Genomic DNA, 144,179 nt, shown 5'->3' with positions numbered 1-144,179 from the left:
AGCAAATACTGCATAAGGGGAACAAATCCCGTATAATAGTTCTTGTTTTGGTACATTCACTTAGTGGTGATTTATTAAGGGCTGCTGAATAAGCCTGATTAAAATGCGTAAACAGTTCTGAACAGTAAACAACCATGTCTAAGGATGAAAAAATGGGACCCACATGCTGTGCATGGAAATTGCCCTTAACAACATGGCCTATTGTTGAACAGATAGGAAGCCAAAGGTTGCTTGTAATCAAATTTGAAGTTTCCCATCACTTATAAAAGCAACACTTCCTTGTGCAAACGTTTCAATTTGTTGCTGTTAAAAACTGCTTCCTGACTTAATCCCTACAGGAACCCATGATTTCTTTGATTGTCAGGTAGAAAGACAATTTCAGATAAAGTAACTTTTAGATTTAGACAAAGTAAAATAAATAAGCTTAGCCCAAGCGTTCCCACAGCAATAAAATCTGCATAGTTTCCTAAGATTAATTAGAAAAAATGACGCATTGCATCAATTTAATCTCTTCGGAAAATTTCCTCTGTTCTTGCAATTAAAATAATGCAAAATAGCAGAGATATATAGAGCACAGTACAGCAGTACTAACCCTCCTAACTTTGTATGGCAGCTAGAAGCTCCCTGCAGGTTTTTATTTTTCCCTTGATGAAGAAGGTTAATTAATAACAGAAATTTTCATATTAAATATCTGATCTAATGTACACTAAAAAATTATAGTCTTTCCATTGTCGGGGGGCTTTGAGTCATGCTTAGAGCAAACACAGGTACATTTAAAAAAATGTAAGTTGCTTTTGATTACTTTGACAAATACAGCTTCAGAGCAAGGAAACCCAAGTCCTAACTGAACTATAAATGCCATTACATTTCCCTCTGGACGCAATGGGAGCTTTGCCAGAGGCTTACAGGGAGCCAAGATTTCACCCACTGCATTTGAGGTCTCTGAACAAAACGATGTCTCCCTAACATTGTTAAAATAATTTTTTCCTGTAACGAACAGGAGCAAATTGTATTTAACTATGTCCTCATGTATAAAACATGATTCTCTATTATCTGTCATCTTTGAAAGGTCCTAGAGACTTAGAGGTCCCTAACAACTGGAGAAAGGCAAATGTTGCACCCTTCCCCATGAAGGACAAGCTGGGGAACGGCAAGAACTAAGGCGACCTTGTGAGATTCAGCAAGGACAAATGCCAAGTGCTGTCCCCAGGAGGGAAGCACCCCTGCAGCAGCCCAGGCTGGGGAGCAGCTCTGTGGGAATGGCCCACCCTGGGGCCCCAGTAAGCAGCTGTGTGCCCTGGCAGCAAGGACAGCCAGCTGCCTCAGGTATGAACAGGGATGCAGCCTTCGGACTGGGGGAAGGGATCGTTCCCCATTTCTTAGCACTTGTTAGACCACATCTAGATACTGCGTCCAATTTTGAGCCCACCAATGCAAGAAAGAGGTTGACAAACTGGAGTGAGTTCAGCAGAGGGCCCCAAGCTGGCTGGAGACTACCCAGTGAGGAGAAACTGAAGGAACTGGGCTTGTTCAGCCTGAAACAGACACAGCTTCAGGGGGTGACCAACAGCCCCCGAGTACCTATGGGGAGGTTAGCAAGAAGATAGGCTCTTCACAGCAGAGCACGGAGAGAGAAAAAGAGGCAGTGGGCATAAATTGAAACAAGAAGGATTCAGACTGGATAGAAGGAAATTTTTTTTTCCCATGAGGAAAGTCGAGCAGTGGAAGAGGCTGCCCAGACAGGCTGTGCAGTCTCCATCCCTGGAGGTTTTCAAGACCCAACTGGATAAAACCCTGAGCAACCTGGTCTGAGCTTAGAAGTGACCCTACTTTGAGCAGGAGGTTGGACTAGGGACCTCCTGAGGTCTTTCCAGCCTGAATTATCCTATGAGCATTCTAGCATTCAGGAACAAAGTTCCTGATGACGGGTCCATGTAAACTACGCTGTGACATCAAACCAACTTTTAATAATATATTGGGGAATTTTCCATGTAATAGGCTTTACAATGTATGTTGGACCTTGAGAGAGAGCTGCCTGAGCTGAGAGAAGGTGGTGAAGAAAGAATATTCCTAGATCTTTCTGGAGAACCTCTATGGCCCTTACTTATGGGTCCTTATACTGGGATAAGACTAGGATTCACAAAACCTCAAGTCCTTCTGTATTTAGGCATTTTCTGTGTAAAGAATATAAGCTCCTATTATTGCAGATACCCTTTTTTAGACCAAAATACTATTTTTTTTATTTTGTATATCACAGGCCATGGCACTGAAGCTGAGCACAGTGAGGACTAGGAGGTCTGTGGGGCAAGAGAGAAGGCGTTAAGAAAAGCCCAACTCTGCGACCTCGGGATGAGTCCTCACGTTCTGCTGTGGGATTGCTCCTAGGTTTTGCATCAGCTGGCCCGAGGCTGCCTAGCTGTACACCTGGCTAAAGCATAAAAAATGGGTATTGTCTTTGTCACTGAATGTATTTTGGCTGAAAGAGGCCCAAACTACTGTATTTAATCTTAAGGTTTTCCGTCCATTATACACACCTGGATTCTGGTGAACAAAATGGGCCCTTCCAGAGATGTTGGCAAAACCAAACCTATGTGTGGGCTCCAGTGACGGCTTAGGCATGGGACGGACACTGGGGTGCCGACCTCTGCCTTGGGCGGTGACTGACTTCCATGGGCCATGGGCGAACTTGGAGCCCGTGGGGCATTTAGCTGTTGAAAATACATGTTTTGTAGTTGCCCAAAAGCTAGCGAGAAGTCTGATTGAGCCAATGCCATAGACACAGGGGCCTGTAATCATACTTCAAAGGTTATGTCCGATAAGGATCTTGTTGAAGGCATGTGATTAGAATTTCCGAGGGTTGCTGTTGGAGCTAATCGTAGCTAGAATGACTATAGTCAGTAGGAGGGTACTTACATCTTTGGAAATTAACTATTTTATAAGCAGTATGATGAACCTGCAATAGTATTTTTCATCCTAACCACAGAGTTACTCAATGTTTATGAAATCAAATATAAAAATGAAAGTTCTGTCTCACCTTTGTTTTGGTCTTACCCAATTTGGGCACTTGACTTAGAAAATTCCCAAGTCAAAATTAGTGAAAAGATCATAATCTATTTTAGGAATACTTTTTTTCTAATTAGAATAATGTTCATTGTCTTGGTGTACTGATGGCTTTTTCCTGACGTGGAACACTATTTCAAGCATGTGTTAATACAGTTAAGCTTTCACTTACGATTACGGTTATACCTTAAATATTTTAACAGTGAGGGGATTTGGAGTATCATGGGGTGCAAGGCTATATGCATAAAACTGTGCTGTGTTGAAAATACAGGATTGCATATAAGAAATCCTCTTTTTCTTGTTTTTATACCTTACAGGTTGGCATGAAAAGAATTGTTGTTTCTGTAGATTAGAAGCTCCTCAGATGTGAGATACGCTCTGTTATTACCTGCACTCAGTGTCTTTTGCATTCTTCACTTGTCTGCTTTTAATGTGCTGCCAAATTAGCATACCAAGCTGTAGATGTTCATTTACATTTTGCTCTCCAAACAAACAAATAGCAAAGGAGCTATTTCATTTCCCAGATTTTTACAAGTACCAAGCGATGTATTTGAATTTCTGTTATTACTGTAAAAACTTTTTTCTGATTATTTTCACAGAAATGTGAGAATAAATTTTGACAATAAATGTGATCTAAGATTCATTACTTTAAAATATCTATCTTTTCCAATACTTTCAACCATTCATTTTCTTTCTCTTTACAAAAATTCAGCCTTATAATTTTTTTCTGCTTTGCACAAATGTGCATCTGTTACGGAGTGTTTATATATTACTGGAAAAAATGCTATACCTAATTACAATTCTTATGACATCCCTCAATTTATATCCATTTAATACAGCTCTCTTATTTCATTTAAGGAACCGTTTTTCCCCAGTGTAAAATGTCACCATCAATACCACATTTGATGATGTTACATATCAATCTTTTATGTGATGCTAAATCAAAAAGCCTCTTTGTAGTCAACTTCGGATGTCTCCTACTTCACACCTGTCAGTTTTTATTGTCTTTCCCATGAAGAAGTTAATCACGTTAGTTAAACACAATTTTCCCTTTATATATCCATGCTGACTAGTGCGTATCTGTTCATATGTTTCCCAGTTATCTTTCCAAATAATTACTGAAACAATTTATGTGTTGTTTTTTTTTTTTTAATATAACAAATCATACCTAGGCAGCACGTATTTGGCAGGAGATCAGTTGGCTGAGACACTGGGCCAACAGGGAGAAATTATTTAGGACATATCCTAATGTTACAAAAAGAGATGTAATTGCCAGGGAATGGCCCTTTGACATGTTTACCATGTGTTATTTAACCTATCACTGTTTGTCAGTCTGTCTGTCCTATGTACATAAATTTTGATTCTGCATTAGCCATCTATAAGCACATTACTGCACCCAGTAACCCCTATTTAACCCCTGTTCTCAGGTCATTGAAATAGAAGTCAAAAGGATGTGATGAATTACTCAATTAAGGTAGATTGTAATCTAGCCAGGTATTTGCATAGCACCTACTCCCTTGTATACAATTACTTCTTCTCTTCTCTCTTCCCCATGCACTCACATAATTTAAATGTCTCATTTTTTTACTCTGCAGAACAATGAAAAACATCTCAATGGTATCATGTAAGAACCATTCGCTTTTCATTGTTAAAGTCATTACAGCTAGTCAAACACTTGCTGACAAAATGTTTTTGGTTGGAAAGCACTCATTTGAAAATACCACAATCATTTTTGTCTAGAAGGTCATTAACAAAACTGAATACTTATATCTTACTATCGGCACTTGGTTTTGATGCTAAAATACCAAGTAATCACTCTCATCAAAATGAAACAGTAAAATCACCTACATGTTTCAGGGGCAACACTTACCGGAAATATCCCTTTGTAGGGAATTATAATGTCCCAAGTTATTATTCCAGTTGGGAATACAATTTCAAAAGGTCAGAAGTGATCATGAAATAGATTACTTGCAGGGTTTATGGCTATGTGGTTTTCTGACTGTCCTCATGCCAGCCTCAACGGGAGGGCCGTTTTTTATTCTCAGGCTGCTTGAAATATAGTATTGCCAGACACCACTACAGGATCTTCTCTTTGACACTTACAGGCAATACCTCATCAGCTGCTGACAATGTGGGTTTTTTCTTACTGTTGTGTCTAACTTACAAAAATGTTACTCTGCTTTGATTCGAAGTCCAGCTCCCCCTTTATTTTTTTCCTAGATACCAAACCCGTAGCTGTACCTTAGTATGCTTTCATAGCATCACTTGAAGACGCATTTGTAATATCCTAGCATCATCTGCCCTTATTAGACCCCTGCCCAACCTTTGCACCTCATACAATAAATCTCTCCTCCTTTTCAGATCTCATGCAATCACTCTTTTCTTTGGTCTTGGTTAAACCCGCCTTTACGATTTTTTTGCCGTTTGATACCACTTTAGAAGGCCTACTACTCTTATACCACACATTGTATGGAGTTCTGTTGAATTTCATGTATGATCCTTTATAGGTGCTGCACATCTGGTTTATTTTTTATAAAGGTAACACTGGAAAGCGTAAATTTATTTTACACCTATTCTAGTTGTCCTATTAGTTATCCTAATTACTGTTATGTTATTATATTATACTTACTATATTATATTATTTTTACATTATTAGTGGTAATATAACTGGAAAGTCTAGAGATCAGCTATTCATGGTCCATTGTGCAAAGAGCTGTATATGCAGATATAAACATCGGTATGAGTTTTATTTAGCCATAGGTACATTATGACTATTCACTGATACTACTTAGAAACCTCGATTTCTATTTCAAGTAAGTCTGAAGAAAACTTCGAAGTTGAGCAATACTATCAGATAGAGCACAGACCCTTGAAACACAGCAGTGAGGATCCCATGCTATTTGCAAGATTTTAATACATTATTACTTTATTTCATGCACCTGTGGTGTGCAGCAGACACTCATTTTTAGCCTCTCCCATCTCACCAAGGACTAGTCCCTAGGCACCTGGGAGCGAAATTCTGGTGAACACAACAGAACCCAGAGTAAAGATGCAGCTTATTCCAAGTAACGATTTCATCTAATATAAAAATATTATCCTGAAAAATGTTGAAAGAATAATGTTACACACAGCCTCTGCCTGTTTAAGAATACCAATAAATCCATACAGGAAACATTAAACTCGTCAATGACCTACTGGTGATTTTTATGCTACAATTTATCTAACAAGCCTTCAAGCCATATAATTTTGCTGTTGAAGAGCAATGACTTCTAGTGGACTCAGTTCAATTACCTGCTGACTTAACTTTTCCTCTGCATTGTAATTAAAAACAACGGCAGCTGGAAGAGCAGTTTCTGCAGTTGTTTGTTTGCACTGCTTCTGAGAGAACAAAGTGAAAATCCCCGATTATTGATGTGATAGCTTCAGGAGCCTTCCTGTTTACAGTGTCTTGACCATGTCTCAGGTTAAATATATTTGGAGGCCAAAGGCCAAAATCCTAGGCCACAATCAGACATTTGCTGCAGAAATGACAGTGCTTGTTTAAATGCCGCTGTGCCCCCATGCCCCCTTTCTCTGCATCCCCGAAGCAGAGATGCCAAAATAGATTGTGGAAGTGGCTCTGTATCTTCCTGAATCCAAACATCAGCAATACCAGATAAATTTAATCAGCTGTGAAAAGTTGTTTAGGATAAACTCAGTGACTTTGCAATGAAGACAGTATGAGTCCTCACACGAGCACTTTGACATGCTGCTGTGTGAGGCTATGTTGAAACTGCTGTTAACTGGTTTCATGTTTTGTCCTTTGGCCCTCCCACTTGTCGAAGGTACTGTGAAGTTGTAGGTGGCTGCTGTCTTCAAAAATTCCCCATTCATACTGCGTGTCACCCAGATGACCAAGGGTTCCTTCCCTTTTCTACCACCTCACCTAATTGCACCCTTCTCAGCATCTCCCTTCACTCTTTTAATTGCCTTTGAATGAGGCACAGAATTTTCCACTGGCCTCTTCCTCCCCACTGTAATTCCTTTCAAAATTATTTTAACTATTTTGGCTTAGTTAAAGGTAAGCTGAGATGAAACAGTTGGGGGCTGGAACTAAGGAACTCTGAGAGTTGTAATCTTACTAGTTGAGGCAATTATACGGAGATGGCATAGTAACTAAAAAATAACCAAACTGTGGCTGTGGAGATCCCAGGATTTTGCTTTGGAATGGCCCTCAAACAAGCAGGGCACAGGCTTTTCTATGTTGGGCAGTGAGCATGAATAAATCACACCTGATTTGCCAGGCAGGGTTCATTGACCAAGAATTGACTATGAACTTATTTGTCAGCAAATGTACAGCATTCCTGCACTTGTGCCAGTGACCCAGATCCATTGTGGTGAGTCTGAAGGGATATGACTGTTTTGTTTGTATTTATTTTACATTGTATCCACTGATGGCACCAAATTGACTTACACGGTAGCTCTTTTTAAAGTAGAAAAATTCCACGTTGGCTAACAAAACTAGTTTTGCTCACAGTGAAGATACACAGGTGTCATGCAATTCTACTTTTGTGTTGCTGTTATATTAAAACAGAATAACAAATACTTGCCATGTGTTCCTCCACTGATTTCCTAGTGTAATGTATATCAACATAAGGGAATAAGAGGAATACCCCACCATACCATTTATGTGCAAACAACAATTTTCTTACTTCAGCTTCCCACACCTGGCCAAAGCCAAAGCTGTAGTTATTTCAATGTCAGCTGCCCAAAGCCTCACACAGTGAATGTGGGAAATGGCCAGGAATCCCCATAGGTTCTCCTGATGGAAAGATACCTTATTGCGAAATATTAAAAGGAATCTTTGCCAGACAAAATTATCTACACAATTTTCCTGTTTCCCTGAAAAATAAAAAGCCTTTAAGGTTTGATGTAAAGTGGGTCCCTTTGGTTTGCAAATCTGTTGTTACTGTATGGAAAGTGTGGAAGTTCTGAAAATGAGACTGAAGGCTGCTGACCGGCAAGCTGCTGCTGCTGCCCAAGGCAATGAGCACCAGCTTTCAAAGAAAGCAAAATGGTTTAAAAATCAGTACTTCGGGTTTTCATGTCAGGGTCTTAAATACAAAACCCCCCCAGTTTGAAATATCGTCAAGACGCTACCTACATCATTGTGCTCAGAGGCTGAATGCTGCAAAAGCCGTAACGATCCAGTGTCTTATACAGGGAGATGTTGTATACTGAACCCAAAGCCATAGTGAACTGTGTTATCATCCACTAATGGCACACAGGATATTTGCCAAAGATGCTGACACTTTGTAGAGACAGGGAGACAGATGGACTATGGCCCAAGAAGAGCAAACTTGTTTTGTTAATGGCAGAAGAGCAGTTCTTTATTCTTATCTTGGTTAGGGTCAGATTCTGACAGCCTTCTGCAGCTTTTGTAGTGCCTTACTCCTTCAGTAACTCAGCTGCAATCCAGGAGAAAAGGAGCATTATTCAAGGCAGGTAAACAGAGCAGAACCTGGCCCTCAGTCAATAAGTGATTTGCAGAAAGGTCTTTTAAAAACGTACTGTGAATGACTGTTTACTTGCCTTGAGGCAGCAAACAAAGGCAACCTCCAGATCCCACTATAGCAATTGGCAAGTGTAATCCTACCCAGCCTATTTCAGTTCATTTCAAATACACTGGCCTAAGTGAAACGGGAATTTCAAGGAAGCAAAGTTAAAAGATGCTGGCAAATGAATCTCTGCTACAAAGGCTGAAATGGGGGATTACAAATGAGCGATCCCTTTAGTTAGCCTGCTAAATTGGTGTGCAGGCCTGGAAAAAGAGAACAATGAACACCTCCTGACACCAGGCTGTTTGTCTGGTGAGTATCCCTCAGTGCAAATGTTGGTACTGTGTGAGTATTTTTTGTGTTTCTATAAAGTCCTAATGAGCTCCTTGGGTGAGAGTGAAACCCTTTGCTTTTTCACACTGTGCTCAAGACCCTTAAACTTCATGGGGTCAGGCCTAAAGAAAGGGTAATGGACCATGAGGTCCAGCTTAATAGACCTGATATTAACACAGCAGCAAGAATGTCACCAAATGCAAAGTTTAGGGCAGGCAATGAATGAAGTATTTGTTACACTTAAATAATATACAAAGATTATAACAGAGTAGTAGCACTATATCAATGTCATCATGCGGGACTTTGAAAGTCCCCCATGTATGAAATAACTTTGCAATGCATCCTTGTATTATAAACACCACAATTTACCTACATGCCCTAAATGATTAATTATATTAATGTGTGTTAAATGTCATACCTAGCCGATAATATTCATCAGAACTTCTCATCAATCTTGGACCTTGAAAAACCTACATGTAAGAAAACGTCTCTAATCTATCAGATCGCAGTAAGAGAATATTTGCATATGAGAAGCAAAGAGTTTATTCATTCAGTGGCTGAGATTCCAGTACTGGCAGATCAACAATTTTATTGGAAAGTGAATGAGATTTGTCACTTCTAGTTTAGCCCTGAAATGCTTATTTGTGCAAATAATGTTTCATCTGACTAATGAAGTTAATCGATAACTCATGCTAAATTATGGACCAATGTGGGGCCTGAGCCTTCTTGACTCTAACATACATTTTAATATGAAACAATAAAGTAGCATGTGCTGATGAAAGCCCTAATTAAAGCAAAGGAATAAATACAGTTATTTAGGAACACCAGGGATCAGCAGTTCAACAGCTTCTTTAATAATTATGTAACTTCTTTTCATAGGCATATGTTTGTAAGCCCAGAACTGCTTAACACTATATTTGAAATAGCCCTATATTAAACTTTATTTGTAGATAAGGAGCTTTTATTATTGTTTCCACTTTGTATTGTTAAAAGAATTAAAATGTAGATCTAAATAGTGATTTGGTGAGCTTTCTGAAAGTGGCAAAAAGGCATTTCTAAAAAAAAAATTTTTCATGCGGCAGAGTTTACTTTCTCTTTTAATGACTAACTGAGATCAAAATACTTTCTAATAATATACTTCAAAGAGCAGCTACTCTATGAGGAGTGTGTATTGTCCCTTTGAAATAAGGCCCCGCACAGACGTATGGTGCTTGAAATGGGAAACAGAAAAATTAAGCAAAACAAATATTGGTAAAGTTAGTAATTATGTTTAAGTTGAAAGAAATAAAAAATTCTTTTTACTTTGAAAAAAAAGAAAATTTCCCATGTGTAGATGCCTGACATCATTCTGACCTGGCATTCACCAGTATGTGCCTGCAGATGATGGAACGAAGAATGGCCCCAACTTTCCTGGGGACTCCAGAGGGACAGGAGGACTGGTCTCTTCTCTTGGTGAGCAAATGAAAGTAATGGAGCACCATTGCCTGCTTTTCTGCCATAGGACAGTTGCAAACAGCTTAATCTAAAATACAGATTTTTTTCCTTCCTTCTGAGGTTAAAGGTTGATGGAGAACAGGTACTCTTCCAGGGGTGCCTTTCTGCCCACAAGGACTTTGTGTAGAAACGCGCATGCTGCTGAGCTTTCCCTGAGCTGGCCAGGGAGATGGCCAGAGATGCTGAGCTAGGCTGGCCCAGCGTCCAGATGCGGCAGAAGAAACTGCACGAAAAAACTGAGCCCACAGCAGTTGTGTTTCAAAAGCCAACTGGTAAGCCTGTCCGCATTTCCAGACCTCTCAGGCCTGGACAGCAAGCCAGACTGTACAATGGAGGAGGAGACCATGAAAAGCAAAGAGACAAATTGCTTCACTGACCTCTCTCTCGTGACTGCTTGTCCTGGTTTCGGCTGGTTAAACCATGACACTGCTAGAGAAAGATGGGGAACCAAGGTAATTGCCAAGGCACCCAAAGAGGGTTAATATTACTGACTTTACTATTTGTTGCCTCTCACAGAAGTATTCGGTGCTCATCCTCCGTTTTTGAAACTTAGTGGTTTAACATTTCATTTAATCATTAAAACTTCATAACACTTTAATACTTCTAATCATTAAAGCATCATAATACTAAAAACTTAATAATCCTTTAAATAGTAATCATTATTCTTAAAATATTTTGAAAAAAATGGTTCCCTGAGTTTTAAAACTTTGAACTCAGTGTTCTTGAGTAGGGAAGGAAAGCTTGTTGAACTCATGTATTCTAATACAATGTCCCAGACTTTGGTATAGCTCAAAGCTTTGCATGGAGAAGACCTACCTGGCTGAACCTGGTACTTTCCAGTAGCAGCACTGCTGGCAAGTTACCTCAAGAACAAGGCCACCAAAATGATAGTCAAGAAGGTGAGGCTCCGCTAGACCACCATGCTGGATGGAAATGCAGCTCTACTGCAGGAGTATGCATGTCTGCATGAGTTATGAGCTTGAATTTTATCAGTACTGAGTGAAATGAAAATAACATCTTCAAAACATCTTCCCTGACTTAGGACACTGTTCCATTCTGAATTTGACTTGGGCACTTAAAAAAACAACTTTCTCCATTTGTCGATGAAGACATACTCAGAGATCCAGGACAGTAGATGCCTTTTTCCCCACTGCAACGTGAGAAAAGTGACCAGAGACTATCAGATCAGAAGGAGAACAAAGCGACTTTCAAGTTTATCATCTGACATTACTTCATACCATCCACGGTTGGTGAACATATGCTGCAGCCTTGAAAGAAAACAACTCTGCAGGATTTTAAGCTTTTTGTTGAAAAATTATGAAGCCAGTAATTCAAAGTTAATTAAAATCTGAACCAAACTACTCTAACTTCAGGAAAAATAACTACAATGAAACAATCCAGTTATGAATCAAGCCTAATGAGAATCACAGTAATTATTGTATAAATAAAATGTTATGCAGTCACAAATTATTTTGAGCAGTGGGTGAAATCATCAAGGAAACAGTGTGCATTAAATCATGAATTTATGTAACACAGACTCAGAGGAGGACTTGAAATCTGCTCCCTCAGTTCTTGAACAAGTGGTATGCGAAGTGTTGAAATGTGAGTATGTACGAATACATGAAATATGCCTTAGCTAAAGAGACAAGCAGGGGGGTTAGGCTTTTCTGCCTTGTTTTTCCACTGGTTAAGCTTAGACAGCTTCCTGCTCGTCATTTAGGTCTTCTAGATCACACTTCAGGTGTGATTTCAGGTAGCGGGTTTGAGATGCACTGGTTGAATGGGGACCTATGCTCTTAGTTTTGATGATCTGGCTCAGACCGCATGTCTCATGAAGTCTGGTGTAGATGATGCAGTAGTTAAGGAAAAAGATAACCTCTTCAGATTGCATGGTCTTTGGAGCATGAGGGTTCGAGCTGTAGTCAGCCAATTTAATTTCTGTTTGATATTTCATACCGTGCAGTTTACTTTAATCACGAGGCTCCTCAGGCTAGCATGGTATGTGGCTTCTTGCTGTTCTCATTTGGCCTGAAGACATTGGTGTTTTCCAGAGAAAACCATGTGTGTCAGGTTTTCTAACTCTATAAGAAAGTGCAGTCCATACTTAGAGGCACATACTCAACTGGACATCAGCCTAGCATGCAGCAGACTTGCACTCAAAAGATAAAAATCATGAATTCCAGAAGAGGTGACTCCAGATACTGTTTTGTTCGTCTCCCAGCTTCTCTGTGAGGAACAAAAATCCCTCCTAAGGAATAAGAACAATCTGCACGTATGTGTGTGTGTGTGTGTGTGTGTATAAAAAAATACCACATACTTAGAAAAAATAATAAACCTTGCAAAATACAGGAATCTCAAGTTTATACGTGGTAAATTTTATTCCAGTCTACATCTCTCCACCTAGATATGAGAGCTTGACCTATGTGTGTATGCAAGTTTTGAAAAGGAACTAGTTATTTTGAAAATCTACTGTATTATGCAGGGCTCTGAAGAGCAGCAGTATAAACACACCCAGAGTCTCTTACAGAATGGAAGCAGAATGTCGCATTTGTAGGCAAGGAATGTGCTTTTAATAATGCTTTTTCTCTCTCTGGAGCTGTGTAACTTCTGAATTATATTCTAACATATATGCTACTACTACTATTAATAAAATAGTTACTTAGCCAGATGCTGCTCTGTCTTGCTTTACTGTAAATCAAAAAACCCTACTGTTTACCTGGGTTTACACTGTGACAAATAAATGAGAGAGATCTAGCAAACTCTGAGCAACTGAAGCAAACTCTCCAGAACAGGCATTGCTGCATATCTGGGATCTTGAAATCTCAATCTTATTTACCTTTTAAGTATTAATTCCAATAATGTATTCAGCTTTTTAGCTGAACTATTTCTCACTCAGCAGTCAAAGAAGCACTATAACTGCTCACAGAGTCCAGAATAGATCTTATCAGAGGTGGTATATCTTGCTTCTGGTGATGGAGAGAACAGAAATGGGATGCAAAAGCCAGAAGCACACAAAATTCTAGCTTTGTAGGAAGCCTTCCTTTGGAATGATGTAGTGTCTAATACATGTTCTCATATTAATATACTTAGATTAATAACATATGCCATTTTGCAATAGTCTGACAGCGAACATAGTACAATCCCTGACAAAGATGACTGAAGAAAAATATAGCTATAACCTGTTATCCTGTTACATTCCTTTGCAACGACGTAAATGCATTTCCAGTCACAGCCTTCACACAAGGCTGCACACTAACGCCAACAGACGAGTCAGCTGGCAACCAACTACTCAAGGTTGTCGCCAGGTTTCTCACCCAAATGCCACCAAAATCCTGGACTGCGTCTGCCAGGTGGGGAAGAATCGGTATGGTAAGGCTAACTCGACTTACTTCAAACTCAACTCATAGCAGTCAAAAGTACAAGTAGGTGTGACTCCAAACCAAAAGGCTTGCATCTGCTGAAGGTTATAGCGTAAACAATGAAATTAGCGATACCATTCCTTTTCTGGAAATCTGGAATCTGTATTTTTCATCATGAAAAAGCACCATTTTTCAGTATAGGAATGGTAGCAAGAGCTCTGCCCACAAAATGTTTCCAAGAGTGTAGGTAACCTGGGCAGGGGGAAGCCTGCCTGTTCAACAGTCAGTGTCCTGGGCTTAGATTGTCTCCCCAGTACTTGTAGACAGTTATTTGCTTAGACAGAATTAAAGCAAAACCAATGACAAAGTGAAGAATAAATACTCCAGTCTCAAACCTAGGCAAATCTTCAAAACTTTACACTCGAATGATCAGAATAATGGATCTTCTCTTCCTAGTGTGAAGGTGCAAAATGTGTAACAACAAATATTTTCCCATCCAGTTAAATACAGAAGGGCCTCTTATTTCTACACTCAAAGTAGAATCACGTTCAATCTATCATCTCTGGTTTGTATTGTGCTAGAGGGAAGCCTTGCGAGGACTCTGAGAGAGAGCATAGGACATGTGAGCACCACTAACTTTCCTCTTTTTTTTTATAGCCCATGAGACATCATTTCCCTTAGAGGCAAAATCAAACATCTGAATCACTCCTGCGTAATGGTTGCATCCTGTCTGAATTCCTTTTATTTACAAATGGCTTTGCAGTCCAGTGAGTCAGATTAAGTACCAGTCTGTCCCAATGAAAACAGAGATAATGCACTTCGTGTGGCTGAGTAGAGGAAGAAGACTCTAAAATACAAACACTTTGAATCCAGTGACTTTACTTCAGCACACAGAACTTGCGGAGATTGCTTTCACAGTGAAATGTGGTCCCATATGGGTCCCCCATAGGGACCCCGTTTCTTCTCTTAATTAAGGCCACTGCTTCTACTTAAGTGTTTGGCAAAGATGGGAATGCTGGATAAGGATAACCTCCATTTTGGATTATTATCTTCTGTGGAAATAATAGTGCCCCTTGCAGACAGAGACAGGGGAAAATACATTAAACTGAAAGCACAGTGAACACACAGCCTCTAAGCGCCACTCTCAGCACAAAAGCACGTTATCCACACACGGGACTCATAGTCAGGACCCAGTTTTTGCATTTGAAAGCAAAAAAATGAGCAAAAGCCCCAAATGTTGTTGCACAGTTCTGCTTCCTTATCTGTTGCTACAGGAAAGTTGCTGGAGGAGTTCATCTGCCATTACTTTAACTCAGTGCTTCTCCATAGTGGAGGTCCCCTCCCTCTCTGTAAAATCAGCCTACACCGAGATCCAGCTGGTGGAAGCAGCTGCTTTTCTGTCTGCCCCTGGGGTGTCCATGCTGAAGAGGGGGGAATGGGCACGTCAGGGTCGAGGAAGGGGCTTGCCAGGGACTGAGAGGAGCTGGCCACGGCAAACTGGAACTTCAGCACTTCTGGTTTTCCACTGGGAGATCCAGACAGACCTTGCTTCAGCAGGACAAGGGAGGACACGCGTCTCTGAATGGGAGTTTCTAACAGCATTAAGGGAATGAAACTCAAGGAATGACTATAGGCTCCCTGGCAGCTTCGCCTGTACCCTCCTCCTCCCACTCAGCTGTACTGAATGAAACTTAGAGTGGCCCAGCTGAAAAAAACACAATGTATTTTTAAAAAAAACATCAGGTAATGCCTTTTTCTCCTTGGTGGGGTGGATTTGGTGGGCTAAGGTCGGAAAGGGAAGAAGGTAAATCTAAGAAAAAAGTTTGAAGTTGACAGAAATGTTCAGGATTTCAGTCTTTATTTTCTCTTTGTTAAATTGTGCTTGTTTTTTAATTCTCAGTATGAGGATCAGCACAAGGAATGGATGGAAACTCCCTGAGTACACTGCACCAGGGCAGCTTCTCCTCATTGCAAATTTGTTTCCAGTACACAGATGTCAAGAAAGGACTCCCTGGGACCAACACCGCCTATTTTGGGGAACAATTTTCCAGAAATCAGTTTCTCAGATTCTCGTGCAGCGAACAGCACCCCTGTTCCATGTCGCACCCCACAGGCTGGGTTCACAAACCCAGTATTTCAGTACTACACGTTCATTTGTGCAAGTGAAGGCTTTTCTTCTCTTTGAAATATCATATACTAGGCACTGAAATAAATAACTGGGAGCCAAAATGTGACCAGCACTTGTGTATTTTCTTGCGTATTAATCCTTTGCAGGAGAAAAAATACCAAAGCAGTCTTATTCAGTGTAAGTTCTGAGCTAAATCCTGTTTACTAAAGGAAATTACACACAGGGAAAATAAATCAGTATATTCAAATACAGAGTGCATACATAAGGATATAAACCATACAAAACGTTTTCCTCCTTACATTGTGTGTGGTCAAATTTACATTAAAATGCCAACAAATGTCTAATATTTTTTAATTGTTTAAAGGCCTCCAGAGCTTTAAAACAAAAATTAAATACATATTTTTATTTTCCTAGAGAAACATCACCTAACCTGCTCTGTTGAATAACATTTAAGAACTCCAACCTGTTAGTATAACAAGCCTCTTATTTTTCTTCTTTTCTTCTCTTTTTTCCCCTCTTTTTTATTTTTCTCTCTTCTTTTTCTTTCTTTTTTCTTTTCCTTTTTTCTTTTCCTTCTTTCTTTTCCTTGTTTCCTTCTTTCTTGTCTTTCTTTCTTTTCCTTTTTCCTTTTCCTTTTTTTCTTTTTTCCTTTTCTTCTTTTTCTTTTTCTTCATTTCCATTTTTCTTTTCCTTTTTTCTTTTCCTTTTTTCTTTTTCTTCTTTTCCTTTTTTCTTTTCCTATTTTCTTTTTCTTCTTTTCCTTTTTGTCTTTTTCTTTTATTTTCTTTTCCTTTCTTTCTTTTCCCTTTTCTTCTTTTTTCTTTTTTTCTTTTTCTTCTTTTCCCTTTATTTTCTTTTCCTTTTTTCCTTTTTTCCTCTTCTTCTTTTTTCCTTTTTTCTTCTTTTCCTTTTTTCTTTTTATTTTCTTTTCCTTTTTTCTTTTCCTTTTTTCCTTTTCTTCTTTTTTCTTTTTTCTTTTTCTTCTTTTCCTTTTTTCTTTTTCTTTTATTTTCTTTTCCTTTTTTCTTTTCCTTTTTTCCTTTTCTTCTTTTTTCTTTTTTCTTTTTCTTCTTTTCCTTTTTTCTTTTTCTTTTTTTCTTTTCCTTTTTTCTTTTCCTTTTCTCTTTTCCTTTTCTCTTTTCCTTTTTTCCTTTTCTTCTTCTTTTTTTCCTTTTTTCTTTTTCTTCTTTTCCTTTTTTCTTTTTCTTTTTTCTCTTTTCCTTTTTTCCTTTTCTTCTTCTTTTTTTCCTTTTTTCTTTTTCTTCTTTTCCTTTTTTCTTTTCCTTTTATTTTCTTTTCCTTTTTTTCTTTTCTCCCCCCCCCCCCGTTAACTGCCGCCACTTGTGTGCTGGTTGCGGCGGGCGGCGGCGGTACGTGAGAGGATGCTGCCCCCCGGAGGCTGCCCGCCTTGCTCTGGGTCTCGCTCCCGCGGCTTGCCGTCTGCTTCAAAGGTAGCTCTAAACAATCCCCAGCTCTTTGACAAAGCTCGTGGGTATATAAATAGCAATGAGAGAGAACTAATGAGCTACCCTAGGGCTGCATATAAATTATGGCTAAAAGTTACTTCAGTTAAAGTGGCTATTAGTGCCTACACCGGGCATGCATGAGTGAATGTGTGTTTAATTGCACTAACATGACTGCCGTATATCGCTAAATACAGCAGTGGAAATTGCTCCACACTAGCAGTGACTCTTTCAAACAAGGATCAGGAGACTAAGTAGTGCCCGATGAAATAACTATGTGCTCTTTCTTATAAAATCATGACAATTTTATATTATTAATCTTATTAGTAAAACATTATATTTGTATTAGGATTTTTTTCAGTTCCTTTCAGTAGCAATTTAAGTATATTTCTTGATCACAGACATATACTTACATACTGGACAGGTGTAAGTCTCCTAATGCAATTGGAGCCACTGGAGCTACTTCAATGTATACTGGTTGAAGAGCTTTCCCTAAGAATTTCTCTGTAAACACATGCTGGTACTACAGACACACGCTGCCCCCGCAGTCGCTGATAATGTATTTAATGTTATTTGTGGAAAAATTTATACACCAAAAAAAGATTTTATCCAAAGCTAATGAGGAGTTTTCTTTTTTCTAGAGAATCTAATTATCTAATCCTGGACTATTCAGCTAACCTTTTCCATAAAGATCCATTTTTATAGACAGGCACAAGTAGTCTGTGATTAAAACATACTCGTCTTTACCAGCCTGTGAGTCTGGATTCTTTCCTTTGCAGTTCTTTGGTCTATCAATGATTTCTCCTGTGATCTTGAGAGAGTTTCTTAGCCTAGCGGTGTCTTGTAATCCTTAGATCAAGATCAACCAAATTATCGTTGGGAATTATTAACCTCTGTGGGACTGGAAAAGCATAAGTTCTGAAGCATAATGGCCTTTTCCTCCAGCCGAAATGCCTAATGGCATCGCTTCCCCCGGAGAGTGCAATAACATCTGCTGAGGCTTTCTAGTAACAGCTTGCTTCCCACAGCGGTGAGTGACATATTATAGGCGTGAAGCAGCTTACGAATGCCATTTTCACACACGCCATCGCAGTACCACTGTTACATGCACCATTTTATAGACCCTAAGGAACACTAGTTAATAAATTACCTATGTCTCCATGAAAAGTCATCCCAGGTACGACTGGGGAAAGGGCTCGGTTATAGTTCTGATTAGCAATATGATTCATCTAGACCCCTTAAAGACCCCAAATATCCATAATACCAGGTAGACAGTTGGCTCCTTTACTGACCGTCTGAAGGTGGCCGATGTGGCAGTGGGAAACGAGGACAGCTGCATAATGTTCCTAAGTGCTGGCAGGCAGGGCTGAAGGGTCCCAAGCTCCTGAAAGCAGCCAGAAGACATGGTTTGCCTGCGCCCATCGCTCTGCCTTCCCGCGCCCTTCCCAAAAGCCACACAGATCCCAGCAGTTTGGCTTACTTGATGGGAACCTCTCCTGAAGAGGCAACTTCTCAATGTCCAGATATGCAAAGCCTGTAACATTTTTATGGCCATACCCGTTTCAAAATGTGAATAGGAACAGCCAAATTTCAAGGGCTACTCTATTTTCTCTAAAACAATCATCTGTTTTCTACTGTTATTAGGAGCTAATGAGCAGCCCTTTTTTTTTCTTTTGTACTGGTGGAATTTATTCTGAGAATATTTCCTCTACTAAGCTGTTTTCCTGCTCACAAGAGATAGCGGCTCTCCTTTGAGTTTATGAGTGCATTGCACCACTGGCCATAACTAAAGCTGCCAGAACCATCTGGTAATTCATTCTTAATGAAACCATATGTTTAGAAAATTATCAGTTTGCTTTGTTTTCTGTCTGTACCCTGTTGGTGTCAGCACCCTCTTCCCATATTCGGCACTTCAAAAATGATAAAACGCATTTTAAATATTAAGCCTAGCCTGAGTTTTCAGGGATGAACGCAACTACAGAAAGTTTCAAAGAGCTCTAGGAAATGGAAATTCACTAAAGAACTAACTAGTCCCACAAGGCTCAGGCTAACGAATGCACAAACAAACTTCACAGGAGCTGCTGCTAGTCTGCGCTTCCAGGCTCGAGCTTCCTACCTACTTTCACTTTAATACACAGTTTCCCTTGGTGACTCATTTTGTCTGCACAGTCCCCTGAAAGGCGCCTGCTACAACCACCCGTTCCTTTTTTATACATCGTGGTGTATGGAGTCTCTTTAAACTTTGACCAGTTGAGTCAAAAGGATGCTCCACGGGTGCTGGCCCTTTGACCTCACAGGAAAGGAAGATTTTTCTCATCTGAGGAAGCTATGAGGAAGCTTTGCAGATTATGTAGGAAGAGACTTTCCTCAAGGAAGCCCAAGCTACTGTACAGGCGAGAAACCCACCAAAGAAGGTGAATCTAAATGCTCAAACTCAGTTAGACCTAGTGGCTGGCCTTCCATGGTGCTTCCATGACCCACTATAGCTCCTTGTGGGACCAGAAAAAAAATCTGTTCCTGGCGTTCAAGGCTCCAACTGCTACTCGAAGCAAGTTAGTCTGGAAACAGCGTTACAATGAGGGGCAGAAGGAGGTTCCTCCAGGCTTACCGAGGTAGGAGCTCCTGGGCGAGACACCCTGCTCCTGCTGGCTGGGCACAGCAGGTCTCCATGGAGAGGTGCTACCACTGCCCGCTTGATCTCTCCTAGCTCGGTGTGAAAGTAGGGAAGGAGAGGTGGAGTTGTTCTAGCTGAGGTACGAAACTAGCAGGGGCTATAATTATATTTATCTGTTGCTCTTGTTACTGTCCTATTAGTTATTCATGGCATGGTACATTGAAGGAGTTTCACATTTTGTTTAAATAGTTACAATTTAATTTTTTTACTTCTTTTTTTTCCTGCAATTTTTACATTTTTTTAAATGGTTGCAATATTTTTAAATGGTTACAATTGAATTCCGCTCTGCCTGGCAGGACTGTGGCTGCCCCAGCCTGCTGGAACAACAGCAAGATTCTGGGGAGAGATGCTTTTCCTTTTTGGATACAAACTGCTATTCAGTGTTTGGAGTCTTACTGGAAGTTTCCTTCAGGAAGAAAAACTGATGTTGAAGTCAGATCTTTTTCTGACTTTTTTCCTCTTTACGTACAAAGACTAAAAACAAAATTATCAAAAAAGGGCAAGCACTTTCTTCTCAATTTCAAAATTCTTTCAGCAGAGCTCTCACAGAAAGACATCTCTGGCTACAGACTTTTTATGAAGCCACATGCCTAATACTTGCTCTGGTGATCTCCTTGCTTTTCTGATGTTTCCGTGTCAGCCTGTGATAGTTTTGCTGCTTCTCTTCACACCTAGCTCCATCAAACAGTGCCCACACCCCTGCGTTTGTATTCAGCCCAAAGAAAACCTTCTCTTTTATCTGGGATCCTTACAATGGTGTATATTGCTATGTTCTTGGCAATAGCTCTTTTTGTTTCAGCTACCTAATTCCATGAAGGAGCTTTACTGTTTCCTACATTTTATTCTGAATGAAAAACAGCTGTTATGACCAACAGCCACAAGGAGATTTTGTCCAAGCCCTAACCTAATGCACCCTAAACCTCACTGAAACCATCTTTCAGAGTGAAATACTGACTTTGAGATCTGACCTTTACAAAAGGCTGAGGTTCCTAGAGAAAACTTCTTGCACTAATTGGATATATCAAAGTTGAAAGTTCAGACTGTAGAGTCAGAAATGTTCTTCAACAAAAAGAAATATAAAACCAGGCCAAAATACTGTATTATGTTACTGCAAGGCAGACATTACAGCCGGTCTGGCAGTTCCAGGCGTATAGCTGGGGGCAGCTCAGCACCTCAGTTTCTTCCCCTCATGACCACAGAAGACTCTTACACTGGGATCCTTCCACCATCAGCCTACCCAGCAGTCTCAGCTCACAACCATGTATGTCTGGCTGTAGTTTTAAAGAGCAGTGCTGTCTGATGTCCCTTAGTGTGGCAGCACACTCTGATGTCTCTTGCATGTCACAGAGCATCACTGTTCCTTATCCCTGGAAGGCCTCACATAGAAACATCTGGGAAAAAGCACGTTTAGGGCCCTTTGTGGGCCTGGCAGAGGTGTACCTCCAAGGCCAGAAGCACTACAAACATGTGAAGGATCTCCGGGGCCCTAAGCAGAGAGACACGCATGGAAGGGATGAAAAGGGACCTGATTTCCCTCATACCAGCATAGAGGTGAGCCCCACCAAGGGCTGCCCCCTCCTCTACCCCTCTTAACGGAGAGATGGATGGATTCCCACATTCCCCAGGAATGGGGTGGGAAGGTTTAAAATCCTCATCTCCTCCCTGAAATATTGGAGTGCAGTTCACAGCCCTCCAGACTAGAGCAATGGGGAGTTTTCTTTCTGGCTTGTACAACCTCCTGTGTCTTAAATCAAGCCCAGAAAATGAATCAAAACCCATTTTATCTGTGGTGAGATGGACTGGAGACTGTGGGAGGGCTCAGCAGGAGCTTCTTCCTGCAAACGCAAAGGGTAGGTCACTGTCAAGGCAGCCCACTGCTGGTCTGCATGCCTAGCTAAAATGCCACGACTTCCTTCTCTAACGTGCGACCTTGTGTTAAACAGGTCTTACCAACCATCAAAACATAAACATGCATTGGCAAATGTGAGGAAACTTAGCAGTGCTGCATCCGCAGATAGCTGCAGTATGCGTACATTGTTGATGAGACTTTTCAAGAGCTGCTGGTCACATTTGGAAGCAGAAAAATCACCATGCAGACGCAAGCGAGTGCAGCATGGAGCAAGATATTTATATTCATTGACTGAGAATAAAGCTGGATACAATATATTCTGTGGCATTTCAGTGGCAGAGATCCATCACTTACTTACAGAAAAAAGCAGGGAAATTATTTTATAGAAGTTTCTTTCTCTGTTGTAAATTATGTAAATCTGTATGGACAATTTAAACCGGTTTGTATTACACACAGACTGCTGTTGAAAAGACTGAGAAGTTTAAGGTCAGGGATCTCCAAGTTAGAAAAGGCTTTTGCAACTTACATCTTGACACTAACTGCAGTTACATTATAAAATACTATTTTCACCACAGGACCCTTGCTTCACCCATCGAGCAGAACGTGGGACCCACGCGGAGAAGAAACTGCTTGGTGTTTTCCTTTAACCACGTTATCCTGCATCTACCATGGTCCGTGTGCAGGGCTGTGTTCAACTAATTTTCCTATGGGCTCTGCTCTGACACTCCTTCTCTGAAGTGACTGTCACAAGCACTTATTCATAAGGCTTCCCATGGCAGGCCTCTAATATTATCTTATTTTAGCTAGCTAAGGCTCCATTCCTGAGCACTAGTTATTATGTGGACCTTTTTGTCCACATAATAATTATGTGTAATTATATTGTTGTTATTGTTATTATTATTGTTGTTGTGGTGGTGGTTGGGGTTTTTTTCCCATAAGACTTACGGGAAAAAAGTAACATGATGCTGTTTTATGGAGTGTAAACTAAAGTACATACACTGGGGAAACCCACCAAGGATGTGCAGACAGCCAGCATTTTGGCATTTCCTGAATTCTCCGCAATTAATATCACAGCCCTTTCATGTTGTTTAATTATTTTTAATGTCATTTTAGAAAGAGTGACAAATAGTTTGACATGCCACATTCCTACAGCCAAGCCAAGTCGGTCCTGCTTAAATAACTGCACCAGAAAATAATGAATTATTGAAAACAATTTTAGCAGAAATTAACAGAATTAATATTAGTCTTGTCCAGTTAAGGGAGGGAGGTTAAGAGAAACTGATGTTTGCAGTTTAGGCATGGATAACTAGAAAGAAGGTAATCTCCTAACAAAGAAGTAAATAAAGGTTAGTGAACCAGGCCTAATATTATACTTTGCTGGAACAGTTCACGTACAGGGCAATTGGCATGTATGGCCAACAAAAAAAATCACTAAAAGTGAACACAACCTCTTGGGGGGTCTTGAGGTGTAGGGAAGTGTCCAATTCTCATTGCACCCTGCCCATGGTAAGATGAAGGCTGTGCTGCAGCGTTTCCACAGAATTTACGGTATCTGTTTAGAAACTCAACTTCCTAATTGATGCGATACAAAAATATGGTGGTGAAATTGCAAATAAGCAGGCAGTGAAGGTGCGGATAGATGTTTCTGAAGTGAACTTGCAAGTTAATATAAGCAGAGTTGATTTTCTTCTCGCTTGTTAGCAGCAAAAGGCTGTAACTCTATCCATGACTCTGCAGGGTACGCACAAAATTGATCAATGCAGAGGTGAACTCTTCACTTGAGCTGTGGTTACTGAAAACCATCAGCTGCTTTCAGGGGAATCAAAGCTGCTGATGGCAATACAAATACAGCGGAAGCATCCCGGGTGTTCTGAGGGGATATCACTTAACGGGGAACCGACCGATCGTTCAACAGTAGCTTCCCCGAATGTGCTGCTGTGAGAGTTAGCGTGATTTAATGGGCTATCCAGCGTGGACGAAGTGTGCCCCAAACAACCTGAATTTACTGAACTGATTCTCTTTAAACTGGTTTTGAAAGGGCCACAGAAATCGTATAATTTCATTTCTGCATACTTCAGTAATGTGGGAAATAAGGTGGGAAATAATATGCAGGGCTATTTTAGGTTGCAAGGGCATATTGGCTTAGAGAGAGATAGAAACACATCAGGCATGCTACCATGTTTATGTAGCTTCTGGACTGGCTGGCTGGCATCTAGTCAGCTCATAGCTTAGGCAAAATAAGCTCAAATCTGTTCACACCCTTCTGTGCATTGGCAGTGATGTGTCTCCACTCACATCCCCATTCTGAAACATCGAATTTAACAGAAAATATTCTTGTGATATTTGACTTTGGATTTACTGTTTCCCTAATAATTCTCCTTCAGAATGGAAGGTTAGGAAAAGTAACAATGAAGAAGCAGGAGCTGTAGTAATTTGGCGTCTCAGACCCACGTTTGAGACTGGTCACATCTGTAAACGGGGAGGAAGATTTCTTGCTCTCAAACATTAATTTCCAATTGCAACAAGCAGAGTTACCGTTCACAAAGCAATCACCATGGCTTCAAATTGCAGATCTGGAAAACTGCTGCAAAGTGTTAAATAGATCTTCTGGTACTCCACAGGATCACAGTATGGCCTTGATCACTTTGTGATCTACCAGTTCATCAGCATCCTGGACCCTGTGGTTAGGCACCTTGTTTCTGCAAGGAACTAGATGGGTGTAGCACCTTTCAGAAGGAAACTAGCTTTGAAATGGAAGGGGAATGGTGACAACCTTTACCTGGAAAAGTTCAAGCCATAGAAGAGCATTATGTATTTGCTGTATTTCCCCCGGCCTGAATACAATACCTGATTGTGCGGACGTTTCTGCTGCAGCCTGTGTGGTCACAGCGGAGAGGAGATTCAGGTCTTCACACACCAGCCTGGGGAACATTTCTGTTTTTCCTTAAAGGAAGTCAACAAGTTCCTCATCTGCATGGTTAGCCTTTGATCCTACAGTGCTTGAACCCAGCTAGCTGATTTCAGGAACCTAGGAGTCAGGAAAAACACTTGAATTATTTCTTGCACTTTTTTTCCACAACCAGCCCCAGGCCATTTCTGAGTACAGGATACTGGCACAGTCATACCTTTAGTCTGACCAGCTACTGCTGGTTTTCACCTCAACCATCAGGTGAGTGCTTTCAAAGATTTTTATTTCTTGTTCAAGGAATTTTATGTGCCTGCATTTGGGGGAGAACAAGCTTCCATTTTATTCCTGTTTATCTCACTCTTCAGTTTCTCTGGGTTGGTAATAAGTCAGAGGCAAGTTGTTTGTAAGACGTCATTTCACAGCTCAGTTGTGAGCACGTTCACGTAAAGCCACATTCTGCCCTTGTTTACACTCTGCAGCTCTGCTGGTTCCGCTGGGGATTTGATGGAGGAAATAAGGTCGGGATGCAGCTCTTTGAGTCCAATCCCACCGAACTTACTCTGGAAAAAAAGCTTGTGGGTTTCCTCCTCCTAATACCCAACACAATGGAAGGAAACATATGCTCCTCCAAGTGACCATGGAAACTGGTGTCTGGGTTTCCAAGGTGATTTTCTGGCAAGTGGCTGAAGGAGGAAGCGGTAACAAAACAGGATCCCGGGCAGCAGAAAGCATCCACATTCCTGGCGATGCAGCAACCTGCGCTGAGGAGGCCGAAGCCACAGAGACAAACAGAGCAAACTCCTCACTTTAAAATCACCGTAGGTGTCAAACACACGGCAAAGGATGGGTAACTCAGTCTGTGGTCCCAGCACATCTATCTGTTTCCTTTCCTACTTCTATCTGGTGACTGATATCGGTCTTATCCAACTGACATCTTAAGGCTCATATAAGCTCGCTTTCGATAGAAAATAAAAGAGCAAAATGACACAGGGAGGGAAAAAAGAAGCTGCTTAAAACCAACTCATACCTTGAGGTTAGGAAATTCTCACAATCTGTAGATATATATATATTTAATGCTTCATAGTAGTAAATAAGAATGGTTTTCTATCTTGCATTTTGCAAGGCATGGGAGATATGTGAAAAAGGATCAATTTCTCTTTCAAGTGCAATAAAGAGACTTTGCAGAGCACATCGGTATTCCTCCTGGGGCTCCAAACCAGCATACAGCAGAACCCCTCCTTCCACATCTTACAGGAGGACCAGGACTCTCCTTATCTGTCTGTCAGCATAATTCCTTCTTGGAGTAAAGCTGAAATACAGTGAGGTGCAACACGGCACAACGGAGTGGAGGAGGAGGAAGGACTGGTGACAAGACCGTTTCCTTTTGCAGCAGAGAGGAACAGGAGTTGATACACACAGACACATGTGCTCCTCCAACTCTGAGCAAGCGTTAAAGCCTGTCACGGAGCGCTCTCACATCATGAATTGTGGAGTCTACTGATGTACACCAGTTACATGACCACAAGCAAGTACAGACATAGCGTCTAACAGCGGAACAACCCAGCAACAGGGATGTTACTGAAGATTAGATGAGGGACTGTTGCAAATTAAGACCAGCCCCAGCAGGAGAGCTACCCATCCTGATATAATAAGTCTAATCCAGAAACAGCAGCAAACGGTTTCCTTTTTGCTGGAAGAGAAGGAGCCAAAGGAATTTGCAGCTTCCCTCTAGCTGTCGGGAGGAACTGCTGAGTATCAAAATCGCAAACATGAATGAAACTGTTGCTAAGTGTTTTCTTGTGCGTTTATATTCACACTTTCAGCTATTAGTAAAGCCTTATGAAGCTTGATGGCCAGGTTTTTCATTAAAGCCAGAAAGTCCTATTCCATCCCTGCAGGATACAGTTATTGACAAGTTATTTTAAGATTGTTTCACAGCCACAGGATAGAACCAAATTATCCTTAAAAGTGCTGTGAAGTATTTTGACATTAAGCCTTCACTTACCTAATTGTGGGATTGATTTCAGAATTCCTCTTTCTTCCCCTCTCTTCAACTTTTAATGGACAATCTATGCTTGCAAGTGGTGGGGGAGATGTACAACAGCAGTCACTGAAAGCACTTTGCTTACCACAAACACAGTAAGGGGAGATGGTGACAATTAGGGGAGGAGATGTAACCCGCATGAGTTAGTCTGACTGTGCCAAGACAACCCTTTCCGACTTTATCATCGATAAACTCCCATATGCATATTTGTCACAAGGTAAGTTCAGGTTTTTACTCTGAGAATATATATCCCACTGATAGCACTGCCCAGTGTAGTCTGAACACTCAGTTACACGATGGGGTTGTGTGTACTCCTCTCCTTTACTTTCCCATCCAGGCTGCGGTTGGACACGCTAATGCTGCACTACACTACTCAAATTAGTTTAACAGTTTCCATGGGGTTCAGGTCAGTACTAAATGTAGCTTTTGCATCTTCTCAGAGCACTAAGACAAAATCTGTTTGCGGTCTCACAAGTGTGGGACATACCTTCTCCATCAGTTGAACGTGATGCCCAGATACTGCGGCCAATTCTGAGCAGCTTGGTATATCCCCATGCAAAGGGCAGCAACGCACAGAGGTACTGGCACTGGCTTTGGAAGGACTAGTCATGTTAGTAAGGTACCATACCTGAACTAACTAAGCCATGCGGGTGACTCTGCCTTCCATACCACCTACCTATAGTCATGTTTGTAGTTTACTGTTCCCTTGCAGGGTAAGGCAGGATAACTGGGAACATGCTCTTTCTTGAAGAATGAGTAAGATTTGCTACAGTCATTTCCTGTGACTTAGGCATATCCAGACAGATATGGGACTAAATTGCTTTTTTGTAAGTACAATTAAAGTATCGTAAAACTAGTATAGCACATTGCAAATGAAACGATTGTATGTGATTGTTCGTAATTCACCTGGTGAAATAACCCCATTAACTCCCCGAAATTTAAATATTCTGAACTATTTGAGTTCAAACATTTGTGTTAGAAAAAGAAAACTATTTGAACTCTGAGTCTATTATTCTTAGATATACATTGGCGATGTATAGACCTTTCCTAAGAATTAAAAGCTTTGTATTAAACACATTAAAAATATTAGACAAAAAGTTTTCCATATAATTACCATGTCTACATCCCATACTAAGGACAGCTAGTGCAAGAAGGTAAAATGAACACATAGGTAGGAGCCAGCAGAAGACTTGGCAGCACTTATGAGGCTTCTACATAAAGTAATTACACACGCCACTGGTCTGAGATCAATTATTTATATCCTTTTTTATATATTGTAGCTCACATTTTATTGGCAATTGTTATTACCAATTCACTTCAATAGAGGGCAAAAGAGACTGAAGTTGTCATCTCAGACTGGAGGCTGCATGCAAGAGTGAGAATTAAGAAATCTGGGAAGATTACATACAATTGGAAACATGACCAAAGTAAAAGAAAAATACTAGAGCTGTACAGGTTTGGGGTAATTTTAATTTACCTTAATGCTTCACTGCTCTCCGTATCTGTGAGTCATACTGAAATAAACACAAGAGCTTGGTGAAACAAAATGAACTCCAAACTCCTCACAGTCATTTTTCTCTAGTCTTGAAGAGATTGTAAGCACCAGTTTAACAGTACCATGAAAAATATATGGTTTGGTGAACGGGAAGTACATTCTCCTACATTTTCTTTTACTGACTTTTAATGCAGCAAATTTCTGAATAATTTGGTGCACTTAAGGGATTTCTTGTGGTGAGTGACCATTTTATTTGCTTTTATTTTCTCTCTGATTTTGTTTCTCCATTAGAACAGGGGCTTTGCAGGCTATCTGATAGAGCATTTCAAACAGTCTCTTTTCTGTTACTGAGTTTCAAACTCTTTCAGTAATGCTTTAAAATTCACCTGCTTTCAGACACAAAAGCACAATATCCCAGCAGTTATTAAAAAGTCTAATGTTTTATGAAATGTGAAATAATAGACTTTGTTTGGTCACTGGGATAATTACTTCTTTCATTCCACCTAAGAATGCAGAAGAGAAAGACAGCTATGTTCTCCATTCTGCAATGAATCGCACAGCGATGGACCACTCCAGCCTTCATATCCTTAAAGAATTCCTCACACAGTGATACTTGTCTCCTGCTATTCTTCCCAAATTTTGTCTGCACTGATACAATTTGCTGTAGTGGCCTTAATACAGTATCTTTCAATAATTGATAGCTTTCCCACAAAACTCTTTCCCTCTAAGTGGTTTTTTTTTTTTTTTTTTTTAACTACATTTGACCTACCAGTCCTCCACATTTACTGTCTGCTTTCTTGATGCTCATGGTCTTTATTCTACCAGGACTATGGTTGAAGCATTATGGATTTTGTTCCCCAGCAGTTTGCAAGCACTGTGAAACACAACATTTGAATTCAAAATTATCTTGACAAATGAGAAAGAGTTGATCAAACGAGGAAATGTAATAGAAACAAGGACAAATATGTCCACTTCGGAGCAGAAAATCAACTACAGAAATACAAAATGGGAAATAGCCTGACAAAGAACTCAACTGCAGAAATTAATCTAAGACTTATTGCAGAGTGCAAGAGAAATATGAGTTGACAACTGGTGCAAAAAAAAAGTAATTGTCGTTCTGGGAGATGTTAGAAGGAGCATCACATTCAAAATGGTACAGCAATCATATTCACTGTGGGTGAGCTCTTACCTGGAATACAGTATTTATTGTGGGGTGCTGTACCTTAAAATAAAGGGCTAGGCAATGAAAGAAGGTGTACAGAGGTACTGACTTATAATGGAAATATTAAGACAGCAGAAAGGAAGTATGAGTGGATATAGTTGCATAAGTACGAGAACAATGTAAAAAATGGACTACATTCGTAAACAAGGACATGGTCCACAACAGTAAGGTTGAGGACTGTTGCCTGTGTTAAGCCCAGGAGGCCTGCACTGCTGTAAAACCAGACCACAGGTTGCTTGTCAGCAGAAGACCCTACCCTCTAACAAGAGGAAGATGGGAAGAAGGTAACAACACATCACATATGCCATTCCTTTTCCTTTCAGCCCAGCTAGAATACAGACTATGGCCTTAAGGAACTTGGAGCAGACTTGCCTAAAATTTATGGAGGTGGAAGTAAGCAAAATTCTGATACAAAAGAATCATGCCGTAGTGATTTTTTGCTCTTGAGTATAAAAGACCTGTCAAAAAATTAGTTTGTCATTGCTTAACAGACGTGATGAGGACCTGATACCTGATGTCCCTTCACAGAATCACAGAATGGTTGAGGTTGGAAGACACCTCTGGAGGTCATCTGGTCCAACTCCCCTGCTCAAGCAGGACCACCTAGAGCTGGTTGCCCAGGACTGTGTCCAGGTGGCTTTTGAATATCTCCAAGGATGGAGACTCCATGGCACCCTTGTGTAGGCTGGGTGAGAAAAGCTTCAGAGCAATTAAGGTGATAGTTTTCCATATGTAATACGTTATTATTAAGAGGACAACAACCAGCTGTTCCCATGGATGCTAGGAGAAGGACAAGAAAACAGTTTCAATTGCTGCAAAATTATTTTGGCTGAGTATTGACAAGAGTGAAATCCTGGCAAGAGCTTACCTGGACACCTCACGGACTCCTCACCGGAGACTGTGATGCACATGACCGGCAAATATTTGTTACCAATGTCTGGATACTGTCTTACGGCTGGGGGCTGGACCAGATCAGTGATCGACAGCGCATTTCTGATGCTCAGCGCCAGATTTATTGCCAAAGGCTCTCTGACTCAGAGACCCTGGTGCCAGCCCAGATCCGTGTCAGTTAGAGACTTGGTGCCTGTGCCAAAGTTTTGTCACCACTGGACTAAACAATCTCTTTTAGTCTCTTCCTGACCTATGTTGTTATTGTTGCTATGAAACCCTTATTCATGGAAGCAATTTTTCCACTGGCTGCGTGGACTTCTGCTCTTGTTTCTCGCTACAGGAATGTTAAAATATTTTTACTTCTTCTTCAATAAAACTGAAAACAGACATGCTTGAACTTGGGGGGGGGGGGCGGGGGGGGAAGAATCTGTTTTAGCCTAACTTTTTCATTTCAGATGACTTTTGAAAAACTCTATTTGTTGGCTAGAGGTTACACAACTGCAATTCTTTAAGCAGATCTTTTGTTATTATCCGTCTGACAAAGAGATGGCAGCAGGGTGGTGCTGTTGCATTTTCCTCTTCTTTGCTATTTTTTTTTAATCTCTGTTTTTTCAGGAGTAACAAAACCGAGCTTCTGAAGCTTTGGTGCTTTACCAAAAGTACACATGGAAATATTTGCATCAGGTATAAAGTTAAAAAACAAATAGCTATGCATTTTCAAAAAGTTTTATGGGAATTTTAGACACAGTACTCACATTGCCTTTTCCGGTAACTGCAAAACTCAGCTCTGAAGTAATCTATGAAATTGAACATTCAGGTATTAAAGGCTGAATGAAGCCTACAAAATCTTCATGTTCTGTAATTGTGGGAGAAATCTTACAGTGAGAGCAGGACTGAAGAGATCCTCTACCTGTATTTTTAGTAGGATCAAGTTAAAAAAAACACATTTTGTGTATAACCTGGTTTTGAAATACTCCTCTTTTGTACACATCTTTTTTTTGCACTTTGCAGCTTTCTGATTACATTTTCATTCATGAAATGTGAAAATGGGAAGTAGGTAACAAAAGGTAACAATGGTGCCGCTGGTGTGTACCCAAGGGTGCACAAATCTCAGGTCACAGTCCTAAGCCAAGCTGTACCTTGTCTGTAACAATCCCTGCTCTCCTCCCATCATTTACAAAATAAGATCTCACCAGCGGGACCACATTTTGGGGAGCACCCACAAGGAAGGAAGACAGCTGACTATTACACAGTACAGGTATATAAAGGTATTGCTGCAACTGTTTGCCAGACGCATCAAAACTATGCGGTGTTTGCGGCTGATTCAGCATGGAGTAAACGCTCCTGGCACGGAGCGCATGGAGTAAACGCTCCTGGCACGGAGCGGCATAATTCACTCTCTCCTTGTAACCTTCACTAAGTGCAAAACCTGACAAGTGGTCGTGACAGCGAGGAAGGTACATGCTGAGATGGTCAGCGGCAGACTGGCTGTGTCACAGGGCAGCACACCAGATTTCTGACTTGGGACACAAGAAAACACATGCCTTAGTGTGCATCAGTACCCCCTACTGGGTGTCCCCCCATCGCATTGCCCTCCTGCTCCAGTTCAGCTCTGTGTGACTTTCCTTATCTAACAGAGTGAGAAAAATGCTCAGTGTCAGATGGTGCAGATAACGCTCATTTGCCAATGCCGGTGCTGCATCAATAAGGTTGAGAGAAGTGGTTTCTGTTCTGATGATTTCACTTATGCCCTTGCAGACCACTTCTCTCTTCAAGTGATCAGTGTGAGGGGGTCTTTGCTAAGCATAGTTGCTCCGAAACATCCCAATTAAATTCCTCAACTCATTTTTATCTGAAAGTGCTTGCACATAGACTCGCTGTAACGCCAGGCCCTGCTGTGACTCTAACCCACAGCTGCTTGACAACAGATAACCACGTTAGCAAGTGACAAGCTTATCTGACAAATGGCTTTTCGGCCAGATTTTTGGCTGTACGCTTTAGACATCCGGGGTCTTGTGGGCCATTTCGGTATCAGCAATAAACTAGAGACTGTAAGGTATTTATTTCTTTATGCAGGAAAAAAAAAAAGTTTATCTTGCTCTTTTCTCCTTTCCCCAAACAGGACTCCCCTATTTCTTCAATTAATTTTTCCACTTCTTCCCACTATTCAAGCTCAGTCCCATTCCTCTCTGGGCATCCCACCAGATGTCTTTCCCTTTCAGGAACCTCTACTTTCCCCCTGGAACCAATACGTGTAAGTAGATTGGTATATTGCTGAGCGCTCAAATCCCTTTTTATGAGTACTTCTGCCCCCTCGGCATTTCTGCATAGTGACAATTCTGCATTCCCTGTGTTGCAAAATTCTCCTGGTTTGTATCTGCAGGCCTTCGGCTGGGGCTGCACGGCTAGAAGGCGCGTCCCCTGGGTGGTGGATAGGGGATCCCTCTGTGGAGGGTGCACCGGATAAAATTGAAGAAGGTGCCGCGAACCAACGCAGCCTAAGGGAAGGCCACCCTGACAGAAAAACCACTGGCCCTCCAAGTCATGGGGGTTGGGCAGGAGGCCAACTACCTCCTCCCGGAAAAAAAAAAAAAATAAAAAGTTGCAGAAACGACGAGCATCAACTCGGAGATGGAGAAAATCAGTAATGAAGTGAGGAGGAGGAGATGGAACTGGATCGGTCATGTCTTGAGGAAAAACCCAACAGAAGACTGCGCTGTGGCCCTTGGGACTCCAGAGCACGCAGCCGCAGACCGATCGAAGTGGAAGAACGATGTTCGCGCCTTGTGTGCCTCCTGGCACTGAGAGAATTCAGATTCAGATTCAGATTGTATCTGCAGGCTAAGATGGAGATGAGGACAACCTCTCACCTGTGAAACAGTCAACCGAGTTGAAGACATCAGTAGAGCTCCGAAGATGGGCTGTTTATTCAGTCCTTGAGCCTTCTCCCTCCAACTTCTGCTACCTTCTCCAAATAACTCCGCCAATACTTACTGGTTTGGGTTTTTTTACCTATGTGGCTTCACATTTTCAGAAGTATTTAGAAATGGTGAGTTCTTCAATGCTTGGGTGCATAATCTGATGTATTTTAAAAAGACCCAGGGGTTTCACTTCTGACCCAGTTTTCAAAAGGTAAACATATGGATGAAACCAGAGAAATCTTTGTAAAATCTTCACCCTGGATCCTGTTAAGAAAAACTGTTCCCTAATTAGTTTTACGATGGCGTTTGATGGCGTGATATGATCACGTATATGAATGGTATGACACGGCCAACTGCAAAAAAGGGAACAAAACGCACAATGATTAATATGACGTTATCTATAACGTATAATGATTAATATAACGTTTTTCCAGCTGCCCCCTTTTAATCATTCAGGATGCTATTAATGAAGTAGGTAAATGCGCCTGCTTACAGAGCACGCTGTTGGTCAGGGTCTCTGCCTCCCTCTGCCCAAAGAGGATTAAGCGCCTTCTCCCCGTTCCGACGGCTCCAGCAAAGGGCACGCTAGCAGGTGGCACCGAGGGGCTGCCTCGCCGCTGCCCCGCATCCCACCTAGCGCCCGCCTCTCCGGAGGCTCCTGAATCCGCCGATTCAGGCAGGAGCTGTGCGCGGCGGGCAGCCTGCCCGGGCCGGGGCGCACCCCCCTGCCGGGAAGGGGGCGGCGGCCGCCCCGCCCGCCCCCCGCCGCCGCCCCCGCCCCGCCGCCGCCGCCGCTCCGCCTCCGGGGCAGGGAGGGCTCGGGGCGGGCTCGCCTCCCCGGCGGCGGCGGCGGCGGCGGCGGGAGAGCGGGAGCGGGGGGCCGCAACTCGAGGAAGATGAATGTGGAGAACCAAGACGTGCTGCTGGATCTGGAGGGGGAGGAGGAGGAGGAGGGAGAGGAGGAGGAAGATGATGATGATGGGGAGACCGGTGAGTAGGGGGCTGGCGCGGGTGTGGGGCGGCGGGGGCTGCAGCCCGGGGAAGTTCCCCGCGGAGCCGGTGTCGCGGGTGGGGAGGGCACCTGCTGGCGGCGGGCCCGGGCAGTGACCGGGCCGGGGCCGGGGCCCGGGGGGCTGGCGGGCAGGGCGCTTGCACCGCAGCTCCCCTCCTCCTGCTACAACTTGTGATGATTTCCTCGTGGAAAATCCGTGGTCTCTCTGTCTGCGCTGGCGGTGTGTGCCCGGTGGGGCTTCCTCACGAAGCGGCGATGCTGCGCTCCCGCTGTCACGGCATCAGCACCGGCCAGTTTCCAGAGAAGCACCGAAAACTTCACCGCGTCCCTCTCCTGGGAGGGAAAGGCGTGAGGCGGCACTTCGCAGTCAGCGCGATGCTGGAGACCTCTGGTGTGGCAGTGAGCTCCCAGCGCAGGCCCAGCCTGTGCCAGGGTGCCGTGCTCCCCTGGAAAATGCGAGGAATGCCATCGCCTCCGCACCCCCCGAGCCCGCAGCGTCCCCCGGGCCTGATCCGTGGGGCTGGCATCAGCTTCAAGGGGCAAGCTAGCCCTCCCCATACTGCCTGACTTGCCTGCCTTAATTTGACAGCCAAGGAAAGGAGGGGGGAAATCACCCCCCCTCCAAAAAAAAAAAACCCGTAAGGGAGAAAATTGGCAAAGCATAGAAAGATAGTAATTTTGCTGGAACAAAATGCGTATTGTGTCTGCCAGAAATGCAGACAGGAAAATGACCAGCGAGTTTTAAATTCAAAGACAGTGGATGCTAGTCTTGTCCCAACAGCAGCAGCCCAGGACAATAACATTTGTATTTACCCTGGGAATGAATTCTATTGAAGTGTTTCCAGAAAACAGCCCAAAAGGGGTTGGTGCTCAGCTGGTTCAGACTGAAGGGGTCTATTCATTTCACTAAAGAGACACAGATTTACTTCAGTTCAAAATCTGTTTTCAGCTGCAGTACCCAGGACATTCTGAAGTCTTTTATTTCTACTTTTTAAAACAGATCTAACAAACAAGGAATGCAAGCAAATGTCAATTTGACAAGCATGTAAAAGATAGATTTGTATATATACATTTTATCAAATAAAAAGAGTTCCTGCTCATTATTGTTCCAGAGGTTGTGAATGTTTTTACTGAGAAATACAGAATTCTGATAATTTTTTAATATTGGGGCTGAATTTCTGCATTTGTAAAAAGTTCTAGCAAGATTAACTCACTCTGATACTCTTGTTGCCGCTAAATACTAAACCTTAATAATGGCCAATACAGTTTGCCTCGTTTATTCAGTTAGCTCACTCCAAAAGTGTATAAAAGTTTGAGCCTCACCCAATGTCTGTGGAAATCAGGGAATGTCTTTCCTCCAACATGACTAGCCTTTGTTTCAGATGCTGTGGGAGTATCCCTTGCTTTACAGTAATCGTCCAAAGACAAATTCAGATTTCCATGCGAAGAGAGGCAGAGGAATTGTTTGACTCCACTCCCCGAATTAAAGGGTGGATCAGCACTGCAATGCATTAATGAACACATGCCTTTTTCTTTCCATTCTTCACCCCAGAGAACAACTAAATTGTTCCTACTCATGACTCTCCATCAAATTTGGGGTTAGCTCAGCTCCCAGAGCCAGCAAATCATGAACTGCACGTTCTGCTTGCAGGATACAGCAGTTTGGGAAATCACATGCTATGTGGCAAAATTGACTAAAAATTGAGCAGTGATGATTTCATGAGTTGTTATGCAAAGCCTGTTACGCAGTGCCCAGCTCTGTCACGTTTGCTATTCTGCCTTGCAAAATGCATGCCTAACGGTCTTGAGGTTTTTACGTTAAGTATAATTACAGGAGAGCTATTTTATTAGTCTGAGAAACCTGTAAATCATCCATTTACCTCCAGTTTTATCACACCACTTGCATCTGCATTTTTCCCAAGAAAGCCATCCCTGCTTTAGCAAGTAAGCAAGACTTCTGAACTCTTTCCAGTTCTATTCAAGATAAATCCCAAGTGTTTATAGCTCATCAGGAAAGCATTATTATGGCATATCAAAGTTGTGGTCGTGGCACATAAAGGGAGTGCTCTGGCTCATATTGGCATGCAGTTGGTTTTGGTTATCCACGCTGATGATGAGCAAACCACTCACGTCAGAAGCAGACTTAGGCAGGAGTCCAGAGAAAGAGCTGGACTCACGAGTCCCAGTCCACAGGAAGGTACCACAACCACGCTGCCGGCCATACGTAGCTTTGAAATGGATTGTTTCGGTCAGTCTTGTGCTTAGGGAAGAAATTCTTGTTCTAAGGTTAGGCTTTTTTGACAAGTTGAAACCCTTTTTTTTCAATGCTTAAACAAGATGGGCAACTTTTTCTTTTGGAGTCAGACTGTTTTCAAGAGGATTGTTACATTAGTGGCATTAATTTGTTTCTGAGACATCTTGTTACCAGGCAGAAATGGTGGGAAGGACATTGACCTGCGGTTGCCACAGCATTTAAAATTCTCCAAACCCATTATTTTCTGCCTAGAAACTGTCAGACAGTTCCATAAACTGTAAAGTTTTTCTTTCCCTGGTGCCAAACCTCATACTATATCTAAATTAGTTTGCTTGTGTTTTGGGATTTACAGAATATCTGAGTGTGCTTTCCAGAAAAATTAACTTCTGCAGACAATATCCAGAGGCATCCATGCTGACTAACCGTTCCACATGAAATACTTTTCTCTTCATTGGGGTATGTTAGCATCTTGCTCACTCTTTGTTGTCTTGGTTTTGCTCAAATATATTTTCTAGTTGTTCCTTGAGCCTTGAGTGTACAACATCTTCCCATCTTTTGACACTGCTGCAGTGATCATCAAGCCATGCTTTACAGATGACCAAGAAATGGATGTTCATATGTTAACCTTTTTCTTGTCGCACAATGTAGATACTGTGCTGATGAGGATTCCAGTTCTTCTTCCTGCAAAGGATTTCATGCTGTCATTCAGCACACGTTTTTACCAACTACAATAAAAATGTACAGCAGTACTGGCTTATTCAAGCAACGTTATTTGTCGAGTTGCAGCCTATAATAAACAATTTTGTGCAGCCCACTGTACAACTGGAACCCTGTCCTAAGGGGTGATGTTGTAATCATAGCTATTCTTCACCTCATTAGTTTTTCTCACTGTTCTGTTCTCTGCTTGTTTCCTTATGGCATATACTGAATTTTGTCATATTGCCTGCCTGGAGCTTCTATTTTTTCCTATTCAATAGCTTCATTAACTTGGCCTGCTTCTCATCTGACCCTACAAATATTATTGATATCCTATACTGTACTCCAATATGAATGTACAGTATACCAACAGTGTTCTACAAATTACTCCAGTGTTTGCCTTCATGATGCTGTGAAATGGTCAATTCTCTATAGAAGTCTTCTAAAGGCAATGGAAAGTCTGAACAGTTAGATTCCTTGGTTGAAAAATGTGGCTTTGTCCTGCAATTTATTCACTGTAATCCCCACACTGTGGGAAATTTAAAAGTGGTCTACTCGGCAGGAGGTGCAGGGATCAGATCTGATAGTTTTATAACATGCAAGGCTTTATAAGCAGATTCTTTAAAGAAATGTAGTTCTGTTTCTGAAAGGACAATATCTTGCTTTTCAGTCTACCTACAGTAATGAGTAAGACTGCCCCAGTCCACTCCTATCCCACCTGGTTTTCTTCTCTTTTTCTTCTCTGTGTTGTTATCAACCTAAAAATTCTTGGAGCACATTTCAGTCACCCACTGTCCCGAAGAAGACTGTGGGATGAGTATGTCTGATGAGCTGAGAATCAAGAATTTTTGCTCCCCAATTCTGTGCTCTGTTTGCGACACCGTCCTTGTACGTGTGCATCTAGGAGATGGGGAACAGGAGCAAGCAGGAATATAGACATATGTCTCATTTATTCTGATTTGCTATTGAGGCAGTGAGAGACGCTTCATGGTGAACTGGGACTTTCACAGGTCCAGGAAACACCACCCTATAATACTGCTCAAAATTTAAACTACCTTTCATGCCCTCATGTCCTTCCTCTTATATCTGTTACCCTGATGGTTTACCTGCATTTCTTCCTCTCTTCATACTTCAGTAATTTCATTTTTTGACTTTCTGCCCACTTCACTTTCACCAAATCCAAGCCACACAGGAATCACAGCCTTGTCACCGAGTATGATTGCATTTGAACAGTACACTGCTGGTACCACTCACTTTTTAATTCTGATTTAATGATTTTTCTACAAAACGACTAAAAACACATAGTGAGAGTATAAATACTTAACTACAATATAATTACTGTTTTGCAGCTATTTATAATTCATAAACTCTGGAGGAGAGCAGAGTATTTCAAGAATCAGACAGGAATTTAGCAAACTGATAAGCTTCACTAATTTCGCAGATCTTTCTCTTTTTAAAGTTTTTCTACTATAACAGAATTCTCAGTTGTCCATTAGAAACTTCCTGTACTTTGAAAGTGTTCTTGGTCCTTGTGTTTTAGATTTAGCTGTATTGAACTGAGTGCTGTTTACAGATAAGTCTGCAATCTGTAGGACAGACGTGTTACCTGCCACTGTATCAACTTGTGCCATTTGCATAATTTTAACATTAATAGTTTTGTTTCTTTTCCTGGTTAAGTCATTAATTTTATGTCTGGTATTTATCACAGGTGATTCCTTAAAGTTTTTCCTCTATTTACAAAGCCCACAAGTTCTTTTAAAAGGAAAAATACCATATACACAATTATGCTCAACATCTTAGATTTTTTAAATGACTTTTCAAGCATTATCATTTGTAAAAAAGAAAACTTCTTAAACTTATTAAAATTGATATGTGGGAAACAACCAGGCTTGTGTTACACGGTACAGAACTCCAGCAATGCCGTAGTGTTACAGTTATAGAAAGTAATGCAATCAAAAATGCACAAAAAATGTCCTGGTATCAGCTGGTTTGCAACTTAGGCAGTATAGCAAATGGCAGGTAGAGAGCTTGATTTTCAGGAGACCGGAGACGTGGAAGGGGTGATGTATGCATGCCATAACAGACGTCATGTCAGTCTGTGTGTCACACAAACGGACCTTTCAAAAGTAATTAAAGATGGATTATGAATAAGATCTGTTACTGTATGCATGGTAAGTTCAACAAAGTTGTTATCATTTAAATCACCTCATCCTAGTATTTCTTGGTACCTGCCATTTCCTAGGAAGTGGTGGGTTGCATGCTGTGGAATTAAGGTCTAGTTTGCCACTAGACATGTGGCAAACCCCAAGGGGGAGCTGGTGCTAAAACTGATGTTTTCTGCTGTGGTAAAAAAAAACCCAAACAAAAAAAAACCCAAATACAAGCATGCTTTGGTATGAGAGCAATTACCTGTCATAAATTACTCTTTGTAATGCCTTCCAGCTTATCCCTTATGAAGAATGATGGATTTTTTTCTTTTATTGTTTATTTTTAGTTTGAGATACTACATTCTTGTATCCCCCTAAAAAAGTCAAATAGAAAAACATTAGCCTAAGCTTGGGTTTAACTGGGGTAGGTCAGGAAAAAGGGTTGCTCCTTTTTGTGCTTTATAAATAATGCACATATAATAAAACTAAAAATCCTGTGCTTGACACAAAAAGATCTTTGAAAAAGGCGCTGCAGGCCATAAGCATCTGGAGCCGTTGCAGGTGTATGTTTTACAAGATAATGCATTTAACAGGGTGTGAATGTCAAGGAAAGGCACTGAAGAATGGTGCCATGGGTTAGGATTGTTTATTGTTCCTATATTCAGAAAACAAAGGTGGGGACAGAAATATTATGCAAGTGCTGAGCTCTGTATCCTAATGCATAGAAAAATCAGCTTGCTTTTGCTGGACTGTCACTCTTGCTTCAGTGCGTGTCTCTGGCATGGTCCTTTCTAACAGCCTGAAGTATTGCTCTATAGAATAGATGTTATTAAACTGATATTTGATTGATGTTTTTAATATAAGATTAAAAATAATTTCACCAAGGCATGGGACTAATATCACTTGTGACTTTTTAAGGGTTTTTTATTCAAGCCAGGCTCACTGTCAGTGTAGGTAGAGCAGTTTTCCCACTGAAGAGTGTATGTGCTGCACTGGTCGCGATGAGAGCCCGCTAGGACATTGTTAGCGTTTTGTGTTAGGGTTCAGGTCTCATGAATCTTGAAGTTGAAATGAAAGCCGTAGGCCATAATGTCACAAAAATGTCAAGCCAGCATAAATTGACTTGGCTACCAAAAGTATTCCCCCCACAACCACCTTACAGTGGTAGCTTAAGTCTTCATGGCATTTTGGCCTTATTTTTCATTGGGGTGTATCAGTGGCAGCCTGGTAGGAATGCAAGGCTGTGAAGAAGGATACTGTACCCTTTATCTTATTACTGCCAGCGTCTTCTGTGGGAAATGGAAACTGGCAGTCATCCGAATTGTCATCATACAATAGATTTTGTTCAATAGTCAGTCTCAGAATGCAAACATCTGAGCACAGAATCCTTTGTCTTCTTCACCCCTCACGCTTTACTCAGGCATCCCACATCTCTCTGAAGGCTTCGTGACAAGAGGAGTGTCTTGATTGCTTCCTGAGGAATTATACAGGCATCTGAAATATATTTTTGCTTGCTTCAATGGAATTATCTCTAACTGTTGTTCTCACCAAACTCGAGCATTTGCTAACAATAGTAGACATGTAGGCATGATTCCCTGTATGGACTTCAGAAGTGAGACCCTGAAGCATCACTATAGCTAACTAAAAAAAAGTCCTCAACTTCAAGATGGCTTGATTTAATCTTTGAACAGTCCCTACTCCTCTGCAGGATTCAGAATCACTCCTCAACCTCCTTATGTACACATGGGGTACCTTCCCCAAGGAAGTCAAGAGGTGCGCTCAGGCCCCACGTTTGTATATACATGATTTAGTACTCTGCCTGTGCAAAGATAACTCACTTAAAGCAGTTGTTGGTTTATCAGGGATGGGCTGCTGAGTGACAAAGGGTAGGGAATGGTGAAGATTTACTCTTTCATTAGCATCAGGCAGCCCAGCACATATTCTTCCATTCCATGATACCATCGAAATGGACCGTAATCCCTTTTTCCCATTCCTATCCTGCATCCATGTCAGAGAAGCTTCCTCTTCACAAGCCTTCAGTTCCAAACCTTATCAATATAGATGGTCCAATGCAGCAATTGACCTGTTGAAGGGCATAATATTACTGAATGCAAAATAGGCAGAGCCTAGATAGTTTTGCTAATGGAAGTAGCCATATTAATAAAACATGTGTATTATGTTTGTGAAAGGGTAAGATTCAGACCAGCATAGACCCCGTTAGCAGGAAGAACCAGGAAGACCAAATGGTTTTGGAAAGAAACCACATTTACACATCTTTAATGAATACCAGATTCAGATTGGAAAATTAACAAAAATGTATTAAAACACAAAGTGACTGAACTTTAAGGAGTGTAGTTACAAGTCTGCTGGAGCATAAATATTCTTTAATTGATTTTATGCCTCATGTGGTAGAAATTGCAGCTTAGTTTCAAAATATTGTATAAAGGCTGAATAAGATTGAACCCTTCAATTTAGTGTTTACATTAAATAATTTCCAACTAAACCACTAATCATCAATATTCTTTAGACAACTGAAAATCAAAGGTTTTGATTTTCAAAAACTGCCGCAAATAGCAGATTTTGCTTTGCTTTTATAGTTTCCTTTCCTTTCCGTTTTGTGTTGATGGATTTCCCCTGACCCCATTAATCTGGTTAGGTAGGTTCTGCAGCATTTTTTAGGTGTGATTTATCATGGGACATTAAATATTTGCATAGGAGTCTGCTTACAGTACAGTCATCAGAATGAGCTGCTGCACCAGTGTTCTTCTGTAGGAAACAGCCACCACCTCTGTTCTGTTCAAGTCCTGTGTGAGAGCAGTTGCTGCAGCAGGCTAAACGTGATAACTCGAGCATCCATGGTGTATTTCTGTCCTGTGGGCTTCTAGCTCGGGTGCATCTTTTGCCAAGGCATCTGACTTTCAGAGTGACTACAGGAAGATCTTGGTTCTTGGTCCCCTGCTGCAGCAGAGACCTGTGACCTGTCCTTCAACCTTTACTACTTTGGGAAATTACAGTCAGATGAGGAATCTTCACTGGGTAGGGAAGAAAATTTGGAACAAAGAGTGGGAACAAGAAGCACTTGCGTTGAGATGCAGCGGGTCCCCTGTGCCGTGGTGGTGCCAGAGCTAATGCGTTTTGGTCAGGAGAAGGGAGATTAGTGACTTTTCAGAGGGTGAAAGATCGTGCGTTCTTTCCTTCCTTTGTGGGAGGAATATTTAACTGAGAAAATGTCATCTGGATTGCAGATCAGGGTGGAAAATATGAAAACTGATTATAAAATGTTGTCGGTGTAGCAACTCTGCTAAAGATGCTGGAAACTGATATTAGTAATCCAAGGACATCCCGCTGTGATCTGGCACAGTGGAGGAGTTGAAGAAGAGCCACGTCCTGCCTGTGGAGAAGCTGGGGTCTGTTGCTGTCAGTGGAGGGAGCCTGGGATCAGCACCAAAGGCTAGAATTTAAATCAGTGGAGAGACTCCTGTAGCACAGACTGGGGTCTTGACTGAAGGGTCTGGTAAAATAAGGAGTGTCAAAAAGAGATGGAAAGAGTAAGGAGATGGAAGAAAAGGCAAAACACTCATTGAGACCTAGGTGCAGACTAAGAAAGAAAGTAAAAGGGAAAGAGGAAGAACTCTGACAGTATTCATAAGGTAAAGCCGACCAGTGCAGCTATTCGCCTATTTATCTGGTCAGGATCTCATAAGCAGTGGCATAAAGATTCTTCCAAGTCAGTTCATCAGGAAAATAAGCTATAGCATGGGACTAAGGTAATATAACCATGGGTGCAGTGAATTGAAATAATTCACCTGTGGCATTTTCATGCATATTTTTAATCTACAGTAAAAGTCACAATGTGTTCATAGGTAATTTATCCAGCAGGAAAAAAAGGCTATATACCATTAATTATTTGCAAAAAATTTCCGCTGCTCGAGGTTTGTCACTGCAGTTAGAGATAATAGCATTTAACAAAACAAGACTGAGATGATGATCCAGAGGGCTCTAGCATTGCCAGCGAGTTTTTTTTTAGTTTGTGTGCAGTATTACAAAAATTATTAGTGTTCTCTTTCTATGTGTTTTTTCTTAAGTAGTCTAATGGAGTTTTTATAGGCATTAATGAGCAAGGATGAGGTCAAACAATGCACACTTTATAAACCCTTGTGAGCAGTCCTATTGACTAGAGTGGGAACAGCATTATTTTTGTAAATGCTATTCATAGTAGAGAATGCAGAACTAGTCCCTAATGGAGGAAATATCTTTATTAAATCTTTCATCATCTCCGTATATAGTGATTTATTCTAGGAAAAGTAATTAAATTCATTTAATTATTCTGCTGTCTATAAAAGATGAGAAGGAATTTGCACAAAAGGACAGTTTAATCTATAAAATGATGGCTGTGCTTAAGACAAACAGCCCAGCAAAAACTCCTATAATATTTGGTAAGACTTAAACATGTAACATATTATTTAAAAAAAAAAAGAAAAAAAAGAAATCAATATGACCTGAAGAATAAATGAGTCAATGCTGGATTTTTTTTTAACTTGTTCCTTGCTGATAATAAAGGGAGAAGAGAAAAAGATTCAGAGGCAATGCAGTCTGGCCAAATAGAGCTCCAGATGTTTTTGTGAGTTTATTGGTGTTTGCAAGAAGAGCAAAGCTCTCTTTTAGACCTGTTACGCACAGAAGAAGGTGGCTTTAGGTAGAAGTTAGTTATTAAGCTGCAGCTGTTAGAAGAAAAATCTGAAGAGTCCTTCAATTGCTAAAACTACAGAGTATTTGCTGATTAGGAAACAAAAGTATACAGTTTATTTCTAAACTCTGGGTCCAACACTGGGAACGCTCACAGACACGACCGTTTGCACCTACACACACAAAGTAGCTCAAAAAATGCCTGTAGGTTTTGACTTTAAACTTAATATTTTCATACTCAAAGTAATTAAAAGTACCTTTTTGGGACCCTCCTGTAAACACACTGTATAACAGCTGAGTGTAGGAAATACTTTAAAGCAAACATTCTGAGAAACTCATTACAGAAATTCAAATATATCTCCTTGGAGACATGTAAATTTAAGAGCAACGGGTATAATTTTATAAACATATTTCAAACTTAAGATTTCTAATTAGATAACTCATTGATCCATAGGCATTGAAATCTAACCAAATAGCAATTTGCAATTACAATTTTGGTTAATCATTTCAGTTCCCAGTGAAAAGGCTCCACAGCTGCCTGGGGGCTTGGCATTGGTGAGGAACACCATGGGATCAGGTTGGCTGCTAAAAAAAAGCTGTGTTTGTAGCTTGGGGCAACCACTGCACATGGGCTGCCCTCCTGTAAAACACACTGAAGGCAAGGTACACTTGTTCCCCGTGTAATTGGGCAGTAATTTTGCCAGTATGCTTGGGGTTGATCCTGGCAAGTCTGTCTCATGGCAAAAGCAGCTTGTCTTCTTTCTATTCCCTGCCTAAGGACAGCTGATTTGGGTTAGTTGCTCTGGGATAGGGAAAAAACCCAACCTCACATAATTTTAAACAATGAAGACAAACCCCTTCAGGTTCAAGAAGGCACTCAGGGACTGGCAGAAGTCCAGGTGCATTTCTGCAACGGTGTGCTTCAGCGCTGGAGCAGGTGAAAAAACAGCTTATCGTACTCTTGACCAGAGGGTTAATTCTACACCGAAGTGTTAGGTCACAGTCCTTCAGCCAATCAGCCTTCAGAGATATGCATGTTTATTAGGCCAGGTTCTGGGCACGCATGTGATCTAGGCAGGGAAGGTGGAGTGCTTACACAAAAATGATAAACAGCTTACACTGCTTCTTGGTTTTATCCTTTGTACCTCTCAAAATATCAGCAATGTCTGGGTTAACAGAGCTGATTTAAGTCAGATCTCAGTAACAACTCATCTGAAATTTCTCAGGGAAAGAAAACACATATCAACAATGACATTTTATGATGTTTGGATGCAAGTAGTGCAGTGCTTCTGATAGCTGTTACATTGCCAAAATTTCACGTACTCCTCTCAGCCGGTGTTAGGAATCCTGATTTTTACAGCATTACCTGCAGTTTGCTCCTGTAGTCCTCACACAACAGCATGAACTTCTAAGGTAGCAGGCTGCTGCTCATCTCTGTACACCGCTCTGTGTAGGGACGCGTTACCAGCCAAACGTGACACAAACATGAGAACAATCCTTTTGAGTTAAGTGGAACTGTCAGCATCCATAAAGTTATTTAAGTGTGTGAATGTTGAAGTCTCAGCCCCCAGAGACTGTGTATTGCTGTTCAGAGTGGGTTTTTTTCAGTGGTTTATCTTCCAAAGCTATTGATGGTGGAAGGATAAATATCTGTCTAAACAACGGTACTGCCTTTATCAATTGTGGCTGATATATCCTCGTCTTTCCTTTTTTGTTTGTTTCCTCTGAGTTTAATTCAATGTTTTGGGGATAGATGTTTATCCTGCATGCTGAGATAACACCAAATGTGTCTATCAGTCAGAGGAGTTTCTGCATCTCTCACTGAGTGCAGTTCCCTGAACAAACCCAGTGACCATTCTTCTCAACAGGATGTTCCTCAGGAACACCTTGCACACAAAAATAAGCTCCAGAGAAATCCTGTGTGGTTTCAGGAACAGTTTTTCCATTCTTTTTCATCCCTTTCACTATTTTCTTCACTGTGTTATTTTGTTACCTTTAGGGTCAGTGATTCTCTTGGCCTTTGGAGTGCAGAAGAGAACTGTCGCTCAGAAGTGACATAAGGCGCTCTCAGGGTCCAGACTGCACCAGACAGCCAAAGTGCCAACCTGTGGCAAACAGGGACAGAGGAGTCACGCGGTGATCTCATGTTTCAGGGATTGCTCCGCTTTGCAGACACTAAACTAAGCCAAAGTGTGTGGCTACAGGAAGGATGGCCATTGAAATCCTAGCTATGCGAGTTCAGCATGAACATACCCCATCAGTGCTGTGTGCAGGGGACTGATACAGCAAGTTCTTAACAACCTTTGGGGTTTTGCCTATGTAGAATGCAGGTCAAAAATATGACAATAAGTAAGATTACAAAGCTTTTCTTTTACATGGTCAGGCAGCTTTCTAACTGTGCTAATGTAGGGAACTGAAGTCTACAGAAGTGAGAAAATGTATATTTGATATTAAAAAAAATTCCTTGCAGTCTAGTGAGCAAGGTTTGCTTTCAGAGAGGTTGAAATGTTGAATTATACGTGTTTCTGGGGATCAGCAGTGCAGTTTTTGTCTCTGGAAGTGTATGAGCAGAATTTTCCACTTTCTTTTAACTGAACATGTTTGCTTCATTTCATAATACAAGGGAAATGAAAGTGCCAGTACTTTCCTAAATGTGGGGTTTTCCACATCTGTGGACCCTCATCTAATATGTCATCTTGACATGGGACAGTGAGAGGTCAGGTTTCAGTCTCAAATGTATATCCCTGCTTTTTAGAATGTACATTGCTATTAAAATCAGTGAAGATATTTTACATTGTTCATTCAAGGCACAAAAACATGGCTTGAAGTTTAGCTGTCCCACCTCAAATATTCCTCAAGTGTGTGATATTTTTGTTTATCATTAAAGGCTAGGTCGTGCCTCTTGCGCAGAGCTCAGAGGTGATGCCACCAGAGACGCTCTGCCTGAGACTGCCCCTCTCAGTCCCCTCAGTGCGCATTACAGAATGGGTGGCACAACTAACACTGTCACCTCCTTGCCGTCTCTTTTTGGTGTTTGCTACTCCTGAAGCCCTCTTCTCCTCCTCCTTCTCTGTCCCACCTCCACCATGTGAAGGGAGAGCAGCAGATTGACTCGTGTGCTGCAACACCTCCATCAACCTGTTACTCTAAGGACTTTCAAAAAAACTAATAACCAGTTAGAAGGACTGAGTGCTAAATCCCTCCAAAATGGAGTTTGCATTTAAACTTACAGCTCTAAATATAATGTCACTGTGAGTTTTGGTGTATAAATACAGTTAGACCTAAAAAAAACAGTATAGAGAAAGTGGATATTGGTTTGTCTTTGTATTCTGCTGTTTCTGTATGTTTGCTTGCAGCGTTTTTTTCACAGCTTGTGTAGTTTTTCAGTGAGTTATAAATGAGTATGTCCATGTGTCAAGTTATTGATATGTGAAGTCCATACTTAGGATAAGGTGTAAAGAGAAAATTTTCTTGATGGATTTACTGGATCCTCATTTGTTGACTGTTTTAAGACATCTCCTTGATATCATTCTATCAGTCTACAATTCAGTAAAATCTTTGGAACTGAGAAATTTATTCGCCTTCAGCCAGAAGTTGGAGGTGACACAAGAGATAGAATGTGAAACCCGCTGGCTTGTGTTACAGGGATCAGACTGGGTGACTTCATTGGTACCTTCTTGCCTTACAGTCTGTGAGCTGGATTCACACATTTCGAAAGGTCATTTTTCGTCCCCTCCACACAAAAAATAGAATCTGCAGTAAAGCCGCTGTGGTTTCCTCTTAAAAATACAACAAAACTCAGCATAGCCAATATCAAGGGTTTATGACTAGCCTCCTAACAGCCCATTACACTTGCTTTTTTCCTACTATTATAATGAGCAATCTTGCCTAAGCTTAACTGAAAAACAACTCTGTAGAGGCTGCTTTGTTTTTTTCATCTGAAACCCAATGTTTTACATCCTCTCACTTCCACAGTTTTGAAGAAATGGATTAGAATCTCAGTGGAAATGAGTTTGTGAAGAGGGGTATGGCTGGGTCTCTCTGCACTGGTTGTACTCTTGTAAAGATCTGTAATGTATGAAATGAGCAAGCCCTATGGTTGTTCCTGTGTAGCTGCCATCTGGTATGTTCATAACATCGTAAAACAGTTTAGCAGGACTCCTTATAGACACCAAAGTAAAATGTCTTTCCATGCTTTCCAGAGCAAAGCTTGCATCTTCCAGAGCAAAGCTTGCATGTCCTCTTTTGTGTTGTTTTTTTTTTTTTTTTTTTAAGATTTCATGGAATTACACTGTGGTTTAAGTGAGACAGGAGGAAAACAAGAGAATTTCTGTTTGGCTTTTTCCTCCTTATTATTCTTGCTGCTTGGTTTTGTTATAGCTGAATGGTATCTAAGATTCAAAGCCAGTAATTTTTCATCAGTGTCATTAGTGTATAGTCCTGACTTCTTTTTGTTTCCTCCTGAGAAAAGCTATCAAAATACCTATATTTTCCACATTTTTATGCTATGTGCCAATCAAAAGGAGACTTGTACTTTAAAATTCACCTGCATTCTTTCCTGACAAGTTCTTAGACTGAATTTACTCACTCTAGGATGGCTAATCTTCTAGGAAGGTGCAACAATTGTTAGAGAAATCTAGAAATGGCACTTTACACCAGACTATCATGTCCTTACTTCAGTTGGTCTAAAGCTGCCTTCACTGTTCCCACTCTGAAAGACCTATTCACAACGGTGGTGGGTGACCGTGCTGAAATCTGAAGTGTGACATTACCCAAGGAGTGATCCTTCTATATGTGTTGCCAATAAGCACAAACCTTAGGGTGACATAATATCTAGATACCCAATACATTATTAATATCGTTGCACATCAAGCATTCAAAAAGCTCTCGCTATCCCATGGGCAGCACTGTTGATACTTTTCCTCGGATATCTGCGGGGTCTGCCTCAGAGTGTGTAGTAATACGTAATACATCTGAGAAGATTTCTACTGTGCCACCTCATGGAGTGGAAGGGAATCAAAACTTACTGCTCCTCACTCTTCCCAGTGCCAAGAAGTGTAAGCAACAGTTGCAGGTTCAAAAGATGCAGAGCGAAATTAATGAATTAAAAATCCATGAGATGATCTAAAAGAAAAAGATACCGCTTCTGTCTGATCGTATACCTTGGGAGCCTCACTGCCTCTGTGCCCTCATCTTACACTTCAGAACGTTGAATGGCGGTTTTGACCCAGTGCACCATTGGCCACGCTTGGGTACAGAAGGCTGTGCTAGATGGACCACTGAGATGATCCATAAGTACATTCTTGTGTTCTTATGTGCCCTTGTTCTTCTTTGGCTGCAGACACACTCTTGTTTCTTAAAAATCACTGACCTTATGCAAAACCGGTGAACAGCCTTACAGTCAAAAGGCAAGGCAAGAACACGAACAGAAGGCAAGCTGTAGGCCAAAGACTCCATTATAAGATAAAGCTGAGGACTGGGAGCAGGCAGCCTGTCCAAGGACAAAAGCCAGGAGCTAGCTAGCACTTAGGCCTGCAGCCGGATGACCACAGCCAAGTTGTGGGTTTCCTTCTTACACCTGATAGATAGGACAAGCCACCAGTCAGGCTCACACGCCAGATCACAGATCACCCATCCCAACAAGAGGCTGATTGCAGCCAAAGGTGTGGTCTGATGGTGGCGTTACCTTGGAAAGCTTGTAGTGAACCCTGCCTAAGCTCAAGGCTTGGTCTGGTAAATGTGCAATGCCTGATCTGTGCATTCATGTCAACTAACCAGGATCTTCAGTGCCACATTCTCTCTCCAAAGGAATCCACTGCATTTTTCCTTCTTTGTCTTGTAAGAGGACTGTAATGACTGTTGAGATCTTACCTCCTTCTACTTCCAAGTTCTCAAAGTCCAGGGAAAAGTGTTTGTGATAACTCTGGAGTTTGGTTTTATTGCTTTCAAATTTTCCAGATGTGTCTGTGTGTAAGTTTCTTGAGTTGGTACTTTCACATGCATCTATTTATTTTTCTTTAGTTTTATAGTGGACTTTTCAATGCCAGGCAGAGAGAGCATGTTCTTATTTTCCATCAGTGTGCCCACATTACTGTTACTAGAAAGCTGTGTGCACACATGCATTCTTCTTGTTAATGCCTCTTTTCCCAGAAAGTAATTTAGAAACCTCTGTGTCTTCAAAGCCACAGCTGTTTGGCACGAAGCTGTCAGACCTTGCCCGGCTGTAGTTGCTGGGCATCATGAAGTGAATTGTCAGCAGAATCCAGAACTTTTTATTCATAGTGATTGCAATAAGCTAAAACACAGACTGTTTTTGTTTTTTTTTCCTATCATGGTACTGAATTTACACTAATTACATTATTCTAAACTGACTTTTAAAACTTAATAAATTTGATACACAAGTTGCTAAGGAAAAGTGTCCATAGTTATTATGATTACTTTTCTTACAGTGCATTTTGAAATTGCTCATCAGCAGCATAGAATGCTCCTAGACATGGACCACTAATCAAATTGTCTGATTAGGTGAAATTCTAGACTTTCAGCAAAGTTTCCTCATGACAAATTGCAGTAATAATTGTTCCATCACTTCTGCTCAAGGGAATCTCTCAAATGCTTCAGATATAATTTCATTTCTAAACTGACTGTATAATTAAATAATACAATGCAGCCAGCAGTAATCGTTCTCCATATTTAAATGTAAATATTACCAGTTACCAACAGGAGCCATAGCATCCCTAATTGGCTGCAGCTAATTATATATTATGTCTAAAAAATGTTAACATTAAGGTTGTGAAGTCAAGCACTTAGAAGTTGGGCAATGTCAGCATTAACTTCAATTTTCCTGCCATTTCTTTGCATGCATGTTACAGTTTTTAATTACACAATCATACCATTCTTTTTTTCCTCTTAAGTCCACTGCCTCATTCAGTAAACTGGTAGTAATTCCAGATTTCTTTTTATCTTCCTCATTAACAGCATGGCTCCAAGCCTTGTTTAACTCAAATTATCCAAGCCTTGCACAGCATACATTTTCATTCCTTTCCTCCTCTGTGTTTCTATCATGCTTTTACCACATCTGAGCACTGTATCCAACAGGGATGTGAGTGTCAGGTTGCCTAAGTCCCTTTTGAGGGAGAGCTGGAGTTTCAGGAATCCAGACCCCTGTGACAGGAATGCAGGCTGCTGAAGTGATAAGATGTGGGGAATGTAAAACACTCCTGAATGGGGTGTGCAAAGACAAGGCGCTGAACAGAGAAACCCACATCCCACCGGCAGGCCTCCCTGGAACACATCTACTGGAGGCCCGCAAGAAAATAATTCGTTTTCAAGCACTTTTGTGCAATCAGATATTAACAGCATTCTGGGATTATGGCTGATAAATTCTCTGTGTTTATACAAAGTTGTCCAAAAAATGCTCACCAATCACAAATGTTTTGGGACTGATTTTTTCAGAAATAAGAGCATTTCCCAATCTTGCTATTCCAAGTACTGCACTTCTCCAGCTAACTTAGTGACAAATGCCCAGCTCTGCTGTAAAAGTGCTGAGCTTCCCGGCTGTAACAGCCTGGGCAGTTAGCTTGAAAACTCTGCTGTGGAAAGCTGGGCAACACTTTGTTCAAGCAGCTTGCTCAACATCACGTGTATTAGATGCCAAAGCCGGGGCTTACTCTACTTCTCCAAGGCTGAAGGCAAATTCTTCGACAATCAGAAAATTTTTCTTCCTTTCAATCTTCCTGCAGTCTCTATATCCAATACATCTTTTGCAAAAACAAGTTAAAGGTCTAGATGGACAAGTCCTCCTCCTTAACCAAACCTGGACTCATCCTCATTGCAACCCTATCTTGTATACAAAAGGAGGTGGGGTCCTGAAGAAAAAAGAATAACAATTTGGGCTTTATAATGAAAAATTACTTCCTTTGCTTTAAAATCCACCAGCATCTCCTGCGCTAGATCAAGTGGTATCACTGTGTACCTTTTACCTTTTACGTAGTATAGAACCAATTCTGAAATGGGAAGACCAGAATCCAATCCCTTCCTTTGTTTTCTTTAAAATAAGCATTGGTGATGACAGGCAGTCTTGAACAGCACTATTTCAGTGTTTGTGAGTTTGAGTTTGAAGTCTTATTGATCTGCTCACTTGCCACATTTGACTATAAATCTCTATTTTTTTTAAGAGCCCTGAAAACCAGATTCTACCACATAGAGCAGTATCAACCAAAGTGGAATGATTGAAGTTAGTGATTTAGTTTACAGGTTGTAATAAGCAGTAACCTGTATACAGTTTTGAGTCATGTTTCGAATTTTTATTTCAAAGACTTTCTAAGAGAAAGAGGTTTTTCTTGTGGATTGATAGAGCAGCTAAGACAGTAACACCATTGTGTTCTGCTGAATAATGACATTGCTGAGGGCGCCACAGGGGCTACACCCAGCCTGGTCCCTGGTGATGCCCAGGGGAAATGCCCGTGGTGCCAGTGAGGCAGGGAGGCTCCTGTTAGCCGGCATCTGCACAGCCGCTGGTTTGGTTTGTACTTCTGGACCTGAATGTTTGGGTTACTCCCAAATCCTGCTTTAGGTGCCTGCATCCTTTCTTTAATTCCACTCATTTCAGCAGGTATATAGCTCAATGCACGCTTACTCTAATTTTTAATTTGTTGTTGAATGACTTCTTTCTTATCTACTAGATAATAACTATTTACTCTGAATTTGTATTTAAATGCCTTTTGTTGGTAAGTAGAATCAATTAACCGCAGAGAAAAACAACATACCAAAATGTTTATTAGTTATCTTAAATATGCTGTGTACATAAGAAGAAAGTACATTTCTAAAACATTTTGCATTTAAAATAATTTATTAAGCAAGGGAAACATTAACTTGTAGTTAATGAAATTGATGGACTGATTAATGAAATTGATGGATTGATTCTGGTCACTAATGGCCATACGCTGTGTTTGATATAATTTGGCATAAAAACTGTCAATCTGCTTGGACGCTTCTGAATACCTCAGCAGGAATTTATCTGTAACTTTATATGCCTAACACCTTCTGTCCTAATGCCCTTTGGGTTTTTAGAATTAGTGGATTTCATTCCCTGCCACCTGGATTATATTCACTGCAAGAGAAAAAACAGCAGCCTGTCCCTTTTTCAGACTTAAACAGATTGTTCCAAGTAAAGACAATTTTCTCTCAGAACCTACTGACAAAACTAAAAATCAGAGTTGTCTGTAAGCTGCTGCTGGACTCAGTGACCCAGCTGATCCCTTATGTTTTACGTTTTTAATGGGACTGAGGTAGTTATTTTTCTTAACCCGAGAAACTAAGAACTTGCATTTTTGACAGCAGGAATTACAATGTTTGCACTATTGTTAAAAGTGAAAGAAATAAAGTATGAATGTGTGTGTGCTTCAGTATGTAACAATGTGACATAGTTTGAATCAATAATGGAACAGGCTGATTTGACAGTCAACATTACAGCAGTTTTCTACCTGATTCCATATACAATCAAAACAAAGCAGCCCTTAATTGAAAAATTTAAGAAGGCTCATTTGTTGCATCATTTTAATATATTTAAATTGCTTAATAGATTATAAGAAGGTATATGTAGGGAAGAGAGAATGATTCAAGCCCATATTCCAACCTGAGATTAATGCCTGAAAAGATTACCAGTCTGAAGCCTTCCTGACTTAATCAGTTTATTCTATTATTTTATACTCTGACAAACTCGCTAGCTATTTGACATGTATGCATTCAGTGTATGAGAAAAAAGCATACCAAATATTGTTTAAAATTATAGCAGGTAGGCATGTTAATACATTGTAAAACCAAAAGTTGTTTCTGTATCTATATATTGCCTATTGACAGATGAGAGCCAAAATAATTCTTTCTGACAGCCATTGCAGATGAAGGTGGGTAAATTGTTTAGCTTCAGAGAAGGCATTTAGAGTAGTCTAATTAGCAACTGAATTTCGGCAGTGATTTACAGTCAACTGGTGTCTGCTGTGCAGACTGGATGCAGACAGGTTGGTTCTGGCGTGCATTGCAGCAGTGAAAACCAGGAGCCAGCATTTGCATTTCTGCGGATTACTCTGGATTCACAGAATTGTAACTAAAAAGTCATTAGCCCAGTGTTTGTTTTCGAAACTGAGGTTGGGTCTAGTCCAGGTCTCATTCATTGAAATGATTTAGGATTTTTGCCACAGGTTTTGGGCAAGTGTCCCACTTTGAGCTCTAAACACATAAGAACTGTTTGACAGTTTGGTTACTGAGCCCCTTAAACCTTCCAACTCAGTGCTTCTTAAATATTTAGGCACTGCTATCAGCAGAATCATTTCCACAAAGTCTAATTTTTTGTTCTATAACTGCCTGCTAATTACTTTATTATTTTTGGTAAGCTACCCCAACTCTGAGCTGGCTGTTTCACGACATGGAGTGTTAGACTAGCAATGCTCTGTATTATATTCCAAACTGAATGTTTTCCTGTTTAGGGTTAGTCATGAAAGAGTATTTATTTTTGAAAGTCATACCACATGTTCCCAATCCTTTGTTTGCACAGCTGTAAGAGAAGATAACTTAGTGGAAAGAATAGTCTTTCAAACAAGAAAGAATCATCTTCCAAGACAGCCATTTCACTTCCTTCATGATTCAACAGCATCTGTAGCTTCATATTGGGTATGCTTGGGCATCTGAAATGAAAATCAATGATTTTCTTATTATGTGGCATAGATTAGGTTTTGGGTTGACGATACCTGCAGATCTGCTCTGTGTGAGTGCACAAAGAACGTAATTTATTGACAGCTTGCAAAACCATTTTGGCATTAGTAATTGTCATCAGTTTTCTCACATGCTGTAAGACTGCAGGCGACCATAAGAAGAGAACAAGACTTTCACAAGGAAGGCAGCTGTATAGATCTCTTATTAACTATAAACAATAGGTTATAAATTATAGTTTGTTATAAAAATAATTAAATTTCACTTCAAGTACATAACTTTTTGAAAAGGGAAGAATATTGGATATAGTAGCATATATTCTTCAAATAAGGCCTACAGGTATAAAATAAAACTAATTTAAACACATTCCAATAAATAACTGAACTTAAAGAAATTAATGCTACTAAGTGCAAGCCAATAGTATTTTGGTGGAATGAGGTGAAACCGTTGATAATTTGTGATCAGAATGGCTGCCCACATAAGTGAGTGGAGGTGAGGCTGTATCCCAGAGAAGGGCTAGTCTGGAAAAGTCACTTCAACCCAGACAGACCTTTAACCATCAAAAAGATCCCAATAATAATGTCTCCACCTAGCAAGGAGCAATTTAAAATTGTTTAGGTGATTAAACAAAACTATTTTACATGTGGCTTGATATATAAGGCTCAAGACCATCAAGGATATTTCACATTTAAAACTGATTTTTTTAACAAAGGAAGTAGCTCAAGAAAGTTAACGGCCTTGATCAATTTTGTTTTAGAAGTGTGGATCTCACTGTCTCTTTCTTTCTTTGATTCATAGATATAAAAAGGACAATACATAGTCTTGCTTTTCCAACTCCTAAATAGTTTCTTAGCTCTGAGAGTACTCCTATGCAATGAACTGAACATATGAAATAAACTACAATAGAAAAATACTCTGCACCAGCAAAAGAGGTTGTGGCTGTAAAAAAGCAGTGTATCAGTCCAACAGTTTCTGTTTCCACAAAAATTTGACTTGTGTAATGGTCTTACTGCACTTCAGATTTCAGCAAGTATTACGTATGGCTTGAATAGTTTACATTGAACTGAAAAAAATATTTGTTGTATCATCAGCCCTTAAAACAGGTTGTGATCTATTCTGATAGGATATTTTTAGTAATAACTATTATATTAATTTATAACTTATATATATATGTACATATAAAAATATATCTTAATATAGTAATTTTCTATATATAATTAATATATATTTTTATATATATTTTTATATATAATCTGATATAAATTAACAGGAAGGGAAGAAGTTGTTTTGTCTAGTCTAAATAGCATGTATTCAAAGTTTTTTTTGTTCATAGCCCCAGAGCTTATAGTCATGTTTATAACAATATCTTCACTTTCTGGGTAAGTGTTAAGATTTGGAAAAAATCTTTGCTCAGTAGGGAAACTCCTTTGTATTATCAGTTCTCTGCCTTTTTGATCTTCTGGGGCATTTAAAACAACATGGCATAAATTTATCCCCATCTTCCCTCCCTTCTCTCCTCAAAAGCCAAGACAGAATCTTATACTTCAGTACTATAATTGTATTATTTTTGGACCAAGAGATGGAGGGCTAGACGTTCTTAAGGAAGCTGCCATCTACATAAAGTCCTTTTTAGGACAGTGGCTTTACTGCAGTCCCCAGCTGGTATTCAGGAATGACTCCAGATCTTCAGACTTATTCACCTGAAAATGATGGTCTCCCCTCATTATTATTTCCTCAATTTTGATACAGACAGTGATTGCCAGTTCCTCACGTGCTACCCTGTCTTGGATGTGTCAATACTCATCGTTTTTGAGAAGATGAATCTCTCCGAAACATTAGTTTTATTCCAGACAGCAGTAGTTTGTTCTTTTTTATGAAATAAGGTGAAAGTAATTTGACTTGATTAGATGATGGGCTTCAGAGTAGTTTTCATTTATTCCAGGCCTCAGTTCATATCGAATATTTTATCTCGTGCTTCCTCGTGGCTTCTGAGACAGTACCTGTGAGGTAGGGCTTTTTGCTTGGTCGCCTTTTGGGTGCCATGCATGATGGTATCACGAAACCGATCTGCTAGCACGACTGCAGCCTGCCAAGATGAGGAGACACTACCACAATGTTGGTCTGTTTTCTGAGGAGCTGCGTGATGCAGGATCAGCTCTACTTAGAAAGCAGTATCTGGGCAAAGCCCACCATCTTTGCATCTTCTGCTTTATCCCAGCAGATGGGAACAATCTGACTCAGTCCAGTACTCTGAACCTCACCGTGGCAAACCTGATATGATCTTTTCATTTGATTTTCCTTAGGACAAATAGACTTTACGAATGAGTATTTTTTCTCTTCTAATGAGGTGACAGGGCTGTCAAACAAACATTTTGGGGAATGTCGATTCAGATAAAAATTGCGTGTAAATATTTCCTGATGTTTTCCAGTCAGTGAAATATTTTGTTATTATATTAATTTTCTTCGTAATCTATTTGGGTCTAAAAGACATGAGTGTGTCTATGTTTTTACATTTTTATATGCAGTGAAGGTTGCTGTCTAAGGCACAGCTACACAAGGGCAGTGCTGTGAGCTACACTAGAGTGTGGGTTTGAAGCACACCATCTATTCAGTGGTCTGCTTCAGTAAATGCCTGCACCCTTTCCTCCCATGCTTTCCACCTGCATTTGCTGTGGGACAGCATTGTGCGTGCAGCCAGGTAATGCAGATGAGTTGACGTGCCCCAGCACTGCAGTCTGGCGTTGCATCGACTCGTTTTCTGTAACCGTACTGTAAACTTCCCTGCTTATGGAGGAGATACCCTATGCAGCAGGCAAATACCACTGAGGGGCTGAGCATATATTCTTGAGCGCATCAGTTTTGTACTTAGGAGAGCACAATATTCTATTAATTTATTTCCCCCCCTGTAAGAACAGGATTTGGGACTTAGACTTCTTAAAACTCCTGTGACAGACAATCAGTACATAATACTCTGGGGGAAGTGGGGGGTGATATGATATCTATAGCAAAGCAGCAATGCCTGGGGACCGTGGGGGATCCCAGACATCGCTTCCCACCTTTACGTTCATGATTGCTCATGAGGTACCGTGTTCAGTGCCAGGGCTGAGATCTTGTCCTTTGCAATGTCTCACGGGTCTGTTGAGGGGACTGAAGTACCAGATATTATGAGTTTGGTGTTGTAAAACCTTTTTTGGTTTCTCAGAATAATTAGTTTGGCTTAGGTAGGTGATTAACAAGCTTAAAGAGTGCTGCTGCCCTTTTTCACCTTTGATTATTTCCATTAGAGAGGAAATCAATGATAGCCAAGAATTTGTTTGGCACAAAGAGTTTGGCAACTTCAGGCATGTTTGGCAATGTCCTGCTTATAGAGCCAAGCCCAGTGGTCTTTTCAGACATCAGCTTATCCAGTATCTTTGTGGTTTTCTTGTCATTAATATTTTTTTGGACAGCATCTTTCTTTTCACTTCTGGATACCGCTTTTTTTCCATTCTCAGGCCTCTTAATTTACAGTCTAAAGAAGACTGTTTCATCCCTACTGCCTGTGCTTTGGGCAGCTTCTATTATTTCACTATTCAGACTCCCAAGGAAAGTTTTAATTCTTCTTTATATTTATTCCAAAGGGAGAGCAGCTTCCATGCCTATCAGTGTGTCATAGCCTCTCACCTCTGCCATAGCAACAGGTAGAAATTGCTGCTAGTAATGTTCATGAAAGCCTTTAAAAATTGAATTATTCAATGGGAAGATCATTGAACTTCCAAAACCATTCACTGTCAATATCAATTAACTAATGGAAAGACTGGACATTTTACATTGGTTCTCAAGGTATTTTAGGATCTTTATTCAATCCAGTCAGAAAAGCTGGCCAACTTGTGAGAAAGCAGAGCCATAGAGAAAACTTATAAAACAAACTACTGGTAGAATCAACAGCAGGATTCATCTCCCATGGCCTGGCCCAAAGTATGGGAGGTACACAGGTTGTAAAGGAGCAGCATGGGATTAACATAGACTTCATGATACTTCTGCATAAGTATATTTGAGGTAAGGTGTGAAATACTGACAGTGCAATTCAGTGTCCTGGATTGCAGAATGATCTCCAGGCAGCTGGAAATACCATGGATATATTGGCAGCTCAGATACCACTGAGATGTTCTTGTAAAGTAGCATGCATGGATTCAGTACTTAAAATTTTTACAGCATCTTTTGTAAGGACTAGATCAAAGACCAGCTGGTACCACTGAGCAGGAACTCAAAATCTGTGATTATCATTCAAAGAAATTTGATAACGTATTCTGACAAAAGAACATGTTGGCAGGATTGCTTGAAGGTAGAACTTGATGTATCAGTCAATTAAAATCAACATGCCAACACAAATCCAGTAGATTTCTTTGCTCCCTTCCACCTTCTTTGCTTTACTTGGCTAAGTGGTAGAACATAAGCATCTACACTTGATGTAAGCTCTGACCCAAACATTAACAGGAGTGATAATCCCTCTGAAGAAGAAAGAGGTAAGCAGGAATATTATTTTAGTGTGAAATGTCAGCACGGTGGTCTTTTTTGGCCATAACTATGAGAACGCTATGGCCAGACGTACACTCAGAGGAAACTGGGTCTGGAAAGCACCTCAAAAGCTCATCTAGGCCTAAAGTTCATGTCTGATTCAACTTGGCCTAGATTGTTCCAGCTTACTTAATTAATCTGCACTGAAGCATCTCTGATGTTGAAGACCTCACAAGACCTCATCTGCCTCCCCAGGCAGTTTCTTCTACTGTTCTCACTGTTAGAAAGTTTTTCCTGATGTCCAGCCCCAAATTTTTGTGCTGCAGTTTTCTTTCTTGTCCTCCCTACTTCAAACTGACTTTACTATAATGCTGGCGGGGAAGTGGAAGAAATACATGAAGTGATTTTGTGGGTAGGAAAAGCACTTTGTGTGGGTGCAGCTTTTTCTGGCAAAGCTGAGTTTTTGCACGTACCATTTCTGTCTCTCTGAGAGACTAGAAGGGTCTCTTCCAGCTAAAAACTGTACAAATTAGCACAGCTGTCCTTGCAAACCACTGCTACAACAAATCTGACCTAAGTACACATTCAGGTAGCATCAAGGCTCTGTATTTTTGGCTTCACAGAAACATTAATCTGTATTTAATTTGAGAGGAGTTCTGGGCTGATGTCCCAGAAGAAGTGAGAGTGGCAGGTCCCTTTTGCATGAGTCCTTTCATTGGATCAATGGTCCAGGGACTGTACTGAGTGGTATTTCAAGTTAAAATGTATTAAGATGATAAATATTGATTAAATGATAAAGTGTGCATGACACCATATCATGGGAAAGATATGCTGGCCAGAGACACTGAGGCAGAAGCAAATTGTAGTCATATACATTTTGTCGGAGGTTATTCCTGGCCAGCCCCAGATCCATCAGGATTTGGGAGAACTGAAGTTATCCTTCCTGCTGTGAAAGCCACGTGTCCCTCTTCTCTTCAGTTCTGGCTGAAGGGATTTCTAGACTTCACTAGTGAGAGGTATGTAGTTACACGTCATGAGGACTTAGCAAAAAGGCCATTTTAACTCATGATTCTCATTACTGCAGTTCAGTGGCTGGCAGAAGTCTTTGTGTCTGTGTCCACATCTGCTTGTTTCATGTCATGGCACACAGAGTTTCAGAGCAGATGTTTATATTTCAAAGCAAGATGGTTATATTTCTTCTTCACCCTGCCCATTATATGTGGGCAGAGACATTCCCTCTTCTGTGGGCTTTCAGAAGCACTTTGTATCTGGATATCTTTGTGTCCAGACAGAGAATAAAGAATGCCCTAAGGAATGTAGGCTGATGCCCATTACACTGACATCAAGGATATGTATTTGCCCTTCTCACACTAGTCTGAGCTGAACCCATTAAAATATAATGATGTGCATATACAGCAGTCGCAGTAGCTGCTGAGATGTGCTCATGTTTTTTGAGTCCTCATATTATGGTCTCAGCATGTGATGTTTGTGTGCTGCACTAGTCCACATTTTCCTGCTCTTTTTTTAAATGCTGGGAAACATTTCTAAAGATGTTAATGTTTTTGAGAGCTCACGGACTTTGATTATTCAACTGGGCCAACCTTTGGGTTATGACTCAAATATTTCTGAAGCGATGTTGATGGAAAAATTCATGGACTTGCTTTTGTCTCCTCCCTAGAGCACACACAATCACCACAGTAGAGATCTGGAAACTGACAGCTCAACATCTGGAATGAAGTCCCTACGAAAATCTATGAAAGAGTATTTAAACCAGAGGATTCAGCTGCTTGGAGGCCATGAGAGAATTCTGTTGATTTGTAAAGAGCGGTCTTGTTGTGCTCTGTTTCTAAGTGTTTTGACATATCTTCAGCTGGTATAAATGAGCATCATCAGTGAAAAAAAGCTTCTTTAAAATTCTTGAGAATTTGGCCACGTATCAATGAAGTTTTTAAGCCAAAAAAAAAACCAAAACCAGGCATGTCAGTTATGTTTGTCCTGGCATGGTATCTAATGGGTGTTTAGCTATCCTTCTAAGAGTACTATAGATTAGATTATTTTAGAGTTTGGAGATTTTCTTTTAGAATTGTGGTATTTTTTTACAAGTTGAGTCTAGCCTTTTCAGACAACACTGGCATTTAGGTACCATTAATATCCATGACCTCAGTGCAGGACCGACTTGGCTAAGACACCTCTCTATTTTAAGGATCTAAAAATAGCATATGGGGTCCATCTGCCTGCCATGCATAAGCAGAAAGCAGCCTTCTCTCTTCAGCCACTTGATGTTATCTTCAGCCTCAGGATGTTATCTGACTTCTTCTTAAGACCCAAAAATATTTGTTAAGAAACTAAAACCAATACCTTGCAGCAATTGTAGAGCTTCTGTAACTTATTTCCAGCAGCTTTATTAGGATGAATTTGTGTTACCCAGTGCTTGATCTGGTGGCCAGTTTTCCTAGTGTGCTTGATAATGGTATCATGGAGTAGCATACTTCACAAGATCATTTTTATTTTATGCTGTATTTTCAGGAAAGCAATTCAGTTTGCAGGTTGTTGGTTTTTAACAGGTATTGGGGAAATGGGTGAGGAGTCACAGGGGCATCAATACACATTGAACTTGTAGGTGTATTATTAGGTTATGTGAAAATCATTCCTGTTATAGAGTGAATGTTACTTGAATGTGGCTTCTCCACAAACCATTAATAAAATTAAAAGAAAAAAACCTCCTACCACACAAAATGCTAAAATGTTTTAATTTTTTATGTTTATTTTCAGTCTTGGAACTGAACCAGGTGATTATTCCCACTTATGGAACCGTGCTGGATCAGCAAAACCTTCATACTCCTGAATGGGTGGGTACTTCTTTACTTTAACTATGACTACCTGTAATTTTTTGTCGTACAGATATGCAACAGTCAGTAGCTGTTCCAGAAGACTAGCATTCCTTTGCATTTGCAGCACATGCAGTTCATCTGCATGACTGAATCTGAGTTGCTGTATCTCTGTTTCCCTAAAGGTACCTGAAATCGTTGACTCAGATGTGGAAGTGCAGGTTGGCACAGGCACTGGGCTGAATTAAAAGTGACCAATATATATTCACATGCACGCAGATACACCTCCTTTCTGTACATAATTTGTATGTGTGTGTATAGGATTTCTCTGTGTGTATACAAGGATAAATAGTTATGAACACACTCTACTTATAAACACACATACCCTATAGATTCACATACACCCAGGTATTAGTTGGCCGACATGTGAGTTCAGGGTTTGTTTTTACAAAAAGCTTGGAGACACCAAAAAATTCCTTACTCCAATCAGAGACTGAAGTGATGAGAAGAAAAAAGACCTGGAGGTGTCCATTCCCTTTATCCAGAGTTCAAGATCCCCAGCTCGCCTAATGTTTTCTGCAGCTAACAGGCTTCTGGCTCTAGCTCAAGATCCCCTGCCTCAGATCTCATTTATCTCTAAGGGCTGGCCAGTTGACCCCAGCAAGCCCTGCCGTGGCACATGCTTTGCCAACCTGATGCCCAGTTGGCGTGCTGATGAGTCCAATTTTATTTTTTCCCCTAGAATGGTACAAGTGTGGTCTGCAGTTGCACAATAAGATAGCAATAAGCCTGGATGAAAAAAGTTGTAAAATCATATACTTCTCCTGAAGCTAATAGAGCAACTCCATGTAAATCAAAAAAAGCCTGTTCTGTGTTTCATTACTCTAACGACAGAGGTTAGTGTTCCTGGCTTTGGGTGAGTATAGGTTGTCTTTTCTAGTCAAGCTGCCTCTACAACTGGATCAGCGTTAGAGGAGAACAAGACGTAAAGAAACAGGTTCAACAGTGTCAAGAATTGCTCGTTGGACCAATTAATTTTGAGCACCCAAGAGCTTCATGACGGTTTTCACACAGAGAAATCGTTCAAGAAAGTACTGTAATGGTGCCAGCAAGTAATGAGAGCTGGAGCTGGTTCCCAGTCAGCCCTGTCCAAGGCATTGACATTTAAACTATCAGCTATTTACAAATAACTGAACCTGTCTGTGAGTTTCTTTATCGCTGTCTGTTAGTTCCTACTCCAGGAATGATAGCCTGCTACCGCTGCTACCGGTTATCCCTTTAGCTTGCACAGAGGAGGTCTGTTATGACTGTGGAGGTCCAAATCCTGCTGACTTCTCTGCCTATAAGGAAATACGTTGTGTTCTTTACATGACTAGGAGAACATACAATACAATGAAAAATGAGCTAAAAGTTAAAAGATGCAAATCAGGCATTCAAATTCAGGGGGCTGAATTAAGCCTGCCCTGTCTTATATATAGCTATTATGATTGGAGCTGCTCAGATAATTTGTTTTTCGGCCTGGCCACCAAACTGAAAGCTCTTTTGATTCATATCGAACTGAAATGGGAAACAGAGTCATAAAAGAAAGAGAAAAAGGATTTCCATAGTGGTAGTGCATTTCAAAAGCAGTGTAAATGAAGGGATTGATTCAGTCTTCATTGAATCAAGGTGCACCAGAGCCTTGGGGAGCTGCTCTAGCAGCTTAGCTGGCAAAGTACTTGTCATAGTTATGGGTTGGGGGGGTTGTTCCTGCCTCTGCTATAGGAAACAAATACCCAAACTAGCAGGAAATGAGTTTCCTTCTGGGAGCTGGATACCTTCACCTCCCCTGCCCCTGTCCCAGCGTTTTGCGGCAGCGTTCTTCGTTTGAAGCTGCTTCAGTGTCTGGAAAACAAATTAAACATTTTTTGGAGCATGATGTGGAACCAAGAGCTTCCATTTCCCAACTGAGTGCCCTGACTAGGATGTTATAAAAATCCTTCTTGGACTCTCCTTGTGGTTCAATGAAATTTTTTTTTTTATGTATTTATGTGAAGCGAAATAGCATCAAACCAGCCAGAATGTCATATACCTTGTGGTTAGGACAGTCTCCTCCGAGGAGTCTTGGTAGAATTTATTTTTATTTCTACTGAAAATCAACTGTCAAAATCAATTTTTATTTTTGGTTACTCATGTTTACTGGCAGTTGTAATTTCTGCTCGGTTTTAGCAGCATCATTTCTGCACTGCTCCTCCATGTCAGGTCCTCCTTGTTGGCGACTGGGCAGTTTCAGTTGGTTGGAGAGGCCAGAAAGATAAAACTGAGATCTGCTGAGCCTGTCTGTGAAATGGATGAGTGCTGATTGTAGCTAGAAATCGAAACTGAATAGGAAACCTAACCTTAAATGATTGAATCGAAGGGAAGTACTGTGCCTGTTGTCTAAACTTAGATCATGCTTTGCAGCTGGAAGTATTCTGGAAATTTTATTTGATTTTGCAAGTCATCCTGGAGTAGCCAAAACTGAGTTAAGTTATTGGCTAATAGAAATGGTCCTGTTTTTCTTACGGTGCTATCTCTAATTATAGGATCGCATGCTAGGTTTGCCGCAAGATCTCTGCCTCATTCAGCACATGAGTAGGACATCAATCTCCAAAAAGCCCAAATTCTGTGAGGATGTTTTTTGTAGTACTTCAGCAAGGTGTAAATGTGGCAGGAAATAGCAGGGAAAAATGAAAGTTTCTTATGACTAGAGAAACTGAGTGCAGTCCTAGATAATTGGATTTTATCCTTGCTTCGGCTATAGGATTTCTGTGCAAAACTTGCAAAGTCACATCCAGCTTTTGTTTATTTCCTGAGTGTCAAAGGGGAACATCTGTGACCCTCTGCATTAGTTCAAAATAGTCACATAAGGACCTGAAAGTGCATGTATTGCTCTTTGAAGAGAGAGAATTGCTGAGCTCTCCAGAAAGATGTCACTGTCCTGGTGTCTCAAGATAGAACTCCAAATTTAGGAGACAGCCAACAGGTTTTGGCATTGATCTCATGATGCCTTAAGTGATCACTGTTAAAATGAGGGTTACACTGTTACTTTCTCTCCTGGGGGATCTTGTAAAATTAAATTTCTCAACATTTGTAGAACATCGAGATTCTATGAGGAGAGTACCACAGGCATAGTCAGAAGGAAATCCCTGTTTTTAAGCGTTTGGGCTATTTAGATAAGGTGTAACAAAAAAAGACATTGCATGAAGAAGATAATAAGGAGTATTCCATAACTACTACAAGAAGGGTAGAAGTATGGCATGTCGTTGTGCAATTAAGTCATGTATCATAAAGAGTATGTACAAGGAAGACAAAACTGCGTAGACAGCATTAATTCAAGCCTTTTCCAGCTCTCAGATGTTTCACTTTGCAGTCTTTCCGGCTTTGTAGGTAGATAGTTTGACTTTGGATGTAACAATAAGATTTTTTTTGAGAGTCAACATCTGCAGAGGGGAGGATAACGTCTTCAAATTGTCTATTACTGCTGCCCCTCAAATACAATTTCTGCAGTGAGAAGGCTTCAGGGAAGTCCGAAAGAGTGAATTTCCCAGCTCCTGCATCCCAAGAAAGGTGGGAGGTGCTGAAAAGCATGTTTTCAGCAGAGTACTGTCTTCACCTTTCTTTAAAAGTAAGGGCGTTTGGTCTCTCTCTAATCAGGAGTGACTGGAATTCCTTCTGCAGCCAGCAGCAACGTGACGCTCAGACAGGAAATCAAGTGGGTGTCTGGTCCAAACTTAGCTCAGGGGACAAGGCATCCCGATGCCTGGCCGGTTACCAACCACTTTTCTGCTGACAGAAATGTATGACTGTAATGATGCCCCGCATTTTTCTACTTTGTCTTTAGTCTCAGTTTATTTCAGTTTGTTGCATCTCAAAAATTTCTTCGCATGTTGAGGAAATGAAGAAAAAACACCTTCTTCTGATTAAGTGCTTGCTAATCATCTCATTGTTGCTAAAACCAGAACTCAAAAGAGCCCTCTGTTGTTATTAGCAAATATGAGTCACAAGGAAAAGTGTTAAAGGCACAACAGTTTCATGGCCCTGCAGAGACAGACCAACATTAGTATGTGGTATGCAAATAAACTTATATCTTCCTGAAGTCTCTTATATATTATATATATCTTATATCTTACAGAAGTAAATGCTTGTGTTGGTCTTAATGTCAGAAAGTTGTCTATATTGGTCACTTAGAACATAAAGTAATAAAAGATCTTGTTATATAGCTGTGATAGTAGGAAGAACTTTATATTTCTGTAACATTTTCTCCAGATGATCTCAAAACACTTTACAAATAATTATGTTTCATGATATCCTGGTAATATAATTTGTTTCCTTTTTATTTACTTGATTTGAAGTTTCCTGAGGCCTGTAGAGAGAAATAACTGTGCTCCTAAACAGGCACTCTGAAATTTTCACCTACGTAAAACCCACAACTGAAGTGTAACCCGCAGGTCCCCTGCAAGCCTGCCGCCGTGCTCCAGCCGGAGGATTTTTTTGCAGGTGGCTGTCAGCAGAGGCAATGTTACACAGGCTCTGCTCTGCTCTCTTGTTTCCCAGTACTGATTTATTCCCTGGCATGCTGCAGGAAGCTGTTTTGAAGCATATCTGAAAATTATGTGAGGTTGCAGACAAGTAGTTTATCCCTCCAGTAATGATTACATTTGGTGCTATTGACAGTCACACCAAAGGCTCATGCGGACAAAATAAAGCGCTTCTTTTATCCTTCCAGTTAGATAAGTTATTCCTGCAGAATCTCTTAAAAAAAATCAGCTTACAATACTGTGCTTGTTCAGGGTGTAGTAAACAATAAATAACTGCAATTCCTGTGCACATATTTTTCTTCATGCTTGTCTCCGTGCTGCCCTTCCCACCATTATTCCCACTGAATATTTAACAATACAATGCCCAGAGAAGCCCACCACTTTGTAACGCCACCATTTTTTCTCCCCCTGGCGTGAAGCATCACTGTTGCCGAAAGGAGCTTCCCGTTAGAGTGGTCTCCTTTCATCTTCTGCTGCAGGCACCACATGTAGCCATGACTACAGGACCAAGAGTGAGACATGGCAGCTCCCCTTAGCTGCTGGCAAGCCTGGTTATAAGTGAGGAGGAGCACACAGTAGTCTCCCTCCTGAGGAGCTCTGAGTCAAGGGGCTGAGGGTTGGTTCCATGATGTGGTCACTTGGAGCCAAACTGGTTACCTCAGTCTTTACAGCCCTGTGTGGAGAGCAAGCTTGTCTTCGTGTCCCACTTGTCCCTTCTCCAAGTGCCACTCTGTCCCGAGGACTGGGAGAGCAGATGCTGTTTACTGATGACTGCTTGTGCTGGATTAGCGAAGAGCGCAGGAAGCTCCTTAATCCCTTGCCAAGGTGGCTGTGGGGGGCCAGAGTCAGGGAAGATTAAGAGAAGGTGTGTAAGCAGGGGAGTGTGCATGGCAGAGGGCTGGCCAGGGATCTTCGGTGTGATTGCATCAGTGCAGCACTTCCCAGCTCCAGCAGGATCCCACCAGCTGTGCATGCATCACCTGGTAGTGAGGACCCAAGCAGTGGGTCTGTAGAACAAGGCATTTGGTGCTGAGGAGGTGCATTACACGCATTTCTGGGCTTTTTGTTACCGCCAGCTACTTCCAGTCTCATTCCTTGGAGTGAAGAGCCACTGATGCTCACCTGATGTGACCCTGCTCTGAACTGAAATGCAGAGGTACACCCATATGAACATGGCCATGCTGCCTCTAGGCTAGCCCACATAGGTGTACCCTGAGTGTTTCAAAAAACTTTATCCACGACCTGGCCCTCCTTTCCTTCAGCTTCCTTCTGTTAATAAAGCAGCTAATAGTTCCCCCTCTCTCAGTTCTCCGTCTCTCACTGGTAGGCAAGTGGTTGATTGTACAGCACTTGGAGAGTTCAGAAGCACTGTGGACTATGTGCTAAGTATAATTAGTATTTTACAGCTAAATGTATTACATTTTTTTATTTATTAATGATGTTAATCAATATTAACCTGCTGTCCACTAGGGTATTATTATAACATTAGAGTGCACAACCGATTGCCTCCGTCAGTATTTAAAATGTGATTATGCTGAGGCTAAGAAAATTAGAAAGTGCAGTAAATAGACCCCGCGTTTGTTTCTTCCGAAACAAAGAGGTATCAATGGGCCCGTTCATTATTTTGGGTTATAATTTGCTACTGATACTTAAGAAAAGTTATGTATTGAAATTTCAACCCCATTAACTTATGCGTCTGTGTACACAAGCTTGTATGTATTTGTATAATAATAACATTTGTAATACTGTCAAATAATATTACATATTTAAAAAAAAAACAAACGAACAAACATTGTCTCAAAGGAATTATTAACTTCAGAGTACAGCACATCTTTTTGGTTTCCAGTCTTGTTTTTCCCCTGGTAATTATGTTGAATAATATATGATTTTTCATTACAAACTATCCAGTAGGGATTACAAGATACACCACACATCTCAGTTAACGTGGCTGTCGGAACCTTAACTATTACATTCCCATTTGCATTTTACTTCTTACTTTTAATTGAGCAACATTTAATGTTACATTACAATTTATTTGTGTGGGTCTTAATCTTGATCTCTTAAGTATTTTGCTTAATGAGTCAATTCTTTATTATTTTATTGATATATAGAGTGTCTATGGATAGGTCCGTTGAACAATGCCCTCGTGACTAAAAGCAACAGAGATTACATTTAAGAAGTTAGCTTCATAGGTATGAACTTCCGTGCATCTGGATTCATGCAGTCCAGTATAGATTAATCTTTCAGCTATATTCCATTATATATGCATAGTTTGATTGAGAGAGAGATATATATAAAAAAGGTGTATGTATATGGTAACATGTATGTACTCATGTGAATGAAATCATTTATCTAAGTAAATTCAAGAGTCAGAATACTGATTAACAAGCAGTCTTTGCGTCTGGTTATTGATAATCCAGTTAAGCCAGTTATGGCTAAGTTGCATACTAGATTTATAGGCTTAAAGGAGACTACGTTTAAAGGAAAGTTATTTAAACAGTGAAGTTATGCAATCACAAATTACGATCAAAACTTGATCTGATGTTTGCTCTCTGCCATTTCTTTCTTTTCTACCCTGTGGATAGGTCATACAGGAAAAAAAGCTAAAAGCTGTACTGAAAAAAACCTCAAAGCTATTACTACTTTTATGCTTTCAAAAGTGCTTGAATTTCACAACTAAACTCTGTCTCTTTAAACAGAAGTTGTTATAATGCTGTTTCTAAGATTCAAAAGACAAAGAAGCCCAATTAAAAAACCTTCTGGTTTATGCAGTGGCAACCCTTTCCCTCCTTATTCATTTATCACAAGGTTTGGGCTCTGTGTCTCCAGCATTGCAACACGGAGCAATTTTAGCCCTGGCCGGAGCCTGCTAGGGTCCCGGGGGAGAGCAGAGGCTGCAGGGCTGGGCTCTGTGCCTGGCTGGGCTCAGCTCCCTGCGCCCTCTCTTCTGCCGCTGCCCCAGCACCTCCCAAGCTGTCTCCCAACAGGGGCTGTTGGCTGTTGTTGATGCTTTCCTCCCAATGGGAATCTAGTCAACATGAAAACATCATGATTATGTTTTAAATGAGACTGGAAATGGTCGCAGCGGGGCTGCATTTTACACCCATGGCTAGTCCTGAGTGGGAGGAAAACTTGTCAGCGTCAAGTCTGATTGCTTGATGGGGCTATGCCAACTCTAGCTCTCAAGAATTTAGAAATTCACATCCGTGACTTGCTTTTGGTGATAGAGATATTCAGTGTCAGTGTGGTCTGGTGATGCCGTCTGAAAGTTTAAAGCATTTTTTTTCCTAAAACTTTATTCACAGTGTGCAGTTGTATGTTGATTTGATGACTGCCTAGGTGGTTTCTGAATCCTAGGCCAGGTTATGAAACTAATGTAGAATACATGTGTATATTGGCCGTATGTCAGCATATATATATATACACGCACACATATATATATGCATGTATGTATGTCAGCAGCTGCTTGCTGTCAGGTTTGTCACAAATCTGTAGGCACAGGTGGGATTCAAAGAGAACTGCTCAGAGTGTTTGAAGCAACTAAGTTAACAAGACCTCTCTGCAACAGAGCCTAGCCTTTGCACATACACCATAAAAAATGGTGATTTTAAACTCCCCTGAGTTTTACTTAAAATATGGAAATTTTGTCGTAATTATGGGGAGACACATCTTGGTCGACTATTTTGACTCAGCCAATAAACAGTAACCAAATAGTCTACAGGGCGAGGTTTAGAATAAAACTCCTGGGAAATTTTGTTTTGGAAACACTGACACATGTGGTTCCTAAAACACTGTATGCTCCCTGGAACCGGGGTGCTCCTGACTGAAGACTGGCATTCTTCTCAGTTTTATCACAGTTGAAGAACAATCATTTCAGTCTGCACTTAAGGGCTCTCTGACACCATAACCACATTTCCATGTGCCTTTCAGACATCCCAGAGCTCCCAAACTGGACCTGGCATCTCTCATGAAGTTTCATCTGCACAGACAGAGAAATTTCAGGGACAGGACACCTGGGAATCTTTTCTGCGTCCCAAAAGGCACCGCATGTTCAAGAGATTATTCTAGGTCATTTTGCCTGGCCTGAGCCTGCCCTGGGCCACCCTGCATGCCCAGCCATCTGGAAGCCAAGGCTCGTCTGCGGTTCTGTATGGGAGTCTTGCTAGCTTTGGAGATCTTATCATCTCTAATGCAGTGCTGAGTCCCATTTCAGAGATCTGATATCTATCAACTTCAGTGGCACTGCCCTCACTAACACCATGGATGGATTTGGCCAAGTACCTGAGAGTTTGGTGCTCACTACACGACGATTTTTATAACATTACAGCTATATATTACCTGAAAGGAGGAGTTGTTACATATGATAGTGCCCTCAGAGTACTTTAAGAAACTACAAAATCATTACTCGAAGATTCAGGTTCCCCCGTCATCAATGTGTCTGTATTGTTTCACACATGAAATATAACACGTTAAGATGTTATTAGTGGATATGACAATCTATCCTGCTTTCCTCTGGGGACTAGATAATGGCTTATGGATATATTAATCCTTTTGATTTTGGCATATATTATAACATGATGGATGTGTGGCATACAGCAATGTTTTTTGCTTGCTGAGATGTTGCAAATAAGAAGATAAATAAATCCACGTAGGATGTGTCCATTTTGAGAGTTCATCTGCAGCCTGGTCATGTTCTTTGTTCTCTGGGCAATGGTGGGTTTGGGTATTAGGGTGCATGAAACTGCTGAGCTTTTTGGTTTGTTATATTTTTAATTGCAGAGATGCTTAAACTTTTGGTAGGTAAGGAGACAGACGGGAACACACTAATACTGATACTTCCATAAGGCAACAACATATCTTGTAGACAGACTATCTAACCTTGTATCCATGATGGCAATGCAAATTACTTGACAGATGCATTATTTGGGAATGGTGCTGGATCCCAGCGCTCCTCCCATTGCCAAAAGCTAATACACTATTTTTAAAGAACAAAATTAGGTCAAAGTTCTGCTGTTCCTATGTCATGCAGAGACCTCCCAAACTTTTTTTTCTCTGTTCTGCTCCATGCTACTTTTGATGTCACTTCGGTCTTTGTGTTATACACATCTGACATGTTGAATTTCTCTGTTCACTGAAATACTGTGTAACAGGAAGCAAGTAAGGAACCGACAAGTAAAGTTCTTCATATTAACCTATCCTACCTGCCTTCCAGGCTGATTTTGATGATAAGCCTGACTCCTTGTTCTTCAGCGATGGGAAGCGAAGAATTGACTTTGTTTTGGTGTATGAAGATGAAAGCAAAAAAATGACTCGTAAGAGAAGTGATCGTAAAAAGCAAAAGGTAAGTTATTTTCAGCATAAATCTGAATCATTTGCTGGGTGTTAGAACAGTGGGCAGAAAGGGCAGTGCCCTCACCCAGAATGGCAATTGCATTGCCCTGTCCTAGGAGTACTCTTGGGAGCTGGGAGACTGAAGCCCATCAGACTGAGTAGGGAACAGGGGTGAGCTCAAGCCAGTAGATTGCTGTGTAAATGGGCAGGGCACTGCACATCATGTCTGTCAGTGTGTGCTAGGTGACCTCAGAGCATCCTCCTGGGAGGGGACCCTTCAGGAGACGTGAGCAGAAAAATGCTGGTATCGTGTTCCCGGTTAGAATTAAACACCAAGATTTTCAGACTAGGGTAATTTTCTGTACCTACAGTGATTGAATTAGGCCCCTAGTGGAGTTTGGTATTAAAATCTGGGTATTCAGAGGAACCCATTGAAGGAGGCAGCTGACCAGGTCCTCCAGATTGCAGTTACGAACATAGCTGCAGACATTCTGCCCAATAAAGTACCTAAGTCGTTTATGGGAAATAATTGTACATCACTTTGCCACCAGAATTTCTCCCTGTACCGCTCCTTCCCTTGACATTTCAACAGCTTGGCTCTCCCTAGGGACCTTGCCAAAACTTTCTGACTCAAGCCAGTGACTGCTTGATGCTCCTTAGCAACTATGAATGACAATCATAGATTATTTTTAACTATTATTTTTTAATTATTTCAGTAGTTCTATCAGTGGACTACATTCATTATGGCACTCAGGGCCAGAAAAACAAGCTCAGCCATGCCACTGAGATACTTTAATTGTGAACTACCTGAGAACTATCCATCCATGGGATTGTAGTCCCCTTGGCACCTGTGCTCTCCCACCCACCCGCTTCCTTCTCTGGTTTAGCAACTCTCTGTTCCAGCAGCAGCCTCTGGCAGAGACAGGCAAGGACGAAGATATCACTGAAAGCAGCTCATATACAAATAATGATTTGCAGTTAGGAAAGAGAAGAGTAGGAGTAAAAAGGCCTGTAGCTAAGTTGGTTGATATTCATTACTCAGTGTTGTTGTTGGCATTAACAGGGCAGCCATAAGGAATGTCGTTAGTAGGGTTTGAGGGAGTCCTGCAGTGGGTGGATGTTGCATTACACATGATCACAGGATCAGCAATAAAAATTAATTGAAAGAGGTAATTAGAAACCAAAAGCTGCCCCTTTGGAAACAATTGTTTTTACCAATTAGCATTTTACATTTATGTTTGTAATATTTGGCCATTGCCCAAATGTACTTAAAAATATAATGAGTGTCTTTTCCAAACAGTGATGGAAATTAAATGTGAGCAATGGAGTAGTATTTTTAGTGCAGCATTAATGTTAGGACATTAGCCAGAATGAAACCATGAATAATTAGACCAGGAGATTGTGGGTAATGCACTAGGTGCTTGCAAAAAAAGTTTAGTTGCAAAGGTCTCAGTTCTACGAAGATTTGCAGCCACACTGAATCTGTGGTGTGCTGAGGAAGAGGAAGCAGTCTACCTACATGCAACAAATGTGAGAACGAGACTATATTAGACTAAAGATCAGATAAGGTGAAGACTGAGTGGCTGGGGAGCAGTTCTGTGGAAGAGGCCCTCATGGCTTTGGTGGACAGCAAGCTGAACAAGAGCCAGCAAAGTGGCCAACAAAGGCTGTATGGGCACAAGTACAGCGAGGAGACTGAGACATGATTGGGGTGACATAGATGTGTCAGAAGGAAGCTGAAAACAGTGGTGAGAGCAGTTTTGAGAGCCAGGATTTCCATGGACAGGGAGAATCTGAAGCCGTAGGGGTACTGTGGAAGGTGTAGGCAAGAATTTTGATACTGGGAATGCATATCGTGCTGAAAGGACTGTAGAAAGCATAGAAAGAGACAAGGATGAAGAAGTGACAGTTACAGGGGACTTCCAAGGACAAGAACAAAGGTTGCAAGTGTGATGACACTGAGCTGGCGAACTAATGAAAAAATCCAGGTGAAGAGAGGATTTGTTCAGTGAGTCTGTCACATAAGCTGAAATAAGTCACCTGGTCATAACCAAACTCCTGTGATACAACTCAGAAGTACTGGCTCCCTCCCTCTAATGCCTCACATGCAGGTGTCATCAGTTTTAGAAATGCATTTCCTTTATCTGTTGTTGGAGGAACAGGCTTTTAAAATGTGACTAGATGCAAGCGTTCTGACTTTTGAGGATGGGTCAGCTCCGAGCACACAAACACTTCAGTCACCACAGAGAGGTCCTTCGTCTCACTTGAGATCACTCGCTATGCAAGTGGAGGAAGCTGTGTGTGCTGCAAATCCTCATTCCCTAAGCAAATGCTGCACAGACATTGGCAGCACTGATAACATTTTTCTTCCTGTACCACCTCCCGAGCAGGATGCAGGACACTGTCTTGGGACCTACCTCACACTCATACTAGGAGTGAAAGAGAGAAACTGGGAAGTAAAAAAGAAATAAATGTGAACAGATTATTTGAAAAGAAGAAACAAAACACATATATCTTATGTCTGAGATGGAAAGGAAAGTTACATTTATGGTACAGTTTTGTATCCTTGGAATTCCAGGGAGAGAATTTACACTTTTTGGCCTACGACAGTTCCCAGAAAGGTGTGGAGATGATGCTGCCCAAGATAAGATACATAAGGTTTCATCAGTGTTGGCATAAAACCTAGTTGATAGCTTGTCTTTACTGACACTGTTTTTTATTTGGTTCTAGTTTTTTTCTGGGGCAAATGACTTCTACCCTTGTGATGATATACAAGATACCAAAATGAGGAGTATTGCCATTTACTCTCAGCTTTAAATACTGCATAAGTCACTGTCTGTCTCTGATCGATGATTAACTGAAAATACCAAATTTTATAAGCAGTATCTTGTGTAATTCAAGGTGCTTTAAGCCTCAATAGGTTCCTTGCTCATCCTACTCTTTCTTTGACTCTCCTGACAGCTTTATAGAGCTATTATCCAGAGGTTTATTGTTCACAGAATTTGGAAACTCCAGCTTATTAAAGAATAGCAGATCCAGTAAAGTCTGTTCTCATAGGGTGAAATCCTCACTTCATGAGGTGAGCAGCAAGGTCTCCACTGGCCATGTGCAACATTACTGGTCTGTGAAATGTAGGGACCAGGAGTGTAGTCACTGGGACAACTTCTGTCTGACACGCACTGCACCCCACCTGATGGCATGACGCGGAAGTCGGGGCAGAATTTAACTTGTTAGTGACCATCTATAGATCTACATTTCTGAAGTTAAAAAGTTTTGGGTGCTACACTGGGTGTTTTTGTATGATACTGAGAGTGGAGGAGTCCCCAGACACTGAATTTAGTGGGAAGGATTTGAAAATCAGACCTCAACCTAGGTAACCAATTTACTAGATTCAGAGAAACGGGGTACAGATCCATCTATTCTTCTGCAGCAAGAGAAGAATTGGGTCTTGGGGCCATCATTATATTTTATTTGAATGGCATTTTGTCCTTTTTCAAAATAATTGCATGAGTGTAACTGAGAAAATGGCTCAGCATTAAATTATATTAATTAGCAGTATTCTTGGGAAAACGTCTCAGAGGAGAGAAGGAAATAACTTGACTAAAAACATGGGGGTGATTTGGATGGAAGGAACAAAAATATGGGATTCTGAAGCACTTGGAGATGTGCAGTGTTGCTGTACTTCCCTCATTTTCATGTGTTTCTGAAATCTGGTTTAAAGGAGGCAAAGTCAAACTACTGAAGTGACATCCTCATGGAAGTTTCTAACATAATTTACAGATTCAAAAGTTAGCAGATATGGTTCATATATGCAACTCAATTCAAACTCTAAACCTTTACAAGTTGGTATGTAATTAATTTTGCAAGCACTAGTAAAAATCAAACTGTCAGGAGCAGATTCCAGAAAGGCTACCTTGCAAGCAATTGAAATTCCTGCCCAAAGCATGTTTTTAAACCTACAGTTTATGTACCCTATTTGTCAGGATAGGTTACCATCAGAATAGAAATTAAATATCACCAGTCTTTACAGGAATGCTCCAAAATGCCAGTTTTATCTGTTGGGGTCCTCAAGGAGCTCATTGTTGAAAGTTAAAGGGTCAGCACCAGAAAGGCGAATTAAAAATAGATCGATGCAGAATGTCCTCTAGTCCATCTGCTTCCCCCAACAGAAATAAACAGAAAGACTGTCAGTAATTTAAGTAGTAATGTGGGCAAAACCTTAATTTCCAGCCATGAAGTAATCTGTGCTTCACAGAAATAGACAGTTGTTTTTTGGTTTTTTTTTTTTCCAAATTAAATGAAAACTATAATTCACAGAGAATATTGTGCACATCATTTTTTTTAAGTACAGTCTTACGGAGAACTTCAGCAGGGCTAGAGGAGTTTGTCTTCATAAGCAAACAACGAGCAGTTCCTGCCTCTAGACTTGTTTAGTTTAGATATCCAACAAACAAAAAGCTTAGATAACTTAAAAAAAACTAATTGTACTTCTCCCGCTGTTTAGCATGCGCCACACCTGCAGCGACAGAACAATACTTGAGTTTACAGAAGGAGGGGTACCTCGGTGCCATTTTGTGGTGGCAAAGGCAAATCACTGGGGTGGTTTGAGGCAATAGAGGATGGCAGGCTCTACGTGCCTGCGGCGTGCCCAGCCGACCTACCCAGGAAGTCTGATAACAAGGATGAAAGGGACCTTTGAAACTGGGAGGAGGGCAACCACACCTGCCCTGGTCCCTGTTGGATGGATTGGGTCTTGTCCTGGTTTCAGCTGGGATAGAGTTAATTTTCTTCCTAGTAGCTGGTATGGTGCTGTGTTTTGGATTTAGGATGAGAATAGTGTTGATAACACACTGATGTTTTAGTTGTTGCTAAGTAGTGTTTATACCAGTCAAGGACTTTTCAGCTTCTCGTGCTCTGCCCGGTGCACAAGAAGCTGGGAGGGGGCACAGCCAGGACAGCTGACCCCGACTGGCCACAGGGCTATGCCATACCGTATGGCGTCATGCTCAGTATATAAACTGGGGGGATTTGGCTGGGCGGCAGTGATCGCTGCTCAGGGACAGGCTGGGCATCGGTCAGCGGGTGGTGAGCAATTGCATTGTGCATCATTTGTTTTCTATATTCTTTTATCATCATCATTGTTGTTGTTGTTATTATTTCCTCTTCCTCTGCTGTCCTATTAAACTGTCTTTATCTCAACCCAAGGGTTTTACTTTTTTTTTTTCCCGATTCTCTCCCCCATCCCACCGGTGTGGGGGGGAGGGTGAGTGAGCAGCTGTGTGGTGCTTTGTTGCCAATTGGGGTTAAACCACAACAGTTTTGAGGCAGGAACTCACTGAAATAAAATCTCTGTTCCTGAGGCAACCCCAAACCCAATTTTACTTCTTTGCCTAATGGATGGAAGGAAGGGTGACAGAAGGATGGGAAGACAAATGGAAGGAGGGAGTTACTCTGAAGTTACTGTATACATTCATAGGACCAGAAATGGGTCTTTCCAAATAGGGTGACCAGAAGCCACTGTTGAGAGCAGGGCTAGACTGCAGTATTGCCAGTTCTGTGTGGTCATGAATCAGGTTTCAGAAAATCATGAGGCTGGCTTAAAATCAGAGGGTATCTCAGAAAATATGTATTTGGAGTTCTTTGGGTTTACTTTTTTTGTGTCAGCCTTTATAGCTTATTCTGCTTCACATTTTTGTGATTGTCTTCAAACATAAGGGAAAGAAGCTTACAGAAGCAGAGCTTCTCAATCAATTAATTTCCTGATGCTGACAGCTGGGGCTTTCAGAAAAGCTTCCAAATACCATCAAAGAAACTGTGAGAGTTGACAGCTAATATTGATACAGTGTTCCTCTCCACTCCCTTTAGCTGATTTCCATGGGGGAGGCTTTGGGCCCCACGCTCTTTCTCTTATTGACTGTGATTTATCTGTTGCTTGTCAGGTAAGGCAGAGTTGGCTATTCAAGCGCTCCTTCCTTGTTAGGATGTTTCCCCTGAAGCCACATGGATGTTGTTGTGGGGAACTTTTCTCTTTGCACAAAAGAAACTAAACAAAGATATGAGTTGGCATTCTTCTGTCACTGTAATCAAAGCAAGTGCTCCCTACCATTTACAAAACACAGAGAAAAAACTGCTAGTGGTCTGCTATGAATTTCCAGACCCACAATCTTGTTAGTCTCCTCGGCTTGGCAAGGCAATCACCAGACATTGAAAGCATTATGGTGAAAAAACAGCTTCCAAGAGCTAACCCTTCTACATGCCTGTAATATTTGGCATTTACTTACACTATGCTTTCACTTTCTTAAGATTGTATATGATTATGCATTCCATAATGTCTTAGTCTATTGGCTAGCCATTCAATCATCAAAATCTATGTCAAGTTTAGATCAGCAGCATTGCTGTGATTACATTATTATTACAACTTACCCTTGCAGGTAGCTGAGCAAAATCCTGGATACTAAAATAAACTTTAGACAGTCTCTACCTTCCAGCCTTCTCCACCTTCCAGCCTAATAAGCTATCATATCTTTATGCTGTATTCCCCAGTCAACACAAAATCACTATAGACTCCTCTGGGTGAAAGTCTAGCTCCTCCATAGATCATCATATGCATAATTCAATCATTTATATAAAATAGCAAAGCCCCTAATTAGCAAAACCTCCCAGGGGCTTTGTTTCTCACTACTTGCATTAATGCATTATTAGAAACCTTAATATTGTCAACATTCCTCTAAGATTTTGAGGGCAAAATTAATTTGGGAACTCCTTGCCATAATAAATTATTAAAGCAATCTAAATGGTAAGATTAAAAAAAAAAAAAAAAAGTATTAGACTTCTACAAATGAGAATTGCCCTGCATCCATCTTTGTGCTATTTAGGAAGAAAGGCAACAGGTATTTAGCCCTCTGCCTTTTTTATTTGCTGAAACGAAGCAGAACTCAGGTTGAAACATTTTCATGATTCAGTATTATTCACCTTACAAAGAATGATGTGAATATGGAAGAAGCAAAGAGGTAGGATGAAATGGCAGAAGAGTTAATAGTGGAGTAACAACCAACAACTGTGTTGTGTACTACATATATTAATGATCTGGTAAGGGGATTGAGTCATGATATAACAAAAATTGCAGAGGAAATCATTATGTAGTTTACTCAGGAGCCAAGACGACTGTGAACCTTTAGCTTTGAAGGAGAATGGAGAGCACTGTTGCCTATGAAACGCTGAAAAATGCAAGGAAGTATGTTATTGCAAGGAAGAAACTCATTCACATTTGGGATTCTAACTTAGCGCTGTTAGTACAAGGAAGAGGCTTAAATGTCACAGGAAACAGCTATATTGTGTCCTCTTCAAGGTTCAGCTACCATCAGAATTCTGGATAATAGAAGGTATTAGATATATACAATATATTACAAATGTGTGTATTATATATATACAATGTTATATACACAATGAAAAATATAAAGAGCATTATATTGTCACCAATAAAGAAGAGGATTAAGGGGACATGGAGAGATACCTCCATGAAGAGTGCTATCAAAGTTTGGGATTGTGGTTTTATCCTGAGAAAAGAGAGGAATAATGAGAAATGTGATAAGTATTGATGAAAGAAGAAAACATGTGGCTCTTCCTGTCCCTAACCTGAGAAGAAGGCGATATTCACTGGAATAAAAAGGCAGAAAACCTAAAACAGATAAAAGAAACACTTTTTAACAAAATACAAAATTAACCCATCATGACCATTGCCACATGCAGGTGCTGCAGCTGAGAACTAACAAAGTATAAATGGAATAGGCTGTTTATATTGTTATTCAGTTTTATAATTATTAATTCCAAGACTTGCTAGAGTTTTGGAAAAACAGTTTTTTCTGCTTTGGGGACTTTAAACATTAAAGAACTGGATGAAACTTAGGTGGAGATACAACTGACCTGTTTATGTGGAATTCCTGAAGATTTTTGCCCTTTTTGCTGAAGCATCTGGTTTCTGCCCCCTAGAGTGAGTGGGTCTTGGGTCTAGTCCTGAAGACCAGTTTCCACGTACCTATCAAAGTTCCTAAGACTTTATCTAAAGAGTCATTCATTTACTCTGGGCCTTCTCAGTAGCAACAGGCCTGGATCTTAAGCATTGATCATAAGGCAGTTATTCTGGCTATAGAGAACCAGGCGACAGAAACTACTGGACCATTCTTTTATGTTCCTGTAGTGGTAGGTGCAGAATCCTTTAAGCACAGGGCATATAAACAACCAAAAAATTAGCCAGTGGCATGAAAGCAATCTGAGAGTGAGAGAGTAGTATCACCAAGTCACACTGAGAACCTCGCTGCATGCCTAGCCTAGCCTGGTTCAGGAATAAAGCCATCAGCCCCCAAGTGCGTCAATGTCATCTCCTTCTGGCAAACTGCTCACAGAAGCAACACCCCCAGTCCCAGCTGCCTGCAGGTGCCCGCCCTTACCCATGCTGATATTTTGACATGCAGTCTGTAGGCCAGGGAGAGCTGGCTACCCTTGACTTATATAAACAAATAACTCATTGGGAAACTATCCAGTTGATGCAGATAGCTTTTAAATTGGATTACTTCGTATGAAGTTTCAAAATGTCTTATAAATCCCTTATGGAGATGTATATTTTGTATTTTCAGGGGAGAGGGGCTACTCATCTCTGTGTTTTTTGAGAGGAGGTCATGTGTGTGGAGAAGCAAATTCAAGATTGCAAAGACATTTCAGATCTTTTGTAACTCACTACCTGCCAAGTGCTGGTAACTGTGAAGTGAAATTAAAATGATCCGTGAATTTTATCTTTACTGAGGAGAACTTGTCATGTCCTTCCGGGGACATTGAATGCTTCTGGAATAGCACCACTGACTCTAGAAGTGCTACAGCTCTTTGCTTCTTCCTTTGGGGATGCTTATCCATGGACTAAAATGTAGAGGGCTACTACAGTTTGAACCACTGTGTGAACTCATATGATTACTGTGAAAGAAGAGTAGAGTTACAGGTTGCAGGAAGGAAAAAAGGATGGAAAGCCCTTGAGATGAAGACTTTCTAAAGGGCAGATTAATGGGGGGTAGAAGACTGCAGTCAGTAGTTCAATTAGTGACTAAAGGCATAGGAGATCACAAGTTTCAGGGTTAGTTGCTCTCAAAATTCAAAATTTGGGGCACATTTTTACCTCTGTAATGTACCATAAACTAAGAGAGTGAATTCTCCACAATTGCATTTGAGGGCAATATTGCTTCTCAGACAAACAAAAAAAAAACCTGATCTGGATTAGTAGGTAAGACTATACCTATCCCCACAGTAGCTGTCAAGTGGGCTATAGAGATGGCGACCCAACGATTCTTCGCTTTGGGAGGCAATTCCATTCTTCTATGCATACATATTTGTGAAATTTGGAACAGATGTTTTACAGTGTTCAATACCTTTTAACAGAGGAAGAGACAAGTATACGAATCAAACCTGATAAACAATGGCTTGCAACTTGAAGCAACGAGATCGGTGAGTGCTCTTCTCTGTGTGAATGGCTGTGTCTGAGAGGAAAGCTGCCCCTCTGGGAATAAGGAAACTGGATATATGAATTTACTGTAACTTTTCTCTCCTCTCGGGAGAAAAAGGCCCACCTCTTTTCCATCAGTAACCTCTCTGTGATCTGATGTGAAATCTTCTAAACTTTGTGTCTGTTCCTTCCTCTGCAAAGTAAAAGATGGGAAGCTGGGAGATTACGTAGGTCATGTTTGCTCAGTGCTTGGAAGATAAAAATTACTGCTATGCCCTGAGGAGGGGTTCTCCCCCTACTCTGGCTGTGTAGGACGTGTAGGAAGCCAGTGGGTGTCTGAGGCAGAATTCCCCTGCTAGGAGAGCAGCCCAGGGCTCCTGCATGCGACCCAGCTCCTCGCAGGGCCTGGTGTAGCGCAAATAGTTGTAACGATCATGCCTTGTATATTTTGGGCTGCGAAGTCGCCTGAGGGCAGTTCACGAGTGCTGTGATAATGCACACCAGCTGCCGGAGCGGCTGTCTCTTGCAAGGAGGGTTAGAGCCCCTCAGAGCCCCTTTCCTTCCTGCCCTGCAGGGCTGCAGCGCTCTGTACGGATCTCCCCATCCAGGACAATCACTTCCAGTCTAAAATTACTGTCGTTTGGTATTCTATAGTGGGCTCCAGAAAAGGTCATTTTGCCCCTTCCTCCCAAATTAGAATCCATGGCGTCATAGTATTTATTTGATTTCTGCAGTAAGAGCTCCTTCTGCATGTCCAAGGATGCAGTCTGGCTCTTCACATTCATAAGAAAGTAAACTGCTTGCTGGAAGTCTGGCACGGACCTGTTGCTATACTTATGTTTTGCAGATTTCAATAATTGTGCTGTGATCATGACTGAAAAAAATTTGAAACTGGAAGGTTCTGCAGGCTAGATCAGATATCTGACCAATGTTCCTGAGCCAATGAGCTGCATAATGTAATTTCGTGTGGCTGAGACTCACTAATGCAGGGCATCAATAGAAGGCCTGTAGACAGGAGACGAGTGGCTGTCAGGGTTCCCACTGCATACTGGTGCTAGTTTGGGCATGCAACTGGGAGCAAATGTGCCCCGTGCTGTCTTTCTCAGCAGTCTCAGCTGACTCTTCTTTCCCTCTCCCCATTCCCCTACGAAGCTGGGAATTCATGTTGCCCAGGAGCACCCATGGGTGCCTAGCCTGCTTCCATCAAGTCACGTCACCCTGGAGTTGTTCTTGAGCTGCTGGGGAGTCACTGAGAGCTCCAAAGCCACAGCTGCCCTGCCAGGCTACAAGTACAAATACTCCTAATTAACCCATATGAGGGAAGCTTTGTTAAACTTAAATTGCTTTTTAAAATACTTTGCAGAGATGTAAACATTAAGCATTAAGGGAACATTTAGCTGTCTTTTTTTATATGCCTTTATATGCCCAAGCGTTTCCACCTCATGTTAGTGCTTTTACAAAGCTAATGATACACTCGCTGAGATGGACAAAGAATGCAACTTTGAATGGGTTGTCTATGAGCTATAAAGAGAAAGAAAATTCTGGATAGTTTAAGAAGTATTATGAAAAATCCTTTGCTTTCATTTTCTCGCGCACATATTTTAATATTCTTTCATTTTAGGTTTTGGATGAAAAACTTATTTTTGTGAAAGTGCATGCACCTTGGGAAGTGCTGTGCACATACGCCGAGGTTATGCACATCAAATTGCCTCTGCAACCCAATGACCTGAAAACTCGAGACTCGGCTTTCAACTGGTTTAGTAGACTCTTCAGAGTGGATGAAAATATCATCAAACCCGAGCAAGAGTTTTTCACTGCCCCTTTTCAAAGGGAACATTTGTCCAACTTTTATATTCAAGACAAAGACACATTTTTCAATCCTGCCACTAGAAGCCGAATTGTAAGTGCATGGAGTATTTCTAGCATTTAATCTTAAAAAGAAAAGATTCCTGTAATCAAATCATTGCAATGACCTTCATGAAAGCATCCTGAAAAACTAGAAATATTTGGGATGCAATAGTCCTGTGTCATTTATGAAACAGCCTGGACAGTCCCAGTAAGTAAAACATTCCTTACATTTGTCCCATTTCTGTTCCACTTGAATTTAAAGGGGGGATTTGAATGGTTCATATTCCCTGTGCAATTAATTTTGTCTGCACTGCTTACCCTTTCCTAACTCAATTATATGCTGAAACAGGTATAGCTGTGTATGATTACTTTCAGGTTGCAAGAGACACAAAAATATTTTATAAATTTCAGGTTCATTTTATCCTGTCCCGTGTGGAATATGCAACCAAAAACAATGTGAAAAAGTTTGGCATTAACAAATTACTGGACACTGGAATCTATAAAGCAGCATTTCCCCTTCATGACGTAAGTCCAATACTTGTAACTAAAATATATTTCAAAATAGAGGTCTGAACTGTATCTGTGGGGTTTATGTCAAAAGATACAAGCACTATTGATTGCCTTACTCCTTGACTGGTTATTACATCCACATAGTAGAATAGGACATAGTTTGGCTAAAGAGATTTTCTTCCAAAGCACTGTTGGTTAAAAATGTAGCTCCATAACTGGAAAACAACATATTTCATTTAGGAGGTGTTAACCTTGTATTCTCTGGGAGATGTAGTTCAGTAAAGTGCCTGGCCTGAGTGATAGTTCCCATGATGCACTGTATCATCAGTTGTAAATCAATTTTAACATTGTCCCTTTTTTTTTAGTATGCAGTTTTTCAGTATTAAAATTATTCTCAAATATGAACATTTTTAATAAAGATGTAGAATACATATCTCATCTTAGGATACGTGACAGTCTCACACAGTGAGAAACATTCCCACAGTTCCCAAACATTGTGACATGTGGCAGGGAAACTCACATTTCTGCAGGAAGGCTCTGTCCGGCCAGTCCAGCACCTCACAGGTGATGTCAGAGGCATGTGGAGGAGAGCTTAACTGGGCTGGATTTCATCTTGCAATAATAAGAAATCCAGCTTTTGTGTCTACACTTCTGAAGATTTTTAAAGTATATAATTTAAAGAAGCAAGTTATACTGAAAATTATTTTGCATACAAAGGCTAGCAATAGCACAGAAAAAGAAAATGAAGGAGAAAAAAAACAGATTTCAGATATTTGACTAAGGAAAATCTCCATGTGAGGCTGCAAATGGGATACAGTAAGCAAAGGCTGAGGGCTGATTTTCTGCATTATATCTGTTATATACCCACACCCCCACACCTCCTCCCCATCCGAGCCACCGGTCTGTGTCTGGGGTGTGTTCTCTTGAGAAGATCAAGGATTTCAGGGAAATCTTTAAGGCAGAATCAAGACAAATCATGTTTCTTGTAAGTAACCCAAAGCTTTACAGGATAGAATTAATATCATTCATGACTATCCATTTTTAACGTTTCCTTTTAAAGATTTAAAACCTGCCTTGCAGGCTATTTCTATCATGGCATGGGGAATTTGGACTCAGTATGCCTAGTAATTAATGACTGTCTTTTTATACAATTAAAATTATATATCACAGCTACTCTGAAAATCTAAAGTAGCCTAAAGATTTCTACAAATGTCACTTGTCTTCTTCCATCACAGATATAGAATGGAAAATTCCCTCAAATAAGATAGGCTTTATTGAAATAGGTTTTCAAATAACCTAGTAAAAACCACAAGGATTATCTCCATGTGAACTCTCTTTTAAATTTAAAACAAAGACTAGAAGCCCTGTATTTATCCCTCAGACTTTCCAGCCTTCATTCCAGTACAATATTATTTCGAAGCAATGCATGCTAGCATGTTAGAGCTACTTAAAATCCATTTTAATTCAGTCCTGCTCTCTAATTAGAATGGATCCTGTTCTGTTTTCTATTCCTAAAGTGCCAAGATGCTGACATGCGCTTAGATTTAAGTTCATGATGAGTCTGTTATTTTCAGCTCACATATGTAAAGCGTTTGCTTTAGCATTTCTGACAACCTTCTATCCTGAATCCCGGTGCACTCCCAGAGCTGCCTTCCTGCTCCGTTTCCTGGCTTGCAGTGAGACTGGGCAAAAAGGCTATTCCAGGCTCTGGCTTCGTGGCACGGGGTCTGCGGAGACGAGAGCTGATCTGTGCTGGTTAGATTAATAATATCTTCTCATGCTCTTTCTGTTTTGCAGTCTAGTTTTAGGCACCTGTCAACCGATCCTGACTGCCCAAGTGAACGGTATCTTCTCTACAGAGAATGGGCTCATCCTAAAAATATTTTCAAACTGCAACCCCTGGATTTCATCAGGTTGGTGTGACTGGGGCTGGACTAATGCAGAGGGAACTGGGAACTTACATAACAGGTCTGGTTTTGGGGATGTCAAAGAGGCACAGCTCAGTACTGAGGGCAGGTATATACACCCCTATCAGCTCATGCATGGGAGCATTTTTTGAGCACAGTTTCATGATAAACCAATTCATGAAAAGGCAACCACTTAATGTTTTTCTTTGCAAGGTCTGATCTTTCTCTCTTTTCCCTTTTTTTTTTCTCTCCTTCCTCTCCTCTTATAAAAGCTTAAAAGTGGTGGTAGAAATACCTGGCTGTAATACTTCTGCAATCCCAAAGTTCAAACCAGAGCAATATGACAATACGAGTTGGCACAAAATGTCTGAAATGATGAGCCATTTGAAACAGAAATGTGAATTTACTTGCATTTCAGAAAAAAACCTTTCACCTCCACAGGAGATACTATGGAGAGAAAATTGGAATCTACTTTGCTTGGCTGGGCTTTTACACTAATATGCTGATCGTGGCTGCAGTTGTAGGAGTTGGCTGTTTTCTGTATGGATGCCTGACAAAGGACAACTGCACATGGAGGTACCCGATCAGGCCTATTTTAATATTACATGCAATTTTGATCAGTCCCCTACAGAGGGGGACTGTTATAGGGTTTGCAAGACACTGCGTAATAAAAGAGGCAAAATGAAAGGGTTTGAGAACAGCAACGGTTGTGGATTTGAAGGTAAAGGCATAAAATGTGAGCTAGAAGAGTCATGGATGTCCATGGACCGCTACAGTGATAGATATCTGAGAGTTTGTTATTTCATCATTTTATTTATGTTTTGCACCAGGTTCACCACACCTAGTGTAGAAATACGTAGAAAAGAGTGACAGTCAGAAGTCAATACAAAGTGCTGTAACATATCATCTTCACTGTGGTAATCCTTAAAGGAGATATCCAAAGACTTTGATAAAACAGCCAACATTTCTTTCCTCTGTTTTGAGAGAAGACTGGAAGAAGAGCAACAGCACAGGGGGCTTCGGCTGCCCAGGATACGTTGGGAGGAGAGGCATAGTCATGACACAGATTTCCTCATCAGAACATGATGAAATTCAACCATGGCACAAACCCCCAGGTGTTTTCTCCTGGGTTATTGTGCCAAATCCTCTGCAGGCCATCACACTGTATACCCGCTTCAGGAAGGGTGTTCATCTTTACAAAACATGCTGAAGGGCTGCTCCAGAGCTCCACTCCTGCGGGCAACTTACACCCGTCTAGTCTTATGCCAGTATTATCATTTAGTTTAGTAGTTCATCTCCCTCCCTGGTGTTATATGGTATTTATAGAAAGCAATTACATCACCTTTCAGCTTCCACCGTACTAGGTTAGATAAGCCAAACTCTTTTGCCATCTCTTAGGAGACAGATATGCCATTCCTTGAATCACCCTAGCAGCCCTCCTCTGCACTTTTTCTGATCTGATCCTCCTTAGAAGACCACAGGAACTAGGCAGCCATTTTGGTTCTGCAGCTATTCCTTGCTCTGGTAGGCAGTGCTCGTCTTCCTTCTCCCCTCGCACTTGCTATGATAGTCCACGTGAGCATGCAAGTGTGGGTTTCCTACTGAAGAGTGTGAGATCTTTGAAGAGTTGTTTTATTTTTAATGTCAGCAGTTTTGAGAATTACCACTGCATACAAGGGATGGAAATTATTTTCACCTCATGTCATCCATTTTTGAGATGAGGACTAAGAATGGAAATGGGGATGTGTTGCTGGGGGGGGGCGGGAATTCTTGAGAGCAGATCGCTGGTAAATTATTTCTCATTTCCCTGAGAATATTGCACTTTCCTCATGTGCAAAAAGGACTAAAGGATTTAGTGTTGGTGAGTGACTGACTAGTTTTGTTTTTAGCCAAGAAGTATGTGATCCCAACATAGGAGGTAATATCATAATGTGCCCTCAGTGTGATAAAGTATGTACCTACTGGAACCTCACCATCACGTGTGAATCATCCAAGGTAACTACGTTTACAGCTTATAGACATGCTATTGAACTTTAGTTGCACTTTCTCTAGTACTACATACAGAACAATGTTGTTCCTCCACTGATGTCCTGCAGAATTGCTAGAACTGTGCAAATAGTTGTACCTTTGATACAGTGACTGAATTTTGAAAAGTAGAAACAACAATAATTGCTCCGTTTTGATCTAAGGTGAAAAAATTTTGGTTTTTTTTTTTTAGTTTCACATAGCCCCAAATATTTGATATAGGAATAACAGGGGGTTTTAATAAAAAATTAAACTGTTTTCTTTCATTTTGGGGTACTTCTTCCTCTTCGGGGGAAAAAAAGAAAACCCGTGTTCAATTAATAAAATCTTGATTCAGTAGGTCCGAACCAATTTTGCTAAGAAAATGTTTAAAGCATGTTTTGACATTTCTAAATTCTGCCCCCTCCCTCCCCAAAGAAGTTATCTGGATCCGTGCCTTGGAATTTGACCCGTGTTGTCAAAGGAGATGGGCACATGGAGAGGCTGATGTGGGCCATGTGACACAGCTGTGACACCGCTGTGTCCTGTTAGCCGTGACACAGCCAGACTCTTGCTCCGAGTTCCTAACTAGAGGAACCTGTCTGTCTTTCTCCACTAACTTGTCTCACTAGGCTCATGTTAGCCTTTCGTCATTCCTTTCCCTAGATTCAGTCACTCCCAAAACTGCAATTTTTCAGCTATTCATCAAAAATATTTTGCCCAGCTTTAATGTGTTGCTTCAGCACTCTTAAAAGGGTAAAAGAAATAAGAATACAGGGAAAAGGCTATGATGGAAAGAAAAGGCAAAATAAAATACCACAGAGGTATCTCATCAGAGTGTGTTTTTACTAACTAGCTTGATTTGTTGTCATCCCACTCATGAGAACCAGATGTGTCCATTGCCTTTTTGTGGCTGTATTAAAAATACATAACTCTATACTGAGTTCCCAGACCAGAAGCACTGTTTCTCCTCTTCCTATGCAACAGATGGAACGAAGTTTGATAGTACACCATTTTACTATCCTCTTGCTGCACATTTGGCTTATATTTTTAATTCTGGGCTTTGCATTTAATTTCCTTAATTTACTGGAGGGTGTTGTACATTGACAGAAAATGAGGAAATGCTGTCAATAAAGATTGTTTATTAAACTACATAAAAGCTAAAAATCAACATGTTCAGTAAGCAGCTTCTGTTCTGGGTCAATCTGGAAGAAAAAAAATGGTCAATCATATTTTAAACCTTCTTTTTCTTTACCATTTTTTCCAGAAACTCTGCATGTTTGACAGCTTTGGAACACTGGTGTTTGCAGTATTTATGGGAATATGGGGTAAGCTGATTTCAACAACTGTGGTTTGTCATCTAATTTTGGCCAAGCCCCCAGCATCAGCCAAGAAAACATGGATAAATTTGCAACCACTTCATTTTCTAGCACTCAGAAATTTGCCAGTAGATAGTTCCATAGAAGATATATACATTCACAGCAACTCGTTTTTAGCATCGTAAGAAAACAAAAAAATTGTAGAAACTAAAAGTTGGTCTTCAGTGTCTGTTTTGTTTCATTTGACTTGGAGAAAAGTCCAAGAGAAGTGATTAGAGCTGCCTCGTGTTCATCCAGCAGGAGCCAGCCACATGCTTAAGTATATCTGGCAGAGGAGCTGGGTTTTTTCCAAAGAGTTTTGGAACTGCCTGTGCCTACTAACAGCTGTGCGACTGCGCAAGGCAGTTGAAAAATAGTCATTTATTATATTTCACAGGAATTTTTTCCTCCTGTCTTTATTTAAGAAACTGATTGTAAAAAGTGTAGTAGTTACAAGCACTAGATTTATCTTTTACCAGAGAAAATGTATCTGAAACCAGAATGTTTCCTATGGGTGAAACCCCTTGGTGCTGTATTCAAGAGATAGGCAAGGTTTATTTTCCCAGAAATGGTTTCATTGGTTCATATTAGCAACTTTGTTAACCAGCTTTTATTGCACTGTCTTATCCAGAAATTACCAAATAAGTTCTATGTGAGGTCTGTATACAGAATACTATAGAGCAAATAACTCATGTAACATTTTGAATTCATATGTAGGCTGACAAGAATACATAATTTGCTTTCTTTGTAAAACACATTGTATTTTTATGTTCCTGTGATGACCTAAAGTGCTTCAAAATAGCTACTGCTTTAAAGAAATATAAGATGAAACGTATCATTTCAAAAAGAAGATTTCTTTCAAAATATATGCTAAAATCAAAATATCAGCAGGAAATTCCCTAAATAAAAGAAAATTAGAAGTTTGATACTAATGTAATCTTCTCCTGTCATCTGAATAGTTAATTTATTTGCAGTTTGCTTTTTAATTAAACTTGTGTTTCCTGTTTTGAAGAATGGTTCCAGGAGTAATAATTACAAAGTTAAGCTGCATGGTTATAGTGATGGCTGCAAGGTCTATTAGTATTCTTGTCATAAGTCCCCTATATAAAGAGGTGAATTGTATTACAGAAATTCAGTCAAAATTGTACTGAATCCAAATGACCCATGGTCCTGGTGCAATTCCAGCTGTAATTTTCATGGTGCTCTAATACTTTTGTAGACCTCCTGGTCCAAATTAAAATAATATTAAATTTTTAGATATATTATTGCATCATTATCATCAATACACTTCTAATTATTGCCTTTTTTTTTAGTGTGTTCCCTTCAAAGATCTTAAAGCACTATAAAACACTAGGGAATTTGGCCTCAGAAATTAGCCCTCTATACATTAATGCTCTGGACCAACACTTCTGCTACTTCTCCCACAATGGTATGACTAGATTGGCAAAGGTCATGAATAAGAGGCAGCTTCCACTTCACTTGCTGCCATCACTGGATCCTCTCCCTGAACAAGATCAGTTAAAGAAACAAAGGTTCTCCAATGGAGGCATTTCTTTTCAGTTCTTGGTGACACAGCTTCAGAGACAGAATACCTGGGCCATACTGGGTGGCAGTGTTGAGGGACACATGAAAGGGGATACCACAAATTACCAATTTGAGGTGGAATTAGTGCTCGGATCTCCTGATTCTGAAACATCATTTGCTTCCACTGTTAAAAAAATGCTGCTTCAAAATAAAAGGAAAATGTCAAATCCAACAGCAGCTCCTTCCCTACTCTGAAAGACGCAACTTGGCTGCTGGCTTACTTTAGCTAGTAGAAGTTTTCTTTGTGTTGGGGCTGAGAGAGCTGTCCCCATGTTATGTGCCCTTCTTCCACTGTTAGAACAGAGGCTATCACAGAAGGAGGCCCTGCACTTCTGGACTCCCCAGCAGCAGCTGGATTTGCAGCTGGAGCAAATCAGGATAGCCTATAGCTTATTGTGATTTGGGCTGAGCAGCAGTTAGAGGTTTATGGAAGACTAATCTCCTTGCTCTGCAGAAGGCAGATGTGATCCTCCGGCCCACTGCCTGGAATGGCCTTTGTGCTTCTAAGCATGAGGTAGCTGAGAAGTCCTTGTGAAAGAGGCCCCCGAATAACCAGGGGAGGAGGGTTTCCTGGGGTTTTGCCTGTGTGCAGATGCCAAGGTCATCTCACAGCCCATCCCGTGGAGCTTTCTGGTTTTTAAATGCTTCAGTTTGGGGTTTGTTGACCACACCTGATTTTGGAAATAACCTTTAATGTTTGGACTTGTAACTGCATGCCATTGATGTTTCGTCATTCAGGATGAGGGGCCAAACTAATGAAAAAAAACACTTTTAGGGTTAATTACTCCCAGAAATGGGAGTAAGGAGGAGTGCGGTGATGGGCTACTAACTCCTCCTGGAGGCAGTGCTGCAGAGCCACACCACTTAATCTAAGGATGCACTGTCTTCAGTAATAAAGGACCCAGGTGTATTGGGGAGCGTGGTACTGACACCCATCATCCTGAGCTCCTCCCAGCCTTCTCAGCTGGGTCTGTCACTGCCTCTGCTGCCAGATCTACCTGCATCATGTCTCAGGCCAAGGTAATGAGTTTGGCTGGATTCATGTCTAGCCAGTACCACTTAGGCATCTGTGTACTTGGTCCCCCAGTGTTTCCAGTTGTAGGAGCACAGTCCAGGGAAACTGCTGACCCAGCCCAGAGAGTTTCTAAGCTCCATGCCATGCAAAAAGAGCTGCAGCCCCTCAGGTTCGTGCTAGCAGAGGAGGAAAGTTATCTATGCTTCAGCTGCTTTACCTGAACCATCATTGGTTCTTGTATTTTGCAAACTCATAATTTGTCTGCACAAAAATTGCAGACTGAAAGAACATGGGCTTTTCCTTGTGGCAATTTTTGGCATACTGAGTTCTTGTTTTCCAGAAGTCCTGCACTCTCCAGCATTTTGTCTTCACCTATTCAACCAACTTGCTTTCTTACACATCCCGTGATAAACTTTTTCAAAAGCAGTCTATCATATGAAATCCAAAGTGCTCGTATTCTAGCCTTAAGCAGAAAGCAAATAAATTTATCTTTATTCTTTAGCATGTACCTACAGCGCCATTTACCCTAGGTTTCTCTTATTAAAGTACATATATATCGAAAGCAATAATTGCATAAAGAAGTAGATCCAGTTATTTTCACTGTCACATTAGCCAATAAGGGTTTTGTTCCATGTCTGTGGAAATCTGTATGGAAAACCGAGCCACGTGTTATAGCCCAGGGGGTCAAGCAGTGTCCAGCACTCACATGGTATTGCTCACTTTGTTTTTCTTCTGGATAGTTACTTTGTTTTTGGAGTTTTGGAAGCGACGGCAGGCTGAACTGGAGTATGAATGGGACACAGTTGAGTACCTAGAGCAAGAAGAACAAGTTCGCCCAGAGTATGAAGCTCGGTGCACTCATGTAGTAATGAATGAAATCACACAGGTAAGGAATATTTTGATAACTGGTGATGGCTACTGCAATAGACATGTTGTGAGAGGAGACTATGAAAATGGTGAATCTAGACTGGAGCAGTATAAATCAGCAGTGCTTTAAGGCGAGTTGATAACCTGGCCTGGAAATAGTGGACTTATAAAGTACAGATGTGTGGGAGAGAATTTATACCTAACTGTAGACACCTTAAAGTAGTTGCCCGTTTGAGTAGCTTGGAGGTTCCCGTGTCATAAATAAACAGAAGTAGGCATCATCCCCAGCTTAGAAGACTAAGTCTACTTTATTAAATACCCAAAGAAACAATTTGGTGTTGCTGCCAGAGGCCAAGATCACAGAGCATTTGCTATCTTTTCGTAAGAATGCATGAGGAAAAAAGGGAAATAGAGGGAAAGATGTAACATTATATATCATGCCAAGACTGTTTTTTTAACCAAAGATGTTTCTGTTTGAAACATGTATAAATAGGTATTGTTGCTAAGTGCATGTGCATGCAATTACGATTAATAACAGCAAACTCACAGGGACAAGGATAATCCTCATTTCAATGAAATAGGATTCATATTTATGAGGATCTTAGTTTAGATCTCTATTTATTATACATTTTGGGTAGCTTTAGCTTCTGTAGCTCACTCCAGCTCAGCTTCACTTTTTACTATTCTCTGTCAATATATTACTCTGGCGTTTATCTGATCATTTGCATTGCTTTCACGTTCCATCCACATTGTATGAATGTTTATTAGAGGGCACTTGAAAAGTTTCAAAATTAACTGCCATAGTTGAAACTATCCTATATAGATCTTCTTTTTATATCTCATACTACACAAAACCTGGTTCTTTTTAAAAGCTTATAAACCTATGCCACCTTTAATGTATAATGTCACAGCTAGAAAGTTCCTTTCAGGCAGCTCAAAGAGTGAAGAATATGCTAAAACATAATGATTTAGATTCTCAGAGAACCTATAAGGACTCAGTGAATTTTCACACCACCACATTGAGGTAGGTATTTTCCTTGGGAAAGTCATCCCATTGTTTCCATGGGATAAATTGAGAAATTGCAGAGATCAAGGACCAAAATTTTAGTGTCTGCTAATTTTAGCCAATGAGGTTTGAAAGCTAATGGCCTTGGATGTCATGATCAGTCAAGAAGGATGCATCCATTGAAAAGGACTACGCACCCTGTCATAGCTGAAGTCAGTAAGAGCTGAGGACACTCAGCCTCTATGGAAGTCATATTTATCTTGGAATGGGCAGCAAAAAAAAAGACACATGTAATCAGGCAAGACTTTTGAAATCCTGACTAAATGTGAGTTTCCAGGACCACAAAGCAGGAAAGGAAAGAAAACCAGAGACTTCTTTCCTTTTTTCTGCCCTCAAAATCATAAAGGGTTTAATTGCAGCACCCAAAAAATATGAAGAAAAGATTGGATGCATCCTTGATCTGTTTCTAAATCTGTTACAGCAAGAAGAACATGTGCCATACACTGCCTGTGGGAAGTGCATACGGATGACTTTCTGTACAAGTGCAGTCTTCTTCTGGGTAAAGTTCTCTTATTCTTTCACCTCATAATTCACTCCTTTAGTAAGTGTCTAAAAAAAAGATCCTCCTGAACTGAACAAAAGGTAACAAAGGAACAGGTTCAGTTGGAGTTCCACCTGATGCGTAAACCAAGTCCATAACCTATGGACCCACATGGAGAAGGTAACTGTAGTCACTGAATACTCATTAGCGTACAGTCAATAGAAAATACGTCAAAATATCCTGCAGGTATAACTTGTGAGTTATGCTTGTGAATGTGGTCCATTGTTTTTTCCCTCATTATTTTAAGATAAATGTCTTTGCTTTTGTGGGGGAGCAGACGAAAGACTTTGGTTTATACGCTCTCCTCCCTGCCAGTTTCTCTCCTACCTGTTCCAGCCGTTTGCTTCAATATCGCATCTCACAGACCTGGGCTTCTTTCAGGTTTTTCGTTTCACTTAACGGAGCAAAGCTGGGTGCTCTCTAATCTTCCAGAGCTGCTGCTTTAATTACAACTAAAACTTGAAAGCAGTCCAGTCACCCATGAAACAGTATCTAACATGGTGAGCATGCCCAGAGAGGTCACCTTGAAAAGCTCAGTGTCTTAGCATGCTGTGTGTCCTTCTCACCTGTAGCACAAAGAGCGGCTGGAAAAGACCTCATCCTAGGTGATAGGAGATAGATAGGAGATAGAGTGGTGGCTGGCAGCCCAGGAGAACCTCAACGTTAACATGTCTGAAAGACAAAGGAAAGAATACTTGCTTGCTGTTGGATTTACATAGGCAGGACTTCAGGTTGAAGAGGTTTGGTCTGGGTTTGTGATTTGTGTTACTGCACTTTCCTTATTATGTGCACGGAGGGGGTCGGTAGGTGGATTCACGGCAGTTTGCAGAGACAGGGAAAAAAAGATTCACAGCTCTGCGGACCTCAATCTGAATAATAGCTAGAGAACTAGGAAGAAATAAAAGCAGGAGGAGAAGCAGGAAGAGAGGAGATGGCAAGCAAGACGGGGTGCATGGATCATTATTACAACTCCTGCAGATTACATGACTTGGTTTAAAATTTGTTTATTCTTTTGAGGGGTCTGGGGTCTGTAGTCTGTAACATTATCATGTGAAAGAGAAGGTACGGCCCCCTCCATAATCAATGCAGACTTGCTAGTACATTTGCCATCCTGCCAATTGCCCAATGTCAAAAGAGGGAGATTTCTTCCATCACGTGCCTCGAGGTGTAAGATTTGATTACGCATCCCATTATCTTCCCTCGCATCGGTACAAACTTTGTTATTAGTCATAAACCAGACCATCTTTTTTCTTTCCTGCAGATTGACCATGCTGCATGAAAAAAAGGCTTCTTTTATGGATTCTAAATTTATTGCCTTCTATCTTATTTGAGCATCCTCTCACACTCACCTTACGCGATGGAATGACAGGCACACAATCGGTTGCCTTTTGCCTGTTGTAAAAAGTATTTCAAACCCACTTTTTCCGAAAGCCAGTGGTTCAATATTAACATCTGTTTTGCATTCCCTTGGCAGATTCTTTTGATTATTGCTTCAGTTATTGGAATCATTGTCTACAGGCTCTCAGTTTTCCTGGTGTTTTCTGCAACGTTGTCACAGCACATTAACAGAACAGAGGCGATCCGCAAGTACCTGACTCCACAGACAGCCACTTCAGTAACTGCTTCGCTCATCAGCTTTATAGTCATTATGGTTCTCAATGTCATCTATGAAAAAGTGGCAATCCTGATTACTGACTTCGGTATGCCGCTACTGTACCTCAGATAGAAACTTAAAAAAACTTTTAAAATAGCATTTATATGTATAATAAGAAATCCAATAAATGAACACCTGTACCGCATATTTCAGAATTTTCCCACCAAATCATACAATACTATCTAGAAATTTTCAAATACAGATCTCAATATCAAAGGAATATGATATTCAGCTCTTTGCCTGAAAACTCAGTGTATAGCCAGCATGAAAGATCAATTGTTTACAGTTTTGTGCTTGTGAAACAGACAAAGCAAATAAAATTACTATAATAACCAAGCTTTATGAAAACAGATCAGTAACGCATAACGCATTCAATTACATTAGCTTTTGTTTATGGGGAGAATAGCTATTTTCTTGTAAATAAATGAAATAAGGTCACTGTTCCAAAGCTAGATACCATTCCCATGTTATTAAATAGATAAACAGTCACAAATATTATTATTCTTTATATCCAAGCCATCGACATTAAAGTAGCTATTTTACCTCAGATGTGTGAAGTAGTGCAGTGTTTTAATATAGTTTCATTTAATACTGTTTCATCAGTTCAAAGTGTTACATTTGCATCTTTCCTGAGTGTGCTGGATTTGGGTGCTTTTTTTTCCCTGAGTTATCAGAATTTTTGCTTGTTCATTTTCTTTATTGTCAGGGAACAAGTTCTTTCCTTTTTACAACACATATAGTTTTAGAATTAGCATAATGGTTGCAGTATACATGGGGATTATGTACAATCTAATTCATAATGTTCTCAGTCATATTAAGGAATACAAGGCATACACATACTTTTCCAGGTGAGGCTCTAAAGCAGCTTGTAGGTTACTTGGAGGTTGGCTTTTTTTTTTTTCATTTATTTTTTTTCAATTGCAGAGCTTCCAAGGACACAGACCGATTACGAAAACAGTCTGACCACAAAGATGTTCTTGTTCCAGTTTGTCAACTACTATTCTTCATGCTTCTACATAGCTTTCTTTAAGGGTAAATTTGTAGGTTACCCTGGAAATCCAGTTTATTGGCTAGGAAAGTATCGCAATGAAGAGGTAAGAATGTACGATAGTGTTTGCTTTTACACAGCAGGAGCCATTAGTCCAGGTATTCTGCTGCAGTTAGGAGTGTGCAACATAGTTGTACATAGTGAACATGAGGTTCAAAAAGTGACTGCCTCCCAAGCCAATTGCCTCCTTAGTAACCCTTAGCATAAATGATTATGACACAAGATCACTTGGGCTTAGAAATGTACTAGGCATACCCAGAAAGGCTTATTTTCCCATGGTCCAACAGCCTGTGAATCAGCACAGAGGGGAAGGGGAGAACACCAGTAGAAGCATTCCTATTCTGCTGGGTGACCCTCGCCTGGTGACAGCACAGTACAAAGCTGCATGACTTCACCTGGTATTTCACTCTTTCACTAGTGTCCTGTCAACCTACCATATATGACCATATGTGACCTGGAATTGGCTTTTGCATACATTATTGGAACGGTTTGCCTAAATACTCTTCTTGCATTGCTTTAAGAAATGTTATCATAATAAAACAGGAATGCATTATTTTAAATGCTTCATTCGTGCCTGAAAAGTTACCCAACTTTAAAAATTTTTCATGTCTCTCCCAACTTTCAGTGTGATCCAGGCGGATGTCTCCTCGAACTCACAACTCAGCTTGCCATCATAGTAGGAGGTAAAGCAATCTGGAACAACATTCAAGAAGTGCTTCTTCCGTAAGTTCAAACGATTAAGTACTCTGCTCTTTCATATTTGAAAGATACTGCTTTTGCTTGATGCATTCAGGCATTTGGTAGGCGCGTATTGTATTCTAAAAGAATAAGACTAGTCTTTTGGGGCCTTTTTAGACAGTTTGGATGTTTTCGGTCTGGTAGCTCCAAGCTCCTATCTCTGTCGTTCTGACTGATTTTAGTTCTAATCAGAAATGCTTCCTTCCTCTGCAAATCAGACTCAGTGTGTTTCAGGTTGGATACTTAAAACTGAGAGAATAGAAGCTCTGAAAATATTAAACTAAATACTGTTGCTCAATATTGAGTGGAATGATTTGTTGTTATATACTGGGCTTTTAAAAATCATACATAAGTTACTAATTTAACTCATTTAGTTTTACAGTCATATTTGACATTCATAGTGCCTATACGTTCTCTTTCAGTGGGGCAGATCTTTGGAAGGTCACGTTTTAATGTAAACAATAAGCAAAGTGCTAACCAGGAATGCCCTCCATTTGATTTAGGTTAAGATGCTATCTGGGACTCTGTTCCTTCTCCCAGGACTTATTCTTTATTTTATGCTGATCAGTGGCTGTTATGTTGCTTGGAGTAGGGAACTCCCAGTTTGCTCATGCCCTCCTGAATGCCATAAGCACCAGCTCACAGCATTGTATTCCCTCTGGCTGTGGTTCTTCCAAGCCCACAAATTGTGCTCCTTTGCTGCACAGTGACCCCACTTCAAAGCGTGTCGTAAATACTGTGTAGGGTTGAGGCTAGGGTGCTCTGCTGAGATACAGTTCCTCCAGACCCCGATGCTCCATATATGCTGCTGGTTGCAGGATGGACCTGTAGACCCGTCCTTCTTTTCAACATCTTCTTTTACCTGGGGAACAGTCCCTACACTGAGCATGCCTGCAGATGTCAGCTCCAGCCATAGGCAACTGACTCCCCCTTCTGCATACAGGAAATATATTCATGTGACCAGAATTTTTAATTTACTTCCCAGGGTGCCAAGTAACATTTAGGTGTTGAAATGCTGGGTATCACTTCTGGATCTGGTTCTTTGCTCTCTCATTCTGCATCTCTGCAAGTATAAAGAGAGTCATTTGGGTTTTTTTCTCTGTTGATAGACATTCCCCCCCACCTCCCTTTTTTTGAATATGGTTCTTTGGCTGCTGAAAATGGCTACAGCAAATTGATCAGTTTTCTTAAATTCTCATGCAAGCCTTTCAGATGAGAAGATCAACCTCACATCAATCCCTGGGAAGGTGAAGGAGTAGCTAATCCTGGAAACCATTTCCAGGCACATAAAAGACAAGAAAGTCACTAGGAGTAGTCAGCATGGATTCACCATGGGGAAGTCATGGTTGACCAACCTGCTGCCCTTCTGTGATGAAATGACTGGCTCAGTAGATGAGAGGAAAGCAGTGGATATTGTCTACCTCGATTTCAGTAAGGCTGTTGACGCTGTCTTCCGTAAAAGCATCATAGGGGAGCTGCTGAAGTATGGGCTGGATGAGCAGACAGTGAGGTGGACTCAAAACTTGCTGAATGGCCAGGCCCAGAGGGTGGTGATCAGAGGCGTGAAGTCTAGTTGGAGGCCAGTCACTAGCGCTGTACCCCAGGGGTCAGTACTGGGTCCCCTCCTGTTTAACATCTTCATTAATGATCTGGATGAGGGGACAGAATGTACCCTCAGCAAGTTTGCTGATGACACAAAACTGGTAAGTCAGAGAGTTGTGCTACCACCCAGAGGGACTTTGACAGGCTGGAGAAATAGGCTGACAAGAACCTCATGGAATTCAACAAGGGGAAGTGCAAAGTCCTGCAACTGGGGAAGAACAACCCCATGCACCAGTATGGGGCCACCCAGCTGGAAAGCAGCCTGGCAGAAAAGGGACTGGGGGTCCTGGTGGACACCGAGTTCAACATGAGCCAACAATGTGCCCTTGCGGCAAAGAAGGCTAATGGTATCCTCAGCTGCATTAGGAGGAGTGTTGCCAGCAGGTCGAGGGAGGTGATCCTTCCCCTCTAGTCAGCACTGGGGAGGCTACACCTGGAGTGCTGTATCCAGTTCTGGGCCCCCCAGTATAAGAGACATGGACATACTGAAGAAAGTCCAGCAAAGGGCCACAAGGATGATTAAGGGACTGGAGCACCTCACATATGAGGAGAGGCTGAGAGAGCTGGGACTATTCAGCCTGGAGAAGAGAAGGCTTAAGGGGGGATCTCATCAATGTGTACAAATACCTGAGGGGCGAGTGTAAAGAAGAGGGAGCCAGACTAATCTCAGTGACTAATGCCCAGTGAAAGGACAAGAGGCAATGGGCATGGGCATAGGAGGTTTCCTCTGAACATAAGAAAACACGTTTTTACTGTGAGGGTGACTGAGCAGAGGCACAGGTTGGCCAGGGAGGTTGTGGAGTCTCCATCCTTGGAGATATTCAAAAGCCGTCTAGACATGATCCTGGGCAACCAGCTCTAGGTGGCCCTGCCTGTGCAAGGAGGGGTTGGACCAAATGACCTCCAGAGGTGCCTTCCAACCTCAACCATTCTATGATTCTGTGAATTTTGTGATCAAAAGGAATTAATCTGTATAACCACAGGCCTACATTTAACTCGATTTTTTATTACCTTGAATTTTATGTGGTCATTCACCTGTACAACTTTATACTTACAACTGTAAGTATAAATCACTATGATTCTAATATATTTCCCTTTTACACTCTTATTTATGGTTATAAATAACTGCTTTCAGGATAAGGAAACAGAAGATTATACTCGTGTTTGAAGAATAACTAAATCCACTGTTCAAAGCTATAACAGCACAAATGTCAATTTTTTCCATTTACTGAACTTTTTAGGTTATTTTACCAATGTTAGTCGTCTTTTTCTCCCTGGCTGATAGTTGGGTTAAGAATCTAATCGGAAGATACTGCGCAGCTGCCAGATCAGAAAAAGTTGTTCCACGCTGGGAACAGGACTACCACCTGCAGCCCATTGGAAAACTTGGACTGTTTTATGAGTATCTTGAAATGGGTAAGTGGCAGTTTAGTTTGGATTCACTATCACTGCTGGATACAAACATGCTCTAAAGAAAATCTTCGTACAAGCAATGCTTAATAAGTTTGTAGACAGAGGAGACGTGAATGTTTTCCAAGACAAGTTTTAATGAGCCATTATAGATAGTTTGGCAAGCTTTTATTAAGCAGCTACGCCTCAATCCAATTTATAACTAGGAAACAGCATGTGATTGTACAAGGAGAACTGCTGCTTCTTTGCCTTGTCCTCTGAGAAATGCATCCAGAAGGCAGACCACGGCCATGTTCTGGTGTTGTACAGCAGAGCCCTGTGTTGGACTGCTCTGCCGGGGATCTGCAGTCACCAGTACTTGTCACTGGTCTCATGGGAGCTGGCAGATCTCTGGTTTGTTGCCACCATCCATTCTGTCACAGCATTGCCAGCGTACTTGTGGCAGCACCCAGACACCAATAACATCATTGTTAGTTCGGGCTTTCTAGCACAGCACTGAGACGGATAATCATTAGATTTCCAAGTCTTCATGTTGAAGATGTAAGAAAGAAATGGATGTTTAAATACCCTGAATAGTTCCTCTTGGTGTGTTGTGACTTGTAGCATTTTCCTGTCCCTCCACCTAGCAGGTTTTTTTAGTACTGTTGCGCTCCTATCTTCTCATACATAAGATTTGCTAGGAACTCAGCTACTCTTTCTTGTCTCCGTCTCCGACAGTTGCAGTATATAAAGTATACGTGCTCATATATGCTTATCTATCTCCAGTAAGTGAAAGCCTCATCAATGTATGTAACCTCTCCCTTTGACAGTTATACAGTTTGGCTTTGTCACTCTGTTTGTCGCATCGTTCCCCCTGGCTCCTCTTCTGGCTCTTATCAACAACATGTTGGAAATCCGGTTGGATGCCTGGAAGCTGACGACCCAGTTCAGGCGCATGGTTCCACAGAAGGCACAAGACATCGGCGCCTGGCAGCCCATCATGCAAGGCATAGCCATTCTGGCAGTGGTCACCAATGTAAGTACTGGGCCAACAACTGCAAAAGGTAAAATGCCTTCACGGCAGGTGTTACTACCAAACGTGGGAACGCCATATGTGGCAATGTAGCACTTAAATGATCCTAAATGCATTACGAGCATCAGTCTCTTAAGACTTTAGCCCCTGTGAAATAGGCTCTCAGTTACTTTCCAGATGTTTTGGAAACAGAATATGGCTACTGTCTAAAATATTATATCTAAAGAAAAGAAATCATATTTAGAGTCGCTAGAGTCTTCAGAAAACTCTTTTACATATGAAGACTATAGTGCGTCGTTCCTAAAATTATAGCACATAGTACAGAGATCTTTTTGGACAGCCTACAGCTAAATGCATGAATTTTGAAAAAATTCGGTTGCAGCTTAACTAAGTTATAATTGATTGTTGCTTCTAATTGTTACAATTTTTATGGTCATGCCTTCATATTTGAATTTGGCTTTAATAAATTTTGCACTTCAAACAGAAATTCAGCTTCTTTCTTGTGTACTTAAAAATACAATGTGTGCTCAAAATCGCAGCACTTACCTTTTGAGATCAGAATGAATTTTCTGAGAATTTGCAAATTAATCTTTTTCAGTTGGATTTAAAATTAAATTTTAAAAAAGTTTCTGTAAAATATTTAGAAAAACTTTTTTTTTCCTGATGAATATACTTCTAACAATGAAATTCAGACTTTTCAAATTTCCTATATCATTAATTCACCAAGATCTTACACATAAGCTGCATTGTGGGGAGAAAAATAATCCGTTGGACTTCACCACTGTGATTTATTTGATTGCTTATTCTTAAACAGTAGCTAATATGTATTACCTTTCAAAAAATTCCTACTGCTGGCCTTTCCCAAAAGAGCAGTGACCACTGCTTTCCTCTGCAGGGACAGTGACCCCACAGACTGTCTATGGTTAATAGCTTTTTTCAACAAGGTCACCATTTTCTGCTGTTATCAGTGAGATCAGGGATTCCTTCTTACACACTTAAAGGTAGTCACTTCCTCCAGGACCTCATCCTTGCAGTAGCAGTACCTTACTGCGCTCAGTTTCTGGACAAAGCAGTTGAGTCTGAAGACAAGAGTTCGGCTTAGCCCAAGATTTTACAGGAGGCTCTGCCTGTTTGGAGAATGGTGGACTTTGGGTAAGAGGGGGGAGATGGAGCTGAGCACTCTACCATAGATACTAACCACATAGTTAGGGGACTTACTTCAAGTAAAAGAACAATTCAAATTTAAATAAGGTCTTATTTAAATATGGGCTTACTTAAATAAGGGTTTGTTATGAACTTATTTTCTTGTATCTCGGGCACCTTCTATAGTCATTAGGTGCTTGGCTGGTCTGGGGTCTCACCCCCAGGGGTTCTGCTTTTCAGAAATAATGTGACAGGTACGTGCACCTTCTCTTCCTACACACAGATGAGTGTCCCTGCATATTGCTCTCTCTTTTTTCCTCCACTTTTAAAAGTCTTTGTTTTGCCCCCAGAAGGACGAGGCTATTTTCAAAGAATGGGAAGATGAGCTTCCATGACCTGACTGCCTATTGGGTTATCATCTTCTCAGCAGCTTGTTTTCATTATTTTGGGGGTTGGGGGTGGTACCATATAGAAATAGGAGTCCAGGGTGGATTTCAGTGATTAGGAAAATTTTATGCGTCAGCCTCAGCTACCAGATGTATTTTCAGGTATTTGAAGGTCTCCCAAAATGTCCATTATTCTTTTTCAGAACTTTATTTTGCACTATAGCAATTCAACAGGTATGCTAAACATAGCTAGAATGTAGAGAGGAGACTCAGGAGGACATAAAGGCAGAAAATTAAGCACAGAGAAATGTCAGAAGAAAAAAGGAAACTCGAAGATGGAAAATTTGCAAGAGAATCTGGGAGACAGACAACAAGCTAAAGCATATGCTCCAGCTGTTTCACACTGCTCTGCTGAAGCAAGCCAAACATAAATCTAGCTGCTCCATAGGCATGTGAAACATCCAAGGCCTACTAGTAAATCTGGTGTTAAAATTTAAACCAAAAATGATGCAACTTTGGTAACACATGTTCAGACTGTTAGAAATGTCAGGTGGCACCAGAGATACTTTGGGGCTCTTTTGTTTCAGTGCCTGTGTAAAAAAATTGTTAATGATAACTCTCCCAGCAAATTATGGAGTTAGTGCAAATTCCCAAAGAAGCAGAGCTATAGTAAAGTAGAGGTAACATTATTGGTGCATCAATATCCTTTTCTGAACTATGCTGATACAAAACTTGTAAAATAAAAGGCAAAGAAGCTTCTGGTGCCCTGGAAGAAAAACAAATATGTTATGCTATTGGATAAGCTAACTGTCTTTCCTAGTCAATCCAGCTGGGTCTGGTAATACCACTATGAAATAAAAAGTTGGATATACATCTTAAGATTACTTTAAAACATTGTTACGAGCACCTTAGTCATAGTCCTTATGATATTCAGGGTGGAGTTAAAGTGGCTTTGGTGACCTTAAAGTGACTCAGACATGTGTAGGCTTCTGTTAGGAATGTATTCATGCCCTGCTCTAGATTCTGCAGAAAAATGAGCCAGCAATAGTTCTAGGTGTCGATCGCTACCCATCCGCAACTCACCTGAGGCTAATCAGAGCTTTGCAACCTTTTTTCACTCCAAATTCCTCCTTATGTGCTGTACTCCTCAAGGCATTGCTGAAAACATGGAGTCCTCAATGTGCAAAAGTATATTGACAGCTTGGTTTTACTCTCTGTCCTCCTTGACAGGCACTGAATCCCAATGTTCATGTAACTGTTAACTGCAGGCATGTTTCTGTTAGAGTCACCCTTTCTGGAGGTCTCAGACGTTAGAAAGAGTTATTGTCAGTTTGAATGTAGTGCATTTTTGCCACTGACATCGGTGGGGCTGTTAGCATGCGAGGGGCACAGCACCGGAGACTGTGGTGTTCAAAAGGCCCTGCTGCAGGTGTTGTAAGGACCTCAAAGAGATCAGTATTTCTTGCTAATGAAGTATGGGCTATAAAGCCATACACTAGATCAAATGCTGTTTTCATCCTTGTTTGACATCCAGGATCTAGTATAGGCCACCAGTCTTTCCTTTACTATCCCTTCCTTGATTTTTCCTTAGCACACAGAAACTGTTTCTTCTCTTCTCTGTGACTTGTTACAGCTGATTAGTCTTGGGTAGTGTATCATCTTCTCCTTCATGCATTACCTTTGGAACACCTGCTAGTAGCTTGCAAGCAACTTTTGCACAAAACTACCAGTTTTGCAACTTGCTGCTCAGGCACTGGACTTGCTGTTGCATGATACCAAAGCATCTGTTGTTGATTTGAAGACTGATTTTAATTAGTTATGGTATAAATGGAAAAGTTTGCAGTAAAGCTTCGGAAGTAGAGAATGTGCTATTTGTTTGTAGTCCTCCAGTGCAATACTCTGAAATGCAGCCCATAAGTCAGGAGAAAAGAAGTTTTTCCTTTGAGAGGATGCCGTAGGATTAGCTTTCGTATTTCTGTCCTTGCAGCTCTCTGGAGCACATCTGGAGATCATTCCGAGAGAGGGAAGAGAGTGGGACAGGGTTCAGATTTAGAATGATGAGAGACCTGGGGCCTTGCAAAAAAAATCAGTAAGAGCAAATATTAAGTTGTGTAAATACCATATTCTAGCATCTTTCTAAATGATACACAGAAGCAGCATCAAACTCATTTGGTCCAAAGGGAGAAGGGAATTTTTTGCCTTACTGTTCAGTTGCTATTAGTTCATTTGTGGTCTGACTGGATGAGCTAATGAACAGAAAGAAATTATATTTAACTAAAACTTTCTGTGCTTGTACTTCAGTTGAAAACAGAGTAATTTAGGTGAGGTCTTTTCCCTGCAACTGCAAGACACAGTAATATATATTTCTTGTCAGCCAAAACCACCTACTCTGCGTGTAAATATAAACAACACATAATTTTCACTTCATTGCACACTGGCATGTAATGCTTAAAAACAGTTTTTAAAAGTGCATGCCAACTACATTAGATTTAAACAAGAGTACAGTACAGAAAAAAACTTATCCTTGAAAATTTTAAACGAGTTTATTTTAGTCTTAGGGTGCCTCCCTCTTCTTTCTCATCAAACCAAATTAACTTTCTCTCAACTGAACTCAATTGTAACACTATTCTGGAGAACGAAATATAGGTTTTGGACCACAGTCTCAATCTTAAGTCTTTTTTCTGCAATTTTTGCTTAACTCGAGTTTGACTTCTCAGGTACTTCAAAGTAAGCTAACTCAAAAGGTAAGACATTAGAATAGTGTTCAACATTTGGCAGTGGTGCTACTTGAGGTGGGGTGGGTCTTGCACCCTTCTCAGCTCCTTGCCCCTTCCCTTCCCTGTCTTTTCCCCTTGTTGCTGTCTCTTGTGTTGTTCTGGCACCAGCACTTTGACAACCACATGATGAACCAGATCAGGGAGTGGATCCGGCCGGGATTCCCTGCCAGATCGGTGCCATGATCTGATCTGCTGCACAGCTGCATGAATGCATGAGTGACTGCTAGGGGCAGAGGCAGGAGAGATGGTGGTTGTTTTAGCTAGCACTGCCACCAAAGTGTTGTTTGAGGAACTGTAGAAGAGGTGTCTGCATTTTTTTTCACCTTTCTCCTCTTTCCCCTTCCCTTTTTTTCAACTGTTAGAAATACCTCCTCAGGTTGGGGCTGTCTTGCTGGGAATGCTGCACGAAGGTGGACAATTTTTGCCTCATCTCATGAAAATAAGGAAATAAAGGCTGCATGAATCACAGACTGGCATGAAGGGGAATAAAATACAGATATTAGCTAGCTTTTATGCTCCTCTATTACCCATTACTGCTTAACTTTGCCCCTTCCTCTGTCCCGCACCTTTCCTATGGCTTTTTTTCTGCCCATTTTATGCATCTCTGCCTAAACCTCCCTCCCCTTGGTCCCATTAGATCCCTCCTTCACACCTTTCTCCTCCATGTCTCTGCCCTGGTTCTTTCCATCCTTATTGTCAAGTGTTTTTTTCCCCTGCCATGGGACAAAAGACTTCTCTTTCAGCCCTGGAGTGCAGCTCGTCCCTCCTTCCTCGGTGCTGGACACCAGAGACGCCTGTTGTCATGAGTTGGCTGGGCAGCCTCTTGCTGGGCACTCAGCTGGAGATCTTGCCAGTGGAAAGTCTTCCTCACAGGGAAACCTTTTGAATTTGCAATAGCAGAGGAGGAGATTGGATTAAACATAGCTAACCTGTCCTCCAGAATAAGATGTTTTGGGAAGTTCATGAGTTTAGAAAAGACTTCCCACAACAAACCCACGGATCCAATTTCCTACCCAGTTTGTGACTAGCAGACTGAGTAGGACAGGGACTCTCTTGGGAGCAAGATAAAAACAAATGGTCACGTCATATGTAAAACAGCACTATGCAGCTGCTACTAAAAAAATTATCTTGGCATCAAGAGCAGTTTCCACATGTACTGACACTGAAACTTATGAGGCAACAACTGCCAAGATGAACTTGGGCTGGCTAGCACCTCAGAAAGAGTGGGATGTTTCTAGGGTCAGAGATGCATCAGCTATATATATAATTTATTTCATTCTTTTACTCAAACCTCAGGCTTCCTGGTGAATTTAATTTTCTATTATTGAAGGACTCTTCCGTTGTTTCCATGAGTTTCATCAGGCAGGATTTCTTTAAGCATCTCATAAGTACATCTGACAGCAAGCACGTTTGCTGAAGGTTACTAGAGTACTTAGAGTACTTAGAGTACTTTAAGGTGAGTTTGGCTGCTGACCTCCACTGCACGCTCATGAGGAAAAAACTGTATTTTAGTATAACTTTTTTAAGGCATCCAGCAGAGCTAGAGTAATTTAAAAACCGTATAGAGTGCACATTCCAGAGAAAGATTGTTTTATGCCCATGAGTGACTATGTGCTCATTTACGGAGAGAACCACTGACTGAAGAAGCACATATTTTCTATTTTTAGCTCATACTGTAACTTTTGAGATACTAAGTATATGGCAAAGCCATACATATTAAGGCTTATTTCTTAAATGCTACTCTGCTTTTTTGTCTTTTTTTTCTGAAATGCAGGCTATGATAATTGCTTTTACATCTGACATGATTCCTCGTCTGGTTTATTACTGGTCCTTTTCGGTCCCTCCTTATGGGAGTCACAGCAGTCACACTATGAAAGGGTATATAAACAGTACGCTTTCTGTCTTCAATATATCAGACTTCAAGAATGCAAGCAAGCCATTTTCCCCTTGGTTTGGGAACCAAACAACATGCAGGCAAGTGTCAAATAATCATTCTTTTCCAATGAGAAGAATAAATATATTTTTTTTAATATCTAAATCATCTAATTCAGTTAATAATATCCAGGAAGAAATGGTAAAACACAGTAAAAGCCAACATATTTTGAATGGCAGAACTGAGTGGAAGTATTCACCCTTAAGTTTGTGCTACTCAGAAAATTCTTACTTCTTTTCTTTTTCTCATAATTGTTAGTCTTCAAAAAAAAGCACTTTAAATTTTTATAAGTAATTCTTAATACAGTGGCAAAAAAAAAGACTTTTCAGCCAAATATAGCTTATTCTGCAGATACGAAGTTTACCCATTACTGTCGTTACGTGCAGCTAACTGTTCCTGGCTGCATTAAGCAGGGCCATGTCTTGCTCCATCCTCTGGCCACAGTGCCTTACTGCAGAGATGCCTGAGACGAGTTCCTGACTTTCCCACATTGCTTTCAGGTACCGGGATCTCCGCTACCCTCCTGGTCACCCGCACCAATATGAGCATAACATATACTACTGGCATGTCATTGCAGCCAAGCTGGCTTTCATCATTGTCATGGAGGTAAGTGTACGGGGTTTTGAGCATTACTTATTCAAACTTCTCTTCCCTCCATGCAGAAAATCCTTCAAAGACATTCTGTCCAGGCACAGCTCGCAGAGCTGGCGATGTATGCTAGCATGGGCAAGAGCTTGGGAGATGTAAATAAAAAGTGTAGCACCATTAGAAAAAGAAGTCTCTGAAGTCACGACATCAGCAAAGGATTGCCCCACATGTTTGCAGTTTCTTTTCCCAAGAACTGTAAAATTATTTTTAGTATCAGAAATAGAAGGGACAGTTACACCAAAAATATTTTTACATATACTTAGAGGAAGTTTGCGCACAGCCTCATGAATACATATACATAATACATGTGCACTAGCAGAGTGAAGTGTATAAAGACAGTCACTGCGAGAGGTGAGTCTCTAGATGAGCATCAAAAAGCAATTGCTCCTTCCTCTGCAGCTACAATCTGGGCTTATGAAAGATGGGAGTTGGTCCAAGATGAAGGGAGAGGAGTATTAAGTATTATTTCATTATAAAATGTACTTAGGGCCTGATCCAGGGACTACTGAAGTCATCAGAAACATGCAACTGGTTAGATCAGTGTTCCCATAGCAAAGTCCGTTGCCCCAGAGTCATTTGAACAAATCTAAAACGATTTTAAAAGAAACTGTAACCAATATTTCCATGCAGGGGGGAAGCACTGGGTACCAGGGTTCTGCCAAAGCAGGCAGAGAAGTCCTTGTTAAAATCAGGATTAGAAAATCAGAAATTCTTGTTTATCAGACAGTTATTCTATTCATTAGTCATGTCTGCTTTTTAAAATACTGTTCCACTGTGATAGATACTGGTACAGAACCAGCTCAGAGTCTTAAGAGATAATGTGACATTTCATTTATAATAATAACAATGTCCTGTTCAGCCTGACTGACATTTTTTTCATTTTCACCTTCCCCAGCATGTCATATACTTTGTGAAGTTTATTATTTCATACATAATTCCGGATGTATCACAACAGACCAAGAGCAAGGTCAAACGAGAGAAGTACCTAACACAGAAACTCTTGCATGAGAATGATCTCAAAGTTGTGAAAAAAACCATGGGGAAAATAGCAGCCAAAATTATCAAAGGAGTAGACAGCACTTTCTGACCTAAAGCTGAATAAGTACTTTTTTATATGGAATAACAGTATTTAGCCAACTAATACCTGTCCAGATATTACCAATAGCTAATCAAACCCTTTGGATTAATTCCCTGTACTAAACATTGTTTCTTGCAACTGTTACCTCCTCATTTACCTGTTTCCCTTGGACAAATGCAACCACTGCTACTCAGATAAGAGTCATTAATTTTTTAAACGGCTTTAGTAGGACATATTTTTTTAACATGTGAAGATAAAAACTATTTATCATCTTAAAAGACAATGCAGATTAATTCTCAAATACATAGAGTGCTTTCCACTTTATTTAGGCATCAGCTATTAGATCTCTTGTTTGACTTGAATAAAACCTTAAGAACAAGAATGATTTGTTGCGAGAATACCATCACGTCTTCTGAAGGAGTTTTGATTACTTGCTAATGCAAACCCCAACTATAAAATGAAGAGGAAAAGCCAAAATATGAAGGAAGGAGAAGGAAAATACAACCCAAAATCATGTTGTTAAGCCATTGGAATTGACATACTAAGCACTGTTGTGTGCTACACTGAATTAGCTATGCATACTGAGACTTAAATGGATAACAAGATATTTCAATTAATCATGGAGCTGGATCACAAGAAGCAGCAGGACTGTAAGCCCATCCTGTTCATCAATCTCTGTGTAAACAGGAGAATGGCCTTTGAAATCAATGCATGCAAAATGACTTTACAGCACTCCAGTGAGTAGGAAACTCAGGCATTTTATCTTTCCCCAGTCAATGTACTTTCATTAGTTCACTTGCCCATTCTGCTCTGAATGACCATAGCCTTGAAGGTCTCCTACCTGTAATAGTAATGACTGTTAAAAGTCTTTTCACGTACTAAATCAATGTTTGTGGAGGGCTGTCTTTTGCATTTCTCCCACACCAGAGGCACTGTGCTCTTCCCTGATAGATTTCAACATAGGAAGAATGTGCAACAATGGACCTGTTGTGATACAACATTGCGTGATAAAGTGAATTCTGACAAGCCCATGAATCTATTGAAACTGGAGATTGGAATAAACCATTTAATATGCCTTAACCATGGTATGAAGCTTTAAATAACTAGGAAGGGTGTTAGAGGTGTGGATGCATGCGCTAGAGTCATCAGTCATCTTCAAATTAGGCTGCAGATCTGCTTGGCTATTTTGGCTCCAGTTGCAAACTGGGAGTTAAGGAATTACAGATTAAGCACGTATGTAGAGCTCCACTTTGTGTCTGCAGCAATGATATTCCAGATTATTAATTTGCTTTCTCTTTTAACAGTTTTAGTGGACCAATTTCTACAAATCTGAAAACGAAAATCTTGTTAAAAAAGCAAAAGTATGCCTGTGCTCTGTAAACCAGATGATTACTGTTGCATTTGTAATTTTTTACTCTTCTTAAATGTAATAGATATGCAGAATTTTTAGGCAGATTATTCATATAGCTTTTTAAATATTAGAAGTTCGTTTGCAGAAACTAAGTAGCATGTATAAGAAGTATTTTATCCCATTAATAATCAGAAGGAACCAAACGTCTGAATTTTGTAGCAAAACTTCCGAATACTGACTGCTGTGTACCTCAAGCCTGTCCTTTGAAATGGCAACATTTAAACCAGAAGAGGTAGCACATGAGGGGAGGACTCCTTTCAGCAGTCATGATACACAAGCTTTCACTCAGCCAGACTTTGCGTGATTGCGTGGAAGAACGTGACAGGAAAGCTTGGTTCAAAAATCAAGGAAAGATGAAAGAAAGAAACTCACAGGTTCCAGAGAACCACTTGCATTTCTGACACTGAAGGACTGAAGCTTACTTATTATAATGCCCAGAAAACTTTGTGCAGACACCACCTGAAGACAAAAAAAGACACAGGACAGAAAAACAAGATAGACTGCAACAATCAGTGACAGTCAGCCAGAGCAGCGATGGAACCAGTGCTTCTTTGCACAGGGAGTTCTACCCTTTGCCATTTGTTTTGGTTTCATCAGAATCATGACAAGTCTTTAGTTTACCAGGAAGCAAATATAAATTGGGCGGATGGACAAACACTCAGAAGTTTCTAAACAAGACAGAATTTCTTACCAAAATATATCCCCTCAGTACTGGTTTGACCTTTTCCCTGGATCACAGGATGGTTGGGGTTGGAAAGCACCTCTGGAGGTTACCTGGTCCAACACCTCTGTTCAAGCAAGGCCACCTAGAGCAGCCTGCCCAGGACCATGTCCAGATGGCTTTTTAATATCTCCAGGGATGGAGACTCCACAACCTCCCTGGGCAACCTGTGCCAGTGCTCGGTCACCCTCACAGTGAAAAAGTGTTTCTTGATGTTCAGAGGGAACCTCCTGTGTTTGAGTTTGCGCTCATTGCCTCTGGTCCTGTCACTGGATACTAAACTTCTGTTTAAAACAAATTTTTGTCCAAAAAAACTGTTTCATGGAACAATTTTATTGATGTACTCAGGACTTCCCTGTGCAAAATGAGTTTAATTAGAAAGGCCAGTCAGCTCCTTGCAGACTTGGAGCTTTTGATTTTACCTTTGAACCGGCTCTTCCCCATCTGCAGTTGTGTTCAGCTGAGATGCCATTTTCATACCCCCATCAGTGATGACAGTGCCAATGTGCCTTAAACACTCTTTCAGGTGCGGTGTTGGAGGGCTGGGGCAGGCAAGGAGGCATCCTGTAATAAAGGAAAAAAAATGCGGCACAAAGTTGACCATTTCAGGTAATTATTTGGTCTCATGGAAGAATTTATTGCCCCCTTTGAGAGGTAAAGAGACTATGGAAAAAAGGAACTAAGTGCCTTGCCTGGGGTCACACTGTGAGCAGTGGCAGAGATTAAGGCTGATTTTCAGGAGTGCCTGGTCTTCTGCTCCGTGTTTGGTTTGGTTCCTGTGGCCTCTCTCAGTTTTTACATCAACTTTTTAGATCAGTTGGCAGCACTTCCTAAAGGAAGAGTTTGCCCTCAGTGTCATCGGGAGTTTATATTCCTGCCTTTAAAATAGTGGTTTAAAAAAACAGCAGCAAAGCATGTATATCTATGACTTGGGGTCATCCCATAATAAAATCCTAATCAGCTTTGGCTGTGTTTCTACATTACCATTTTTGTCCAGATCAAGAGTGTGCTTTTGAAACTAGTCTTCCACTTGTCGCCGCTTTCTGGGCAGTGCTTCTCATCACAGACTGGTCTCGGGGCACATGGACTGGATTTCTCTTGGTTTAAACTGAACCAGAAGGCAGGTTTTAGATATGCACTTAATGGTTTCTGACAGGCACTTAGTCCAGAGAGCTAAAACCAGAGCTAGGATGAAGAGAGCAGTGAGTACTGCGTGGGCATCAGCTAGTCACATCAACTTTTTGCTCTTGTGATTTGCTTCTGAAGTGCCATGCTCCTTGCTAATGTAGCTGTAACATTTCATTTCAGAAGGCATTATATCAGGAATTCAGTTCAGTTTGCCATATGCACAGTGTTATTCACAGCACAGTTCTGAATGAGAGAGAAAGAAGAGGAAAACCAACAGAGTGCCTAATAATTGCATTTTAATAGTTGGATTTCTTAATCTGTGCAATTTCTGTAGCCTCTACCTCCAGCTGCTGAAACGTGCTCTGCTTCTACACAGGGAGCTCTGCGCAAGCGTCAGAACAAAATGCTGGGGGGGCAGTTGCCAACATAGGAGTATTTATAACTTCCTTTTTTTTAGGCTAGGTCACTTTAATAATATTTAAAGGTCTGCTTGAAAGGAAAAGTAACGTTTGTTTTAAACTATGAATCAATTTTACTCTTTTTTACACTTTATATGTAGGCCAGACTCTTACTTTGTACAGATTTGTTGAAGTCAGGGTGAGTTTGGACCAGTGACCATTTCATTGCCTTAACAAGCACCATAAATTACAGACAGTCACCACTGTTTTAGACTCTGTGTATGTTGATAAAATTCAGAATGTAAGAATGTATTTTTTGTATTTTTTCAAAGAATGTTTGCTATTAGTTTCTGAATAATAAGATTTCTTTATATTTATTGTCATTAAATAAAATCTATTTTAAAATAACAATACGTCTGATGTTGATTAGCATTGTTTGTTTTTCCATGAATGATACTGCCACTGCCAAATGTCACATTTAAATTCTTAGAGTGTCACCCCTGTCTAATTTCCATATTCCTCCTCTTTTTCAATCTTTTTCCATTAAACTGTTACTAGTACTGAAATTTATCTCCTGTTTTTTCTGCATCCTCTAGATGGAAGTCATTCCTTTCAACACCGAGTCGATGACAAGGACCATTATGTTCTCATACAAATAAACAGTTTAGGTCTTTATACCCTTTCACTCTTGTCATGATAAACTCTGTGTTATGTTTCAGAGTCATCATTTATTTCTTCATCTGTATTGAGCCTGTGATGCTCCCACCTCCGGGCAGTCCACTCTCCCTGTCTCTCCCTGCCACCCATCCAGCCAGCCATCAGTTCTCTTCTGCTTCTGCTCTGACTCTTCCTCTTTACTTCGAGGAAATCATTTTCTAAGACTTTGAGAACAGGAAGGTTAGAGAGTAATCTTAAACAGAGACCTTCTTTGTATTGAGGTGTGTTGGTTTTTTTCCCCTTAGGGATTCCCAAGATCTGCTTTAAGTGTAGCTTCATGGTAGTTCTGGAAGCAGAGGTACCACCACTTCCAACCTGTTTTCTTCTGACTAAGGGCTATGTGTCATACAGGTGCCAGTACCCAAGCTGTTCCGCTGCTCTTGCATCAATTTGGCTTTGTCAGAGGGAGAACAAAACGAACTTCATGATGAAGCATAATAAGGCTTATTTTCCTACAAGCAGAAGGATATAGTATCATCGTAGGCCAAATCTATATGAGGACAGTGTGTTTTTAAATTGACTGATACATTTAAAACCCTTCAAAGAGCAGGCTTTAGTATTTTTCTACTTAATACACAAATAGCCAAAGTAGCATATGACTTCTGGTGCTGCCTGCTTAGTTTTAATTCTTTCTGTCGGATGAATTGCACTGATTTTGGGTACCCAGTATGTGCCAGCTGAAGACAAGCTGTGCTCTGCCCCACCTGGTACACCCCACCTCCTCACTGCGCTCCACTTGCACATCGCCAGAGAGTTCAGCAAAGGGATCAGCAATTCACACCAAGTTTAGATTTTTCTCTGGTATGCCCACCTGTCATTTCCAATCTACTAAATAAGGCTGCGTTTCCTATACAGAAGAGCAGTGCTGGTGGCTGCAGGCTTTATTTTTATTTGCATTTATATGGACCTCAACCATGGATCAGTAACAGGTACGCAAAACGCTGAAAAGGTATGTAAGTAGTTAGTCATAAATAACCTCGACATGGCTTGGGGCAATATTTTCCTCATAAGAAAATATTGTATCTTAAAAGCCTGATAATAGGAACAAATTCTTTCCAGAAAAGTTGAAGAAAGTGCTTTTTATTTACAAGCTGGAAGTGCATCAAAACAAGAGCCTTTTAAAGTGGTTTTCTACAATTTTTATTGCATTCTCTGATACAGCTATCCTGTAAAAGCAATGCTAATCACTGGGATTAAAGTTACAGTTTATCAGTCAGCAAAGATGCAAAGAAATTAAATCACTTCTCTTGCTTTTAGAGTGGATTCATCAGTTCTCTGGTTACTCCAGGCAGTCCTAGCACAGGGCATGGAAGTGCACATGCGAACATGCATCCTCTACCCTCTTTCAAACACACATGCACACACTAATGGGTGTTCAGCCAGCTGTAAGGAACGTAACTCCCAGCCTGCCTCACGCTGCAAGATGCTCTTTTCCAGTAAAGAAAGAAAGTCTTCCATCCAATTGTATAAAGATATATTATTCTCTGTAAATACGTAGGCTATAGTAATCTCCTAAATGCTGAAGAAAAAGAAAAAGAAGAAAAAGCACGTGACACAGACCACGGAGAAAATCCCACTGCGTTCCATGGTGCAGTGAACACAGGCCAGGACATGAAAAAGCCACCTCTAGCATAGGAAGAGAGTTTATAGGGGAATTCTTAAATTGTGCAACACGAGGGAAATGACAGCTAACTCTGACAGCATTAACACAATATCAGGTATTTTATTTTGTTAGCTATTCCTGTGGTATCCATGTAAGCCTCTCACATCATTTCTCTGCTTCTGGGTGGATGTCACACAACAACTGGCTAAATAAGCTGTGCTGGGAGCCACGGCCACCTGCGGCTATCGCCTTACCTCCCCATTCTCTGGGATCCCCTGTTTGGCTCCCAGCAACCGATCTCCGGTTACAGCCGTATTGTGCTCATTCATGCAGTCATTTTCTAAACCGGTCTGGCTGCTCAGAGCAAGCAGAGTTACATGTAAGCCTCTGTGGCAAGGGCACTGCAAGATCTTCACTTGCTGGAGCCCACAAGTCAGTGGAAATAGTGACTGTACCCCCAGCCCAGCATTCAGCTCTGAATATCCGTCCCCTCCACCAAGGGTCGATGGCACTTGGGGTTTGTCACGTTCTTGGGTTCTATGGAGCTGAGAGCAGCCTGGCTACCAAGAGGTGAGCCAGGGGTTAAGGTTATTTGTCCCGTGAAAATATTTCGGTGGCCATGCCAGCACACGAAGGCAGGGGCTCTGCCTCCTCGGGGCTGCCTCGTGCCAACCTCTCTGTTTGTGCAGCTGTGCAGGGGGAGTGCAGCGGCAGGGGAGTGCAGCGGCACAGGCGGTTGTGCTGGCATGGGTGGCTGTGGCGGCACGGGAGGCTGTGGCGGCACGGGTGGCTGTGCCGGCATGGGCAGCTGAGCTGGCATGGGCGTCTGTGGCAGCACAGGTGGCTGAGCTGGGATGGGCGGCTGAGCTGGCATGGGCGGCTGAGCTGGCATGGGTGGCTGTGGTGGCATGGGTGGCTGTGGTGGCATGGGCGGCTGTGGCGGCACGGGCAGCTGTGCTGGCATGAGTGGCTGTGGCGTCATGGGCGGCTGTGCTGGCACAGCCAGCCTGGTGGAGAGTCACACGGGGTGGCAAGTGGGGGATGGGGCAGTGGGAGAGGCAGCCCAGCAGCTGGCCAGCCCCCGCCAGGGACCAGTGCAGCCTGGGCTCACCTCTGCGGCACAAGAAATCTACCAAAATACAACCAAACGTGCTCCTCATCCCATGATTATTTTAACGACTTAAAAAAAAGGGACTTCCCTGCCTGCCTGAGCTGGTTATCCAGCTGGGCTGTGCCTTTAAGAGTCCCCTGCACAACTGCAAACAGGCAGGGCTGGTCTTGGCACCTGGGCTGGGTCCTCTGAATATCCCTGTTCAGGGGTAGCTATTGTGCCTTGAGCTCATGCTTCACCTGAAGCCAAGTGAATTTTTCAAGTTCAGACGTGCCCTTGGGGTGCTCATAACTTTAACTACATAGAAGATTATACAGGCAGCTAAAAATTGGCAGAATCAGGCCCTTAACCGTTGTCTTAAATGCGGTTTTGCAAAGAATATGGCATTGTTATTTCTGAGACTGCCAAAATGTCGCCTGGTCTCTGAAAACCCCAGGAGGACCAGGGATTTTTGTGACGGCAGCCTGCAGGAGCCTGCTCTGCAGCTGGGGACAGAGGTGACACCAGACAGGACTATTTGCAGGAGGTTTTGGCCAGAGGCAGAGGCCACGGGGGGTGAGGGCAAGAGCAGCTCCGTCCCCAGCCACGCAGCCCCTGGGTTACGGTGCTGACGGCTGTGCCAAAGCAAGAGCTGAAAAATTCTTGCCGTATCTGCTGTTAATTAGTAACTACTTAGTTAGATCTGGGAAAGACGAAAACTGATCTGCCTCTCATAGAGTACCATACTTCCAGATCAGCAATAGATTATAGACCTGTTACAGCTCACAGGAGCTTTCTTTTAAAGAGATGCTAAAGTATCTTTTTTTTCTCTTAAAAAGTTATATACGATATGCACATTGCATATTATATCACCATTTTCACATACGACTACAAATGAAAGAAAAAGACTGCATTTGTGCTCTTCATAACTTAAAGCTTTAACTGGGAGGCATAAATACAAGAAATAAGCGGAACTGATTTTCTTTCCTTGTCAGCCTGCTCCCATATTTTTTCCCCAGTGATCTATAAGGGGAAAAAAAATGTCACCATCCCCCAAGAGGAGCCATTAACAAATCCTTTCTTATCTTGCAGCTAAAGTAATGACATCTTATTGACAGCGCAGCAGAACAAACAATGTCTTATTGAAAGCTCCAGTGCTGGAGGATTTGGGCTGTCCTCAGGACTTGAGACCAAGTAATGAAAACAGGTTTTGCTACTAAATCAAAGACAATGACTGCTCTAGTTCTCCAACGGCCTTTAGCAGTCACAGGCACACAGAAGGTGCGCATAGCTCATCCAGGTATCACCCGCACTACAAACTCAATCACGTACAGGGACCTTACTACGAGAACGATGCCCAAAGTAGCAAGCAGTTAAAGTATGATCTACAGTACATATGGGAACGGTGCTGGAACTTTTTCTCACTGCCGTACCTGATGTATGGATGGGCCTGGAAATACAGGTCCATTCATTTCCTACAACCCAGTTTAGCCTTATCAGAGTCTAAGGTAAGTTCTTTGCTAATTTTTGTACCTCATCAAATTAATTGGACCAGCTGCAGACATTTTTGATGACTGAACATGAGTTGGTGATTTGGGTTTTGTTTTTCATGTCTGTGTGTGATCTTATTAAAATTATTAATGTACCTTTGTTCTTTAGATAGATTCTCTTTCTTGTAGGGTCCTCTCAGCATCCCATGGGTAAGAAGAGATTTTTGCAAACCAGGTGTCAGAGTCTGGTCCATTGTATACATATGGCTTTGTACAGCTGAAAAATCAGTCAGACAGAAAATGTAACTGTGCCTCCCAAATTCATCCAAGCAAAGGGGAAACAGAAATGCAGAAAACTGATATGTTGTAGAACTGCAGCGCACAGTTCCAACTAATTTAAACCACCTCTGTCATAGTTCAACCACCCCCTGTATTCCCAAGCAAGCCTTCCTGCACATTTCTCTGCTATCACTTGTGCTCATTTGACATCCTGGAGAACTAGCTCAGGATGCAAACCTGGGAGAGACCGAAATAAAACCACTACAAATACTGAATATTTTTCTGCCAGTCTAGCACACTGAACCAGCTCATTACAGGGCCAGATGGACACAATTGCTGGTGCACGGAAAGAGCAGGGCATCGTGGCAGGGCACACCAAGGTAGGACAGCGGTACCCACTTGGATTGCTTTAAACCCTCATGGACCCATGTCCTGGCTGGGGAGGTGGAAGAGGCAGCTGAGTGGGTCTAACAGATCTCTGCTGCCAAAAGGATCCTAGCTCCCCGTCTCCATCAATCTTCACCGTGCACTTCTGCACAGCATTCCTCAGGCCCTTCATGAAGACAACGCAACTCACCAACCTAGTAGAAAATTACCCCCATTTTTACCTATTCAGTTTTATTGTGGATCAGCGAGTCAAACTGGCTCATTACAGATCCAGCCAGCACCAGAACCAGTGCAAGGGGTGAGGGAGAACACAGCCAGAAGCTGGAGGGTCACACCAGGGGTGATGATGTATTAGTTCAGCTGAGCCATCCTCAGCCTTGCACGGGATGAACTGCAGCTCTCACAGCTCCATTACTTCACAGAAAAGTAACTTGGTTTGCAAATGCTTTTTTTCTCCTTGTCTTTATTTGTGTGTTTACAAAGCCAATGCATCACATTTGTACAGCGCATATGTAATAGACTAAGACAGAATGTGAACATACATTAAGAAAGTGCTCAATTTATCACTATTAAATTTAACAGATCTTAGATTAAATACAACATTTATTGTTGAGTAAACCAAGATTAATATTAAATGCTGTCTGTGCTAGAGCAGGAGTGAGCAATATGTGATGTCTTAGCTTGTGAGTACGCATCTTCAAAATGCAGAGCCGAGGCCAGAAGGAAAGTGAAAGGGGGCCAAATTCAAACCCCCTGAGGAAGCTCAACATCAGCTAAGGCTTGGCCAGGAAGACATTGGAGGACCTGCAAAGGAGCAAAGCTTGTTCTCAGAAGTGACTTCTCAAAGAGATGCTAACAAGGCTGGCAAAGAGCTGGCTCAGGAAGACCACTTCCATTTTCCAGATATCCCTCTTCAGTTAAAGCTGAATTCTCAGGAAAAAAAAAAAAAAAAAAAAAAAAAAAACTTATGAAATATTTAAATAGACCTTTTTTAATAGAGAAACAAATTCTTACAATAACCAGGCAGGACATTCCCACTGGTTCTCCTCCCATATTTGCTACTGTAGCTCCTACATGGGTGTTGGTGGCTCTGTATGACACCCTTCTAGGAGACCATTCCTGATTTAACAGACAAGAGACAAGCTGTGGATTCAGACAGTCAAGACCAAAGAGACAGTCCTCAGCATGGTGGACAATAGGCTCTCCAACTTCCCTCTTCTTCACCCAGGAATAAGCTATAAGCATGCCTCAGCCTTGACTCTGAAGTGGATTGCTTTTCCCTCCTCCAGATTCAGGATTGCCTGATTTGTGCACATGACCTAATAAACATACTCTGATTTGTCTTGCTTTTACAAAAATTAGAAATACCCAGTTCACCCACTTTGAAATCCCAGAATGAGTCACATTTGTGCAAAAGTTACCAAATCTTTGCTTTCTCCTGTTGCTTCTGGTTTTCACTTGGTCTTGCAAAGAAAGAGGACTGACTATATTTGTGCTTTCTAGCTTACGGTCAAAATGGCATCAGGGCAGTCGTCTTCCCTGTCCCACACTGCTGGGTTCTTTCAGCAACAGCACACTCATAAGAATCCAGCACCACCACATCTAAGTCCAACATCTGGCCCTGGTCAGCCTCAGACATAAGCCTAAACACTTACCACTCCTTATCTCATTATCCTTTTTTACTTTATCTTTCCAGTGTCACAGGGGTTTCACCTCTTTAAATATAAACATCCTCTGTCTTTAAATACCAACAGCCTCATCTGGCCTATCTATAATTAAGTTGTTATTAGAGTAGCTTACTTTTGTTTCACAAATGAGTATCATAGCTCAAGAAGTACAAAAATCCCACAAATTAATGTGTTGCTCTTTGCATTGATTTCATTTATTCCTGTTGTCTGGCCTTAAATGTGATTATGACTTGAAAGGTCAGGGTATCCTGTAGATAAAATTTTTGATTGTCCAGTACTGGAAGGGTTAGAAAATTATAACCACATAGTCTGAAAAAGTAATTTACTACTTTACTTCAAGAATCTTGATCATTCAGTTCATAGACTCCTTAAGTCTACCTTATCTAATGATTTATCCTCAATCATAGTTCTAATATGTGAAAGGAAACATTACATTTGGTCACAGTTTGTAAAACTGTAGACAGGTAAGTCTAATCAGAGCTTTTCAACAATTCTAACTGCAGGAACATAAGGTACATCACAGCCATTCTTGATGCAGACAAACAGCTTTCCAAAGAGGAAATTTCACGTTCAGTACAGCCAAGTATGATGAAGCCCCCTGCCCTTTTTCTCTAAGAAAACCACTGGAGTTGTTTGCACTCTACATTTCCAAAGCATCTTCTCAGTCAATGGTGCATTTCCATGAAGCACGAAGTTCTCCAAAAGCCTCTGGAAATGTACTTTGCAGAAAGATCAGAAAAGCCATCTCTGGTCTATTTTCCTCTTTGTATTGGACTGACACAGAGGAACCTGGGCTGTACTGCCTTCCAGGTGAAGAAGGTACATCTCCATTCAGTCATGGTGAAACAGGATGTTGGTGTGGATTTTTGTTGTCATGAAATAAAACCTGCAGAGAAGATAATCACAATTATTAATGAGCTTCAGATATAGTAATGAAATAAATGAAATATCAAATACATTAATTTCTAAAATGATCATAAGAAACATAAGAAAGGACACCAGTGATCTGGAGAACAGTCCCATGCCTTGCCCTTCTTTAGAAGATCCCATCTCTAAGGTGACACTCAAATACTTAGTCCAAGATTTTTTTTTTTTCCTTTTTATTGTAAAAATTATGTTACCGTATATCTTAAAGTAATGGCTGAGAAGACAAACCGTACTTCCAGGCTGGTGCTGATCTTGGTGCATGTGCAAGCCCAGCCTACCCGCAGGCTCGTTCCTGAGCAAGGGTCAGGTCATCCCTCCAGCCTGGCTGATGGCACCGCCACTTAAAAGCACAATAAGAAAAATGGGCAGTGAGGGCAGAGGGAGAGGCAAGCCACAGGGCCAAGTTTCACCTAAATCAGCATGATAATCACATTTCTTCGCAGAACATTGTCCTTAACGGAGGTTGTTCTTAGCCTGATCCTTAATAAAGGGGATAATAGCTCATGAGAACAACAGTCACAGGAGATATTTCTAGTCAGCTTTTGTTCTTGTACTTGGCCAGTTTATGTGCAGCCTAAGGGTATAAATAGAGAGACTATAGAGGGGATTAACAGACTTTCCTTCCAGCACGGTTCATGTGCCAAAGCGATGACTCTATTAGCATTGTTTCCCCTGAAAGGTTTGTTTCACTCAGAAACCAGCACAAAGGCACCAAACTCTTTCCTCAGGCCCCATTTTCTCCTCTGAAGAGGAGCGGAGGCTTCAACTGCAGATCTACATACTTCGGAGTTTATCCTTCCATCTGGGACAACCCAACCAGATTTTCCACCTCCCATTTGCAGACCAACATCAGGGACAAGGTTTCTGTGGGGATTTTACACCCCTACAAGCTCCACATCAGCAGAGGCACTTTTTAACTACAGCATTTTAACACTGAATATTTTTTGATGAACGGGATGTCAGTGATGACTGTCGCCTTTCACTCACCTGTGCTAAGGAGACAGCATATAAGACATCTCCTGTGTATTGTCACCCCAGCAGAATGTGATAGAGGATGGGGAAAACAGGGATTTAAAGGCTAAGCCTCATCTCCCCAGGTTTTAGGGCTCTGATAGACATCTATATCTGAGCAAGCCGCCCTAGGATCCTTTTGTTATTAGCAGAGGAAAAACTGGCACTTTTCAGGCATGACCCTTCTGATCCATTTTGATTGACAGTCTGATGTGGTGAATCACCTGGAGGTAAACAGGAACTGGCTCAGTTGTCTGCAGGTGACCAGGCAAGGTTGTAGTTCTGCTTCTGTTCTCTATCACACATGGACAATTTAATTTACTAAGCCCCCAGCTTCACAGTTTTCTTTTTTTTTTTTTTTAAACACAACATCATCTTTGCAAAGCTTTTTAAGAATGAAGTATTCCCTTTTTAGGGATAGATCTCACACAAACACAAACATCACAGAGAACAGGGAGAGGCACAGCAGAAATTGCAGTGACTTCCCATGGAGAGAACAGCTGGAAAAAGACAACGTGATCACATCTATCACCGGAGGAGCAGCAGGACCTTGCTCTACACTATGCACTTCATAGGATCCACCAAAATGTCTGCACATGTGATTAATTATCACAAGTTTAAACACCTCTTTGGACCAGCTCTAGGTTCCCAGCACACCAAAGGACGGAGCCTTTGCAGTCTATGGCCAACAGTGTTCCCGCAGAGGCATCATTAAGCAATTTGAAAAATTGATCATTTTGATTTTGACCATCCATGTGGTGGGCAAGGTCTCTCTGGTGTGCCATAATCAGCTGTATGATCCTATCTGATATGTGCAATGCTCAATTTAAGCAACTAGAAACAACAGTCTCCATGACAGGGTAATCATTCATCCCGGGTGCCTTGTGCGACGCCGGGATGAAGGCTGAGAGCCATCTAAACAGCTAAGTGTGAATTACTACACCATAACTCAAAGTCAGTGGTATCTTTTATTAATCATTTATAGCGCTGTGTATTATTAATATATGCAGAAGCAGCTGTCTCTCTCTCTCTGGTAGAATTTGCTTTTGTGAGAGATTTGGGGGAGACCGAGGAAATGAAGAAGCAGAAGCCCAGCAGAGCCTTCCCAAATGAGGAGGAGAGCTGCAGAAGTAGGTCACAAAACCTCTCAGTAGGTAGGTGGGTCCTTCCCTCATTAGGATATTTATAAGCACACAGGACCAGATCGTTAGCTGGTATAAAGGAGTTTGGTGCCATTGACTCCATTGCAGCCAGACATACTGACACTCCTTGAAAATCTGGCCCATGATTATTTAAGTATAAAGAAATATCCCCCAACACATCCCAATTACAAGCCCAAAAGATATACTGAGTGTGCAGTAACACCAAGCAGGACATGCAATGCACTGCAATAACAGTAAAACTTGTTCCTCAAGACATGGGGCCAAAGTGCTTTTACTGCTTTATTTACATGCCATTACTGCATGATGAATACATTACAGAGATGAAGCTGTCTCTATGTATTTGTAAAATAGATATTGCCTTCTTATTCACTGGTCCGTGTCCTTTGCTTACCAACACATCAGAGCTGCCCTCTAGGACTTCTTCCACTTGAGGACTGAATCTCTGAACCACTCCGGAAGATTAAAAAACACTCTTGGTTTTACAGAAATCAGCTCCTCCTATTTAAACACCTAATTAATTTTATGGCAAGCATTTCCCAGCATTTTTTTCTTTTCAATCTATTTACAGGCCTGCTGTCTACAGTGCTTTCCAATACAGCAAAACCAGCTTGTTTAATCTGCTAACATTTGTACATCAGTTGCTCTATGAAAAGGCAACTTTAAGGAATGAATTCTCTATCTCTTAGCTACCTTTAAAATTGAGTGAAAAAGAAAAAAACCTTTTTTTTTTTTAGCTGAATGGGAAATATTTTCCCTCCCCAGAGAATTTCTAAGAGTCCAAACTGTTTTATATTCCACAACCCAAGGCAAACCCAAGACCTTGGGAAGTTTTCCACAAACAGATTTAAAAGCCTGGAAAAGGCTGGAGTAAAGCATTTTCACCTGGGATTTGGGGAAAGCAGACTGAGGTCCCTATGCCAATGTGCAATCATCTAAACTGACAGTATAAAATGATTTCATTAGAAGAAACTCAGAGGGTCGTTCCCAACTCTTATCCCATCTACCAGCCAGTATTTGGGCACGCTCCTGCCAAGTTTGAAGCCAGGGAGGTCTGATTTGAGTCAAAGCCTTCAGCATCCCAGGATGGGCCCCGGATACTCACCTACGGCGAGAGGGAGAGGAGAAGTGTTCCTCCCTGCTCCTCTTTTCCCTCCTCCTCTTTCCTCTCAGCTTGGACCAGAAACACCATACTTCAGCCAAGAAACTTTCTGCAAGGATTTGTGTGTGTTAATAGAAAAAAAAATATTTTGCATTAACAGGTTCAATTTAGATTAATCAGCTTTGTGATGACAAAAAAAAAGAGTGAAAGATATTCAGTCCATAGAAAGTGTATGAATGAGAGGGAAAAAAAAAGTTCATATTGATCTATAGAACTCACGGTGTGAAAATTAACGTAATTCTACAAAGCCCTAAGACTGAAGTATTGCTGCTAAAATATATCTAAGTCCATAACATAGAGCAGGTAACACCAGAGGCCTAACTTTTCCTAGCTTTGTCATGCAATTTGACTGAAATAAAAAAATCCAGATTTTATGTGACCCTTTCCCATTAGTGACATTAATATATGCTTTGAGACCATTTATAGTCCTAAAGCTGATACCATCTAGAACTAAAAATTTTAGTTGTCAGAGTTGATTTTAAGATTGTTTTCATTTTGCTTTTAGGCTGATTTTCAGTGTTCTGTATCTGTCAAGAAGTGTGTTCGGTTTTTATCCTTGCTGGGAGGTTTGATGAAAACCTGGTCGGTGCTTTATATATTTATCGTAACTTGTAGAAGGGTGGAAGAAGTTCCATCACTTTTGTATCAATGAGTAAAAAACCTACAGTGATGCTAGGTGGGTTTTAAGATTCACATTTGTAAACTTCACTGTTAGAGGAATTTTCAGTTAAGACATCTGAGTGCTCTTGGATCTGGATCTGAGGTATGTACCAATGTGACTGAACAAATTTTCAGGATTGTAAATCAGGACAAAAGCACAATACACACAGAATCTTGCAATTTAGAAAAAAAAACAAACTTGGATATTTACATCAGTTACAAAGGTGTGCAATATTTTCTGATATATAGTTTACATTTGTTACTGATGTTTTAGCTTAAAAATAAAATTAGATGTACAATACTGCATGAAATGAAGTACTGATTCACATTGCTTTTTAAAGCCTGGATTTATTTTAAAACCAGTTTTCTTCATTGTAAAACCAGACTAGTTTTACTAATATTAGCACAAGTATTCTCACTGTTTTGGGAAGCCCCAGGGCGAAGCGTGGTCCCCCCACGGGGCACAGCAGTATGGGCGCCTGCAGAGGGAGGGAACTGGCAGCTCCCACTCCTCCCAAAGGCACAATGCGGATGGTGTTTGGGATCAGCGCTTCAGCCAGCCGTGGCACTAACCACTTGCATTTTTAAATGACAAAAAGCAGAAGGGGAGTTCTTCAGTGCCTGGATATTCTTTCCATGAGATACAGCCATCCAAAGTCAAGCTTTCAATTTTTTTCCCTCTTTTTTTTTAACAAACTTAAGGTCCCATCCTTGAAACTCATCATCGCCAGCTTATGGCCACTATGGGTTCATATGAGGCATCAGAGCCATGAGTCCCCACGCTGGAAGCCACCCTTCGGCTGCTGCCTCTCCCCACTCCCGCCATGAACAAGAAACATGCCATGACCCCCGTTTCCCTGGCAGACAGTGGGAGCCCCATCTGGCACCACCGCTGACATCCAGCCCTTGGGTTTCCCCCCACTCGGCTCGCTCACCCTATCTGCAACACCCCTGAGCTGTTTCTGAAGGCTTGTTCCAGTCCCAAGGCAGCTGGTTTTCTAACCACACACCGCACTGCTACCAGGACCGGCTCTCTGGGAAGTTTTTAGATTGTCCTGGATACAACTGACTGGGAATTTTTCAACAACACCTATTTCTTGGCAGAAAAAATACCAGTTCATCAAAAGGTAAACCTCGAGCAGAAATCTGTCAGTGGGAGCAGAGTGGAAGAAATGGGACAAAGAAAAAAATCCAACTTTTTTTCTCTTGAGAAGGTGGGATTTCTGTTGAAGTCCCAAGAGACAGACAGCCCCGGCCCCGCACACAACACCCTCACCCGCAACAGCCATCAGCTCCACAGCGTGCGACTTCGTCTGGAAGAAGCAGCCTGAGGTTCAGTTCCCCAAACCAAAAATAGGAATAAAGAGTGGATAACCCCACTTCATTTCCAGGGCTGGTGAAGGAGTGGCTGAGAGCACGTGCACTTGCTGCAGGCTGTCCTGGGGTGAAGGCAGCCTCTCCTCTGCCCTTGGGTCTGCTCCTGCTTACCAGGAGGCATTTTGGGGGTTCGGTTGTGGAAAAGTCCCCTACAGCACCCAAGATACCACTTGCACGTGACGCACAACACGTGTAGCGCACGTGGCTCATGTCTGTGCAGTGACGAATAAGAAGATTTTAAAGGGACTTACTTACTCTAAGCTATATGTGACTCACCCAGAGCCGGGCGCCGCCGTCTTTTTTCCAAACTGAAAACCAGGAGCTGATGAGAGACTTGGCTGCTCTCTCACACCTTTGTGATCTATTTCTTCAGAAACATCTCTCTAGGACTAGTAAATGGTAATTTAACGGGCTGCTTCCTCCAATATCCACCTTTTACTGGCTAAATGCAATGCAATTTACCTGTCTGATGGATGAGGTGAGCAATTCCTCCTCATGTAAGGTAAGGCTGTAAGTCACATATCACTCTGTCCTTCATCTAAAGGTGCAGTATGGAGTTTCACTGCGCTTTCAAAAGACGGGGCAAACAGGAGCATGGCAGCAACTGAATTATTTTTCCTGTACTTATTTAGCTACCATGCTTCTGATTTTAGGTCCTTCCTTTTTAGTGAATTTAGCACCCCCCCAGCTCTCAATCCTTCCTCCCTTTAGCTCAAGTGAGAGGAAGCTTTAATAAAATTCAGAATTGCCTATACGTCAGAGGCAAACCTGCCGTCACCCATCAACGCGTTCCCAAATGACGCAGCGCTAATGACAGCGGGGCAGGTCCTGCTGGCGGCTGTTCCCCGGGGTACGCGAGGGAACCCCATCGCCGCTGTCAACAGCGAGCAGACACAGCCGCCTGCCCACACTTCAGCAATCCAGCCCCATCGTCCAACAAGCTACAAGTCTCAGGGTTGCCCATATAAGCATTCACAAAGGCAATAATGAAGTTATTTAAGCAGCTTATTTCTGCCCTCTGGAATAGAGGCTGTTATCATGCGATCTAATACAGGATCTATTTCTAAAATGCAGCGTGTGTTGAAAATGGGCTGCAAAATAATGCTGTTAGTGAAGGTATTAAAGATAAACAGTTATTAGCAACAGTCTTTCAGCTGACTACTAAACTGTATGGAGTGGAATAAAGATGAGGGCATTTCACAACTGAGGCAGCACAAGTTACATTATAAATTTCAATATGCTGCCATGCTACACGAGTTACCTTAAATTATTTTTCCTATATTTGAACTTATCAGCTGTTCCCTCTTTCTTTAAACAGGACATTCTGCCATGCAAAATCATTAAAAGCCTATTAACATGAAAAGGCAACCCACTTTGAATGTTAATAAAATACAAATACAGATTGCTACACTTGTCTTCTTTCTTTTGTTTTGGCCAGAAACATTTCCAGAGATTGGCTGGTAGGGCAGGAGTGGTAAATAGCCATCCCTCCTCACTTGCAGCAATGTAGGGCAGTTTTCTTATGCCATTATAAAAATAATTTGCCAGATATCTTTATAAGTTAACCTTTGCATCCGTATTCTGAAGAGTGGCTTAGGAATCTTTCAAGTTGGGAAAATCTCACATGATATGAAGACAATTATGCCATGTTTTCTGTCACTTTCCTATTGAAGACCCCTTGAGAAAACTTTGCTCAGTCTAAAAGCAAGTGACTTTTATTCCAGAAAAGAACAAATATGCAAGACATCAGCTCAACAGATGTGAGCCAGAGGTTAGCATGGAAAAGCTTATATATTCTTAATCATAGCTTTAAACAAACAAACAAAAAAAAAATACAAACACTAAATTTCAGAAGTTCACTTGAAAAAATATTGCAATTGTTGCATGACATTATTACTTCTACACTTGCTTTTGCAAATGATCTTTCGCTTCTTCATATATATTAAAATTGAAAAAAACCTAGCAACCTGATATTTGGGGCCTAAATAAGCATTCCTACACTCAGTCACCAGAAAGCTCATCCTTTGTGCTTTAGGTTACATTAACCTTCTGTTTTCCTCTTGGTGTTAGGAAGGCAATTCCTTTACATAGTCTTGTATTCTACTATTATTTTTGCCCACATGTATACTCGATATTCACATAGCATCCCAAATTCACCCGATCCCCCCTAAACTGAGATCTGTACGACTGCCTACATTCCTTAGATAAACTCACCTAAGCCAGGTTAGTATGTACAAAGGCCTCTGAGAACACAGAGGGCAGTCACAGAGGGCTCTCAGATAAAGCATCCCAGCATCTACTTTACAGCTGCTGTCTCTCCCCAAATCCCCTCTAACAACTGTACAAACCATTTCAAGTGAAACGACCTTAATTGGGTCAGAAAAATGAGAAGAAAAATAGAATAGAAATATAGCAAAATAATATAGTAAAGGGAATTTAAAAAATAATGAAAGGAAATGTGTCTGCAGAGTGCATCCCATCCAGCTCCAGCTGCTTCACTTTGAACTTGGGGGGTGCCCTAGTTTTTGCAGGGAGCTCACCTGCAACCTCAGCCATCGCTGGAGTCAGGCTGAAGCAGCTCGGGGAATTGCTGCAGCCAAGCCTTTTGATATTAAAAGTAAAGACTCTCTGCAGGAGGAAAAAAGGGAGTCCCTTACACACCTACAATCTGTTCTTTTTGGGGCGAGGTTGTTTTTATCATGTTTGAAGTGATAAGCACCGTAAAGCTCTGTGTCTAGGGCTCTACACTACATACTTAAGCTAAAAATAATTTTTAAAAGCTAATCAGAGAAGGTTGTTTAACATCAGCTAGGCAGTGCAGAGGCTAGTCTTGTAGTTTTTTCTTCCCGTGAATGCTTACAAATTTGAGTTTGCTTTGAAAACTAAATGGTACTTCAAAACACAGGAGATTTAAGAATAAAATTCCCATTAGCGCTGTTAACAAGAATGATCAGCGTAAATCCCTTTGTATTAAGACAAGAACAAACTCCTGGAACTCAAAGATTCTCTAAGGAAGAAAGAGAAGTTGAAACGAAAAGCCCCAGACACTCAGATCTTGCAGCAGGCTGGGAGCGGTGATCCACCACCATCTCCAGGGCTCAGTCCCTGCAAGAGAGTCCTGATGCCCCGGCACCTGCCTTGGCCCTTCCCATTTCCCAAATGACCGTGTTTTTCCCCACAGCCACCCCTGCAGGTGTTTGCTGGGCTGTAAGGGACCAGCCAGAGTACCCAGCCCAGGCACAAGAGGTGCATTTTTACCATTTCTGGGGCTTGCCGGGTTATAAACCCAGGTGTGCTGTGAGCGAGCCACTGAGCAAAAGGCAAGGATGTGGCACTCTCCACCCCCACTGCTGCTGAAGCCATGCAACAAAAAATGAAAAATTCATAGAATGAAGTACACTGACACGAAATTGAATTTACTGAGAAAGGCCAGTGCTATCATTGACTCCTTAGGGAACTCGTTTGAGTGAGTCCTCAGAGATTGTTATGATGGTTGTTTCCTGTGAAATACAGAGGCACGAGGTGGCATGTTTTTAGGACTTAGTCTCGTGATATCTCACCATCACCCCCAGAGTTACCAAACACCAACTGAACCGTGGTAACTGATTACATGTTTCTGCTGCCAGTCTCCTGCAAATGCGTGAGAAACTGTGTTCGCTCTGACCCACTTTCATCCCTCTGTGAGATACTGTTTTCCACACTGACCACGGGGTACGTACACATGCTACGTCAACTCTCACTGCTCAGATGATGCAGGATAACGGCTTGACTCAGGCAGCTAACTCCCCAGTGTGGCTGAAGCCTCAGACACCCCAGCCTTGCCTTTCCCTGGGAAGCACGTTCACTGCCTGTCTTTGTGCATCCCCTCTCCCATCCAGGGAACTGCACATCCCATGGGAGCAGCCAGGAGTCTTCCTACCTGCTGGCTCAGGCTCTTGCTAAGCAAGAAGCAATTAGGGAAATGAACTTTTCCTTCAGCAGTGAAAGCAGCGGAGGGCAGGTCTCCTGTTTCCCAGCTGTGTGTTATAACCCTGTAGCGTGAAACAGGGTACTCCTAGCTGTAAAAGAGTGAGCAAGTCCAAACTTCGTTTTTGGAAATAAAGCAGCGCCAACATAGCAAGAGATTCTTAATCAGTTCATCAATTACCAAATTCCTCATCCAAATAAAAGCAACTTACTGTATAATATTGAAACACTGACACAGAAACAGTAGCCTAGACCTCTGTCAGCCTGGGTGAGTGCCCCAGCCAGTGGGTACAGTCAGCCTGCTCCGGGCTGTGTGTGCTCCTTTGGGATCAATGCATATTTTAAACAGGGAGACTGGACTAGTTGCGGCTGGGAAAGCTGCATTGTGCAATGCCATATCACCTACCTGCTTATCAAAGTGGTTGTAGAAAACAGATATATAAAAGATTTTAAACTATCTCAAGCAGAAAAAAAAACAACCCCAAACCATAAGCTGGGTGTCTTGCAACTAAAAGCAGTACCCAGTCATCACTCACTTCAGTTGCAATCAGCCAGTTCAGGTTGCCATCCCAACAGATGACTATTCCTAGGTTTTTGCCTGCACGGCGAGTCCCATCAGCTCAACAGAGCCCAAGGCAAACACCAGAGGTAGGCAGGAGGTGGAGGTGGGAATGGCAGGGTGCAGAGCACTCCCTCATTTAGTGAAAGCAATGAGCTGCCAGAAAAGCTCAATACATGTCATGTAATTTTAGCCTATTTCCATTTATGGCTTTCAAACGTTGATGGATTTGGTGTTACATTAGTCCCTAACTGATCTGAAAAGGTACTAGGTGGTCTTCTCAGGCATAGGAACGAGATGTAACTAAGAAAGGATGGAGTCTGCAACAGCACAGGAGGACTCCTTTTAAAAGCACTGACCCCTCTCTAAAATGAAATGATTTGTAAAAACTTCTTTTCTGGACAACACGTAGTTCGTTTTGGAGTCAAGGTAGGAGATATTTCCCTATTAGGGAAGAAATTAATCGTTATGGATTCCTATTTCCCTATTGGGGAAGAAATTAATCGTTATGGATTCAGGGTGGCCGTATGGCCCTGGTGCTGGCAGATGCAGACCCAGGAGCTGCAGCCATGGTCCATCCCACCCTGTCCATCCCACCCCGACAGCAGACAGACGGTTGGCATTAGACATTATGAGATCCCCTGCATTAAGCAGAGGTGGCATAATGAATGTGCCACATTAGGATTCCTCCTAAGCTCCAATTGCCGTAAGTTGTTGAAAACATGCTAGCATACCTGTTAGCAGTAACCAGGGGCAGGTTTACAGCAACAGGCAAGGAGGGCAGTAGCCTTCTAATTACCACCACCTGCCAGGGCACCCAGCCTGGGTCACAGGATGGACAAACCACCGTGCAGCCTCTCCCAGCATGCACAGCTGCACCCAGCTTTACCAGCAACTCTTATAGCCCAGGAAAGTCTTGATACAAAGCCCAATCTCTTCAAACATTGTTTATTGCCTGGCTCCATGGATGTCCATGTATTATGTGGAAAAGTATCTCCCTTTCCTCTGGCTTGGAATATTCTCTGACTTTCTGTGACTACCCCTGTTTTCATGGGTGGGAAAGAGGGACAACAGCTGCCCCTGCCCTACCTTCCCTATACTAATGGTGTTCAGCCTTTATACCCCGAAGGGCAAAAGAGGCACAGGGCAGAGAAACCGACTGTGCAGCCAACTGGCAGGGAGAGGCAGGTAGCAGCAGCTTAATTTGATTACGTTGTCATGGACCTCTAAAGGTCCTTTAGCAGATCACAAGGGGTGTGTGGATGAGGCCTTCTAGGCTATTTATTATTTTGTCTCCTTTTTTATGTCTCCTTTTTATTTGTCTCATCTCTAAGGGAAACAACTCCAACGTTATCAATCTCCCTTGATATGAGAGTTTTCCTCTGCTCCAATCGTGTTTGTCACCCTTCCCTGAACCCTTTTTAATTCTCTTGTTATTACTTTGAACAAAGATGGATGGAACAGCAGAAGCAGAAGCAGTTCTCTGCACAACTTGCGAACTACAGAAAAACAGGTCAAGGCTAGACTGAACTCTGGAGGAGCTCTAGTGAGGTCGGTAGAGTTACCTCAGGAATGAGTATACTCCTCCTCAGTTAAGTTTCTTGCCAAATCACTTTCCTTAGTATTGCTTAGGCTGTGAAAAGCAACTGTTGCTGACAACAGGTTGACCACAGTGCATGCAACTGAAGTCACGTCAAATATCTTTTAGCTGGAAATGTGGATACACACAAGCTGTACTGAACATTTTAGCAAAATCATGCCTAAACCTGTCTGTACAGCATTGCAACACCTGACCAGAGAAATGATCTGGCCATCTCAGACTCCTATTTAGATCGCTGACAAAAGGAAGGGACAAGAAACCCACTACCAATTAATTAGGGGGCTGCTGTTTGTTCCTGTGGCTTGTGTCATCCAGTGCTGTCTAACAGGGTTTAGATCTTCTCATTCTCCATACGGAGACATTTCCTTGTTTTTATTTTTACTGAATCCTTCATTTCGATGCATCAATCAATACCATAAATTAATAATGCAACACTCAGGATATGCTGCTTTTCACTTCCATTTCAAATTGCCTTGTTTTGGCATTATGCTCAAGAATAAATAGGAGACCTTGATTTTCTATAATATTTATTATTTTGTGCATCTTCCACTCCATATTGACTCTATTCGTACATTTACTTTTTTATCTGCATTCTGAATCAAGCAGCTGTGGTCCCTCCATCTCTCTTTATACAGAAGTATTTCCAGGCTTTCAGATGATGCCTGTTGATGCGGCAAGACTCTCCTTTGTCCAGCTACTCTGAAACGTACAGGAAACCTGATGCAATACAACCAACCTCCCATTAAGTATAATAATGAGTTATCTTTGTGTATGTTCTCAGGCTTTAGTGACTTTCAATCAGGCATACAAATTTGGACCAGTATCTTGAGTGATGCCATCCTTCCTACCACCCTATAGCCCTTGCAGTGCTTGATCTAATCCCGTGGCAGCTGACAGTAGCTCTCCCAGCCTTTCTCAGCTCCTGGGACCCTTTTCATCCATTGGTTTAAGGGCACTGTAGAAAAAAGTAAGGTGGAGGCACAATCAGATGAAGTGAACTGAGCTGAGCCACATAACAGGGCAGCACTGGAATAATCTGTCACTGGTCTGTCTCACAGCAACACCTTCACGCCCTGGACCTGCAAGGTCTTCCCTCAGGCAGATGTTTTTGACTTGGCAATGACTATAATTGGTTCCTGTGTTAAGGATGCATGGTTCAATATGGTGATTTGTATTCTGAAGACATCCGTAGAGTCAGTATTAATAGATAATGAAACCAGCAAAAGCCAAAACAGATGTCTAGTGATGTGTGTGTTAGTGCCGAGCTCAGAGAAGTTTCCACAATCTTGAATTTCTTCATGAAGAATCAAACCAAAAGGCTGACAGTAGCCCAGTTCCATGAAAGTGATCCAGGTTTTATGAACCCCTGCAGACAGCCTACTCTCCAGCTGTATCCACAGCCACCATGAAAGCACCAGCCCCCTCTCCTACCTGCACCAGAGCACCCTCCTCCTTCCCCACCACAAGGCTGGGCTAAGCTGGGCTCAAGAGCTGACCTTCTTCTCTACAGATGCGGAGAGCAAAGGGCTGCACAGACACAACCTGTCAGCTCCCAGCTGGACTCTGCTGAATAAGAGCATGTCACAGATCTCTGTAAGATTTGCAGTCATACCCAGCCAAAGGGATATTCATGAATTCTCACTTTAAATCCCATTCCATTTCAAAAATGCTGTCCCCTTGAGATTTTTTTCAGTACTTGCAAACCTGCCAGGTTTTTTAACATATAAATAGGAGCATTTAGTAAGAAAACAGGGACATGATTCTAACTCTATCGAAATACATCTGATAGGAAGAGCTTTTAGGAGAAAAAGAATTGAAAAGATTCACTGCTTTTAAAGAACAGTTAAAACCCATCTTTCATTACAGCAAGACCTAGGAGGAATGGCTTTGATCCCTCAATATTATCGGAGCAAAGGCAGTTAATACCTGCTTCTAGAGTAGCAGCATTAGCTTTTGTACAGAATTCTTTAAATGACTTCTAGGGCTATTAAAGTCAATTGTAAAACACCACTGCGTTTACCTAACCAGAATTTCCCCAGCAGATCAGTCCACAAAAGGCTTCAGATGTTGCAATATCGTGTGTTGCAATTCTGAACTTTTGGCACTTTCGGCTGGCTTCATCCCACTAACTTTGGGAACCTTAGCCAGGAACAAAAATCTTCCTAGGCTCCTCTGAAGTCAATGGAGAATTCCAGACAATAATTTAGGCTGGCTGTTACATGGGATGAATCCAAGATCTTGGTCCCCGCAGAAATAACCAGCCCTGGGTTAGATAACTAGGCTCCCCGTTGAATACGTGGAGACGTCCACATGCCTCTCAATGGGATCTAGGAAAGCCACCAGAAGGAATGGGGAACCCTCTCACCTAGCTGGCACTACGGGGCTGGGGGTGAAAGCCTCTTCTCCCTCAGTGCCAGGAAGCTGCTGATGCGACCTTCTCACTTTCCTTGCTTTCTAGGATCAGCGAAGACACCCATCCAGGTCTGTGAGGTCTGTGGGAGCCTTGGCCACTCTTCTCTGCCCAAGGCAATTTTAACCTAGATCTTGTTATGGCCACCAGCATATAACTGGATGGCACTCTGCCAGTTTCTCCCAGTAAATTGTTCCAGTTTTTATGAAATGATTACATGTCTGTTGGGCTAGCGAGCCAAAAAATTACTCTCTAATCTAATCACTTGGAGTAGGAGTGGAAGAGGACTGCATTCCAGTTTCTGCTTTCAGGATTATCCAGTTATTTGATATGAAACATTGATTGGAGAAAAAATAAAAGCCTTGATCTGATAGAAGAAACGATCATGTTTAGTGCCTATCTATCTGAGAATACCTAGCTACTCTCAGCGGTGAGACAGTGTTGGTCATGTTGCCAACCTATCATTCAAGAAATTAGGGACTTTACTGGCAGAAACGTAAGTGCCTAGAGACTTAAGATCCTGACAGGGTCAGCTAGCAGCAGAGACAAGATTTTAAGTATTTAAATTATGGTTTGACATCCCCATATGCATGTAGGATGTGCTAGAGATACTACTGCTTCCAGCTTTCTGTAAAGCATTAATCTTAGGGGGAAGTCCAATGACTGCAAAGAAAGAGGACACCCTGGACTCATTTAGTCTTGTTCCCTCTCCCACGTGTAGATGGAGGCATACATGTAGCACACTGCCATTAATAATTCAAAATGATAGAAATAACTATGTCATTGTTGAATGACACAAGGAATGAGTTGACCTGCTATCTACATACTACTCACCATGGAATATTGGCATAGTCTGTTTGCCACATAAGATAAATAAATAGGGTTTTACCTAGTGGTCTGAGAAATAAAGCTCACAATGGGCAGATCTGTTTTAAAAACACAAATACACTACTAGGAGACAAGAGTGTGCCACCTATGAGATCACTAACTAAGGTTGTGTGCAAGACTGGGAAGAGGATGGATAAAATAATATGAGGACCACCACTGAAGGGAATGGAAAATCATGTATTTTAAGCAAGGAAGTAGCCCAAGAAAAAATGAAACATCAACATAAAACAATGAAAAAAGATTGGGCAGGATAAAAGAAAAAAAGAAGAACACAGAAAATAGAAAAATTGTAGAAAAGAAGAAGAGCCATCAAGGTCATCGGCTGACAAAAGAAGTCTCTGAAAAGCATTTTCATGCCTTTGTACACCGGAAAAGAACAGTCTTCTGTTCATTTACATGTACTAGGGTTTTTTTTCTGATTGCAGAGCAGTACATAATGCTTTTGTGCAATACATTCCTTATTTTATAAAGGTCTCATAGAAACTACACACACACTTAATATGTATATAAACATATTTTATAATAAGATAACTCATTCCTTAACTTCACAGTGAAAATGAAAATTATCTGGCTTTCAATAATGAAGAGGAGAATCAGATTCAGGTTAATGAGAACATTTGTCTGATTAACCTTCTCCACAGTCAATGACTCGTAATGGTCCATCAGTCATCCATGCTTAAGTAGTGCCGCCAAATGTATTCAATCCATGCCCAAACATGTATTTATAGAAACAATCATAGGCCATTAAATAAAATCTGGAACCACGTGTTAGTCAATGAACATCAGGAAAACCAAGCTTAGAGCATTCAAACACCTAAAGATGTGCTCGTCACGACCAAATTATTAGAGTTTACAGTCTCACTGGTATTATAGAGCCAGGTGAGAATTGAATCATATGAGGGAAAAGGGTCGCAAGCAATAAAAAATCCCCAGAGATTTTGGCTTGTTAATGAAAATGGTTCTGCATAGTAGTGACTGAAAGATAATAGTGCTTAGCAATTGGAAAATGACATTTCTGAATGTAAAATTAGTTGTTGGTCTTATTCCAGTTAGCAGCAGAGAGAAGGTAGCTGTATTATTAAACCCTATTGTGCTCTGATGGAAGAAGGGCTGGAGTTTGAGAAGCCAAAATGAGGAGGTAGGATAGACTTCATTCCCTCTGTTAATGGTGTCGTTCAATTGTTCCCATAGAACTGTGGGGAAATTCCCTTTTTCACTGCCTTTTCAGTATCTGTTACAGAGACAAATACAAGTGGCCTTTTTCTGAAGATACCAAGTAAATACCTGAAATGCCATTAACTCTTCTTTAAAAAATAAAACAAAAACAAAACCACAATGTGCAGGTGGAACCCAGGCGTTGGTCTAGAGCCCTCCAGGTACTCAAAGGGGTCATTTTGGGAAACGACGAGTGAAACCATTTGGGATTTTTGTTGCCATGTTTGAGGCCATACGTCAGGCACTAGCTGTCAGTAGTGAAGAACTGTTCCTGTGGGTGGGTTACAACATAATATTTTCATAGGATTTGTTGAACCTTTCTTTGAAACATATGGTATTGGCCACTGTGCAAGTAATGGTAGTAATGGTAGTGGACTCATCAGACTGGCAGTCTGTTAAAACATGGCAATTCTTCTGCTCCTGTGGTATTTAAGGACAACAATTCATTGCCAGTAATATACTGGATAACTGTTGATTTTTATCTTTATGAACTGTCACAGACAAAGGTCCGAACTTTCAAATATGGCTATTATTCCAAATTAATTATGATTCCCTCCATAAAAACCTTCCATAAATCAGAGGATTCATTAAGATCAAAAATTTGAGAGTGTGAATTAGTAGACTATATGTTGTTTTAGGCTTCAGACAAGCTTATATCTGCAAATGAATATCAAAGCACAAATTGAAAACATTGAATATTACAAATGAATATCTGATGAAAAACTAACTTTTGAAACACAGAACATAAACAATGCCTTTTGTGCACACTTAGGATGCAAAGTTGCAAAAGATCAAATGCTCATAAAACCAAACTGTAGTATGTGTTGAATTTCAAGTGCCAGATACTCAGCCTCAACAGCTATTTTGCGAAATTCTGTCTTTTCCACAAGCCAAGCCAAAGGACAGACCCTGCCTCTAACCCTCCATCACCATGCTCTCTAAGGGCAGATTTTGGCCTTCGGTGTCAGGGCTACACCCACCTCACCCACAGCCCCACGGGTCCACCAGCCATACTGTAGAAAGCATCTGGCCAGCAACTTGGTTCTTCAGCACCACTTCCTTATTTATGTTTTGCTAATTACGTTATTGACCTTCCTCTGAGGAAGTTCTTCTCTTGTGACAACAGTATTAACTCAATTAATTTAAAAACGAAAGGTGTTTCTTCTTTTTTTTAATGCAGCAGAGAGCGTTCTAAAAATGGCATGGAAAGGAAGGGTATCAGAGCACAAATACCTGTGCTGCCTATATTCGGCCATCTCAGACTAATGGAAATTATTCTCTTTCTCATTACCAAAAGTATAGATTGTGAGCAGAAGTGGGCGAACTACCTCTTCACCATAATAATCAGGAAATAACATGTGCCTAATGAAGGTCATTGCTTCACTTAATCTAATCCGCTATGAACAGAATATTGTTCTTCTTTTACAACACAAAAAGAAAGAAAAATATTTGATCGATATAAACAACATACAGGACAAATCACTAGGTGGCCGGTAAAGAATAAGTTCTAGTAAGCAAAAGGTAAAATCATAAGGAGGCAGGTCAGAAAAGCATTTTGAGAGACAACTGGCTAAAGGAATCAAAAAAAGTAGTCAAATTGTTCTCAAACATGCTGCGAGCTGGCAGCCTGCCAGGTAATCAATAACGCCCACAGGGCTTCCAGAAGGAGAAAAGCTAAGTGGACTCAGTAACCACGGAAGAGGATCTCAGAAAGATTCCCATTGCATGGGCTTTCCTGGTGAGAAAAAAAATAGGAGCGGCTCAAATGTAGTAGAGGAAGATTTAGGACAGATCAATAAAATAGGTAGTAATGAATCAGCAGGACCATATCATATTTCCCCAGGACTGTAAAAGAACTGCTAACTGCAGTGCACAACCCACCACTTAAAAGGTGCTAAGGGAATAAAAAGGCAGATGTGATCCCATTTATGGAAAAAAAAATTAGAAAAGGTCCAGATATCTACAGACCTGTAATTCTGACTTGGGAACAGTGACCTGGGAAACTTATGATAAAGGGTAGAACTAAGACACACTGGGCAAACATGATACAATTGGAAAAAAAAATACTTTGACTTCTGTAGGGAGAAAATCTTCCCTCATAAATCCACTGAGCTCCTTGGAAAGAGTCAGTGAGAGCACAGATTGTGGTGGTGCTGTCGATGCAGCATACTTGTGTTTCCAAAAAGGTTTTGACAAGGTCGCTCCCAAAAGGTTTTTAAATAAATAAAGCTCTTGTAGTCAAAAACAAAGGGTAGGAACAAAAGGTCATTTTTTTAAAAAAAGGGAGATTTCCAGAGGAGTCCCACCAGCATCTATGAAGCTGTGTGCTCCATTTACCCATAAATCATCTGAGAAAAGTGAATAGCAGTGTGGCAGAGTTTGTTGATGATACAGAATAGTTTAGGGCAGTATAAACAAAAGGTGACTGCAATGTGGCAGAGACAGCTCGCAACAGGACACACGGGGGATTCATCTTACCTAACCACGGACATCTACAACATAGCTGTTAGAGAAACCGAGAGTCACCTGAGGCTCCTTTCATACTCAGTGGAGAGAAACAGGCGTTTTAAAGGCTTGATTCCCCTGCTCTGTTTGAGATATATACATTAGACTTGGAGGAATCACAACCCTAGAAATGCCTCTTTCTCTCCACTGCCTATAATGGGAGCACACGGTGGCTGGCTCAGATGCCGTTCATCTACATTTAGCCTGATGAACACGCTCTGAGTATGCAGACAGTAAAATAACAGACAAAATTCAGTGTCAATAAATGTAAAGTAATGAATATGGAGGGAATCAACCTTAACTAGACATATATAATTTAATGGATTTTAAATTGGCTATTACTGTTCTGAAAAGAGGACTAGGAGTCACTGCTGGTAGGTCTGTGGGAAGCTCTCAGTTCACTGTTAACAGTGGTCAGAAAGACACATGGCTTTGTCAAGTGTTGGAGATCTGGGGACTCCAAGTGCATAATAACACAAGTACAATTTAGGACAGGTCAGCCAGGAGCTTTATTAACCACTGTCACAGGGAGAGAACATTTGGACAGCATTGCCCTCTCTGCTCCCTTTGCCCTGCCCTGCCCTGCCAAGTGATTGCAGAGACCCAGCCTATAGACTGTGTCAGTATATCGGAAAGGAATAAAAATCAAACCAGGAATGAAATGAAGGCATTGTGTAGATGGTGTGAATTTACCCTGTCTTACTGGTGACAGTTCAGGTCCCATCATTTGACAAATCATTGTAGAAATGGTACAGATGTAGGAGGAAGACAAGGGGGACGATCCAAAGGTTGGAACACCTTCTGAAAGGGGAAAAATTAAATCAGCAGGACTTGTTATATGGAAAAGAGACATCTAAGGTCAATAAAATCATGAGTGGTATGGAGAAGATGAACAGGTCTTGCTTATTCACTCTTTGTTGTAATTCTATCATCAACATAAATGGTAGGAAGAAAAATTAAGTCTCAGAACTGGCTTGTCATCTTGTATGTGGACAAGAGCATCAGTCTGAACATAAAGTAGTGAAAGCTGTGAAACACTGTACTGCACTGCAGCCAGCTCCCAGGAGGTGGTGTGTGGGTGGGAACAGCAGAAGGACGATGTTCAAGGGCAACCTTTAGGGGAAACTACAGATGAGAGAACAAACCAAAAGCAAAGAGAAGGGCCATCACACGCCCTGCCGCACACAACTGGGGAGGCAGGGGACTGCCAAGAGAGGCTGTGCAGAGTGAAGGATTCAGAGAGCTGAGAGAAACATAAAGCTTGGAGAAACCCTGTGCGTAATGGAAGATAAGTCAAATAAACATGTGGTTTCTTAAACCTTTCTTAATCCTCTAACAGCATGGTGTCTAAGTAGAAAGACAGCATACTCGCTGGGCTGTCCACTGTGAATCCCAGGGAAGCATGTTCCCTTGCTGTAGGTAGATTATCCAGAGCTGCCTTTAGCACAAGGCCACTGAGTAATCACCTGGGGCATCATTTAGGGGACAAAGATTAAAAGGGCCTTAATAATGCACAGTGAAACAGAACACTGTGACAGAGGGTAGGAAACACTGAAGCACCTGTAGATTGACCAGAACTGTGATTCTTCCACAGCAAGCGACCTCAGAAAAACCCTGAAAAAGTTAATTGTTTGATATATAGCATACGTTATGCAAATGTATAATATTTTCAACAAGCTGAATATAAGCATTTGGGAAAATGTCTAAGCTGCTGATTGAAGATCGATTCTTAAGAACTGCCAAAACTGCAAATCCAATAACGTGCAACAAAAAATTGTGAATTAACAGTTTCCGTGTTGGAGACCTTCCAAACACAGATAAGATTATGAAAAATGGCAGAAGAAAAATTAAAAAGAAGTAGAAATGTTCTTCCATGTTCTTCACAACAGGTATACAACAGCTCCATGCAGGAAAGAAAGCAGATGTGTTTCGAGCTGTTGCAACCTCTTAGAAATACATCAGATTAGATTCTGTCCTGCTTGAAAGAAAAAAAAAAAGATCCAACTCAATATTCAACAGACCTGTACTAACGTGGGGTTAAACAGAGTGTTTAAACCACAACCTTTGCAGAGTTTGAAGACGTGCAGAGGTAATCCTTCTTGCTGGAAAGAGGCAGAAGCTCAATTTTCTTTATGGACCCTCTAGTACTTGTTCCCAGAGCAGGAGCGACAGCAGAGGCTGGGCAGTGGGACAGTGGCAGTGGGACAGCAGTGGTGGTGGCGGCACTGGCTGTGGTGCCTCCGCTTTCCCCCGGATCCCACCGCGCCATGGCTGATGTTGAAACTTTCAGCACATCATAGGCAGGAATTTGCCCAGCCCCTCCATGGGGACACAGAGCACAAAGGCTCCGCATCTTTTTTTTTTGCCTCTCCCTTGTTCAAAAACTCATGCTGAATGATCTAAACCTTTGTGGTTAACAGCTTATTTAATAAAATATTGATTTTTTTTTTCCTCATGCTTTAGGAAATAGGATCTTCAAGCACTTTGATGAAGTACTGTAGTTTCCTCAAAACTCTTTTCAAGGTCTAACTGAAAGTCTAAATCCTAAACTGAATGTTTCCTATTAAATTATATCCACATTTCCTACAAGTCCTATAAAAATAAAGTATGCCCACCGAGATTGCCGATGAAGGAGAACACCACAACTTTTCTGATTTCTCCAGTGGTAGAAGCCCATCTACAGCTACACATGGAAAAATGGATGAGTGCGGTTTTGAGAGGAAAATACCCTCAGCAAAAAACAGAGGAGTGAAGCAAAAAAATCTGTAATAGTTACTTGCTAACTAAAACTAAACAAAGTAGAAACTAAATGGTATGTATATCTTGAAGAAAAAAAAGGTTGCATGTGTATTTTGGGTAGTGTAAAGTGCAATTAGATAATATATAAAAGAAATGTGTACATTATTTACTTCTAATTAACGTTTTATAAATTTAGTATTAGAGATGAAGATGTACTACGAAGTAAGGTATATAAATTTGATTTATCTCTTAAAAAAATTGAAAACAGAAACCATCAATATTTTTTAATCATAAATGAAAACAAGAGTATCTGTAGAGTTCTGAGATAGGATTTAACTGAATTTAACCTGATGTTATAATACAAATATGGAATACAGACATCTGTAGAGAAAATTTTTCAAAATACCCATGGTATTCCTATGAGTATTCATCATAATATAGTTAAAATAGAATCATATCAAAGAGTAACACTACATTTTGTTGATGATACATAGGAACTGTAACTCTGAACTGATAAATTCTGAAACAGAAAGTATCATAATCTGAAATACCACCTATGGAAAGCACATTTTAAATATTTGTCAGTTTCTCACTGCTAAGTTTTTAATGTAATGGTTCACATTAAAATTTATTTTAAATCTAATTCTATTTTTTTTTCCCCCATATGAGTTCCCTGGAATAAATAAGGAAAAAAAATTTTTTTTCCTGAAAACTTCTAGAACTTTCCTGTACCATATTAATTCTTTCTACAGAGTATCAAAGAGGCTGAATATTTGCTGGAAGCCTTTCTGAACAAGGATTTTCAGTTTGCCCAGTGAAAAGCATCTGGCTGCATAGCAGCTTTAACCAGCTTTAAAATTTCTGTCACTCAAGTAGGAATAAATGGCCTCTTGGTTAGAAGAGCTTGTGATCTTCGGCCATCTTTAAACTTTGTTTAAATATGAGATAAACATTAGTTCGGTGCACATAACTAAAATCATTTAAAAGTGTAGTCTATACACTAATGCCAACTTAAATCAGCTGAAGATCTAGTCAGAAATATTGTCCAGAGCGCTCACAGAACCCTTACACAGATTGCCTGTCTGCATATTTTCAGTATACTCTGTAAGAGATTACGCTGGAGAAAGTCATAGGCAAATGCTGTTATCTCCTGTATGTTATCTGCACTGGCAAAACTAATGCGTTATGTTTTTCTCTTTTTAACTTTCACAATAAAGGCTTGCAACCATTAGCAGAGAAGTCCAGATAGATAAGAGGAAAAGGTCTAGTGCATTATGGTACTAAAGAAAACTAAACCAATGTGCTAAATGGTTAAACCAAAAGAAAGTGAAAAGTCTTCAAAATATTGACACTACTGCCAAAGGAAATGCCCATCAACTT

General features: G+C 41.1%; 1 protein-coding gene across 1 annotated transcript; it reads left to right on the top strand.

Annotated features, from left to right (window-relative positions):
* Positions 1 to 34,274: 34,274 nt before the first annotated feature.
* Positions 34,275 to 110,105, top strand: ANO6 (anoctamin 6; the record flags this gene model as incomplete). Its single annotated transcript, XM_082309135.1, has 20 exons — positions 34,275 to 34,368; positions 62,147 to 62,223; positions 71,974 to 72,102; positions 81,516 to 81,581; positions 83,201 to 83,479; positions 83,839 to 83,952; positions 85,735 to 85,850; positions 86,286 to 86,420; positions 87,734 to 87,839; positions 89,116 to 89,176; positions 92,546 to 92,691; positions 94,160 to 94,237; positions 95,754 to 95,979; positions 96,858 to 97,027; positions 97,607 to 97,704; positions 100,607 to 100,737; positions 101,541 to 101,746; positions 107,824 to 108,023; positions 108,483 to 108,588; positions 109,526 to 110,105. The coding sequence occupies 20 exons, from the start codon at positions 34,275 to 34,277 to the stop codon at positions 109,715 to 109,717; spliced, it is 2,730 nt and encodes a 909-aa protein (XP_082165261.1). The 3' UTR covers positions 109,718 to 110,105.
* Positions 110,106 to 144,179: the final 34,074 nt, after the last annotated feature.

This window comes from Platalea leucorodia (genome assembly GCF_965183815.1).
Source record: "Platalea leucorodia genome assembly, chromosome: 4".
NCBI lineage: Eukaryota > Metazoa > Chordata > Aves > Pelecaniformes > Threskiornithidae > Platalea > Platalea leucorodia.
The sequence above is the reverse complement of the archived record's forward strand: the minus strand, read 5'-3'. Positions and strand labels throughout refer to the sequence as shown.